The 101,414-nt window shown below is 43.9% G+C and overlaps 3 protein-coding genes across 4 annotated transcripts; 1 reads left to right on the top strand and 2 right to left on the bottom strand.

The window, feature by feature from the left end:
- The first annotated feature begins 743 nt into the window (after positions 1-743).
- On the top strand, positions 744-62,177 carry TNXB (tenascin XB). Of its 2 annotated transcripts, XM_069746369.1 has the most exons (25): positions 744-905; positions 16,783-17,015; positions 23,952-26,327; positions 26,790-26,914; positions 27,170-27,320; positions 28,343-28,606; positions 32,579-35,074; positions 36,958-37,038; positions 38,486-38,776; positions 41,996-42,280; positions 44,206-44,478; positions 45,816-46,088; positions 47,950-48,252; positions 48,411-48,707; positions 49,359-49,481; positions 49,794-49,931; positions 50,058-50,177; positions 50,417-50,560; positions 50,679-50,809; positions 50,929-51,061; positions 58,409-58,560; positions 58,649-58,745; positions 59,428-59,589; positions 59,728-59,891; positions 61,044-62,177. In XM_069746369.1, exons 2-25 carry the CDS (start codon positions 16,814-16,816, stop codon positions 61,140-61,142), a joined length of 8,880 nt encoding a protein of 2,959 aa, XP_069602470.1. In that variant the 5' UTR covers positions 744-905; positions 16,783-16,813; the 3' UTR covers positions 61,143-62,177. The 2 variants fall into 2 exon arrangements, with proteins under 2 accessions (XP_069602470.1, XP_069602472.1); XM_069746371.1 differs by lacking the exon at positions 32,579-35,074.
- A 4,947-nt stretch (positions 62,178-67,124) lies between these two features.
- Positions 67,125-73,808, bottom strand: CYP21A2 (cytochrome P450 family 21 subfamily A member 2). Its single transcript, XM_069755435.1, has 10 exons — positions 73,569-73,808; positions 73,227-73,316; positions 72,985-73,139; positions 72,726-72,821; positions 71,893-72,003; positions 71,015-71,101; positions 70,728-70,937; positions 69,709-69,878; positions 69,079-69,182; positions 67,125-68,834 (listed from the first exon to the last, which is right to left on the bottom strand). Exons 1-10 carry the CDS (start codon positions 73,801-73,803, stop codon positions 68,563-68,565), a joined length of 1,530 nt encoding a protein of 509 aa, XP_069611536.1. The 5' UTR covers positions 73,804-73,808; the 3' UTR covers positions 67,125-68,562.
- Positions 73,809-76,394: 2,586 nt separating this feature from the next.
- Positions 76,395-100,642, bottom strand: LOC138667125 (histone H3-like centromeric protein A). The gene is made up of 4 exons (XM_069755434.1): positions 100,434-100,642; positions 90,354-90,532; positions 90,190-90,267; positions 76,395-76,800 (listed from the first exon to the last, which is right to left on the bottom strand). Exons 1-4 carry the CDS (start codon positions 100,510-100,512, stop codon positions 76,666-76,668), a joined length of 471 nt encoding a protein of 156 aa, XP_069611535.1. The 5' UTR covers positions 100,513-100,642; the 3' UTR covers positions 76,395-76,665.
- Positions 100,643-101,414: the final 772 nt, after the last annotated feature.

Genomic DNA, 101,414 nt, shown 5'->3' with positions numbered 1-101,414 from the left:
AACCCCTCTGCTGCTCTAGATCAGCTGGTACCATTAACCCCTCTGCTACTCTAGATCAGCTGGTACCACTAACCCCTCTGCTACTCTAGATCAGCTGGTACCATTAACCCCTCTGCTACTCTAGATCACCGGGGAACAATAAATCCTACTACAATTCTAGACCACAGGGGAACAATAAATTCTACTACAACTCTAGACCACCATGTACCATTAATCCCTCTGCTGCTCTAGGCCACCAGGGGCCAATAACTCCTCTGCTGCCCTAGACCACCAGGGACCACCTTTAACCCCTTCACTATTTAGGCACTGTATGGCAGTATAAACGTCTGTAAATTTTATCTGGGTTTTATGTAAACTATTTATATATATTTTATTATTAAGATAGCAGCTGTCAAAATGATGAGTGGGGGAGAGATAAGGGGCTGCCAGACCCCTGCACTCTTATCTCAAGAGAAGGAACAGGATCAGGCAGGAAAGGTCTGACATCAGGCAATGGATAATAATAATAATAATATAATGGATGAGGGTCTGCAGCCCCATAGAGTCAATATTCAGATCCAGAGCAAGCAGAATGATGATGATGATGGTGGTGGTAGTAGTGTAAGGGGAGAGAAGTAGCAGAGGAAGGAGCAGCAGCCTGGAACAGTCAGTGACATCATCACAGATGTGATCAGGACTCAGCCATGACATCAGGACTTGGACTCCTCTCTCCCTCCCTTCCCCAGGACTCCTCTCCATCTGTCAGTCATTGTGCGGAGCGCAGCGCAGCCTCCACATCCACACTCAGGGCTGGAGACATCACATACAGCTGGGAGAGGAGGACTGGCACAGGTAGAGGACGGCTGAGCAGTGCCCCCCGAGGTGCCCCCAACACCACTGGATTATATTAATCTCCTGCTGAAGAGGTTAGTGACCCCAGCCCCCCAGGACCATGATCCCACAGCACCACATTGTATCCTGTATTACCATACTGTATCACACTGTGCCATGGTTATATTATATTGTGTCGTTATACCCACATAACATCACGATGACGCCATTTCACCCCATGTGGCGCTCGCTCACACATTATTACACCATTATACCCCGTTCACACTATATCATATTACGGGATCGTTCAGACGGACGATTTGTTTCTAACAAGCTCTTTATGTCTTTCCCGGACGCCCCCGATACCAAGAATAGTGAATGGGGTCATTCTCACATCCGCGGTTTTTCAGGTCGGTGCAAAATCATGGAGACGTGTCTGATATTGATCCAAATCGGCAAAGTGGGTGTCCGTGAAAAAATCACACTGCACCGGACACCACGGACTGATAGCAGAAGGGGCACTGGAGTTTATATATTCTATTTTTACGTACGAAAAAAACTGGTAACGCTCGGACCAAACTCTGAAAGAAACCACTGGCGAAACGTGATAGATATTTCTCCTACGTGCTAAAAAAAAAGACTGAATAAAGATCCACCATGTGACACTTTGTTACCGTCTTCACACCTCAAGTTTATTTTTTCCTTTTTACGCTACATGATATGATATTACATGATGGTAAAGCTTCTATACTATATCAGATGATATAATGTTATTCTGTATCACACCAAATCATAATATATGTTATTAGACATCTGATAATTCCACATCATACATATTGTTACGCATATGTATATATATCACAGTATTTATACCTTATCATACTATAGATATTGCACTTATTATATATATATACATTTATATAAAATACATCATCATCGTTGTCCCCACTGGGTATCACAATCAAAATTCCCTATTAGTTTGTCTTTGGAGGAAACACCGCAAACATGGGGAGAACATACAGCTGCCTTACGGATATTGTACTTGGTGGGATTTGAACCCAGGACCCCAGTGCTAACCACTGAGCCACCGGGCTGCCCACTGACCCCGAGTGTCAGTTTCATTATCCTGTACCCCGAGTGTCAGCGTCATTATCCTGTACCCCGAGTGTCAGTGTCATTATCCTGTACCCCGAGTGTCAGTGTCATTATCCTGTACCCCGAGTGTCAGCGTCATTATCCTGTACCCCGAGTGTCAGTGTCATTATCCTGTACCCCAGTGTCAGTGTCATTATCCTGTACCCCAGTGTCAGTGTCATTATCCTGTACCCCAGTGTCAGTGTCATTATCCTGTACTCCAGTGTCAGTGCCATTATCCTGTACCCCGAGTGTCAGTGCCATTATCCTGTACCCCGAGTGTCAGTGTCATTATCCTGTACACCGAGTGTCAGTGTCATTATCCTGTACCCCGAGTGTCAGTATCATTATCCTGTACCCCGAGTGTCAGTGCCATTATCCTGTACCCCGAGTGTCAGTGCCATTATCCTGTACCCCGAGTGTCAGTGCCATTATCCTGTACCCCAGTGTCAGTGCCATTATCCTGTACCCCAGTGTCAGTGCCATTATCCTGTACCCGAGTGTCAGTGTCATTATCCTGTACCCCAAGTGTCAGTGTCATTATCCTGTACCCGAGTGTCAGTGTCATTATCCTGTACCCGAGTGTCAGTGTCATTATCCTGTACCCGAGTGTCAGTGTCATTATCCTGTACCCCAAGTGTCAGTGTCATTATCCTGTACCCCGAGTGTCAGTGCCATTATCCTGTACCCCGAGTGTCAGTTCCATTATCCTGTACCCCGAGTGTCAGTGCCATTATTCTGTACCCCAAGTGTCAGTGTCATTATCCTGTACCCCGAGTGTCAGTGTCATTATTCTGTACCCCAAGTGTCAGTGTCATTATCCTGTACCCCGAGTGTCAGTGTCATTATCCTGTACCCCGAGTGTCAGTGTCATTATCCTGTACCCCAAGTGTCAGTGTCATTATCCTGTACCCCAAGTGTCAGTTCCATTATCCTGTACCCCGAGTGTCAGTGTCATTATCCTGTACCCCGAGTGTCAGTGTCATTATCCTGTACCCCGAGTGTCATCGTCATTATCCTGTACCCCAAGTGTCAGTGTCATTATCCTGTACCCCCAGTGTCAGTGCCATTATCCTGTACCCCCAGTGTCAGTGCCATTATCATGTACCCCCAGTGTCAGTGTCAGTATCCTGTACCCCCAGTGTCAGTGCCATTATCCTGTACCCCAGTGTCAGTGTCATTATCCTGTACCCCGAGTGTCAGTGTCATTATCCTGTACCCCGAGTGTCATCGTCATTATCCTGTACCCCAAGTGTCAGTGTCATTATCCTGTACCCCCAGTGTCAGTGCCATTATCCTGTACCCCCAGTGTCAGTGCCATTATCATGTACCCCCAGTGTCAGTGTCATTATCCTGTACCACAAGCGTCAGTGCCATTATCCTGTACCCCCAGTGTCAGTGCCATTATCCTGTACCACAAGCGTCAGTGCCATTATCCTGTACCACAAGCGTCAGTTCCATCATCCTGTACCCCGAGTGTCAGTGCCATTATCCTGTACCCCAAGTGTCAGTTCCATCATCCTGTACCCCGAGTGTCAGTTCCATTATCCTGTACCCCGAGTGTCAGTGTCATTATCCTGTACCCCAAGTGTCAGTTCCATTATCCTGTACCCCGAGTTTCAGTGTCATTATCCTGTACCCCAAGCGTCAGTGTCATTATCCTGTACCCCGAGTGTCAGTGTCATTATCCTGTACCCCGAGTGTCAGTTCCATTATCCTGTACCCCGAGTGTCAGTGCCATTATCCTGTACCCCGAGTGTCAGTGTCATTATCCTGTACCCCGAGTGTCAGTGTCATTATCCTGTACCCCGAGTGTCAGTGTCATTATCCTGTACCCCGAGTGTCAGTTCCATTATCCTGTACCCCGAGTGTCAGTGTCATTATCCTGTACCCCGAGTGTCAGTGTCATTATCCTGTACCCCAAGTGTCAGTGCCATTATCCTGTACCCCGAGTGTCAGTGTCATTATCCTGTACCCCAAGTGTCAGTGTCATTATCCTGTACCCCAAGTGTCAGTGCCATTATCCTGTACCCCGAGTGTCAGTGTCATTATCCTGTACCCTGAGTGTCAGTGTCATTATCCTGTACCCCGAGTGTCAGTGCCATTATCCTGTACCCCGAGTGTCAGTGCCATTATCCTGTACCCCGAGTGGCGGTTTGAGGATGTCAGAGGTGCGATTCCTGGGCGCATTTCTAGCACTGATAACCATTGCTCATCTGGCTCGGATTATCTCTTGATCGGAGCTGTCAGCTTTGTCTGACAGATTGGGGATTAATCAGTTTCCATGCTCCCGGATGTGAAATGCGAGCGCCCGGGTCCTGTCCGCACAAGTCTCACGTTTAGGGGAGATGAATTCGCTGCATTACAGACGTCCACACACAAAAATATAGGAAATAGTAATATTACTCATGGGTGACAGTAAGTGTCCTCTACAGGGACACCCGGGCCCTGGAGAATAGGGGCCCGAAAGGTCCCTCTTCCCCATATGAAAAGACTGTTAGGGGCCCTGGTGGAGATTTTGCTTCTAGTTATGTCACTGTCCCCCGATATCGCTCCATAATTGGACAGATTTGCTTCCTCAGGTCCATTAATTACATTTTTCAGATAATGTGCAGCTCAGTCAGTAAGAAGTATACATGTAAAGAATCTAAAAAATGCATAAAATATATATATATAAAAAATAACTAAAGATTATATCACCCCGTTTCCAAGTTTTAAACTAAAGAAATAAAAATGATTATAATAAACATTACTGGTTTCGTCATCTCAGTAGATTTGTGATTTTTTTAGTCACCGGAGTCCTAAAAAATGCTATAAAAAGGGATCAATATGTCGTATGTATCCGAAAATAACATCAGTGAAAACTACAGCTCAGCGCGCAAAACACGAGTCCTCACACCGCACCATCACCGACAAAATAAAAAATGTATGGGTCTCAGGAATCTGCATCAGAATTTGTTTTTACAAATTTCAGAATTTTTGCTATATCTGTAAATCTCACTGATCCTAAGAATCATGTTACCGGGTCCTTACACATTTCTAACCTAAACTCCCAGCAATGCTTATATTATCGCTTCCCTACTATACACCGCTATGTATGCTCACATTGCCCCTTTCCTACTCCAGACCACCTGAGAAACTCACATTACTCCTTCCCTACTCTAGACCACCTGGGAAATTCACATTACCCCTTCCCTACTCTAGACCACCTGACAAACTCACATTACCCCTTCCCTACTCTAGACCACCTGAGAAACTCACATTACCCCTTCCCTACTCCAGACCACCTGGGAAATTCACATTACCCCTTTCCTACTCCAGACCACCTGAGAAACTCACATTGCCCCTTTCCTACTCTAGACCACCTGAGAAATTCACATTACCCCTTCCCTACTCTATACCACCTGGGAAATTCACATTACCCCTTCCCTACTCTATACCACCTGGGAAATTCACATTACCCCTTCCCTACTCCAGACCACCTGAGAAGCTCACATTACCCCTTCCCTACTCCAGACCACCTGAGAAGCTCACATTACCCCTTCCCTACTCTAGACCACCTGAGAAGCTCACATTACCCCTTCCCTACTCTAGACCACCTGAGAAGCTCACATTACCCCTTCCCTACTCTAGATCACCTGACAAACTCACATTACCCCTTCCCTACTCTAGACCACCTGACAAACTCACATTACCCCTTCCCTACTCTAGACCACCTGACAAACTCACATTACCCCTTCCCTACTCTAGACCACCTGAGAAGCTCACATTACCCCTTCCCTACTCTAGACCACCTGAGAAGCTCACATTACCCCTTCCCTACTCTAGATCACCTGACAAACTCACATTACCCCTTCCCTACTCTAGACCACCTGACAAACTCACATTACCCCTTCCCTACTCTAGACTACCTGACAAACTCACATTACCCCTTCCCTACTCTAGATCACCTGACAAACTCACATTACCCCTTCTCTACCCTAGACCACCTGACAAACTCACATTACCCCTTCCCTACTCTAGATCACCTGAGAAGCTCACATTACCCCTTCCCTACTCTAGATCACCTGAGAAGCTCACATTACTCCTTCCCTACTCTAGACCACCTGACAAACTCACATTACCCCTTCCCTACTCTAGACCACCTGAGAAATTCACATTACCCCTTCCCTACACTAGACCACCTGGGAAATTCACATTACCCCTTCCCTACTCCAGACCACCTGAGAAGCTCACATTGCCCCTTCCCTACTCTAGATCACCTGAGAAGCTCACATTACTCCTTCCCTACTCTAGACCACCTGACAAACTCACATTACCCCTTCTCTACCCTAGACCACCTGACAAACTCACATTACCCCTTCTCTACCCTAGACCACCTGACAAACTCACATTACCCCTTCCCTACTCTAGATCACCTGAGACGCTCACATTGCCCCTTCCCTACTCTAGACCACCTGAGAAGCTCACATTACTCCTTCCCGACTCTAGACCACCTGAGAAGCTCACATTACCCCTTCCCTACTCTAGATCACCTGAGAAGCTCACATTACCCCTTCCCTACTCTAGATCACCTGACAAACTCACATTACCCCTTCCCTACTCCAGACCACCTGAGAAGCTCACATTGCCCCTTTCCTACTCCAGACCACCTGACAAACTCACATTACCCCTTCCCTACTCTAGACCACCTGAGAAATTCACATTACCCCTTCCCTACTCTAGACCACCTGGGAAATTCACATTACCCCTTCCCTACTCTAGACCACCTGAGAAATTCACATTACCCCTTCCCTACTCTAGACCACCTGGGAAATTCACATTATCCCTTCCCTACTCTAGACGACCTGACAAGCTCACATTACCCCTTCCCTACTCCAGACCACCTGAGAAGCTCACATTACCCCTTCCCTACTCCAGACCACCTGAGAAGCTCACATTGCCCCTTTCCTACTCCAGACCACCTGACAAACTCACATTACCCCTTCCCTACTCTAGACCACCTGAGAAATTCACATTACCCCTTCCCTACTCTAGACCACCTGGGAAATTCACATTACCCCTTCCCTACTCTAGACCACCTGAGAAATTCACATTACCCCTTTCCTACTCTAGACCACCTGGGAAATTCACATTATCCCTTCCCTACTCTAGACCACCTGACAAGCTCACATTACCCCTTCCCTACTCCAGACCACCTGAGAAGCTCACATTACCCCTTCCCTACTCCATACCACCTGAGAAGCTCACATTACCCCTTCCCTACTCTAGATCACCTGACAAACTCACATTACCCCTTCCCTACTCTAGACCACCTGACAAACTCACATTTCCCCTTCCCTACTCTAGATCACCTGACAAACTCACATTACCCCTTCTCTACCCTAGACCACCTGACAAACTCACATTACCCCTTCCCTACTCTAGATCACCTGATAAGCTCACATTACCCCTTCCCTACTCTAGATCACCTGAGAAGCTCACATTACTCCTTCCCTACTCTAGACCACCTGACAAACTCACATTACCCCTTCCCTACTCTAGACCACCTGAGAAATTCACATTACCCCTTCCCTACTCTAGACCACCTGGGAAATTCACATTACCCCTTCCCTACTCCAGACCACCTGAGAAGCTCACATTGCCCCTTCCCTACTCTAGATCACCTGAGAAGCTCACATTACTCCTTCCCTACTCTAGTCCACCTGACAAACTCACATTACCCCTTCTCTACCCTAGACCACCTGACAAACTCACATTACCCCTTCTCTACCCTAGACCAGGGGTCCCCAACTCCAGTCCTTAAGGCCCACCAACATGTCATGTTTTCAGGATTTCCTTAGTCTTGCCCAGGTAATAATTGCATCACCTGTGCAATGCAAAGGAAATCCTGAAAACATGACCTGTTGGTAGGCCTTGAGGACTGGAGTTGGGGACCTCTGCCCTAGACCACCTGACAAACTCACATTACCCCTTCCCTACTCTAGATCACCTGAGAAGCTCACATTGCCCCTTCCCTACTCTAGACCACCTGAGAAGCTCACATTACCCCTTCCCTACTCTAGCTCACCTGAGAAACTCACATTACTCTTCCCTGCTCTAGACCACCTAGGAAGCTTACATTACCCCTTCCCTACTCTAGATCACCTGAGAAGCTCACATTACCCCTTCCCTACTCTAGACCACCTGACAAACTCACATTACCCCTTCCCTACTCTAGCCCACCTGAGAAACTCACACTACCCCTTCCCAACTCTAGACCACCTAACAAACTCACATTACCCCTTCCCTACTCTAGACCACCTAACAAACTCACATTACCCCTTCCTTACTCTAGACCACCTGACAAACTCACATTACCCCTTCCCTACCCCTTCCCTACTCTAGACCACCTGACAAACTCACATTACCCCTTCCCTACTCTAGCCCACCTGAGAAACTCACATTACCCCTTCCCTACTCCAGACCACCTAACAAACTCACATTACCCCTTCTCTACTCTAGACCACCTGACAAACTCACATTACCCCTTCCCTACTCTAGATCACCTGAGAAGCTCACATTGCCCCTTCCCTACTCTAGACCACCTGAGAAGCTCACATTACCCCTTCCCTACTCTAGACCACCTGAGAAGCTCACATTACTCCTTCCCGACTCTAGACCACCTGACAAACTCACATTACCCCTTCCCTACTCTAGCTCACCTGAGAAACTCACATTACTCTTCCCTACTCTAGACCACCTAGGAAGCTTACATTACCCCTTCCCTACTCTAGACCACCTAACAAACTCACATTACCCCTTCCCTACTCTAGACCACCTGACAAACTCACATTACCCCTTCCCTACTCTAGCCCACCTGAGAAACTCACATTACCCCTTCCCTACTCCAGACCACCTAACAAACTCACATTACCCCTTCCCTACTCTAGACCACCTGAGAAGCTCACATTACCCCTTCTCTACTCTAGACCACCTGACAAACTCACATTACCCCTTCCCTACTCTAGACCACCTGACAAACTCACATTACCCCTTCCCTACTCTAGCCCACCTGAGAAACTCACATTACCCCTTCCCTACTCTAGACCACCTGAGAAATTCACATTACCCCTTCCCTACTCTAGACCACCTGACAAACTCACATTACCCCTTCCCTACTCTAGCCCACCTGAGAAACTCAATTACCCCTTCCCTACTCTAGACCACCTGAGAAATTCACATTACCCCTTCTCTACTCTAGACCACCTGACAAACTCACATTACCCCTTCCCTACTCTAGACCACCTGACAAACTCACATTACCCCTTCCCTACTCTAGACCACCTGACAAACTCACATTACCCCTTCTCTACTCTAGACCACCTGAGAAATTCACATTACCCCTTCCCTACTCTAGACCACCTGACAAACTCACATTACCCCTTCTCTACTCTAGACCACCTGACAAACTCACATTAAACCTTCCCTACTCTAGACCACCTGACAAACTCACATTACCTCTTCCCTACTCTATACCACCTTGGAACCTTGCATTACCCCTTCCCTACTCTAGACCACCTGAGAAATTCACATTAAACCTTCCCTACTCTAGACCACCTGACAAACTCACATTACCTCTTCCCTACTCTATACCACCTTGGAACCTTGCATTACCCCTTCCCTACTCTAGACCACCTGAGAAATTCACATTACCTCTTCCCTACTCTAGACCACCTGACAAACTCACATTACCCCTTCCCTACTCCAGACCACCTAACAAACTCACATTACCCCTTCCCTACTCTAGACCACCTGAGAAGCTCACATTACCCCTTCTCTACTCTAGACCACCTGACAAACTCACATTACCCCTTCCCTACTCTAGACCACCTGACAAACTCACATTACCCCTTCCCTACTCTAGCCCACCTGAGAAACTCACATTACCCCTTCCCTACTCTAGACCACCTGAGAAATTCACATTACCCCTTCCCTACTCTAGACCACCTGACAAACTCACATTACCCCTTCCCTACTCTAGCCCACCTGAGAAACTCACATTACCCCTTCCCTACTCTAGACCACCTGAGAAATTCACATTACCCCTTCTCTACTCTAGACCACCTGACAAACTCACATTACCCCTTCCCTACTCCAGACCACCTGAGAAACTCACATTACCCCTTCTCTACTCTAGACCACCTGACAAACTCACATTACCCCTTCCCTACTCTAGACCACCTAACAAACTCACATTACCCCTTCCCTACTCCAGACCACCTGAGAAGCTCACATTACCCCTTCCCTACTCTAGACCACCTGAGAAGCTCACATTACCCCTTCTCTACTCTAGACCACCTGACAAACTCACATTACCCCTTCCCTACTCTAGACCACCTGACAAACTCACATTACCCCTTCTCTACTCTAGACCACCTGAGAAATTCACATTACCCCTTCCCTACTCTAGACCACCTGACAAACTCACATTACCCCTTCCCTACTCTAGCCCACCTGAGAAACTCACATTACCCCTTCCCTACTCTAGACCACCTGACAAACTCACATTACCCCTTCTCTACTCTAGACCACCTGAAAAATTCACATTACCCCTTCCCTACTCTAGACCACCTGACAAACTCACATTACCCCTTCTCTACTCTAGACCACCTGACAAACTCACATTAAACCTTCCCTACTCTAGACCACCTGACAAACTCACATTACCTCTTCCCTACTCTATACCACCTTGGAACCTTGCATTACCCCTTCCCTACTCTAGACCACCTGAGAAATTCACATTACCTCTTCCCTACTCTAGACCACCTGAGAAGCTCACATTACCCCTTCCCTACTCTAGATCACCTGACAAACTCACATTACCCCTTCTCTACTCTAGACCACCTGACAAACTCACATTACCTCTTCCCTACTCTAGACCACCTGAGAAGCTCACATTACCCCTTCCCTACTCTAGACCACCTGACAAACTCACATTACCCCTTCTCTACTCTAGACCACCTGACAAACTCACATTAAACCTTCCCTACTCTAGACCACCTGACAAACTCACATTACCTCTTCCCTACTCTATACCACCTTGGAACCTTGCATTACCCCTTCCCTACTCTAGACCACCTGAGAAATTCACATTACCTCTTCCCTACTCTAGACCACCTAAGAAACTCACATTACCCCTTCCCTACTCTAGACCACCTGACAAACTCACATTACCCCTTTTCTACTCTAGACCACCTGACAAACTCACATTACCCCTTTTCTACTCTAGACCAAATGAGAAGCTTACATGATCCACTACCTTAATCTAGGCCACAAAGGAAGCTTATTTATATCCCCTTCCCTGCTCTAGACCACCAGGGAAACTTTTACATTTACCCTTTTCTGAATGGAGACCACCTGGTAAAATTACATTACCCATTCCCTACGCTGGACCACTAGTGAATCTTCCATTAACCATTCACTACTCTAGACCACCAGGGAAACTTACATTTACCACTTTCCTAATGTAGACCACCTGATAAGTTTACATTAACCCTTCACTACTTTAGACTACCAGGGAAGCCTTCCTCATACATGCAATAATTATTACGGAAGCTTCCATTACCTCTTTCCCACTGTGAGCCACCAGGGAATTTTACATTATCCATTTTCCTACTCTAGACCACCAGGGAATTTTACATTTTACATTTCTCTATTAATAAATCACTTGGACTGCATGGATATACCGTAAGTCTTGTGGTTTTCTAGTTGATTACTGCAGAGGTGTAATTTTATGTGATTATAATTGCGCGGTAATGCGATACCAGTAGACAGAGCCGTTATATAATCCTATGGATCTCGCATATTGTGGTCATTGGGGGGAGAGGGGGCTGCTGCAGATTTGCTGTCTACGCTATGGATTGTGTATAATGGTTGGTATGGCAATATCATAACCTCGCAGTGCAATTTCTGGACACGGGGCATAAGTTATATAACCAAGATATTTCCAAGCCGGCCAACAATAGTTAGAAGGGAATGGAATTTTTTAGTTATAAGGAAAGAGTCGCTCATTATTGTTTATCCTGGTGATGGTGAACATTTTATTGTATCATAGCTGAGGAGTGACAGCCGGGCGGTCTGTCTAATCCTACGGGATACCTACTTCTGCTACTTAGGAGGAATTCTCTACAGTACAAGCAGTAAACAGCTTTTGTTCTCTTGGCAAGTGGTTGCTCAATGCTCCTCTTAGGAGCAATAGGATTTACTGGCAAAAACATCTTGGCCTGGGATGCTCCAGATGTGAGATAGATAATTGGGATGGGATCTGTAGCGATCAACGATCGGTTGTGATCACCAGATGGAGCCGAGATCGCTCACTCATTTTTCCTGTGGCGCCATCTGTAGGGGAAAAACAGTATTACATACTGGCTGTGTTGACCACCTCTGGGTTTCTTTTCTTTTTTTACTTGCATGCAAATATTTGGGGCTAAAAACATTTTTTTTATTTAGTTTCATTAAATTGCTCAATTTGGCTTTTACAGGCTCTTTGTTTGCCGACACATTCAACTTTAGTGTGGTCTATGGTCATAAATCAGCTGAGAGGAGCTCAGAAAAAGACAGATAAAAGAGGTAGAAAATCATCCATTTATCAGAAGGAGCTCACTGACGGATTCTCAGTTAACCCATTCTACAGCCATCAATAAGCAGTTCAACACAGAGGCTAGAGATGGCAAATGGTGTAAAATTTTTAATGGAAAGTGTTTGTTTGTTTTTTTCCCCAAAAATACATGCATTTACTTAATAATAAAATTGTTATCCCTTTTATTAGCTGTATATTTTTTTTTTAACAAGGGGAAACAAAATCTTCAATGTGATGGTGGATTTTTTCATTTCTAATTTGGATAATAAAAAAAATCTGGCAAGAAAAAATAAATACAAAATTCTAGAAGAAAAAACAATAGTTTCTCCATTGAGAGAGATTTTTGGGCTCAAAATATATATATTTTCTCATATTATTGGTTTGCTCAGTCACACACGGCTACTCTCTACCAAAACAGCGCTATAGCTATCTACAGGTTATGTTTGGTATCACATCTCAACTCCATAAATTGTAGTAGAGCTGAGCTGCAATACCAGACACAACCTATGGAGAGGAGTGGCGCTGTTTCTGGAAGAAAGCAGTCATGTTTTCCTAATCCTGCACAGTATAACTAACCACAATGCAGGACAAGGAAGGAACCAGATCTCATCCGAAAACTAGAAGACCAGATGTCCCGATAAACCCATCTTCCTTCTTCTTGCCCATTTAATGGATTCCCTCTGTATTTCCTGAAACAGATAATTTTTGTAGATTTGTGCTGATATAAATGGAATCTGGAAAAAACCCAATGAGAGTTTTAGGCTGCCGTCACAATAGCAGTATTTGGTCAGTATTTTACACCAGTATTTGGAAGCCAAAACCAGAAGTGGGTGATAAATGCAGAAGTGGTGCATATGTCATATGTTTCTATTATACTTTTCCTCTAATTGTTCCACTCCTGGTTTTGGCTACAAATACTGATGTAAAATACTGACCAAATACTGATAGTGCGACGGCAGCCTTAGAGGAAATCCGAGACCCACACAGCCGAGTAATTACATGAGCCCATGATGAGGTTCCCATCATACTGATCTCATCTGGAGGTTCCAGGCCTCGTCTCGGAGACAACGTCCTGGAGAACCTGAGAGCTTCATGAAATAAACAATATTCCTATAAAATCAGCTGATGATGACTCTTAGATGTGTTATTCCAATGGACGGTCTCTGACGGGGAGGCCGCTCTGTGTTGTCTCCTTGGCCGCCTTGATTGGGAGACCTTGTCGGAGCTTTCCCTGGAGTTCCTTTAGATTGTTTGCAGGTTTTGTAGTGATATTGTGCAGACCATAGGAGACCATATGGGATTCATACAGCACGCCAGCTCTAATTGTGTGTAATCAGCTCCTTCTCCTCCTCCCCCATGATCCACTTCATCCTCACCTGCCTCTGGTTATTATTTGTCTTTGTCTCCATCCTTCTGCAGCTCATTCATTCCTACAGCCCTCCATTTATTCATCTTCTCAGGGTTTATTCATTGTCAACCCCATTGTTCCTTTTTATTTTGTGAGATATTTACCAGATTCTTCTCACTCTTCTCTGCTTCATACATCTCTTTTTATTACTTTTTGTTGTTCACACCTTTCTTCTCTCTTCATTCCTTTTTTACCACATACCCCCCCTTACTTCCCTTTATTCCTCCTCCACCTCACACATTATTTTCTTCCTTGCCACTGAACTTCCTTTTTCTCTTTTATTTTTGTTCAACTTCTCATCTTCCTTTTTTCGATCTTTCTTTGTTCCTCCACCTCACACCTTCCTTCTCCCTTAAACTCTACTTTACTTTATACCCTTCCTTCTCACTTTCCTTTCCTTCTTCTTTAGCTCTGAACTCTACACTCCTCTACCTCACATATTCCGTTCTTCCTTCATCTCTGTAGCTCAGAACTTCCTTCCTTCTTCTCTACACTCCTCTACCTCACATATTCTGTTCTTCCTTCATCTCTGTAGCTCAGAACTTCCTTCCTTCTTCTCTACACTCCTCTACCTCACATATTCTGTTCTTCCTTCATCTCTGTAGCTCAGAACTTCCTTCTCTTTTTACAAGTACCTTACCAAATACCTACTGTATTCATCTACCTGGCAACTTCTTTCTTGTCTCACCTTCACTCCTCCTGTACATAATCCCGTCACTCATTGTCTCCATTACACCTTCTTTATACCACACTGCTCCTTCACCTCATTCCTTCCTCCCTCTTAATTACCTCTCAACTTTATTCCTCCCTTTATTATTTTAAATCTTAGAACTTCATTCTCTTCCTTCACTATCTTCTGTACCTGACATATTCTATTCTTTCTAAACCCCTCCTCTACCTCACATATTCTACTCTTCCTTCACTCCTCCTTCACCTCACACCTTCTGCTTTTCCTTCACACCTTCTGTCTCTTACCTCCTACTCTTCCTTCTCTCTTCCTCTGCCTCACACATTCTAATCTTCCTTCTCTCTTTCTCTACCTTACACATTCTACTCTTTCTTCACTCCTCTACCTCACACATTCTACTCTTTCTTCACTCCTCCTCAGGCTCAGAACTCCCTTTTCTTCCCTTTATATTTTTACAACTTTCTTCCTCCCTATATTTCTTGTATGCCTCAGATCTTCATTGTTTTCCATTACTCCTCCTGTACTTCATACCTTCTACTTTCTATTCACTCCTGCTTCACTCCACACCTTCTATCCTTCTTTCACTCCTCTTCCACCTCTCACCATCTACCTTTCCTTCACTCTCTCGTCACCTAATACCTTTCACTTTCCCCCTCATTCTTCTTCTACCTTACATATTCTATTCGTTCTTCACTCCTTTTTCACCTCACACATTCTACGTTTCCATCACTCCTCATCTTTCTCACACCTTCACACCCTCCATGCACATGATAACTGCACTTGATACTTGACTATTGCACTTAAACACACGGGCTGATGACCGGATCATGCAGCTTTATAGGAAAATCCCTATTTATTATAATTGCCAGACCTGAAATAACAAGCACTTTTCACCTATTGTGTCCCCCCATTTCCTTGTAGATTGTAAGCTTGCGAGCAGGGACCTCACCCCTAATGTCACTGTTTAAATTGGCTTAACTTGTGCTCAATTTATTGTCTGTACATGTCCCCGCTTAATTGTAAAGTGCTGCGGAATTTGTTGGCGCTATATAAATAAAAGTTATTATTATTATTATTCCTTCACTCCTCCTTAACACCACACCTTCTTTCCTTCCTTCACTCCTCCACCTCACGCCTTCTACTCTTCCTTCATTTCTCCACTTGTTATCTACTCCTTCTTCACTCTTCCTCTCGCTCAGAACTTCCTTCTCTTCCCTTTACGCCTGATTCACCTCATGATTATTCCCCTTCCTGTATTCCTTCTCAACCTGACTTTCCTTCTTCCCTACATTCCTACCTCAAACCTGCTTATTTTCTTACTTCTACTCTCCTTCTTAGCTCAGAACATCCCTCTCTTCTTTTTTTCCTCCTCAACTTCATACCCTTCTTTTCAGATCACACTTTATCCAACGCACACCTTTCTTCTTTCCTGACTTTCTCTTCTACTTAATATTGCATCTTCCTCTTTCAGTTCCGTTTTCTTCCATGCCTGATGACTTGTCTTGCTCCTGTTCTTGTCTTCCCTGCATTATAAAACTACTATACTTTCCATTCTTCTTTTTCTCCTGAAACTTGAAAGTTCTTTTGTCTCCCTTCACTTTTTCTCCTCCTCACACCTTTCTTCTTATCTACTATCCATTTCTTCTTCACACATTTTTCGTCCTCACATTGTCCTGTCTTTTAATCCTTTGCTACCTGGTGCCCTTCTCCCCTTCCCTCCAGAGCTTCTTTCTTCTGCCTTCACACCTTCTTTTACTCCATTGGTACCCCACACCTTCTTTGTCCTCCCTTCACTCTTCCTTGTATTTTATTTATACTTTCTTTACTTCTTCGATTACATCCCTTCTTCCTACGATTGTCCTTTTCTCTCGTCCTCATACCTTTTCTTCTCTCTCCGTCCTACTTTCCTCCAGTTCATTTTACTCCTTTCTTTTCTATCTTCTTCCAGTTTTTGTTATTTTTTCCTTCCATCGTCCTTCGTTGCATCTTTCAGTTTGTTTCTTCATCCTTCAAGTTCTTTCATCTCTAATTCTTTCTCTTTCATCCTTATTTTTCTCCTTGTCTCCACACATGATGGAACGCCTTCTTTACAAATATTCTAACATCTCCCTTTTTTCACAGGTGATCCAGGTATCCGTCCCATTATTTTATAATGTACCTCCTTTCATTATTTCTCACTATCATCGTTTTTGGGGGATCCCTGTCGGCGCCTGCCACTGCTCCTCAGCCTCAGTGTCCAGAAGCTGAAGGGGTGAAAGCCCTGCTTAAACGTCTGGCCATTTTGGAGAAGTTGGTCAGGGACATAAAAGGACAGTGCTCGTCCAGCTGCTGTAGTAATGTTCAAAGCGGTGCGGGTAAGTGCGGCCATCATAACCAGTGACTCCAGGAACGAGTCCGATGTCATATTCTGCAATTGTTTCCCCTCCATCCCTGACCACAGTGTCTTGATGATCGGGACAGATGTCATTTCCCTGGATTTGCAGCCTTTAAACACTTCTTTGCAAATGTTAATAACTTTTCCACTTCACCCACTCGTTCTTCTTTGTCCTCACAAACTTTCCTAGTCGCGCCCATGCCTTTAGTTATGAACAGTATTTCAAGTTTATGGAAAAGGAAAGACTTACTGAGAAACGCGTGGTGCCACATTGGGGCTAGTGTGCGGGAATGAACATAAGGCACATGGACATTGCGCTCCAAGGACAATACCTACATCTTCAGACCAAGTGTCAACTGTCCGAAGACATTAAAGTGAAATACATGTTTTGCATTTTTTTATTACATTTTCCCATATTCCTATCAATATTAAAAAAAATCGGACCTAATGCACTGTTCGCGATGGACTGGTTTCTGTACAGATGGTTTATTCAGCACTCTCAGTATCATCACAGACAGGATTACAATTACATATAACACCTCTATATACAGTAGATAACACAGGATTCACCTTTCACAATAGATGATGTCACAGCTCACCTCCTCCTCCTCCTGTACAATGACTGATAACACCTCTATATACAGTAGATAACACAGGATCCATCATTCACAATAGGTGATGTCACAGTTCACCTCCTCCTCCTGTACAAGGACTGATGACACCTATATATACAGTAGATTACACAGGATCCACCATTCACAATAGGAGATGTCACAGCTCACCTCCTCCTCCTGTACAATGACTGATAACACCGCTATATACAGTAGATAACACAGGATCCACCATTCACAATAGATGATGTCACAGCTCACCTCCTCCTCCTGTACAATGACTGATAACACCCTCTATATACAGTAGGTAACACATGATCCAACATTCACAATAGGTGATGTCACAGCTCACCTCCTCCTCCTGTACAATGACTGATAACACCTCTATATACAGTAGATAACACAGGATCCACAATTCACAATAAGTGATGTCACAGCTCACCTCCTCCTCCTGTACAATGACTGATAACACCTCTATATACAGGAGATAACACAGGATCCACCATTCACAATAGGTGATGTCACAGTTCACTTCCTCCTCCTGTACAATGACTGATAACACCTCTATATACAGGAGATAACACAGGATCCACCATTCACAATAGATGATGTCACAGCTCACCTCCTCCTCCTGTACAATAACTGATAACACCTCTATATACAGGAGATAACACAGGATCCACCATTCACAATAGATGATGTCACAGCTCACCTTCTCCTCCTGTACAATGACTGATAACACCTCTATATACAGGAGATAACACAGGATCCACCATTCACAATAGATGATGTCACAGCTCACCTCCTCCTCCTGTACAATAACTGATAACACCTCTATATACAGTAGATAACACAGGATCCACCATTCACAATAGGTGATGTCACAGCTCACCTCCTCCTGTACAAGTACTGATAACACCTCTATATACAGGAGATAACACAGGATCCACCATTCACAATAGATGATGTCACAGCTCACCTCCTCCTCCTGTACAATGACTGATAACACCTCTATATACAGTAGATAACACAGGATCCACAATTCACAATAAGTGATATCACAGCTCACCTCCTCCTCCTGTACAATGACTGATAACACCTCTATATGCAGTAGATAACACAGGATCCACCATTCACAATAGGTGATGTCACAGCTCACCTCCTCCTCCTGTACAATGACAGGTTTCTGTACAGATGGTTTATTCAGCACTCTTAGTATCATCACAGACAGGATTACAATTACATATAACACCTCTATATACAGTACATAACACAGGATCCACCATTCACAATAGGTGATGTCACAGTTCACCTCCTCCTCCTGTACAATGACTGATAACACCTCTATATGCAGTAGATAACACAGGATCCACCATTCACAATAGATGATGTCACAGCTCACCTTCTCCTCCTGTACAATGACTGATAACACCTCTATATGCAGTAGATAACACAGGATCCACAATTCACAATAAGTGATGTCACAGCTCACCTCCTCCTCCTGTACAATGACTGATAACACCTCTATATACAGTAGATAACACAGGATCCACCATTCACAATAGGTGATGTCACAGCTCACCTCCTCCTCCTGTACAATGACAGGTTTCTGTACAGATGGTTTATTCAGCACTCTTAGTATCATCACAGACAGGATTACAATTACATATAACACCTCTATATACAGTAGATAACACAGGATCCACCATTCACAATAGATGATGTCACAGCTCACCTCCTCCTGTACAATGACTGATAACACCTCTATATACAGTAGATAACACAGGGTCCACCATTCACAATAGGAGATATCACAACTCACCTCCTCCTCCTGTACAATGACTGATAACACTTCTATATACAGCAGATAACACAGGATCCACCATTCACAATAGGTGATGTCACAGCTCACCTCCTCCTCCTGTACAATGACTGATAACACCTCTATATACAGCAGATAACACAGGATCCACCATTCACAATAGGTGATGCCACTGAGCATGCTCGGATAATGCTCCTATTCAAACACATAGGGCCTGAGTCAGTCTATTACTGCAAATGTCCGTGTGAAATATAGTAAGTAGGAGTCTAATATTACCTTTAGTTGCCATTGAGAAAATTGCAAAACTGAAAAATACCACTAAATTAAACAAATATGTAAAAACACGTTTAACATGCAAATCTGATTTAAGCAAGAAGTCGTCTTCTGATGATACATTCCCTTTAATCCTTTAATTCCCTTTTCATTGTCTGTGGGGGAGAAGATGTTATGAGTACAGAGAGTAGTATGATTAGTATTTCTGCCATTACACCCATTATAACCAGAGATTCACTCTATGATGAGTCCCTCGCCTAAGGCGGCAATCCTCAGTGACTGCCAGAATCCTCTTATCTACCCTGACAACAAAAAGATCAGATGAAGAAATTCATGATGTCCAGTCCTTGTTTTCCCTGATATCGTTGGTCGTGGGGGAGTCATGGCACACACATTGGATAGCCGACCACTTTAACTGAAATCTATTATGCGTGGACCTGTCACTTGCCAAAAATATATGTATTTTTTACCTGGTGTAGATACCGCTGTTCTCCTGAATCCGACGATGGTTTTCTTTCTTTCCTGCGCCTCTCAGTTCCTGAGATATGGCCTCCTGCGCCCTGTATATAAATCTAATCTTTTCAACCAAGTAGGCGTGGTCTTTCTCTCTTCTCTATGGGCGTGTCCCTAAGATCCACACCCAGTTGTTACAAATATGACTTGGTTCATATACGAGGAAGAAGAGGCCATATCTCAGGAACGGAGAGGCGCAGGAAAGAAAGAAAAACATCGCCGGATTCAGGAGAACAGCGGCAATTACACCAGGTAATAAAAATTACATATTTATGGTATAAAGTCTAAAGATGGATGGCATTCCTAGCGAATTTTCTGAAACCAGGTGCTTTTGCCTTTAGGATGTTTTCCCTTTAAATGTGATTTTATGTTTTTCTAGGGGGGAGGTGGAGAAGCAGGTCTCGATCCATTTCTGGCACGATGGCTAAGAATCTCTGCGTTCCCACCAGACTCGTAAAACACTGTTTATCCAGATCTACAGACTGCAGAAATGCTCATTGTAACTGGACAGCAGTCAGATATTCTCTGGGAAGAGAAGATGAAAACATATTTTCACTGTGTAGCCAGCTTTCAGTAGTGCAGCGCGGGTCGTGGTCGATCCCGACGTTCGCCCTTAATCTCACGTCCCGTTCTATTTAACGAGCGGATTCCCCTTTAACTTACCTGTCGGAGACCGAGGCCAACACCACAGTCATAAAGACTGGCATCAGGTGTGATCGGCTGGTGGAGTCGCCGGGGACGGCTCATACAATAGGACTTCTTCGCTTCTTGGAAGGAAGTTTTTACAATCCGCTGAGTCAGTGACTAATTTGTTCCTGTTTAATGTTACGAAGACGATGACCTGAACTTCAATGTAAAAGCAAAATCCATCCATGTTCCCATCTGCCCTGTTATTCCTCTTATATGATCTACAGCTCCAAACACTATAAATATTTAGTTTAAAGGGGGTGTCCAACTTTTTTTTTAAAGATGGTCCTTCTTTGCTCCCCCACCACTAGGGGGAGCACAGGAGTCATGGTCAGGTTTTAGGACAAAAGTGTGATTCCAAAATGTCTCCATTAGTTTTGATTAGGGCTATTTTGGAATCCTCACCTTAAAGGGACCTTTCATTTGCTAACAATTTCAGTATTTTTTTTTACCCAGTATAAATGCCGCTGTTCTCCTGAATCCGGCGATGTTTTTCTTTTCTTCCTGCACCTCTCCATTCCTGAGATATGGCCTCCTCTTCCTTGTATGTAAATACGGTCTTTTATCTAACTGGGCGTATCCTCAGCAGTTCTCTGTGGGCGTCTCCTTCATGACCACGCCCAATTGCCTTAAAAGATTCATGTAAAGGGAAGAGAGGATCATATCTCAGGAATAGAGAGGCACAGAAAGAAAAGAAAAACATTGCCGAATTCAGGAGAACAGCGGCTTTTACACAGGGTAATTCACTTCAATCATTGTTATAGTTTAGTTTAGTGTTTTTTTTTTGGAATATGGCACAGACAACTAAATACCATCCCTCAAACTTCTGCCCCCTTATTACTGTCTGTCATCAGAACATTTATATATATATGCGGCAGACACAATACAGGCGAGGTTATCTGGGCCCGGGGCCCGACTTTAATTCCGGCTGTCATGACGCTTAAGTGTTATGTACGACAGGTCACTGTTTGCTTTGGATATGGAGCTCATGTTTATTCCATGTTTTTTAACCATTATTTTTAACAAGGGTCCTTAAAGTGTTCTGGATACGTAAATGATATAACCATCCATTATAAAGCAGAGAAGGATAGATAGATAGATAGATAGATAGATAGATAGATAGATAGATAGATAGATAGATAGATAGATAGATGATAGATAATTGTTAGATATAAATATAGATAGAAAATAGATAGATAGATAGATGATAGATAATAGATAGATAGATAATAGATAGAAAATAGATAGAAGGAATGAGATAGATAGATAATAGATAGATATAAATATAGATAGAAGATAGATAGATAGATAGATAGATAGATAGATAGATAGATAGATAGATAGATAGATAGATAGATAATGCTAGATAGATAGAAGCAGCAAAAATGGAGGCAGCACGTCCTTAAATAAAATTTTAACACGAAATAAATATTTTTTTAAATAAAGATAAAGGTAAATAAAAGTTTTTATTGAAGGATGTGTTGTCTCCATTTTTGCTACTTAGATCCTGGGATCTGATTGCCAGCGGATTTGGAGATTTTCACCCACATTGGTGGATTGTGCTTTGTTTTATTCTGTTTACTAGATAAATAGTTGACAAAAAATAGAAAAAAATATAGACATAGATGTAAAAAAAAAATTAGAAGTGGATAGACAGAGTAAAAATTCACACTCTCAGGTAGGCATTAGGGAGTGTTCTCACAGGCAGTGCGGTTTGGTCCAAACAGGTGCAGTTTTATTGCTTTCAAAAAACTCCAAGCGATTTAAAAGCAGCAAATAAACAGTGTATTCAGCAGGCACATGTATGTCAGTGTGGGCCCACGCACACATATTACAGTCCTTTCTACCTGAGCAGACTTCATACACGGAAGAGGAATGATCCCGCCAGTCTCATTATAACCTTCAGTCTGAGCTCCAGCAGTTTACAGAGCCAAACAGGAGTGTTCATCTACAGGCACAGTTCACACCGAACACCGAACAGGCTGCAGCTTCTCTAGCTGACCTGTGCAGTCTCCATTCAGAGAGAATCTCTAGCACGTCTCTCCTCAGCTACAGCTCACATTTTGACTGGTCACTCACCAGCAGCACACTCTGCTTCATCATCCAGCAGACTCACACACCTAGTAACCACAGGCCCTGGTTATTATTAAAAAGCTAGGCAGGTGCATCTAATCAAACCCTGCAGAGCTGGGATTTAACCCAGTCCTACCTGACTTTTCTACAATAGATAGATGGATATATACATGGACTAGATGGTGGCCCGATTCTAACGCATTGGGTGTTCTAGAATATGTATAGTACACAGCCCACACAGTATATAACAAAGCCCACATAGTATATAACACAGCCCACGTAGTATATAACACAGCCAAGTAGTATATAGCACAGCCACATAGTATATTGCCCAGCCACACAGTATATTGCACAGCCACGTAGTATATTGCACAGCCACTTAGTATATAGCACAGCCCATGTAGTATATAGCACAGAGACATAGTATATAACACAGGCCACGCAGTATATAAGAAAGGCCACACTGTATATAACACAGGCCACGCAGTATATAACACAGCCCACATAGTATATAGCAATGTGGGCACCATAACCCTGTTAAAAAAAAGAATTAAAATAAAAAATAGTTATATACTCACCTTCCGTCAGCCCCCGGATCCAGCCCTATGTGGCCGCTGACTGGAGGGGAGTATGGAGGGGGCACTTACTGGAGGGGAAGAGGGACAATCAGCGACCCGGGATTTCCGCGACAGACGGAAGTTAGAAACAGACGGAAGTACCCCTTAGGCAATTATATATAGATAATAGAAAGATAGATAGATAGATAGATACATGTATAATAGATAGAACATGTAAAAAATTGATAAAGATTAGATAAACAGATAGATATGAATTACATAGATAGTTTTCTCCCATGATGTCATGTAAGGTTTCATCTCTTGATCTCTTACCTCTCAGTCTTTTCTGCCATTTAATAATTTGGTTTCTTGTTTTCCAGATGACCCCGCCAGCCTGAAGCCTCCTCCCTGCGCCCAGACGGCAGAGGATTGCCCCGGGGGTTGTGGTGGTGACGCTCATGGTACTTGTGTAAATGGAGAATGCCAGTGCAAAGATGGCTATATGGGGGACAAATGCCAACTAAAAACCTGCCCCGAAGACTGCAATGACCAAGGTCAATGTGTGAAGGGCCGATGCATCTGCTTCAAGGGATTCTCTGGACTGTCTTGCGGTTTTAAAGCTTGCCCCAACAACTGTAACTATCATGGACGGTGTGAAGATGGAACTTGTGTGTGTGATTCTGGATACGCTGGAGAAGACTGCAGCTCCAGAACCTGTCCCAAAAACTGCATGAATCACGGAAGGTGTGAAGGAGGAATCTGCATCTGTCATTCTGGATTTTCTGGCCCAGATTGTGGTACAAGAACCTGTCCCAGGAACTGCCTTAATCGTGGAGTATGTAAAGATGGAGTTTGTGTCTGCAGTGTAGGCTTCTTCGGGGAAGACTGCAGCTCAAGAGGCTGCCCCAATAATTGCCAAGGCCGCGGTGATTGCGAAGATGGAGTTTGTGTTTGTGACACTGGATTTACGGGTCCAGACTGTAGTATTAGAGCGTGTCTTAATGACTGCAAAGGCAATGGCAGATGTGAAAATGGAGTTTGCCTTTGCAACAGTGGGTTTTTTGGAGAGGACTGTGCCTACAGAGCATGTCCTGAGGACTGCAATGAGCAAGGCCAATGTATTTCCGGAAAGTGCGTATGTGACCCTGGATTTGTCGGTCCAGATTGTGGGATCAGGATCTGCTCTGAAGAATGTGAAAAACGTGGTCGATGTGAAGACGGAGAATGTATCTGTAATCCAGGGTTCACTGGGACAGATTGTGAGATCAGGACTTGCCCCAATGACTGTAGCAACCAGGGCAGGTGTGATGACGGTCAATGCATCTGCCATTTTGGATACTCAGGAGTGGACTGCAAATCCAGAGCCTGCCCCAACAAATGTCACAATCGAGGCCGATGTGAAGATGGAGTATGTATGTGTAACTCTGGGTTTTCTGGAGCAGATTGTGGGTCTAAAGCTTGTCCGAAGAACTGTAGTGGAAATGGACAGTGTATCAATGGCAAGTGTATCTGTAATACTGGTTTTGTTGGTCCAGTTTGCGGGACCAGATCATGTCCAGCTGAATGCACTCAGCATGGTCGCTGTATGAGGGGAATGTGTGTATGCTCCCCTGGCTACACAGGAGTGGACTGCAGTGTCAGGACTTGTCCTCAAAACTGTCATGACAGAGGTCGATGTGAAGGTGGGGTCTGCTTTTGTGAATCTGGATATACTGGTCTAGATTGTGGCACTAAAACTTGTCCCAATAATTGCTATGATCGGGGCCACTGTGAAGATGGAGCATGCATTTGCGATTATGGATTTACTGGTGTAGACTGTGGTACTAGAACATGTCCGAATGACTGCAACAACCGGGGCCGGTGTGATAATGGAGTTTGTATTTGTGAGCATGGATATGCAGGTCAAGATTGTGAGTCTAGAACATGTCTCAATGATTGCCATCATCGGGGCAAATGTGAAGAAGGGAAATGTGTCTGTGCCGTTGGATACACTGGTCTAGACTGTGGCTCTAGAACTTGTCCTGAAGATTGTAACAACCAAGGTCGGTGTGAAGATGGCCAGTGTGTTTGTGATTCTGGTTACACCGGCATCGACTGTGGAGCTAGAACATGTCCAGATGACTGCAACGATCATGGGAGATGTGATGATGGAAAGTGTGTCTGTGACTCGGGATATGCTGGAACGTACTGTGAGTCAAGATCGTGTCCCAATGACTGCAGCAATCGGGGATATTGTGATGATGGGATATGCCAGTGTGATCCTGGATACACCGATATAGACTGTGGGCTCAAAACCTGCCCAAACGAATGTTCGAACCAAGGCCGATGTGACGACGGAGTATGTGTCTGTGATTCCGGGTATGCTGGTCCAGATTGCAGCTCCAGAACATGCCCAGAGAATTGTCATAACCAAGGGAGGTGTGATGACGGAAAATGCGTGTGCAATCCTGGATTTTCAGGCTTGGACTGTGGATCTAGAGCTTGTCCAGAAAACTGTCACGCTCATGGACGTTGTGAAGATGGTATCTGCATCTGTCATGCTGGATACACTGGACCTGATTGTGGCTCTAAAGCTTGCCCCAGAAACTGTAACAATAATGGACAGTGCGTGAACGGGAAATGTGTCTGCAATCCTGGTTACATCGGGCCTGTCTGTGGAACCAGGGGTTGTCCAGGAAATTGTAGTGGACGAGGAAAATGTACCAGTGGGATATGTGTATGTAAGAAGGGCTTCAGTGGTCCTGACTGCTCATTGGGTAAGTTCTTCAGCAAATCCTTAAAACTAAATCCAGATAATCCTACCTAGAATTGTGAAACAAGGGTCAATGTTATACTATATGCACGCCCCAAAGGAATAACCAGAATGTACCCTCATCCTGGTTTGGGCGACTCCTGCTTTTGGTTCACCCATCACTTGTCCACCATCTGCTCTTTCCCTTGTAACAATCTTGTTGGAGAGCATCCCTCCCACAACATAGTTTCACAATACCCATGGGCAAAGGGATGGTGCTAGCACTAACCTGGCCTGGGCTGTCATTATAGCACCTGTTTTGGCCCTTCTGTGCACCATGAAGTTTTTGGTGAACACATATGTCAAAGATTCTTATTTTTTCTGTCCCATCCTAATTTTAGGTTAGAAGTATATAAGATCTACTTGTCATAAAAAATACAATCAGCATAAAGCGCTCCTGAAAATTAATGCCTTTTACTGTTTATAGAAGCTACAGAAGTGTTTGATATCACCGGCCTTCGTGTGACCTTACAAGAAGAGTCAGCCATCACCTTGGAGTGGGACCGACCTCCTTCCAAACCCGACTTATATGATATAACTTTTAAGACCAAGGTAGGAGAATATGTAATAGACTGCAGAATAATTATCATGTTGCCTATACTGAGCAAGTCATTTGCACTTCGAGAGCATGGCTATACGTGAGTTGAGTCTTTAGAAGGTCATCGGTTACCTACTGGGCTAAGAATGGAGGATGGACGAACAGTAAGGAAGCCTATAATTCCAAGTGGTAGCCTTGGTGGAGATGTTATTTTTCTATCAAGTAATGTTTCCGTCAACAATTTAGACAGTTTCTCATTTACCCTACAGAAGGAAAATGGTGTCATAACCAATACCATTGATGGCTCGTTGACCACATATCATCAGGTTGGCCTTGCTCCAGCAGAAGAATATATTATAAATATTCAACCTCGTAAAGGCTCGACCCTGGGTCCCGAAACATCCATAACGGCTAAAACAAGTAAGTATAGTATAGACATGAGCCAACGTTCTCTCTGGGGCTTCCTTCTGTAAATCAGTCAGCTTCCATGAGCCAATCTAAGGCAGAAAGGACAGATGAGTCAATGCAAAGAAGTCAACAGAGGCAAGACATGAGCTTTGTACAATGTGCCAACCTGACGAAGGCCAGGATCTGTATTTCTCATTGACAGGCTAATTGTTAGAGCGCGATATGTTCCACAGTTAAATCTTTATTGGTGGAAATATTGGATCCATCCAAAATATCTTGGATCTGTTTCCCAGAGTATGTTATAAGGGGAAAAATATGAATTTAGCAAAACAGAAGAAAATAGACTTCTTGAAATATTTGGAAATTGAACAACTCACGTTTGCCCTCTCAAGCTGTATTTGAAGAAATACACATGGTCGCCCATGTGACTTTAATTTCATTTAACAATACCAACATGTGGCATCTCTTAGGGGCCAAGAACGGTCTATTAAATTTATTTTTTTACATAGATGTTATTATGATCAGAGGCAGGGTCTGAATGGATGTTATCTTTTGAGAAAAGTCTCCTCAAAGACCTGGGAGTGGTAGAAGATCTGTAGGAGTGTTTATGGTTTTATTATTCTGCCAAACCTAGTCCTCCAGTAACAGAGCTGTCATTAACTCACCAAAGCTCTTGAGATGACTCTGATGATGCTGTCCCAGTTTACACTGCAAAGCCAAAAATGAGGCTGCATTGAAAAATAATAACTTCCCTTTATTGTGTCCTCTAGTGGCTGCTATAAAACTTATGTGGCATGAACATAGTGGGACTACTTGAGTGGTCTCGATCATGCTTTATTTATGAATTATCGAGTCTAAGGATTGATATTCTACTAGTGTTGGTTTTGCCAATTTTATAAACAGTCTTTAGTCTCACTTAAAAGGGTTGTCAAGTTTTGGTGACCTTTTATTTTACTTAAATGCATAGATTTGGGCTAAAAATACTTTTAGGATTGCCTTGTTGTGTAATCTATTTGTCGTCTCCCTTGCTTTAGAGATTGAGACTCCACGTGGTTTACGGGTCGCTGAGGTCACCTATTCTACGCTACTCCTCCAATGGGAAAGACCTCAGTCTATTCCTGATCGATACAGTGTGACCCTTATTCACCCCAGTGGGAAGGAAAGGAAATTGAGGGTCCCTGGAAAGGCTGATAGGATCAGAGTAAGCAGCCTGGATGACAACACCGAATACAGAGTCCTCCTGAGGGCCGAGAAAGGACAGGAGCATAGTCAAGATGCCGAGGCCACCGGAACTACAGGTGAAACAAGGGGAGAAGAGGGGACGGGTGAGAGGAAGAATCACAAGAGTGTAATAGGCATGGAGGTGTGACTGCTGGGTGACAAATAACCACATGACTGTGTCATGGAAGTCACAAATTACCTTTTTAACTCCATATAATCAATGTTTCTGATTTCAGTTGCAATTCATCGAGGTTCTTGAAGGACATTTCGGACAAGATTAATCACCTTATTGACTTCTCTTTGCAGGTGTTCATTTACAGGCTCGCCAGCTCTAACCACAACCTATAGTACTTAACATTGGTTTCAATATGTATTGTATCATTGAGCTAGATGAAAATGTATGACCCCCACGTACCGAATGTGACCACTACATGAAAGAAGCATGGTGGTTGTGAGGTTTGGAAGTTTCTTGGTATTTGTGATGTTTTTACACATTTGTTTTTAACATTGAGGACCTTTCTGGTACTTTTTTGTGTAAGTCTCATGGGAAAAAAAAAGAAATCTAAAATCTGACGTACTGGGGTGGGCCCAAATTGGGCTTGCCACTTCTCCATACAAAGTCCCTAAAGCGCCCAAATAGTCTGCAAGTATTGTATTCATGGCCGGCTCCAGGTTTATCAGGACCCTTGGGCGACAAAGCTCCTCTCAGCTTCTTATTTATCTTCCTTGCTTTCCAAGAGCTATAACTTTTATATTTTTTCATTGACAGAGTTTTATCAGGGCTTGGTTTTTGGCAGAATTTACTTTCACTATTTTCTGGTCCATACAAATGTCTGATCTCTTTTTAATCCATTTTTTTTTGGAAAGCAAAGTGAGCATAAAACATTTAGATTTGTTTTTATGTCAGTATTCACTGTATAGAAAAATATAATATTTTATTAGTTCAGAAAGTTATTTTTTTTAATATTTTACTATATTCCAGGAACAGAGGTTGGCAATAACTTTTTTATATATATTTATATTTTTTATATACCTATATTTTTTTTTATTAGTCTACCTAGGAGACTTTAACCCGCGATCACTTGATACTGTAATGTTGCAGTGTATTGTAAAGGCAGATGCAGGCCCTTGGCTGCCATAACTATGCCATCGGCACCCTGAAATCATATGCATCAGAATCAGAAAGGATGCCGTCCCCCATTTCTATCTTATTAAATGTCACAATTAACATCTTAGAAGTTCAGCTTGTGCAGTCAGAACTAGCTTGGATCTCAGTGGTTAGGATTGGGTATCGGCTGTATAAAACAGCTGGCACCTGAGCTGTTTGAATTGGGCTGACTCTTGAGCCTGGTCCATACACATAGTGCGCATATCCGCTGTTCATGTTCGGACAGGGCCCCCAAGATTTGTCCAGTGCAGGTTCTTGCTATGATGGTATTTATGATTTTACTAGAAGGAGCAAACTCATTAAAGAACTATAACACATCCTTTCCTCACACGTGAAGACATTGGTGGTGGGGTGGAAGGTCCAGGAGTATCTCCTGCACTAAAATATGGCGAGTAGTTAGAGCAATGGTTATTTGATGCTAACAATATGAGGTCAGCAAAAATAACCCCGGTAGGGTAGAAAGCTAGTTCTCAATCATGGGAAATCCTAGTCGAAATTTTAGTAAATACAAGAAGTCGATTACGATCGATTGGGTCACTCAGTGGTCTTCCATGAAATTGGATCCTGGTGGGAATGAAAGCCAAATTGTTGCATCCCACCATGTTGGGTTTCTTACTAGTAATGGTGCTATTACATTGGCCTAAACAAATATGCAAAAGCCAACTGCTTGTGTTTTGATTTTGATCATAATCCGATCAGATTGAAGGTCAAGACCACCGAACACCCCCAATACGACAGAATCAACTGCTTGGGTTTGATTCTGACCAGAATCTACTAGAATTGGAGACCATGACCACTAAAAGGCCTAATACGACAGAATCAACTGCTTGGGTTTGATTCTGACCAGAATCTACTAGAATTGGAGACCATGACCACTAAAAGGCCTAATACGACAGATGCATCTGCTTAGGTTTGATTCCCATTTTGATGCCGTCATGATTTTATGAGTATTTGGTGAGCACAATACTTTCTTTGTGTATTTCTAACCAAACTCTATGGCTTGAGTATTCATTTTTTATGTCTCGGTATAAACTCTTTCACAATGTTTGGATATTGATGATTAGTCATTTAGACTCATAAAAATGTATTTTACTCCACTAGTTTCATCAAGACTAATACATTTCAATTTCCTCAGAAATAATACACTGCGTGCAGAATTATTAGGCAAGTTGAATTTTGATCACATACTTTTTATACGTGTTGTCCTACTCCAAACTGTTCAGGCTTGAGAGCCAACTACCAATTAAGTAAACCCGGTGATGTGCATCTCTGTAATGAGGAGGGGTGTTGTCTAATGACATCAACACCCTATACAGGTGCACATAATTATTAGGCAACTTCCTTTCCTTTGGCAAAATGGGTCAGAAGAGAGATTTGACGGCTCTGAAAAGTCCAAAATTGTGAGATGTCTTGCAGAGGGATGCAGCAGTCTTGAAATTGCCAAACTTTTGAAACGTGATCACCGAACAATCAAGCGTTTCATGGCAAATAGCCAACAGGTTTGCAAGAAGCGTGTTGGGCAAAAAAGGCGCAAAATAACTGCCCATGAATTGAGGAAAATCAAGCGTGAAGCTGCCAAGATGCCATTTACCACCAGTTGTGCCATATTTTTGAGCTGCAACGTTACTGGAGTAACAAAAAGCACAAGGTGAGCGATACTCAGGGACATGGCCAAGGTAAGGAAGGCTGAAAAACGACCACCTTTGAGCAAGAAACATAAGATAAAACGTCAAGACTGGGCCAAGAAATATCTTAAGACTGACTTTTCAAAGGTTTTATGGACTGATGAAATGAGAGTGACTCTTGATGGGCCAGATGGATGGGCCAGAGGCTGGATCAGTAAAGGGCAGAGAGATCCACTCCGACTCAGACGCCAGCAAGGTGGAGGTGGGGTACTGGTATGGGCTGGTATCATCAAAGATGAACTTGTGGGACCTTTTCGGGTTGAGGATGGAGTGAAGCTCAACGCCCAGACCTACTGCCAGTTTCTGGAAGACAACTTCTTCAAGCAGTGGTAAAGGAAGAAGTCGGCATTGTTCAAGAAAAACATGATTTTCATGCAGGACAATGATCCATCACATGCCTCCAACTACTCCACAGCGTGGCTGGCCAGTAAAGGTCTCAAAGAAGAAAAAACAATGACATGGCCCCCTTGTTCACCTGATCTGAACCCTATAGAGAACCTGTGGTCCCTCAGAAAATGTGAGCTCTACAGGGAGGGAAAACAGTCCACCTCTCGGAACAGTGTCTGGAGGCTGTGGTGGCTGCTGCACGCAATGTTGGTCGTAAACAGATCAAGCAACTGACAGAATCTATGGATGGAGGCTGCGGAGTGTCATCATAAAGAAAGGGGCTATATTGGTCACTAATTTTTTGGGGTTTTGTTTTTGCATTTCAGACATGTTTATTTCTAAATTTTGTGCAGTTATATTGGTTTAACTGGTGAAAATAAACAAGTGAGATGGGAATATATTTGGCTTTTTATTAAGTTGCCAAATAATTCTGCACAGTAATAGTTAACTGCACAAACAGATATCCTCCTAAGATAGCCAAATCTAAAAAAAACCCTCTCCAACTTCCAAAAATATTAAGCTTTGATATTTATGAGTCTTTTGGATTGATTGAGAACATAGTTGTTGATCAATAATAAAAATAATCCTGTAAAATACAACTTGCCTAATAATTCTGCACACAGTGTAGTGTAATATATATGTACTTATTTTTTCTAGGAATGCGTATCTGTTCCTCTTGACCCGTGTGCTAACATGAGTTTGAATTTGCAGAATTGTCTTTCTTTTTTAATTTCACTTATTTATTTTCATCCTTCAGTTTTGACTACAAAAAGGATAACTCTCATCTTCTTAATTTGGTGCTTTACTAGCTGGAGAGGAACGAAAACGTCTGACAGTGGAGGAGAAAAACGTAGTGCACGGACCAGTCAAGATTTCTCACACTGATACTTCTGTGAATTTAGAACCTTCAAAACAGGGAAATCAATATCACCCTAACTTGCCCAAAAAGGAGCATTACAGAGAAGAAGAGGAAGGTAAAGAATCGATTACGGATAATCAAAAAGAAACTAGTGTCTTACACACCCGAAAGAACATCAAAACTATAATCACGACTATACATGAAACACAACGGAGCAAAGGACGCCAAGACGATAACTACCATGACCATGATGATGTAGAGTATCCCTCAAAAATGCCAGTGAATAGACGAGATGAAGATGTCATCACAAAAGAGGGGATAGGTGAAGATTTAAGACATTTAAGACCATTGGACAGGAGAGGCAATTTACCAAGTTCCAAAGTTGAGACGTGGATAATCACAAGAAACATCACACATTTTGAACCATCTAAGACTAAAATTCCCATTAATGTGCAAGAGGGGGAATCAGAAGTACCAGAAGATTTACACTCAACAACTGGCATCCATGGTGAATGGCGTATTACAGGCAGTGGACGGTTGTCAGATGGGTCAACTGTTGCTAAAAAACTTTTGGAGTTGGAGTCCTTGCAAACCAAACCATTCGAAAAACCAACCACAGGTCCATTAGATACTCTCAAAAGTGGAGGTGCCCCAGAAATGCCAACAGAGAGTCGTTTGGAGTCTGAAGGAATTGAATTTAAAGGAGAAGAAGATGTAGATGATCTCACAGACTCAATGAAATCGAAAAAGCATGGCACAGCATTAGTCAAGGTAAATAAAATTGTCACTGTTTCCAGAAAAAAAAATGTAGGTAGAGACGAAATTAATGGAATGTATAATAAGACAGTTGAGGTGGACGGACTTGGACGACTACCACACTTAACAAAACCTAAGAATCAAACTAAAATGTTTGGCCCACAAATAAAAGCTGTAATTGAGAACCTGCCCGAAAAGTTATCCATCTATAACGGGACATTTATTCAGCGATTAGAAAGTTACCTCCGGGCCACTTCATACCCACTCCGAGGCAACCAGACAGTTGAATCTGTGGCCAAGGCAATTTTTCTATATTTGGTAAAATGGAAACCTCATAGTTTTACAGGTATGGTGTATGATCGTCTTCCTCAAAAGACACCAGCAGCCACTGGAAACTCAGAACCTGAAGGGGCATCTCGATTACGAGGCAATGTAGGGAACACCAGAAGTCATAATGAAATGGAACACGGAGACAAAACAAGTAGTGATTCACGAGAAGAAGACAGTTTGTGGAGAAGACCAGATTCCACTCGAACCATAACCATTAGTCCCAATGTAGAGACACTTGGAAGGGTTGAAGCTGCTGGGGACATAAATGTTCCAATAATACTAACAGTGGGTAGATATGGGACTGTCTCAGAGACAGATGAAAATCTAAATAGCATGGGGCGAGACCCCATTTCAAAGGACAATGTAAAAACTGCAGTTGAGGTGGACTCATCAAAAACTTCTAAACCAACAGATAAAATTACCATGCCAAAAAAGAAAGTGGCGCCATCAAAAAAGAACACAATACCAAAGCAGAAAACAGAAGATGGAAAGGAAAAACAAACATTGATAGAAAGTTCAAACATTGAAGTAGAAAATGGGAAATTTTCATCAAATTCAAATGTTCGCGAACATGAAATTCAGAGGAAAACTATCTTGGACAGCATCAATAAGGAACCAAAAGAGAAGACAATTTCTGGCTCCAATATAGGAAATAGTGCAGTAAATGTTGATGATCACCTCATAGTTCATGGAGGTGATGAACAAGTAACAGGCACTAATGAACCTCTGGTTGTCGATCAAATTAATACAGGATTTGTAACGGATCACATTGCAAATGAACATTCACATTCTCATGACAGACAACTACAAGAAGAAACTGATGATGGCTACGAGGCATCTACCACACATCTAAGTAACTCTAGGAAAAAATCTCCCCATAAACCAACCCAAATACATAGAGTAGAGAAGGAACAAACTGTCCATAAAGTGCTGGTAGATGGGATTATGCCAAATACTCAGATCCCTACACGAGAAACAACACAAGTCACCGGTGAGACCTTTGTGATTAATCAGATCGTAGGGTCTGGAGAAGACCGAGGTAAAACTGGCCCCATACAAAGTCCAATTGTTCTAAACGTTCCAAGCCATGGGGCTCAAGGAAGGCCGAGCATACAACAGAGAAGCCCAACGAGCCTTGTAATATCATTAGAGGGTCTTGGGTTCATATGGGACAAGGCAGTCATCGTTTACATTCCATGGCCACCAGAGTCTGGTGCAACTCCTCATCGAATGGAAGTGGAAAGAGGTGTCAGGCAGGTGGAAATCAAAGATTTAGTCCCAGGAACTAGCTACAGACTTGATCTACATGGCGTGCTGAGGGGCGGCTCATCCAAGTCCTATTCACTGGTGGCTGACACAGGTACTGGGCAAGCTAGCTTTTAGGAAACACTTGGGTTATGTCGAAGCTCTACTGGCTGCCTACTGGCTTATCTTTTTACTTGCCCATACCAGCTGTATCTTAACGGGGTAATGACACTTGGTAATGACCTCTTGGTCGTTTTGGGATATTGAATAGATCAATCCACTAGTTCATTTTTAGAAAACTATACGACGTTTAATTATCTTGCTTCTCTTGTCCACCTTGCCCCTTACTTGATTGGTCTTCCCACATATCTGGCTTTTTGTGCTTTCTCATATTTCCTGATCCCATCTTTGTTTTGTGTTTGATGCTATACATTTTTATATTTTTTTTTTTTGGAGGGGCCCATTCTATTTCTATATAGTTTGTAAAATGTCTAAATGTTTTATTTTTATTATTATTTTTAGATTTGTTTAAAGAAGTTATCCAACATCCATATAAACTTCCAGCTTATATTTGATGCATGGTAATATCACATTAGCATCCTTTTTTGCAGCCATTTGAAGGCTGACTTATAGGCTAATTCCATGCTTTCTATATTTCTTACACATTTAGGTCAAGCGATGGGAACAGTTACTTTTCCACATATGTAGTAGGGATGTAGGAGGACTGTCCCTTAAGGAAGCTTTCAAGTGGAGTGATCTTGCTTGGAGTGGGGATCTGACCACAGGAACCCCAATCAAATGGGGGTGCAACAAATGTTTGCAAAAAAAAGAGTTGTCACTTTTAAGCAGTTTTCTAGTTACAAAATAATATTTTAAAAAATCCATTTAAGAGTTTATAGAGCTCAGTCCTTATTCAGAACCTCCACCGATTATCCAGAGCAGAGAGCGACCATACAGGTCAGGTCTCACTCTGGAGGACCCAACATGTCCCTATAGTACATGGACACCATGTAATTCCTCATTTCACCTGTGGTGGTGCTGCAGGGAAATTGAAAACTTGGTGCTCTCGGCGATCGATCTGCGATCAGCTAATTCTCAGCGTCTCCTCCACTAAAAGTGGACAGCCCCTTTAAGTGAATACATTCGTATCGGAAGACTGGGACTAGGGAACGTACCGTGTAGGTGAATGTTTTCTCATTTATTTTCCTCATTTCTTTCTCGTTTTCCCTCAGTCTGTTGCCCTGTCAGCCACTCACCGATGAATAACACCACAGTTTTACCTCACAGGCCTCTCTCTCCCTCTGCCGCTCGCTGTGTGCTCACCGTATGGCCAATGACACCGCGTCTGACCTGCTGATAACACCTTTACCCTTCAGGCAATGTGAACGCACAAATGTATATATATATATATCATATAGTTAAAGAGTGACGTATGAGTGTGTGTGGGAGCACCGCCGGGCGTATATCTGTATGCTCGGTGATTTCGGCCTACGTCTTATCTCAAGCATACATATATTAGCCCCGGGATCAGAGAACGCGTCCAGACGTGCGGTATACGTGTACGTATGATATATATATTAATGACAGATCCATGTATCTTTGCTTTCCGGGCCCTTCTGTCATTACCTTTGTATATGTATATTCTATAGTATATATGTATATGATGGCAGTATATGTACAATATACATAGACCTGACGCTGGTGTATGTATATATGATATAAAATACTAGTATATATTGTTCTGTGTGTATCCTCGGAGATGTACGTGTATATACATACGCAGCAATATATGAGCACTGCTTTACGGCATGTCGTCGTGCACATGTTCTGCATGGAGTATTTCTCATTACGGCATGAACTTATTGGACGCCATTGTATCTGTACGATGTGGGGTGTGAAGAAGGGATAGCATGCACTGGGCATCGATGGTCATGGGGTTTAGGACATTTTTTGTGTAGAAAAATATGAAGATAATATTGTTTTTGCAATTACTGGCAGCTCCGTTAACCACGACCGCTCAGCCGCATGTCGAAGTGACCACTCGACCACCAAATACACCTGAAGTCACCACAACCAAAGGTAATTAGTTGCCAATTGTGTGATCTAAAGATTGATGTAGGGGCAGAGACGCTGATTTCAGGGATGTGTCACTTACTGCTTTGCTTAGTGCAGTTTTAATAAAATCACTGTTTTCTCAGTTGCTCAGATCTAACAGTTCTCCAGATGCTCAGCTCTGAATATTCCCACCCACAGGACTGTTTGACAGCTTTCTGTGTACACTGTGCATAGGCAGAAAGCTGTCAGTCAGTGGTGGGGTTAAGGTTACACAGAGTTGGAGGATTACATGACACGAGACACCTAGTCCTGTTGTGATCATCTCCTGCTGATAAAACACTGATTTTATTGAAAGTACAACACACAGCCCAGCAAGTGACATATTGCTGGAGTCACAGTCTCTGCCCCTACTTCATGCTGTAAAAACCTGCTGTCAGATTCCCTTTAAGAATCTGAGTCTTCACCTTTTACTTTCGTATGCCATCCTCTCTAATGTCTTCAATGTCTCAGCTTCCATCCTGAGCTACAGCCTACACCAGAGCCTCTCAAGCCTTATCTACTGAAGTTCCACCATCTAGAACATGGTGACACCTCGGGCTTACGACTGGTCAGAGTCCATGCCAAAGTTGTAAAATTATCTTAATATATTATATTTATCTGTTTCCTGAACCAATATACCACTAAAATAAGCTTAAAATGAGTTCATGATGATGTTAGGGCTTTGCAGGGTTTGATGACTGCTTCCTCAGTTGTCTTCACCTACAACTGGTGGGCATGTTACCATTTTGGACTACCTTGAAGTTTGAGAAATGGTGGGCTATCCTGTGGGTCTTATCTTCGTCTCAACCTGGACATACACGAACGCACACATGCACACTCGCACACACTATTGGCCAAAGGCCCATAGAGTCAACCATCTGATGTTTACGGGACCCTCCTGACTCTTCACTGACACCATATATTGGAAGATGAGATGCAGCTACTTGGTTGAGTCACGTTCAGTGTTGAACTGATGGTGGTGGTGGCAGGAGAAATAGCTGTCTGGCCAACAAGAGTCTAATGTGTTTGGCCAACCTTAGTCTTGACTTCCACCTTCCAAACTCATGTCCTCAATTTTTCAATAGGAGGAAAGTCAATGATCTGATCTTCTCTGGGCACCTAAAAATTAAAGTCTCAGGCCCACAATCAAGCATGTACTCTCTGTTGACTGGTCTTTCCTTCTTCTTTCAAACGTGAATCTGTAACATATGAGCACAAGATGGATCTACGTATTGGACCTGGTATTTGTTTTCTAGCCATGTCTACTTCACTTCTTCTTCTTGCCCAATTAATACTGTCATGATCAATCTCTACCATGATGTTCTTCTTGAGCTTCAATTTCCACATATTTTAGAAGCAGTGGAAATACATGATCTAGAATACATTGTAAATCAGTCTTTATCTAGCCGTTTCATTTCTTCTATTTATTTAGCTGTGAAAAGACCTCCTGGACCGGTTGCTCCGATGGGTGGCCTGCAAGTTCAAGTTATCATGAGTAACAGTGTCACGTTAATATGGAAAGCCAGGCCTGGCATCTTTGAGTCCTTCCTAATCCGTTATGAGGATTTAACCGATAGTTTGGGACCAAAAGAAATAAGTGTTCCCGGAGAACAAAGAGAGGTGACCTTACAGGACCTAAGTCAGAACACCAGATACGCAATATCGCTGTACGGCATGCGGGGTGGGAAGCTATCGCGCCCCTTAAAGGAGGAGGTGACAACAGGTATGAAGGATCCTACAAGATCTACGCTCTACGTATTTTGACCAGAAGTGGGATGTGCGCCATGGTTATTACACGACAAAGCTTTACCTAGAGTACAGTATGTTATCCCATTGTCTAGAGCAGTGGTCCAGATGAATAATTATCAAACATCCCCAGAGATCAATAGAGTATCAACGTATTCCAGATGACTGATGCACATTGATGTATTTTGCAGCACATTTCATGATAAGAAGCCAAGAACAGGCCAAATAACACAATCTATTTTTAAAATCTTGGACCCTGGAACAACATCTGCAGTTCAATTCCTAAAAATATATTCCCATGTAAACTTCTTCCCATCACATCACTGCTTAATATTTCCATATTTTACATCTGTAATTATCTCCATAATGTCTCGGAATATCTAACTATGATACACACTGGAGATACTAAAGCCATGAAACCAACCAGGCCAACGACGGTAGGAGTCATAAGTGGTTCCATTATAAGCCACTGAGTTCTCCATATATTCCCATCTTTTGTATCCCTATATGGTGAGTACAAAGATGATGTGAGTGTGTTTTACCAACCATGTCTCACATATGTCCACATGGAGATTGAGCTGCGTTAATGGCGAACCACTGGTGGTGATGTTGATTTGATTTTCCAAAGTGGTCCTAGATATGATATTGGTCCAATTTTCTTCATTTGCTGTTCATAATCCAGCATTACTATGATAAAATGATGAGTTGGTTGTGCTTCTTTGGTGTTATATATGGAAATTCTTATATTCATAATAACCGCTAAAGACGCAACTAGTGATGGTTTGATGCTTGCAGATTTTGGTTTCCCAATAGTTATCTTGCATTTTCCTACTAAATGACATGGATTTTCCAATGATCATTCCGTCTGTATCATGATGATGGTGTCTGTTGGCGTAGTAATCAGTCAACATGATATAGGGATGGTAGAGGTGCCCTGAATGTCATATATTGATATGTTACTAGTAGCCGACTAGAAGGACCAGGTTGACCCACCAGAATACCAGAAGAAGGATCCTTCTGTAATGGGTGCCAAAGGTCTAGGAGAAAACAACGCCAGGTGGAGATGACTTTGGAGCTTATTATTTGCCAATAGGGTTTATAGAATAACAACCAAATGGCGTTTCGAGGTGCCCACACTCTTTAATAACTGTCGGCCGAATGCTTGTTTTCCTATTCCTTTCAAGATCCCGATATACATCTTTGTACCACTAGGCCAAGTGTGTGAATGTTCTCACTAGGGACAGTTGATGAAGCCACTTTTTGGAGACCCTTATGTTCCTTGAGAAAAAAAAGAGTAAGGCATATTGAAATCTGGCACTCCCAACCATTTTATTTCTCCCACATCATCTGTCGATAGAGAATTGGCCAGACTCGGCAATATCAACGTCTTCGACTAACTGCAATGTAATAACAAGAGCACATAGGCGTGTTGTGTAAATGGAGGTTGATCATCTCCTGTGTGGTGGCTCAGAAACATTAATCCATCACAGCCTCAGAGTCTACTAACGGTACCCAGTGTTCTGGTTATGTCCTATTGACCATGTTGATGATCTTCTAGAGTTCTTCTAATGTTGATGGTTGGATAATACAGGTTGTATATTGTTGTATACATGTTTCTATACCTTTTTATTGTGTAGCAACTCTAAGAGTTTTCGCTCTTGGTTGCACATATGTATGACGGAGTAATATTCTTCTGGTCTCCATCAATCTCGTCTCTAAGATAGTAGACAGGTCAGTGTTGATTAAAGGCTCTGATAACTAACACACGGGGAATCCCAAACCCACAGCATTGTTGTTGTTGCTCATGTTAGGAGTAAATACATAGCTTTGTAATGACTAATCTCCTAGCTTGCGGCAAACAAATCCAGATCCGTCTTCTCCGGAGAAACCAACACTCACAAAGTTTGACCTTTCCTGAATAGTCAAACATAGAGATTGCACATCTTGTACTTATCTGTATCAGATTGATTCGGCTAAAATTGGCCAACACGTGATTCACCGCACCCAGCACCATAATGTCAGTCCTGAAGAGCTGTAAATTTCCATTTATATCTGTATGTATTTTATTTAATACGGTATTTATATTCCGCATATTCTTTATTAAGAAACTTGAATGTCTCTTCATAATTCAATGCCAGGTAGCTGCACCTAAAGCCAGCATGAAAATTTCATTACCTTTGTCGGTCTTCTAACTCATCACCATGTTAAAATGAACTTAGTGGAGCTTTTGTCTGATGGGATCTGATTCAGTTAATGCCACAATGTACTCAAGAGTCATATGGACGATTCATTCTGCTGTACCAGTGAAGTCTTTATTAGGACATGGCAAACAAATGTGGCTTCCCGACACCCAAACCGACTGTAGATTTCTCTCTGAACACCAATAAGATAATAATTAATGCTTGTATGATCTATGATGACACAATGCGCACAAAGTGAACAACGGTAAAGAAGCGAGGCAGATCTTTCCTGTAAATCCAGCTCTCACGTCACAGATCTCGATGAATTTTGGTCTGTGCTGACTTCTATGCTTCTCTGACACATTGTTTTGCTTTCGTTGACTTATTCACGTACAGATAAAACTTTTTGGCAGTAACGGACACAATTTTTTTTGCCAAAGCATGGGCGGGTGAGTGAAGTCCAGCTGGGAACTAATGATAAATGGATTTACAGGAATCTGTCACCAGTGTAACGTATCACCCGTTCCTCACGTGTAACATCATCCTGTGCCAACGAGACTTCCAGTGTCTCGTGGCACAACAAAATATGTGACATCGACCTTCTCTGGCCACAATGCCAATCCCAAGGGTCACAATAAGGCAAAGGGTGTTGCCATATAAGTAATATATGGAATACCGAAAGGACCCACCATAAATGTACGAAAGGCGCCACTTCCAGGAATCCACCGATCAGAAGAATGGTGGCCTCCTTCTTCTTCTTTCCCACTTCAGTAAAAAAGAAACTGGCTCCTCAGGAGTATTTCATTACTTCCAAAAACACACATTCATGGCCACCTCTGCACCCCATTTATTCTTTTTCAAAGTGCCATACGAGGAATCCGTAGACCTTCATTTTCTCGATATATACACCCATGTGTCTAGTACATTTTCTTACTTTTTTCCAATTGGCAATTATAAAAATACTTTCCCATGTTTTTTTTTGTTTACCTTGTTGATTTTTTTAAATTCTTGTCCAGATTCTTCTCCAGATAAAGGAACGCCACCTCGTCTTTCCCCCCTTTCGGTGTCTGAGATTCGCCCAGATTCCTTCCATGTGACGTGGCAACCCTTGGATGGAGATTTTGATGGATATATTCTCCAGTATGGACCTTCTGGAGGTCCATACCAAGAGGAGACTTTAAAAGGGGACGAGACAACTTTTCACATCACCGGACTGGTTGCTGAAGTTAATTATACAGTGGAGCTTCGGGGGATATTGGGGGACACTTACAGCAAACCGGAGACAACGTCTGTCTTCACAGGTACTACAGATGTGGGGAATGGTGGGGGGAGGTTTTACTATTTCAACATTGGAGTGGTGACAACTGAGGAGGTGAAATGTCTCTGGATTAGAGCATCGTGAGAAATTCTAGACTCCAGATCTATGGTATCTAAGAATAGGTTACTCTCATTATGGAAGTGGGCACCACTGACCCTTGTGACCTGCGCACACAGAGCTTGAAACCTGATCCCTCACTTGGTTCCCAGACCTAAGAAAAGGCAACAACACCAGATACAAGATATATAGGTTATTGATCAGACAGTGGTATCTGATCAATATTTTGGAAGAACATTTTACGTACAGTGAAGTAGTGGTAGGGGTGTAGAGGTCGCCCCCCAGTATTGTAAATGGCACCTGGGAGGTAGGTTCTACAGATGAAATTTGCACAGCACGCTTTATGGGTTATTCATAAGTAGGGAGAAGAAGAACGAGCAAGACCCAATGTGTGTTACCGCCTGCCGCAGCTTTGTCGGGGTTCCCTGCCTAATGTAAGCCCGATTTACATAGAAGCCGTAGGACAAATTAAGAAGGCGGCGGGCAGGTGGAACGAGATGTTCGGGCGTTTCCGTTCCACTCACCGTGCATGCGCGATGCATCAAGCAATTTGAGAATACTCCAATGCTTATTAAAGACCCTACCTGTAAGACTCCATTGGTTATTGTAGGTGTTTATAAACCTAATTTGATGATTTGAGTAAAGCATCCCGTGGTTTAACAGCAACTTTCTGGAAAGCTGGAGATACAACTGATTTTTATTTCTTTTTGTATATGTTTTTCGTTTTCCGTATTATCGCTAAAAAGCTGGCTTTTGACTTATTCATTATGACACCATAGTTGTATATATTGACATGATTGACTTTTAGACTTACTTTACCATTTACTTGTGACCCCCGTGAGACGCATCTCCTTATGGAACGTATATTCCACTTTCAGTCCACGGTGTACTGGTGGAACGCATTGGTGAAATACACATGTCACTTCCTGCTTGATGCATCGCGTAATCGCGTATGCGTGGTGAGTGGTACGGAAATGCCCAAACATCTCGGTACACCTGCCCACCACCTTCTTAATTTGTCCTATGGCTTCTATATAAAACATTAGGCAGAGAACCCCTGATGAAGCTGCCGGCCGGCGGTATCACACGTTGGGTCTCGCTCGTTCAGGCCATTACCATCATCCGGGTATGTACCCTTCATGAGTATTCCTCATTATTGCTCCATTGCTGCTACTCTTTACAGTACATCCAGTGGTATCTTACCACTCTTTACCTGTGCGGTGCCCACTTTCCTTCAATTACTACTGTATGAGTTATTCCCCAGATAGGTGGCATAGGTTCCACAGGATAGACAATAACTTTGCGGATCAGTGGGGACCCACCAATCCAAAAATGGGATTCTGAAATGCCCCTTCAGAATGGAGCTGTGGCAAGGTACATCGCGCAGCTATCTCAAGATGTCCCTTGATAGTCACATTCTCGGCATTGGCAGGAGTGCCAACGGTTGGACTGCATCAGTCCTACATTACATTTTTCGGACTAAGTCGTTAAAGTGCTCACACATTTGACTAAAGATGGACATACAATTAGTCTATATTGGATTGAAACAGATTATTTTTATGAAAACAATTGCCCTTTGGGTGAACAAATAGTGGCCGGTCATTCCGGAAAATTCCCCAAAACATTTTGCCTGATTTCACTAAACATGTATGACCAGTTTGGACGACTGTAAACCCATTGCGGACTCAATTGTGCATCTGCAAAAATATTGATCACACCAAGATCACCGATTGCTCAGCCATCAACCTACTGCAGTGTTGGTTGTTATAGATGTAACCTCTGTCCTCTATAATGTGTTTTACCAGATGACTCCGTATGGCAATTTTCATGTCATCTCTTTCTCTTCCATAGAAAAACCCAAGCCCCCTCGCCTGGAGTCCCTTTCCCTCTCCAATGTCCTCAGTGACTCGGCCCATCTCACGTGGGAAGTCTCTAATGGAGACTTTGACTCTTTTCTTCTGATCTATCGGGATGGAGAAGGACAACCAAGAGAAATTGATCTGGAAAGTGATTTGAGATCTTTTGATGTGAAGGAGCTAAAGCCTGGAAAAAAATATAAATTTTTCTTATATGGTTTAACGGATGGAAAGAAGAGTAAACCAGTGACAGCAGAAGCCAGCACAGGTAAGAAAAGAACTGGTATAATGAGGGTAGCCTAGCTGTGGTATAACAAGGATAGTTTAGCTGTGTTATAAGGAGGATAACCCAGCTGTGATGCAATCGAGATAGCCTAGCTGTGGTATAATGAGCATAGCTCAGCTGTGGTATAACGAGGATAGCCCAGCTGTGGTATAACTAGGATAGCCCAGCTTTGGTACAACAAGGCTAGCCCAGCTGTGGTATAACGAGGATAGAACAGCTGTGGTATAACGAGGATAGAACAGCTATAGGATAGCAAGGATGGCTCAGCTGTGGTATAATGAGGATAGCCCAGATGTGGTATAATGAAGATAGCTCTGCTGTGATATAACAAGGATAGCCCAGCTGTGGTATAACGAGGATACCCCCGCTGTGGTGTAACGAGGATAGAACAGCTATGGAATAACAAGGATAGCTCAGCTGTGGTATAATGAGGATAGCCCAGATGTGGTATAACGAAGATAGCTCTGCTGTGATATAATGAGGATAGCCCAGCTGTGGTATAATGAGGATAGCCCTGCTGTGATATAACGAGGATAGAACAGCTATGGGACAACAAGGATAGCTCAGCTGTGGTATAATGAGGATAGCCTAGCTGTGGTATAATGAGGATAGAACAGCTACGGGATAACAAAGATAGCCCAGCTGTGGTATAATGAGGATAGCCCAGATGTGGTATAACGAAGATAGCTCTGCTGTGATATAACAAGGATAGCCCAGCTGTGGTATAACGAGGATAGCCCAGCTGTGATATACTGAGGATAGCCCCGCTGTGGTATAATGAGGATAGCCCCGCTGTGGTATAACGTGGATAGCCCAGCTGTGGTACAATGACAATAGCCCAGCTGTGGTATATCAAGAATAGCTTAGTTGTGATATAACGAGGACAGCCCAGCTGTGGTATAACGAGGATAGCCCATGTGGTATAACAAGGATAGCTCAGCTGTGGTGCAATGAGAATAGCCCAGCTGTGGTATATCAAGAATAGCTTAGTTGTGATATAACGAGGATAGCTCAGCTGTTGTATAGCGAGGATAGCCCAACTGTGGTATAGCGAGGATAGCTCAGCTGCACCATCAAACCTCAGATGATCTGCGGTGGGGAAGCAGTACTCAGCCACACATTTCTCCTACAGTGGCCTCTAAAGGAGAGAAGTAGCATTACATGTCGACCATTGAAATGAATAAAAAAATTCCCTCTTTCACGATGTGCATACATGGTAGAGACTCCTTACTGACTGATCCCTAATAGTCACACCAGAAAGACAATTAAGAGCTGTTCTTGCCTTGGTTTATGATATTTCATGCTTGTTGTTTTTTTAGAGAAGACTACGCTTCCGCGTCTGGAGTCCTTCTCTGCATCCGATGTCTACAGTGAGACTGTTCGCCTCTCTTGGGAGGTCACTGGGGGTGAATTCGACACTTTTCTTTTCATGTACCGGGATACCGAGGGGAAATCCAAGGAGGTTACTTTGGAGAAGCACGAACGGTCCATAGAGGTTGAAAATTTAAAGCCTGGGAAGAGATATAAGTTTATCCTTTATGGAGTTTCAGGAGGAAAGAGGAGCAAAGCATCCATAGTCGAGACCACCACAGGTGATGGAGCCACCATAGCAGCTCACTGTGACGATTTCATAAATACAACAAGAAACAAGGAGGCAGCAATATGTGTGCCTTTAACATGTAAATACATGGACAGACAGGCAACCAATACTGTCTGTTCCTATAGCATGTACGTACACTAATTAAACTGGGAGAAAGTACTATCTGTGCCTATAACATGTACATACACTTAGAAACAGGGAGGCAGTACTACTTGAGCCTATAACATGTACATATATGGAGAGACAGGGAGGCAGTACTGTCTGTGCCTACATCAGGTACAGGGAGAAGTACAAAATCAGCACTATATCTTTTTACATAACTTACAAGACTAACCACACAACCCAAAACCATGAATTACGGGGGTGACCAGGCAGAGTATAATTAATCATATGCCTTTATTAAATAAAAAGTGGCAGAAAAATACAAACATTAAATATAAAATAGTAAAAGCAACGTGCGCGTATTGGGACAGAGATTAATAATAATAGATTGTATAAAGATTTTTTATCTCTTTTAATCAAGGCAGGCAGACCCACTTATATTACACATATTCCTCAAGTGAAAAAAAAGAAAAAAACTATGTGCCAAAACTTTGAAAGGAACCAATACCATATCTCCATTAATTATACCATATATATATGGTTATATTAAAGTGCCAGTGCAAGAAATGGGATAAAATATGTGCTTAATCATAAAATTATTCCCAAAAATTCCAATAATCCATTAAGTGCTAAGTGCAAAAAGTGAACATACTAAAAAGAAAGAGGATATGGGGAATGAAATATGAAAGTAGTATACCTTTAAGGGTCGCACCCCGACACGCGTTTCGGAAATACTTTCCTTCATCAGGGGGCAGCCATAGTAAAATCAGGGGGGTTTTTTATACTAAAAAGCAATTGCGCCGATAACTGTGACCCTAGTGTGTGACGGCGCATGCGCGGCCAGGAGGATCCGGAAGTCCCAGCCGCCGAACCATGTGACCGGACGCACGGGAGCAGAGTACCCAGCGTTGCCTAGGTCACGCTGATGCAGCGAGCCAGGACAACGGAACACAGGTAGCGCATGCGCACCACCAGAGCCGCAGTATGGGACAAGCTAAATGGCCAGGACAAAAAATACACAGGGAGAGATATAGGGTGGCACAAACTGTGCTTTCATCATGTACAGGAGAAGATAAGTCGGCAGTATCTTATGTGCTCACATAGGTTGCAGAAAGATTCAGTGCCTACATAATTTACAAGGAGAGACATCAAGGCAGTACAATCTGTGAGAGCATCGTTATTATGGGTGAAGTAGGAAGGCAGTACTGTCTTTGTCTACATCATTCACAGGGAAAAACTTTATCTGTACGTACACGATTCTCAGAAAGAGAAACAGGGTAGTAGTACTATCTGTGCCAATAGAGAAAACCATTATGTTTGCCTATATCATGTTGTGGGCAAAAGCCCGTATTGTTAACTAGGTGACCATTATATTACTTTAAAATTCAAGAATTTAAATTGTAATCAAGAATATTTGATCATGAGAATTGCAGAGAATGAAAAGTTATATTATAAGTTATGTAGTAGACTAGGCTCAGTTACAATGGCAGGATCTGGTCAGTAATCGGTGGTCACTGTACAGGAGCTATAAGAGCAGCCATTTACTTGACGGCATCCACAGCTCTTCTTTTTGTCAACCACCCGAGCGTGACGATGATGTCACATCATGACTGATAATCAAATGAAGAGATAGGAGGCTGCTCTTATATCTCCTCTCCAGCGGCCACAAATTACTGAATTGGTCCCGAGAATCTATTTGAACCAACTCTATTACACAGTTATTCACAAAGCTAATCGTAAAACTTTTACAGTACCAAAGAAAGTTGCCCCCTCAGCAGCATCTCTCATGGATCCTCGCCTGGTCAAGCTGGTGGCATCTGATGTGACCCAGGAAACCATAACGTTATCATGGATAGTGGAAGGAAATGTTGCCTTCGACTCCATCGTTGTCCAATGTCGCGATCCTGATGGTAGAATTAGGGAAATTGTGATTGCGGGACACGACACCAGCACCATTGTCCAAGGCCTTCTCCCAGCCAGCAGATATGAATGTAATGCCTTTGGTCTAAGAGGAGAGAAGAGAAGCATGCCCTTATCCACAGAGGTGACAACAGGTAATGCATCAGTCTACAACATCCATGATGGCCAAAATCAATCATCGATGGTTGAATGTTTGGGTGGTGGCATTTTTAGGTTCTTCATTTTCATTTTTCTTGAATAATTTTTTTTATTTTACTTTTATTGTTTATGTATTTTTCCCCATTTTTTTTAGCAAGAATTCTTGAGACGCAAGGACCTCCTATCTACAGTGACCTTTACCTTTCTCCACATGGCCCACACGCCATGCATGTCTCCTGGGAGGCTCCAGAAGGTGCATTTGACTCCTTCAATGTTCGATATGCTGTTCAAGGTCAAGAGTTATCAAATTCAGTAACAGTGGAGGGCACAGAACGGACCGTGCTTCTCTCCGGGCTACAACCTGATACGGTCTACACAGTAAAATTACATCGTCTATTGAAGGGAGAGGAGACCAGCAGTCTAGAAGCCACTGGAAAAACTGGGCCTCTAGGTAATAAAAACAATTCACACTTTTAAAGGAGTTGTCTAAAGAAAACGTCATATACGTTAAGGGGAGAATCTGGTTTATGAGAGGGAGCTCAGGGAGAGCGTCACTCTCTATGGAGTAACTGTTGTATTAAACACATAACCCAATGATGTGAATGGGCACAGAAGACTTGTCTTCTCCTGTGGTGGCACTGGCAAGTTTCACCACAGATCACAACTCATCCCTTGGGAACCCAGCAAGAGGGAACTTTGTGATCTACTGATCTTCAAGGAAAACATCTAAAAACAAGGAATTGTCCAAAGTGGAAAACATGTGTAACTGGTCTATAATCATGGTGGGTGGGCTAAAAAATGGAATCCCCATTGGGTCCTAGGACCACCACATCTGCCTCTGGTTTTAGTCAGAAATTTCCTTTTGGCATGGGGTAAATCTAAGCACTGAGATCTACCCGGACATGCATATCATATATTTTTCTCTAGTTTGAACTGTATTGACCATTTAATTTGATAGAAGACTTGTTTTTTTTTTGTGACAAACATGACTATTTGGTTTCATCAACCTTTTAACTAAATTTTAAAGAGAAGAAACTTAGAATTACTTGAATTTCTTTAGATTGTCATCTACATTTATAAACCTTTGTTTCCTTTGTTCTAGATTTGGAACTCCCAAGGAAACTTAGATTTACCAATATTGGGGAGACCTCAGTCGATGTTAGTTGGGACCCACCAAATCTCGAGACAACCACTTTCAAAGTGTCCTATCAACTGGCCGACGGAGGTAAACCTAACTATCATGTTACTTGAGTCCTGTCACTTGCCAAATTTTGTTTTATTCTGTTAATTGTTCTCCTGAATCTGGTGGGGTTTTTTTTGTTCCTCCTCCTCTCCATTCCTAGCATATGGTCCTCTCTTCCATATAAATAAATCTGGTCCTTTTTTTAGCCAAATGGGAGAGATAATTAACTTTTTTTTATTGGCGACCACCACCAGTTGGATACAAAGACTAGATCTATTTACAGGGACGAAGGAAATTTCCTTAAATGTGGAAAATTGTGTTTCCTCTTTTATTAATTGCCTTCTAATAATTTAGGAGAACCTGAAAGCACCAGTGTTTTTGGAACCAGCACCCAATTGAAAGGCCTCATCCCGGGAACCCAGTATGAGGTCACTGTGGTTTCTGTGCGGGGATTTGAGGAAAGCCAACCCCTGACGGACTTTTTCACCACCGGTACGGTACTTTTATCAAAGCTGGTGCCTATAAACATTTATCTGTGTTATATAAGAACCATTAAATTCCAAAAATAAATCACCTTTCTGTGATTTGAATTCTGAGTTTTTTTTCTTTTTATAACAGCTGGAGGAGGTCCGCGCTCTTTGCGTGCCCATGATGTCACGGAAGTGTCAGCTGTTATGCACTGGGAAGCTCCTACAGGACTAGTGGACAGATATTTGGTCTCTTACAGGGCGGAAAACAGTAAGAGAAACCTTGGCTCATTATTAACTTCCAAAAAAAAGCCCAACACTTTAGAACAAAACCCTTCCTATGCATATTGGTCTTTCTCTATATAGGAACCACCATTCTTGAAGACCACTATTTTGCTAACATAGATGTGCTAAAATTGGTCAAGTTCCATATTTGGTTGTTGTCGACCATCTTAATCCAATATCTACACAGTTTGAATCACAGTTCTTAACTTCTTCGTCTTCTTGCAGTCCCGTTGGTCACAGTTCCAGTTCCTGGTGACAGAACCGAGCTTCCTCTGACTGGTTTACATCCTCACACTGAATATTTTGTCAGTGTGCAAAGTTCACAAGGGTCCATGACCAGCACACCAACGTCCACATCTTTTATCACCAGTGAGTAGAACTTTTCTTTACAGTTGGTTTCTTGGATCAAAAGACTCTACGAGCCCTAAATTGGACCTAAATCATGGAAATCCATAACGTCATGGATGGTGTCTTCATTCACATACAGGTGCAGACTCTCCACGAGACCTCACAGCCAGTCAAATCACAGCTCGGAGTGCGCTGCTTACGTGGAAAGCTCCAGATGCCATGCCTGATGGGTATCTGTTGACCTATCAAACACCAGAAGGTGAAGTTAAGGTAGGGTAAACCTGATCTTCTCAAACTAGTAGAAGCACATCTAACCTAGTAACACTTTTAGTTATCTTTGTTTCCAACGGTGTTAGACATAATTGCATAGACATGTTGATATCTTTCAGGAGATCCGTCTGTTGCCTCATCTCTCATCATTCACATTGAGTCAACTCAATCCTTCCACTCAGTATCGAGTCCAGCTGAGAGCTCTGAGGGGTGGGACCAGCTCAGCTCCCATCTCAACTTCTTTTACAACAGGTAAGTAAAAAAATCGAGATCCTAGATCACCAAACGAGTAAAGAAAAATGATGGTCAGGAATAGAGATGGGAGAATTGATTCGCAGGACTCCTGTCCATCAGCAAAGTCGGGAATCGTTGCCCGCTGGATGGAGGCCTGCGTAACTCCTTATCTCCTGGAATTCCCAACACTTTTTTTTTTTTGCTTAACTGGGCTTTCGCGACGTTTTGTGTGTTTCGTGAACTTTGTATGGAAGAACTTTGTATGGACGATCTTGTATGGACGAACTTTGTATGGACGATCTTGTATGGACGAACTTTGTATGGACGAACTTTGTATGGACGATCCGTACATTGGAGCAAATCTCCCAAATGTGAAGGAGGCAACAAAGTGATCTGTGAACTTGTGAACTTACCAATTCTAGGCAAAGTCCAAGGGACTAAACAAGTCGCAATCTCTTTTGGAACAATTTTGTAGCCACATGATTATTGCACTTCATAGATCTTTATGTTCTACGTAACAAGCATTGAATAGAGCGACATTCCCAGCGCGAGTCACCAACCGGCTGAGCTTAAAATTTAACAAATTCAATTGTGTCACATTATCGACTCTTGCGCTGGTCCGGATACTCATAATATGCATAGAACAGGGGGAGGCCTCTCTAATATTTCCTGTATTTATTGATCCAAGAACTGAATGTTTTTTTGTGTCCGGCCATAGGAGCGTCATTACAGAAAGAACAAAACAAAATTATTTTCGGTTTAAAAGTTTATAAAGAAAAATTCATATAAATATTTGGGTTAAAAGGGAAAGTACTTCATCAAATTGGATAAATGTAATATTTCAGTGAGAGTAACAACTGGAAAACAACTGCAACCGAGCCAAGGTCACCACATTAGGTCACTGGGGGTAGTCAGGGTTGTTCGTCTCGCATAAATTAGTAATGCTTGTAAATTTATGAGACTTTGTCAGACTTATCATTATTCACCATCATCTCCCAGGTTTCCTATATGCAAGAGCTCTGTAAATTGTTTGAAACTACTTCAGTCCCCCCCCCAAAAAGCCTTCTATTGTAAAACAGTACATAGAATGGATGGAGGAAGGGAGAGGAGGGAGAAGCAGCTGCAGATTTTTACTTAGTGGTATTATGGAACACAATAAGAGATAAAGGGACTATAGGGGCAAAGTTATAGGGGTGCAAAGGTGGTGACCACATCAGGGGCCCTGATATTTGAGAGATCTCACATATCCCTCTAGTCCATATAAAATTATAAAATAGATGGAGAGCCCGGTTCCAGATTTTGCACTGTAATACTGCCCCTATGTACAAGAATATAATTACTATAATACTGCCCCTATGTACAAGAATATAACTCCTATAATACTGCTCCTATGTACAAGACTATAACTACTATAATACTGCCCCTATGTACAAGAATATAACTACTATAATACTGCCCGTATGTACAAGAATATAACTACTATAATACTGCTCCTATGTACAAGAATATAACTACTATAATACTGCTCCTATGTACAAGACTATAACTACTATAATACTGCCTCCTATGTACAAGAATATAACTACTATAATACTGCTCCTATGTACAAGAATATAACTACTATAATACTGCTCCTATGTACAAGACTATAACTACTATAATACTGCCTCCTATGTACAAGAATATAACTACTATAATACTGCTCCTATGTACAAGAATATAACTACTGTAATACTGCTCCTATATACAAGAATATAACTACTATAATACTGCCCCTATGTACAAGAATATAATTACTATAATACTGCCCCTATGTACAAGAATATAACTACTATAATACTGCCCCTATGTACAAGAATATAATTACTATAATACTGCCCCTATGTACAAGAATATAACTACTATAATACTGCCCCTATGTACAAGAATATAACTACTATAATACTGCCCCTATGTACAAGAATATAATTACTATAATACTGCCCCTATGTACAAGAATATAATTACTATAATACTGCCCCTATGTACAAGAATATAACTACTATCATACTGCTCCTATGTACAAGAATATAACTACTATAATACTGCTCCTATGTACAAGAATATAATTACTATAATACTGCCCCTATGTACAAGAATATAATTACTATAATACTGCCCCTATGTACAAGAATATAACTACTATAATACTGCCCCCTATGTACAAGAATATAACTACTATAATACTGCCCCCTATGTACAAGAATATTACTACTATAATACTGCTCCTATGTACAAGAATATAACTACTATAATACTGCTCCTACGTACAAGAATATAACTACTATAATACTGCCCCTATGTACAAGAATATAATTACTATAATACTGCCCCTATGTACAAGAATATAACTACTATAATACTGCCCCCTATGTACAAGAATATAACTACTATAATACTGCTCCTATGTACAAGAATATAACTACTATAATACTGCTCCTATGTACAAGAATATAATTACTATAATACTGCCCCTATGTACAAGAATATAATTACTATAATACTGCCCCTATGTACAAGAATATAACTACTATAATACTGCCCCCTATGTACAAGAATATAACTACTATAATACTGCCCCCTATGTACAAGAATATTACTACTATAATACTGCTCCTATGTACAAGAATATAACTACTATAATACTGCTCCTACGTACAAGAATATAACTACTATAATACTGCCCCTATGTACAAGAATATAATTACTATAATACTGCTCCTATGTACAAGAATATAACTACTATAATACTGCCCCCTATATACAAGAATATAACTACTATAATACTGCCCCCTATGTACGAGAATATAACTACTATAATACTGCTCCTATGTACAAGAATATAACTACTATAATACTGCCTCCTATGTACAAGAATATAACTACTGTAATACTGCTCCTATGTACAAGAATATAACTACTATAATACTGCTCCTATGTACAAGACTATAACTACTATAATACTGCCTCCTATGTACAAGAATATAACTACTATAATACTGCTCCTATGTACAAGAATATAACTACTATAATACTGCTCCTATGTACAAGACTATAACTACTATAATACTGCCTCCTATGTACAAGAATATAACTACTATAATACTGCTCCTATGTACAAGAATATAACTACTATAATACTGCCCCTATGTACAAGAATATAATTACTATAATACTGCCCCTATGTACAAGAATATAACTACTATAATACTGCCCCTATGTACAAGAATATAACTACTATAATACTGCCCCTATGTACAAGAATATAATTACTATAATACTGCCCCTATGTACAAGAATATAATTACTATAATACTGCCCCTATGTACAAGAATATAACTACTATAATACTGCTCCTATGTACAAGAATATAACTACTATAATACTGCTCCTATGTACAAGAATATAATTACTATAATACTGCCCCTATGTACAAGAATATAATTACTATAATACTGCCCCTATGTACAAGAATATAACTACTATAATACTGCCCCCTATGTACAAGAATATAACTACTATAATACTGCCCCCTATGTACAAGAATATTACTACTATAATACTGCTCCTATGTACAAGAATATAACTACTATAATACTGCTCCTACGTACAAGAATATAACTACTATAATACTGCCCCTATGTACAAGAATATAATTACTATAATACTGCCCCTATGTACAAGAATATAACTACTATAATACTGCCCCCTATGTACAAGAATATAACTACTATAATACTGCTCCTATGTACAAGAATATAACTACTATAATACTGCTCCTATGTACAAGAATATAATTACTATAATACTGCCCCTATGTACAAGAATATAATTACTATAATACTGCCCCTATGTACAAGAATATAACTACTATAATACTGCCCCCTATGTACAAGAATATAACTACTATAATACTGCCCCCTATGTACAAGAATATTACTACTATAATACTGCTCCTATGTACAAGAATATAACTACTATAATACTGCTCCTACGTACAAGAATATAACTACTATAATACTGCCCCTATGTACAAGAATATAATTACTATAATACTGCTCCTATGTACAAGAATATAACTACTATAATACTGCCCCCTATATACAAGAATATAACTACTATAATACTGCCCCCTATGTACGAGAATATAACTACTATAATACTGCTCCTATGTACAAGAATATAACTACTATAATACTGCCTCCTATGTACAAGAATATAACTACTGTAATACTGCTCCTATATACAAGAATATAACTACTATAATACTGCCCCTATGTACAAGAATATAATTACTATAATACTGCCCCTATGTACAAGAATATATCTACTATAATACTGCCCCTATGTACAAGACTATAACTACTATAATACTGCCCCTATGTATAAGAATATAACTACTATAATACTGCCCCTATGTACAAGAATATAACTACTATAATACTGCCCCTATGTACAAGAATATAACTACTATAATACTGCCCCCTATGTACAAGAATATATCTACTATAATACTGCTCCTATGTACAAGAATATAAATACTATAATACTGCTCCTATGTACAAGAATATAACTACTATAATACTGCCTCCTATGTACAAGAATATAACTACTGTAATACTGCTCCTATATACAAGAATATAACTACTATAATACTGCCCCTATGTACAAGACTATAACTACTATAATACTGCTCCTATGTACAAGAATATAACTGCTATAATATTGCCGCCATAGAAAAGTATAGTATATCACAAAAGTGAGTACACCCCTCACATTTTTGTAAATATTTTGTTATATATTTTCCTGGGACAACACTGACGATCTGACGCAATGACACAGTGTAGAGTAGTCAGTGTGCAGCTTGTATAACAGTGTAAATTTGGTGCTCTGCATATAGCTCAAAACACAACCATTAATGTCTAAACTGCTGGCAACAAAAGTGAGTACACCCCTAAGTGAAAATGGCCAAATTGTGCCCAACTAGGCATTTTCCTCCCCCGGCGTCATGTAAATCATTAGTGTTACAAAGTTTAACAAGACAGGTTGCACTCTGAACTGGCCCCACCATGTTTGACCAAAGTAGTTGGGTGCACGTGCTCAGCACCATATCCAGAGGGTGTCTGGTCAGAATAGATGTATGAGTGCTGCCAGCATTACTGCAGAGGTTACAGGGGTGGGGGGTCCACCTGTCAGTTCTCCGACCATCCACCGCACAGTGCATCAAATTTTTCTGCATAGCTGTTGTCCCAGAAGGAAGCCTCTTCTAAAGTTGATCCACAAGAAAGCCGCAAACACTATGCTGAAGACAAGCAGACTAAGGACATGGATTACTGGAACATGTCCTGTGGTCTGATGAGGCCAAGATAAACCTATTTGGTTCAGATGGTGTCAAGCGTGTGTGGAGGCAACCAGGTGAGGAGCACAAAGACAAGTATGTCATGCCTACAGTCAAGCATGGTGGTGGGAGTGTCATGGTTTGGGGCTGCATGACTGCTGCCGACTGGGGAGCTACAGTTCATAGAGAGAACCATGAATGCCAACATGTACTGTGCCATACTGAAGCAGAGCATGATCCCCTTCCTTTGGAAACTGGGCCACAGGGCAGTATTCCAACATGATAACGACCCCAAACACCTCCAAAACCAACACTGCTTTGTAAAGAAATTGAAGGTAAGGGTGGTGGACTGGCCAAGTGTGTCTCCAGACCTAAACCCTAATGAGCATCTGTGGGGCATCCTTAAATGGAAGGTGGAGCAGCGCAAGGTCACCAACAACCACCAGCTCCGTGATGTCATCATGGAGGAGGGAAAAGGATTCTAGTGGCCACCGGTGACGCTCTAGTGACCTCCATGCCCAAAGAGAGGTAAGGCAGAAAATAATGGTGGCCACACAAAATATTTACACTCTGGGCACAAATTGGCCATTTTCACTTAGAGGTGTACTCACTTTTGTGTGTTCAGTAATTTAGAGAGCGCACACCAGATTTACTCTGTTATACAAGCTGTACACATTGTGTCAAAGAGTCAGATCTTCATGAAAAGGAGAGGCGTATTAGGGCCATCTTCAGCTCTGTAATGATGATGTGCTGTGTCGTGCAGATGTTACATGGCGTTCGTATTACCGCCTCATCCTCCGCTTGTAAATCTCTCGGTTGCAGCTGGGATTTTTCCGCTATAATTGTGCTTGCATGGTAAGACCGAGTGTCATCTGCTTGTTCACATAATTAAGTTTTGACAAGCCGGCTGGATTTATTTCACGATATCACATTCTTGGCATCTATCTGGGAAGTTTTACAGGAGTACGTCCAGCTTGTGTGACATCTGATCCATATCATTTCTGTTACGACAGCAGAACTGCTGCTGACAACGGCAATTTTGTTTCTTCCAAAGGACTTTGAAGATTATTAGAAGTGAAATCCCTGATCTTCTACATGAAGAACTAACAACATGACTCTCCGCCACTTACTGCTATCTCCAGTTAGCAGGCACCATGTAACTGCCATCTTTATTCGTTCTCTATGACTTAGGCCGGTTTCACGCATCCGTGAACCAAGGACCATGCTCAGATCGGAAGACCCGGACCATCTCCTTGGTCTCCCGACCTAAATTGACTGCTTTATATATGCCTATGAAGGAGGTCCCTCAGGTCAGGAGACCCCATGGTCGAGCTTGGTCTTCCGATCTGAGCCTGGTCCTGGTTCACGGCCTAATAGTAACTTTCATCAGCGAAGCAGAGGAAGAATTTTTGTTCTCATGGACAAAAGGAAAAATAAATCAACGATCACCTAATAATAATAGAATAGAGTTGTGCTCGTATCAAATTGACGACGATTGAAGGCTCGAGGGTCAGAATACAAAGCTTCATATCCAAAACCTCCGTCACTTTGGAAGGCATCTACATAACCCAGGCTGGAAGCTTTCTGACATTTTGATCTATTACAGTTGGATTTCTAAAGTTCGTTGCCATAGGCTTCTGAATTAATAGAAAAAAATCAGTACATTTTTTGTCCAAAACAGTCCAAAGTTTCAGTATTCCGGGTGCTAAACACTTATTAATATAAAATTAGAGATAAGCAAAAAGATTAGAAAAATAATTCCTTTTACTTTTTAGACAGCTGTAGATTTGATGCAATATCAAATGTGTTAGACTTGATGGACTTTGTTTTGTTATTATGGAAGTTTTTGAACATTTGAGGGTATCCTGCTTCTGGGAGTTGAAGTCAATGCCCCATTGCCCTAAAAACACATGATAAAGTTTCCTTTGATCACGTGAAGAACAAAAGAGCAGTATCTCTAAAAAAAAAAACCATAATTTCACCTTTAGGTCGTTTAAGGTTCCCATATCCCCGGGATTGCTGGGAACAAAGGATGAATGGAGAGGTTCGGAATGGAACTTTTACCATATATCTCGGGGGAGATAAAGAAAGGACGCTGACCGTGTTTTGTGACTTGGAGACCGATGGAGGTGGATGGATTGTAAGTATAGGATGCAGTTTTGCTAATTAACATTTCTTTTTAACCAGGGTATAAAGTCGCGAGATAAATCCTGGTCTCCTTTCTGTAGGTGTTCCAGAGAAGGATGGACGGGAGCACAAACTTCTATCGAGAGTGGGATGATTATAAGAATGGGTTTGGCAACCTGACCTCTGAATTCTGGCTGGGTAAGTGGTCACGGTTACATGACAAAGAAAGCAATCCAACCACTACTTTCCATTACTGTAAATTCATGGCCTTTCTCTAGGATAAATCATTCATGTATGATCGGTGGAGGTTTGACCTCTGATCAGCAGAATGAAGGGACTGAACTGCATCACCAGGCATGGGCCCATGCTGATACGTACAGTACTGTGCTCCCACACGTGCCGTGGCCTCTTCAATATTAATTATTGGGTGCCCTGGAGGTCAGATCTTTACAAAATTTCCATTGATGGCGTTTCCTCAGGAAAATTGAGTGAGTTTGATCTCCGGGACTGCTATCGACTAGCAGAATGAAGGAGCTGAGCTGCATCATCAGGCACGGGGTCCATTCTCATATACATGAACAAGTTAGACCCCCACAATCTTAATTATTCCACGCAACTTCTTAAGGTTCAGGACATTACAGGCTCGTGGGATCAGTAGTAGAATCATTTTGGTCAACGAATTTCATTGTAGGCAAAATCCAATTATCTGTAATGTGAAATTGCTTCACCTCTCTTCAATTTCTAGTTTTGGGCACCAGTTTGGTTTTGTAAGGTTGGTGTCACTCGTATCACTGGTAATCCAAAACCAAATCCTTTACTTTATTTAAATTTGAGTAAATAATCGATGTCCTTCATGTTCTACTGTTCTTTTCTTCTGTAGGTAACATTGCTCTGCACCAGATCTCCTCTTCAGGCTCCTACGAGCTACGTGTGGACCTCCGAGCTGGAGAAGAGGTTGCGTTTGCTGTGTACGATGATTTCCGTGTGGAAGATGAAAATGAAAACTTCAGACTGAGGCTTGGACAATACAGGGGAGATGCAGGTAACAAAGCCTTACCCACAACCCATACTAAAATTGTAAAACCCAGACCAGATACTTACCTCTCCTTTTTCTGGCAGCTTAGAGTTCATTTCGCTCCATTGTGTTGATATAACACTGATATGTAACATGTTTTTTCAGGGGACTCCATGAGTTACCACAACAACATGATCTTCTCTACGTATGACCGAGACACTCAGAGGAGGATCCTTCCATGCGCTATGTCATATAGGGGAGCGTGGTGGTACAGAAACTGCCACTACGCCAATCTCAACGGCTTATACAACAACAACAAAGACCACCAGGTGAGTGACCGAAGTCACGTTCAACCTCAGGGATGTTATCAAGAAACCCTTCTAGAATATTTTTAGCTTTGTTCCTGTGTTACCAGTTTGGAATCACGATGTGTTTAGATCCATCCTGTTCCTACATGAACATCGTGCAACAGTCAGGATCCATGCTCCAGACAGATATTTTAATGATTTACTAAATATAAAGAAACTTTTTCTTTTCTACTAACAGCAAAGTTAAAGAACAGTCAAGACCGGGTCATAAGTGGCATTTTGGTATTAGCTAACCTGAGCGGGCACAGGGTGATGCTCTTTCCTGGCACCTAAGACATTTTATTGACAGAGTTAAAAAAAAGCGTCAGGTGACATAATATATGAAAATGCACATTTCATGTTGGTCCCAAGTCTGTACTGTGACGTAAAAACTCAACTTCTTGTGTAGATGATGAAGGTTTGGTGTCCAATGTCCCAAATCCTGATGCTTGAAGTTGGTTTGTAAAGAAAAAGAACCCAGCACTCAACTGATGCTTTAGTGCAATTTTAATCGTAGTAGTACCCAATAAACGTTTCGGTCCTTGAATGGACCTTCGTCAGTAACGTACTGTAGAATAATAGAATAGACCGTATGGTCATAGGGTACAAAAAAGCAGCGTCTTATGTGTGAGTCAGATAGGAGCGGTACTGAGGAGACCGAGCTGGATGGTGGTGCTGTCAGACGCGGTGTCCACCGCGTGGACACCGCGTCTGACAGCACCACCATCCAGCTCGGTCTCCTCAGTACCGCTCCTATCTGACTCACACATAAGACGCTGCTTTTTTGTACCCTATGACCATACGGTCTATTCTATTATTCTACAGTACGTTACTGACGAAGGTCCATTCAAGGACCGAAACGTTTATTGGGTACTACTACGATTAAAATTGCACTAAAGCATCAGTTGAGTGCTGGGTTCTTTTTCTTTATAGTCTATGAAGGTGTGGGAACCTAACCTAGCACCATTCTTCTCCAGTAGTGCACACGGTTTTTGTATCTGAAGTTGGTTTGTAGACCACTTTCTTGATCGATAGTTTTCCTCTCGTGGCTCATTCTTTTTCGTCCCATTTTATCCACTTGTCTCATTAATTGAATCATATAAAAATGTAATATACATTATCTTCCTTCCTTAGGGTATAAATTGGAAAACTTGGAAAGGTTTTGAGTTCTCCATTCCCTTCACCGAGATGAAAATGCGTCCTCGAGCCGCGAGCAACCGACGCCGATTCTAGAGCAGAGAGATTTTTTCAGAACCACTAAACTGAAAACTGGAAGAAATGTGACACCTCCTGCAACCTTAACATACAGTCCGTCCTTCCAGGATCTTTGGCCAAAAAAAACCTTTGTGCCTTTAAATTAGAATGGCTTCATCATAAAACTCTGCATAATATATAATAATGGATTAAAAAGTGGGGGAAATGATTGCAAGGAGGAGAAATCTGGGCTCTAGGTCAGGACTATAAATACCAATTTAACTGTGGGTTAAGGAAATGAAAAACACAGAGGAACATTGGTGCCAATTATTTGCCACCTAGAAAAAAAGGGCTAACCATTTGGTTCCTCTGGGGAGGGGAGTCCAAAACGCGTTCTTATCTATCGGGAAGCAAGACGATGAGTCTATATAGAATTGGGTTCCTTCTGAGAATGGTCCTCGCGCAATCACTTGGCCTGCCTCACAATGAAGGATGTGTTAGTAAAAGCCCAAACAAAGACCAAAAAACATTGGGAGTAAACTAAAATCTAAAATATTGAAAAAGAGAATATTAATCTGATTGATGAGGAGAAATATGTCCAGATATGGTACAGGTGTAGCCACCGCCAACATTACGGCTGTGGCGTGCTGCGTAGATATGAAAATGGCCGTTTTAACGTAGTGCAACCGTCGTAGGGTTGGCTGCTGCTTTATCTGTTGATGTATATAGATGTAAATCAATTTTATTATTTTTTCCAATATTAGAAAAGTAGAAATCGTCATAAAAGAACAAGATCATAACCAGGAAAGCCATGAACGGGGGTCCACAGCCTCCATGATGAGGTCTAGGGTAAGAGGTGCGTGTCACAGAGTCAATGAGAAGATGGTGGCGGGAGTAGGGCCCTGGTTCTACCCTATTCCCTCCACCGATATATAAATAGATTATATATATATAGCAAAATGGATACACTGTCTATTTTTATAAAAGCACAGCATCGGAGGGACAATATGGCAGGGAAGAGATGGTGAAAGTCTGTTCTGTAAACCGCTTCAAATAAAATCTGATGGGACATGATGACGATGATGTCTTGCATGTGATGTGAGTAGACGTGCACTGCCACATGATACACAGGGAGCTGCGGTCTGCAGATATTTCCAAAACCTGGTCTAATCTAAACCCAAAAATAGGCAACAATAAACACTGGAAAATGGAGACAGATGAGAAGATGAGGGGACATAAGAAATATCCAAACAATCTGACGAATTGCAAACTACCCGACTAAACACCCCAGCACTCGTTGGGCTAAAGAGAAGGCCAATATCAACAATTTTGGCAATTTTGTTCAATTATCTAGTGGTTATGGAGCCCTCTCGAATCTCCACTGACAGATGATGTCAGGAGAAGTAAGGGACAACTGCTTGATGCTTTGTTCTACCGCCAAAGAAGTATGGCAGCGGCTTTCTCCGCTCTCACCACTGAAAACACCACGTTGTGTTGATATCAATGTTTTTGGAGGAGTCAGAGATGACCTAAGGGTCCGGTCAACAGCTGTCATCTATACACGACTTATCTTAATTTTTTCGAGATAGAGAATGAACAATAGTAGTATCATAAAAATCCCCGAAGGCTACGCACACCGAGCGCCACATCACCTCCCATATAGGCATCCTAATCTCTTCCATAGTTTTCCAGAGAACCAATTTTTATAATTATCACTTCTTGCATCTCATTTCGTTTGAAGCCCCTGCCCTCGGCTCCTCTCTGAAAAACAAAGACATTGATCATTTCATCTTATAACACAGCTGCGGCTAATTATCAAAGAAGCCATAAACAGAGGCTGAGTCATCCATTACCGCAGATGCGGGAAGAGTGAAAGTGTCACCGCAGTCCAACAAGGTCCAGAAACCTTCATATCGGAAAGTACACTCAGGACCAAAAATAAGCACTCCCCCCGCCTGCTCTCTCCAACACAATAAACAATAGCAATATAAACTCTAAAAATAAAGACTCAACATCAAACAACTTGAGACAACTTAGCCATAACATCTCGTGAGGTCAACATCTCAGATTGGTCACTATTTAATCACATCGGCAAACCACCCAACTAAATAAAAGAGGCGATAGGATCATGTCTTACAGTTCTCAGGACAGACAGCTGACTACAGTGATATAATCAGGGTAAAACCTCATATAGGATTGTAAATATCATCGAGACCATGATCCGTGACACCATCCATCACTTTATGATGGGACCTCACAAAATCGTTATCTGCCAGAATCTTTGAAGGATTATAGGTCCTTGCAATGTGGATGGGGGGGGGAGATAAAGCAGGCAGCAGAATGAGCCTCAGCTAAGATGCATGGCCAGTGGAAAAGAAGAACTCCCAGTCCTGACAGAATAGATAGAAAGGTCTCTGAAACCTTACACTTACGGTGGCTGACCATAAACTCATACTTGTTCGGCTGAAGGCTCTCTAGCCTGCCATCCCATCACTTGCTAGACATACACATTAGATCCGGACGAGCGTTCATGTGTCGTTTAGCAGCGGCTTTTTTCTCTGAAAACAAAAGGTTTGCCAAGTTAAAATACATGTATCCAAACCACATCTCCCCCAATAATTGCTGTCTAGGTAGAGTCGGGAGGAGTCTATACACAATAGAGTATTGCCTGGTCCTGCTGAAATCAACGGGTTTGGCCAATTTGTAGAGTCCCCTATTCTATTGGAAATTAGAAGTGTAAAAAATATTAATATTGGCCTAATGAGGTAAAACATGAAACTGCCAAGGGAAAATAATTCAAGTGGCGTATGTGTGGTGGCAACAAAATAGAGGAGACTTAGCATAGGTAATTATTACTTCTATACATGTGGTGAATCTTGAAAATGTCTCTTGGTTGTGTGAAACTGAGGATCAGTAATTTTCAGCTTGAGGAGTTGAGATCATCTTCCACAAGACCAATGGATCGTCTCCTTACCTACTGTCCATGGAGAACATTTATAACCTCAACCTTCTTCTTGGTGGAGACCACTCTCTTTTTTGGTTGTCATAGGCCCATCTCATTATACAGCCACATTTCTGCCTCCATTTTAGCATGGTCTAAATTAAATATATGGGCAGGTAGAGAACATTTGTGGACCACAGATCCAACACATTATAAAGAGGTAGCTCACTTGGCTACAATGAGACTTCTGAAGATCTGGGGCCCAACCATGTCCTTCTTTAATGACGGGTGAGAACTTGGAAAGAGATGTCATCCTAATACCCAAGGATCATGGACTGGGACACACAAGAACCAATACTTCATGTTTCTGGTGAGTGGTGTGGTGGTATTGCCCAGCTCCAGAAGGGGGCCATGTTTTAGTCCTTACAACCTCAATGTACACCCATGATCCAATCTAGAGTCAGACATTGACAACAATATTTGGTTGTTATGAGGAACCTATCGGTGATATGAGTTCTCCATGTGTGACCCATATGTGAGATCTGGGAGGGGGCGTCAAGAGTTACTCTACAGCCAAAATTGACTTTGATTTTATGAAATATTATAATAAAGTATTTTATTTGTTTTGTTGCGTCGCTCAGAAGCTTTCAAGTCACACAGAATAACAATTACCGAGGTATTAACCGCTGATTTACGATGATTGTTGTGTGGTCATCGTTGGCCAGAAGACGAGGTTGATCCAATATTATTATCCATGACTTCAATGTTACTAAGACATGAATCATATAATCATGTGCACATTGTTTCCTACCAGCATACCTTCCAGCTGACATCATACGGCGCCTCCTCAGTATAGATGTGGGACTACACATGCCATCATTCACAGCTACTGCTCCACTCCTGGGAGCAGTCTAATAACTGCAGCTCATATCCTTGTATTATTATATGGCCGGAGACTTCTCCAACATATTACAGCTTTTTCCATGGCCCACTAAATGTCTTCATCACAAAACAAGGGAGGGCGGCCATTTTGAAAGATGGACTCCTACTCGCACTATGTCCCTAACCTCTAAAATGTAATTGGTTTTCATTACCAAAATTCTCAAAAATAGTTTAATCAACGAAATGGCAACCACTTGATAAATAACTGGTATTATTTTCTGAACCCTCAAAATGGCTGCCTCAGTGAACTTTTACCTCAGTTTCACCATTCAGTCCTTGGGTGTAACACGAATTACCAGCAACCGAGGCATGGCAAGTATTGCCCCCCTCTAACCCAGTATTAATGCCACCTGATTTCACCTTACAGCAAACACTTTGTGTCATTGCACACAAAAAAATAGTTTTATGTTCATCTTATCTGAGCCAGTGAGTCCTCTCCTCTCCTGCACACAAGTGGCTCAATGCAGAGACGTCTTTATGAGACCGTGACGTCTTGTAGGCCTGTGGCCTACAGTACGGAGAGTGGTGGACCAGGGACCCTAATGTTATGGCCTCTAGTTCCCTTCTCTACCACAGGATACAACTGTATTGGTGCCATGTGGCGCTCATCTGGATATTGAGGGCACACGGCTAGATAGGGCATGCACTTCCCCAGATCTCTGGCATTATGGGTGCCATTGCCTTTTTTTACCCCTTTGGAAATTTTACACCCAAGAATTTTGCTTCTTCAACAATGGCCCCTGTGCCCCCATGTCTAACACTATGTCACTGAATCAGTTTCATTATTACTACATATTGAACCCGTTCTGCACCCGGGTGGCGGGCATTTTTGTCTGCGAATTTGCATATACAGTGTCTTCTCCCATCTCCATTATTCCTATGGCCGGTGCATGCGCACTTCTATCTTGACATTGTAGTACATTACTTCAATAAAATGCCGCCGGTTTCAGCGCGTTCGTATACCTCAATTTCTAACGCCATTTTATTGAAGTATTGTACTACAAAATTAAAGAGAACCTGTCAGCAGAAATAACCCTGCTAAGCTGCAGATATGGGATTAATCTGCAGGATAGTAACGTTACGCAGCCTGGAGCAAGCGATCTTTATTCTCCCCTCCAGCAATCAGTTTCAGTCATAGGAGCGGGTACGGTGCTGGTTCAGTCATGGTGGTGGGGGCAGCGCCGGTTTAGTCATGGAGGCGGGGGTGGCGCCAGTTCAGTCATGGAGGCGGGAGCAATACCTGTTCAGTCATAGGGGCGAGGCTGATTCAGTCACCGCTCTGAGTATACAGTGCAGCCGCTGTAACCACGTCCCAGGCGCTGACTGACACAGGCTCCACATTGCGGTCGGCTGTCAGTCAGGGCCGAGGGAGCAGTTACAGCGGCCGCTCTGTATTCTCAGAGCAGTGTCTGAACCTGCGCCGCCCTTATGACTGAAACTGAATTCTGGCGGGGAGAATAAAGATAATTTTCTCCTCCCTGCGTTTGGCTGGGTGCAGGCACCGGGCAGCATAATAACGATGTTAACACGCAGATTAACCCCATATCTGCAGGTTAACAGCATTATTTCAGGTTCCCTTTAATTTTGTTGTACATTACTTCAATGAAATGGTGCCGGAGTCAGGGCGTGCGCATATACCCGGCACCATTTTATTGAAGACACTGTATATGTGAGTTTGCACACCACACACACAGACACCACACACACACACTCCTTCCTGGTGCTTGTGCTGTCTGGTCTGAATGGCGACTGGCGGCCAGGAGGTGCGGTATTCACAGTAATGGTGTCTAACCGGCAGTGCAGCACACGCCGGTCTCCTCATCACCGCTAGAGCCAATATCGTGGAGAAGGCCCCGATCACATCAGACAGCGCCATCCTCTCCTCTTCAATAAAATGGCGCTGACTCCGCCACCACACTGTGCAGGCACCGGCGCCTTCAGACAGAAGCACACATCTCTGGTTATATCATAGATTGGATCATGACACAAAATGGCCGCCTGTCACCAAGGTAGCTGGACACACAATAGTAGAACTACAGTCAAGAACACGTTATAATGTAGATGTTCCTATTTTCAATTTTAATGCCCAAATAAATAAATATGTAATACCCATATATATCTTCTGTGAGGACGTCGTCAATAAATCATAATGGCCGCTTTATTAGTGAAAGATGATAATGTCAACATCATTCTCTACATAGTCTTTTAGTCCTCAAAATGGCCTCCTCTGTGACCTACTAGCTCAGTTCACCACCGATTCTCTGAAGTCAACTTTATTGTCATTAGCATTGGTTCAAAATACAAAATGGCCGCCTGTCACTATGGCAGCCGTACAAAGCACAGCAGTAAACTAAAGTACAGTATTTATTATAATGTATATACTTCCATTTTTACAATTTTTGCTCAAAATATACCTGATCTTTTGGAAGGACATTGCTAGTAACAGAATTAATGGTGGATGGTTTATTTGTGATTGGTGTGAATGTAGACGCTATTCTGTAAGAAACTCTTTTAGCCTTCAAAATGGCCGCCTCTGTGACCTTATGGCTCATTGATTTTTTGTGGTCACGTTAATTCTTGATACTATTGACACGAAAATGGCCACCAGTCACCATGGTAACTGGACAAATCATAGGTCTATACTAAAGTAGCACACATATATTATTTTGTATACATTTGTAATCTATGTGGTCTGTGAGGACATCATCGATATATACCTCTATGGAGTTAATAAAGATTTTACTACTTGTAGGTCAATTAATGTATATTTACTGCCTTTAGGTCAGGAGGTCTCTGATGGCTACTCTCATTGCATTAGGAAGTCTCTGATGGTAACGCTCATTGGATGATGAAGTCTCTGATGGTTTCTATAGTTGGATCAGGAGGTCTCTGATCGTTACTCTCAATGGATGAGGAATAGTGATGAGCGAATATAATCGTTCCTCGAGATTTCTCGAGCACGCTCGGCTGTCCTCCAAGTATTTTTTAGTGTTCGGAGATTTAGTTTTTCTTGCTGCAGCTGAATGATTTACATCTGTTAGCCAGCATAAGTACATGTGGGGGTTGTCTGGTTGCTAGGGAACCCCCACATGTAATCAAGCTGGCTAATAGCTGTAAATCATTCAGCTGCGGCGATGAAGACTAAATCTCCGAGCATTAAAAAATACTCGGAGGACCCCCGAGCATGCTCGAGAAATCTCGATTAACGAGTATATTCGCTCATCACTAATGAGGAACTCTCTGATGGTTTCTCTGTTGGATCCGAAGGTCTCATATAGTTACTGTCGTTGGATGATGAAGTCTCTGATAGTTTCTCTCTTTGGATCAGGAGGTCTCTGATAGATACTCCCATTTGGTTAGGTCTCTGGTATTACACCTGTTGTGTTAGTAGATCTCTGATGGTTACTCTCGCTGGATCAGAACGTCCTGATGGTTAGTCCTGTTGGGTCAGGAGGGCTTGGATGGCTACTGCCGTTGGGTCAGGTGGTCTCTGATTGGTTTCCCTTATTGGGTCAGAAGGTCTTTCATTGTTTCTCCTGTTAGACCAAGAGGTCTCTGATGGTTGCTCCTGTTGGATCAGGAGGTATCTGGTGACACTGTTGGACCTTCTCGAGGAAGGGCACGAATCTTAAAAGGATGACATTTCAGATTAATGCCAAAAACACCCCTTAGGTCAGGAAGAAGAGTTGGTGAGAGAGGACTGAAGGTAAAATCTCTGAGAAGATGTGAAAGGAAGAAGAATATTTCCATGCGGGCCATGGCCTCTCCAACACAGAGCCTTGCCCCCATACCAAAAGGAAGGAGCGACCGGGAGGAAACGTTACCCTCAAGTTTTGTCAGGAATCTTTCTGGAAAAGAGGAGACAAAGATTCTGTTATTCTCATTCCATGTATCACATTGATACTAAAGATGTGCACAGTGTGTATTCAGAAAGTAGAAAGGGACGCCATTTTGTTGGCTAGCAGTATCTATGTTCTACAGTCAATTCATTAACCAGCCACCATTTTGGTCCATGTCCCCTTGTCATTTCTGTTACTCTTGTGTATAGGAGTAGTTTATGGCTAATTGTATCACTTAACATCATGATCATACCGGGGCAGAACTGTTCAGGATTTTCCCAGACCGTTTCTTCACGATGAGCTGCGAATATATTCGGAATCACGGTGGTCCCTTTTGGAATGTAGAAACCTGCAACGCTAAGTGGTGAAGAGAAAATATATTAGGGGTGGGTAATACGGGTCGTGCTCCCTGCCCGGTTCTCCCTTGCTGTCGATCTTCAACATCTGGGGCGCTAACAAGCCCTAATGCGACATCAATATGTGAATCGCGCTGCCGTGGACTAGTATGTGCCAGAGGTGGCCAGGATGTCAACTGCGAAAGTGAAAAGCAGCTTCCAAGAAGGGCTTTGAATGGATGCCAGGTTTAGCCAATGCAAATCGTACTGCTCACCTCTACTACATATATATAAAACTGAGTGATATCCTGCAGCTGCATCCCCCTCCTCCCTCTCTTCTATTGAGGATTACACTTACTGTGATTGAAGAGGTTTCTGAACATTGACATGTAGACATAAAGGGGATCTACAGTCTGCTGGAAGACGAGGAGACGCTACTTTTCCTCAATAAAATATATTACACAGATTTGTATATTCACATTGTACCAAGACTGGGCGATTTGGTTCCATCAGGTCCTACAGACACGGTACATTATATTCCATTTTACCTGGTGTCTCTGGTGGTAGAATGTGGCACCGCAATGGGCACCACAGGGCACAGTCTCAGGGTCTCTGTGATGGTGGCGTTAAGATACGGCATACTGTTCCGGTCGGCGTACGTAGGATATCGATCGTGCCCGACTGCGCTTATGATCTCCTTGTGAATTTTCTCCTGAGCCTGAAAGAAGTACAAATGGTGATCACGAGTGATTTCCTCACATCCATCTTGGTAAAGGCAGCCGCTACGAGTCAACTTGGAATTTGGCATATGGCTTTATTTTACCCAAAATGACTGTTCACCAGGTCATCAATCTGAAAAATCTGAACACCTGGCAGATTATTGGCTTTACCACCAATGGAGCAGCCATAGTGGGAAGGATGATGGGGTAATGGGACCTGGCACAGATGCCCTTCACATTGGCCAGCATTAGTAGTTTGGTGCGGCAGTGCCCAGAAGTGAGAAGCGAGGTGTCAGTAAATCGGAAGGGGTCTGGTCTGGGGTCAGAATGTATTTCTGGGTCAGAGGTCGGGATGACTTGTTATTGGGTCCTAATTAACTTACTGGGGCTGACTGTCCACTACTGTAAAAGTTAAACTTACTGTACACATGTGGGTGTAAGAAGAGAAAAAAAAAAACAGTACTCACCTCTTGAACTGCCGCCACTTCTCCACACTGGTTTTCTAACAAACATCTGGCGGAAGTGTCACGTGACCACTGCAGCCAATCAGGAGCTGTTTTCAGCTGCAGACTTCACAACATGGAAGAAACTGTTCATGGAGTGTGAAGCCTGCGACTGAGTAGTGGCTGCTGATTAACCGCAGCGGTTATGTGACGCCTCTGATTCCACGAAACCAGGCATCCACATTAACAAGGGTCTAGGGTGTGGTTAGATCTGAATTTATCTTGGGGTCTGGTCTCATGACCCTATACTGCATTGCTATGAGGGGGAACATTAAAAATTTTCTATGGCGCCCAAAACTTTGGTTGGATCTTGCGTTATACTGCTATGAAGTGACGTGGCCATACCTCGGGGTGGTGCACAAGGTACGCCACAGTCCAGGTTAATACTGATGCCGTGGTCTCCGTGCCTCCAACAAACAGGTCGACCACGGCCATGTGAAGATGATCCTCTGTGAGATCCGACGCGTCTCCTTCTTCAACTGTGGAATTTTCTTTAAGAAAACGGATCATTTCATGCACAATGTCCTCCTGAGACTCTTCTGTGGGGGGATCAACCTGCCACAGACGTCAGAGATCAGGGTATGACCACGTGAGGAGATGTCGTCCAGGATTGGGCCATGTTCCTCTCTTACCTTGTGTCTCGCCATCTGTCTCCTCACAAAGCCGTCTCTCTTATCCACGGCCATCAGGAGGTGACGTAAGGATTTATTTGGCAACTTCTATATGGAAAAAAGAGCGGAAATTTAGTAATATGGACTTTTACGGATATGACAATACCAAGCATGTTCATTTTATTTATTATTAAAGGGGTGCGATTCCAGGTTTGAGAGTTTTAGTTTTTTTTTTACGTTTTAAAAAACATTTTGACACTTTTTAGGGGACTTGAGCCTGCGATTATCTGAGCGCTTGTTCTACTGCAAAGGAAAAATCACAGTCCTTCCTCAGGTTCCCGATTGCACTTAAAACTCTTTGGCACCTTGTGGGCATTTAAGGCGTTAACACCGGCGATCTGAGTAACTGTTCTTAAAGGCAGATGCGGGCTGTATAATACAGCCAACATTCACCATGTGTGGAGCGGACTCAGTAGCTGAGCCTGCAGCTGACAAAGGATGTGCCAGGAAGGTGTTAAAGGGGTTGTCCAAAACTCATGCTGCTGAGACCCCTACCGATCTTGAGAAAGTTCTTTGTGTGGAAAGGAGTGGTACTGAGCATGTGCGACCACCACTAATGCATGGAGCAATGGTCGCACATGTTAAATCTGCAGGATCAGCTTAGTCACTCGGGGATGTGATTAAAGGGGTTCTCCAGGCTTGGTACAAAAGTCTGCAGACCCTCTATGTGACTGCAGAATGGTGGGCAATGCGCACTCTTTCACGATTTCCTGGTATTCCCAGTACGAGCGGGCGGAAGTGTCATCATATTTCAGTGATTTGCATACTTGTGGTCTCGTGTCACATAGAGGGTCTGCAGACTTTTGTCTTAAGACCAGACAACCCCTTTGTTTTCTTACCCTCAGGAATGGGATGAAATCCAGAATGTTGACACCCGGAGCCTCAAAGAGCTTGATCAAATGAACAATGCACCTGTGGATGTCCTGGAACGTGGGGTCCGACAGCTCGTACTGCGAGAGACGAGGGGGATGTGAGATTATAGATGACACACAAGGAAAAAAAGACATGAAAGGGGTGATCGAAGGATAAGGGAAAATGTACGATCGCCCGGGGTCTCAACAGTCACTAGAAAAGGGGCCAAATTCTCCTGTGTGACTGGAGCCGTACTGAGCATGTGCGGCCCCTTGAACCATCCGCTGTGTATAGCAATGATGGTCGCACATGCTCACTATAGCCCCATTCATAAGGGGACGTTGGGCTCCCATTATTGGGGCTGTTGGAGGGGTCTCAGGATCCAGACCCCCGGCGATTAAACAATTATCACCTACCCTGTTTAAGTTGCACAGCATGAATAGAGGGAAAATCACTGGTCTCTGCTGACGGGAGCACCACAGGTCCTGATGGTTTGGGCACCAGGATCAATTGGCGCCCAATGATACGGGGAGCGGTAGTCAGTCCTTGTATTGTATCGCCATATGGTAACGTTACGCGGTGGCTGTACCACTTTGATTTCAGCACTAGATGGCATCTAATAAGGTTATATGGCCCCCAGGGGGCACCATCCGATCCAAGCACATCCGCCAGGTCTGAGGGGGATTAAACTTAGCGGAGAAGGAACTACCGAAGTATCAGTGACTATTCCTCTACAGACGCGGCAGGGCTCATTCTGTTTCCTTTGGGCACTGGGATACCTGACGTAAGGATTGGAAATGAAGCGTCAGTAGGATCTCACCGATGTGCCGAACGTCAGCTCCGCGATCACCTTACACGTGCGCAGGGAGAAGTCTTCGGCCACGTTGATGGGGTCCCCACTTCTGTTCATGAAATCCTGGGGAAAAGAAGGACATCCTATAATGACTCTTCATTGGGTGCAGGAGGTGATCTCCATAACCCTACACAAATCTCAAAAACTATTCCCCCCCACAGAAATGAACTGGGACATTGTGAGCAATTATCACAGAAGCGATGTCCGTGGTGATACCCTGGCTCACCTGGCACAGGTCTCGGGCCTCGGCCGCCAGCGTCGTCTCCAGGTCTCTCCTCACCCGCTTCTGTAGGGAGGACAGGGTGAGACGTCTCTGCACCTTCCATACCGGAGTGTAGTCTCCGAGGGACAGATCTTTCCCCCCCATTGAGATCAGGTCACCTGCACCACCGATGATAAAAGGCAGCACGTGAGCCAACAATGGCCGCTTGATGAGGAGGGGGACACCCATCCACACCGAGGACCTACCTACATAACTCTGGGGTCGGCCGGCAAAGTCGGCCCATTTCTTAATCAGAGCTTCACGGATCAAAGCTGCATTGTTCAATACGACAACATCTGTGTGAGGAGAAGATGGAGGAAGGACCAGGAGTATTAGACCCAAGATCACAAGGTTTTGTGACATACGGGGCCTCCCAGATCGTAGTGTCACACCATGCGCACATATGGTGACCATATAATACAACCGCCATACAGCACCAGACAATGTGTGCGGCACAATCACTGTACTGTCACTTTAAATTGACTTTTTCTATAGTTTTAAAGTAAAGTTTTTGGTAAGAAAGTCGCGGACCCGGGTCATAAACTTACCGTGACCCCAGAAGCTGAGACGATAGACGGGGCCGTATTTCTGTGCCAGACGCATAAAGTGGCGCGGTAGATCACTGTGCCCCAAATCCAGGAGATTGCCTAAGAAAGGCAGCGGAGTGGGACGCGGGGGGCGCTGGTTCTGGCCCGGTCCGGAGAGCCCACGTTTGGAGTGAGAGCATCTCACATAGAGGAAGAGGAGGAGGAGGAGAGGAGGCAGCAGCAGCACCGGCACCATGGTGCAGCCTCACACTGCGCAGATGACGGCGGTATATGTAGTGATGGGCATAACCTTGAGGATGGGAAATATTGGGGGAGGCGCAGGGCAGACAGCTAATAACTAATGGACTCTGGCTATTGCACAACTATGACTTGTAGCATGCTGGCGCCTGTAGTGTCACAACAGCTGGACGGACACAGGGTGGAGAACATGGGGTCTCAGGCTCCCGGGGACATCAGCAGTAGATCTAGTCAGCAAGTAAATGGTTAAATGATGATCTGAAAAGAGCACTCTGACCTGGAGGTCTCTGATGTCCCCTATAGGACAATCAGTAATGATTAGATCCCCCGGGACACCAGCTGGGCTGCAACTACAACTCCCAGAATGGCCTAAGGCCACATGACAGCCCATGTCTGTCAGGGAATGCTGGGAGTTGTAGTTTCACAATGACCCAGGTACCAAAGGTTGTTGATCCTGGCTGGACTACAGGTTCTATACCCTGCGCTTCAGATAAAATAGGGACTGGTTCACTTTAACCCCTTAGCACCCACAGTACGCTCCTTGAAGGGAATATGTCAGCAGGGTGGTCTCGCTATGTAATCGCTCGTCCCCCAATACAACTTGTACCATTTCTGCAGAGATCTGGGAAATCCAGTGTAGAAATCATATGCAAATGATGAAAATGCACTGGGGGTGTGTCACTGCACATGAAAGAGGCCGTCCTAATGCAGACACGCCCACAGAGCACTTACATCCTGATTTACATATGGGATTCCGCCTTAGATATGATTGACGCATCGGATTTATACAAGAAGGAATCACTTTTATTGGGAGACGAGCGTCTATACTGCTGCTGCCATATCTACCAACTTGCTGACAGTTTCCTTTTAAAGGACCTTACCGTACAGTAAAGAACAAACCCTGTGAGTGATTGTGCAGTGGGAGCGCAGCTTGTAAGGGTGGGATTGGAGGTGCCCATCATCCCGGCCATTAAACCCTTTGATCACAGTTGGGGGGGACCTAGATGGGACCCCCGGGCTGTTTGCACAATGAGCATGAAGTCAGGGCTCTAATTCCAGTCTGCGTCCCAGTGCTGGGAAGTCATCTGGGCGGGATCATTCCCTATAATCGTGGCCATAGTGGCCTAACAGAGGCCCGATGTCAGCAGTCGCTCCTGAATCCTGCTGTCTGGAACTCAGGAGCGATTCACTGGCTGGTCAATATTCACGACTGTTCACAGAATTGGCTCCGCCCAGATGACTTCTTGGGGATAATTAGCATATGGCTGTTTTTTCACGTTTTTTTTAACTCTGAGTATGGACCTTGATATACAGACTGTATATCCATATAAGCCTGTGATTGTGGAGGTCATGTCAGGGGAGCACCGTGGCCGCTCCGTATAAAAAGCATTAGGTGAGGAGCAGAATAACAGCGAGGGCTCAGCGTCACGGACACAAGTGATATCATATATAGAGACCAGAAATACTATAATATACCTACATGTGCCCCGAATAGTGCTGAAAAAGATATCAGCAACACGACCCGATGTCTACAGGAAAAACATATTATAAAGCCGAGAAGCCGTAGCGTTCCCGCTGCAGGGTCTGCGCCCATTCACACTGCGCAGCGTCTCCCGGTGGACCCTTATATGGCAGATTTGGTTTTCCAGCACCCCGGACCCGATGCCCCCGACCTCCTGCTGCTTATCTCTGTATCTGATGAATGAGGGACGTCTGTGCCGACCTCAGATGGAGACGGATCCTGAGCCCAGAATACGTCATGGAGAGATGGACGGATGGATAAGAGGAGGGAGCGGCTCTGCGCAGTATACGGTATATATGTCTGTACAGGCACCGATGTGGAGGGAGAATTGCACTGTGACTCCTCCGCTCTGCGGCTCCATGTAGTGACACATCTGCAGACTCTGAGGTTATAACACAGAATCTACTGCGGAACTACAACCCCCAGCATGCCCTGATAAGGAGATGTAGTAGCCTCACCGCAGGTTATGGACTTTTTACATCGTGTCCGCAGCCAGATTGATGATGTAGATGGGTCCGGGGGAGCGGGTGATGAGACTATTGTTAACGATCTGCAGAGAGGCCGCCGGAGATCAGGACACATAGGGGGAAGGGTCCCGTACACTACTATGGGGTCACGATCTGCTTCGGGGACGTATAATATTGTATAATCATACAGTCGCTACTGCAACAGAAATCAGCTCTGCACGTACTGACATCAATAAGCAGAGATGCAGTGTAAAGCATAAGGAATATGACAGTAGATGGATCTGCTCCGATGGCCGCTGCAGCTGAGCTGGAGTCACTGACCACAGCTGAGTCCTAAGAGACAGAAGAGCAACAGCGAGATCACAACTGCAATAAATAAAGAGAAAACACAGAAAGGTTTCTGCTTTATTAGTAACATAAAGAACAGAACTCTGAAGAAAATGCAACAAAGCATCAACATGAGACGGAAGACAACGGCTGTGAGCGCAGTGCCCGGGTGTCGGGGTCCGTGTCCTGCAGAGCCGCCATGTGCACACTGACCCCGTACACATTAGACAGCTGACGGCGGAGCGTTGTCCTCTATTATTAGACTGTCGTCAGTATCGGACCACCCGTCTACTGTGTATGGGGGCTTTACACCACCACCATTGATATTCCTCAGCTCCACACATGGCTTTAATCACATTTTGTAACATTGACCCCAATAATAAATGGAAATGTCCCAGCGCTGAACTAATGTCAGGAGGGGGCACTAAAGCCGCTCACCGACAACGTCGGGATGTTTATTAAAACTGTAAATAACTTTTTATTAACAGGAACGTTTCATTGGGAAGTAGAAGAACTTTGGATCTGATGATTGGGATCTGATGAATTAGCCCAGCCCATCCCGGTGGCCGCGGATCCTCCGTACGAACTGTATGTCCTCGACGTAGAGAGTGACCCTCTTAGACTTTAGACTGCAGAGGTGGGAGTCCGAAAAAAGCTGCACGATGAAAGCCTCAGCTGCCTGTGGATACAGGACGACATATGAGAGATAAAGTACCTGCTGTATACATGACGACTCAATAACACGATGTCCCCTCTGTAGCCGGGATCTGTCATTTTCAGTTGTCTCTGAACTACAAGTTGCAATGATGTCTCCCATTCACAGCACACACAGACGTGAGCAGCTCCTGCTCTCCTGTCTTTATGTAGCATATGCCCAGAAGCAGCAGGGAGGACATTATACAGCAGTACTGAGCAGTGTAGCTGTGAAGCCCTGGGGTGAGATAAAACACTTACTAGATAGCATGATTGCCTTCTCTCCCTCTACTTCTCCCACTTCCATGGGCTCTAATAGTGTTATAACTCTATTGTCAGGTGTCCCAGGACCAGGGGCTCCTTCCCTGTCCCTAGCGCTAGGGGCGCCCTAGCTCGCCCTGATTACGTCTGATGGTGAAAATGCCGGGGCCACGTACTTTGTCTTAGCTCCTGAATCAGCGCTAAATCTGTAACCTTCCAGCACCCAGGGGAGTAGTAGTATACCGTTTACCCCAACCAGATTAACAAGATAATACGAACAGAGATAAAGGAAAATACCAAACATACATTATACTCACACAAACAACAGCGGTAAATGTTGTGAATTCTGTTGTCAAGCTCCCTCCTGTGGTCATGAATGGTACTTCGGCTGGTTCTGTCCATGGGCTTCCTCTGGTGGTGGTGAGTGGGGCTGCGGCTTCTGAGGTTCCTTCCACAGGTGACGAGGTTGATTCGTTAGCTGGCTGCTCTATTTGACTCCACCTGGATCATTGCTCCATGCCACCTGTCAATGTTCCAGTATTGGTCTAGTTCACTCCTGGATCGTTCTTGTGACCTGTCTTCCCAGCAGAAGCTAAGTTCCGCTTGTTTTTCTCTGGTTTGCTATTTTTCTGTCCAGCTTGCTATTTTGATTGTTATCTTGCTTGCTGGAAGCTCTGGGACGCAGAGGGAGCGCCTCCGCACCATGAGTCGGTGCGGAGGGTCTTTTTGCGCCCTCTGCGTGGTCTTTTTGTAGTTTTTTGTGCTGACCGCAAAGCTACCTTTCCTATCCTCTGTCTGTTCAGTAAGTTGGGCCTCACTTTGCTAAATCTATTTCATCTCTGTGTTTGTAATTTTCATCTTTACTCACAGTCATTATATGTGGGGGGCTGCCTTTTCCTTTGGGGAATTTCTCTGAGGCAAGGTAGGCTTTATTTTTCTATCTTTAGGGCTAGCTAGTTCCTTAGGCTGTGACGAGGCGCCTAGGGAGCGTCAGGAGCGCTCCACGGCTATTTCTAGTGTGTGTGATAGGTTTAGGGATTGCGGTCAGCAGAGTTCCCACGTCTCAGAGCTCGTCCTATATTATCAGTAACTATCAGGTCATTCCGTGTGCTCTTAACCACAAGGTCCATTATTGTCCTGACCACCAGGTCATAACAGTACAGGTGGCCCAGAGTACTAATGCATCTCAATAGAGGGATAAGAAAAGTTCTGAGACCATTTTTTTCTTTGCAGTGTGTTTTGTCTCTCTTTTCCCCTTTACCTCTGGGTGGTTCAGGATACAGGTGTAGATATGGACATTCAAGGTCTGTCCTCTTGTATGGATAATCTCACTGCAAGGGTACAAAACATTCAAGATTTTGTGGTTCAGAATCCAATGTTAGAGCCTACGATTCCTATTCCTGATTTGTTTTTTGGGGATAGATCTAAGTTTCTGAATTTCAAAAATAATTGTAAATTGTTTCTTGCTTTGAAACCTCGCTCCTCAGGTGACCCTGTTCAACAAGTGAAAATCATTATTTCTTTGTTGCGTGGTGACCCTCAAGATTGGGCATTTTCCCTTGCGCCAGGAGATCTGGCATTGCGTGATGTTGATGCGTTTTTTCTGGCGCTCGGATTGCTTTATGATGAACCTAATTCAGTGGATCAGGCAGAGAAAATCTTGCTGGCTCTGTGTCAGGGTCAGGATGAGGTAGAGATATATTGTCAGAAGTTTAGGAAGTGGTCTGTACTCACTCAGTGGAATGAATGTGCCCTGGCAGCAATTTTCAGAAAGGGTCTCTCTGAAGCCCTTAAGGATGTCATGGTGGGATTTCCCATGCCTGCTGGTCTGAATGAGTCTATGTCTTTTGCCATTCAGATCGATCGACGCTTACGTGAGCGTAAAGCTGTGCACCATTTGGCGGTATTATCTGAGCATAGACCAGAGCCTATGCAATGTGATAGGACTTTGACCAGAGCTGAACGGCAAGAACACAGACGTCGGAATGGGCTGTGTTTTTACTGTGGTGAATCCACTCATGCTATCTCCGATTGTCCTAAGCGCACTAAGCGTTTCGCTAGGTCTGCCACCATTGGTACAGTACAGTCGAAATTTCTTTTGTCCGTTACTCTGATTTGCTCTTTGTCATCCTATTCTGTTATGGCATTTGTGGATTCAGGCGCTGCCCTGAATTTGATGGACTTGGAGTTTGCTAGGCGCTGTGGTTTTTTCTTGGAGCCCTTGCAGTATCCTATTCCATTGAGAGGAATTGATGCTACGCCTTTGGCCAAGAATAAGCCTCAGTACTGGACCCAATTGACCATGTGCATGGCTCCTGCACATCAGGAGGATATTCGCTTTTTGGTGTTGCATAATCTGCATGATGTGGTCGTTTTGGGGTTGCCATGGCTACAGGTCCATAATCCAGTATTGGATTGGAAATCTATGTCTGTGTCCAGCTGGGGTTGTCAGGGAATACATGGTGATGTTCCATTTTTGTCTATTTCGTCATCCACCCCTTCTGAAGTCCCAGAGTTTTTGTCGGATTACCGAGATGTATTTGATGAGCCCAAATCCAGTGCCTTACCTCCTCATAGGGATTGCGATTGTGCTATCAATTTGATTCCTGGTAGTAAGTTTCCTAAGGGCCGACTGTTCAATTTATCTGTGCCAGAGCACGCCGCTATGCGGAGTTATGTAAAGGAATCCTTGGAGAAGGGTCATATTCGCCCGTCGTCATCACCATTGGGAGCAGGGTTCTTTTTTGTGGCCAAGAAGGATGGCTCTTTGAGACCTTGTATTGATTACCGTCTTCTTAATAAGATCACAGTTAAATTTCAGTACCCTTTGCCGCTGCTGTCTGATTCATTTGCATGGATTAAGGGGGCTAGTTTGTTCACCAAGATAGATCTTCGAGGGGCGTATAATCTTGTGCGTATTAAACAGGGCGATGAATGGAAAACAGCATTTAATACGCCCGAGGGCCATTTTGAGTACCTGGTTATGCCATTCGGGCTTTCCAATGCTCCATCAGTATTTCAGTCCTTTATGCATGACATCTTCCGAGAGTACCTGGATAAATTCCTGATTGTATATTTGGATGATATTTTGGTCTTCTCGGATGATTGGGAGTCTCACGTGAAGCAGGTCAGAATGGTGTTCCAGGTCCTTCGTGCGAATTCTTTGTTTGTGAAGGGGTCAAAGTGTGTCTTTGGAGTTCAGAAAGTTTCATTTTTGGGTTTCATTTTTTCCCCTTCTACTATCGAGATGGACCCTGTTAAAGTCCAGGCCATTTATGATTGGACTCAGCCGACATCTGTGAAGAGTCTGCAAAAGTTCCTGGGCTTTGCTAATTTTTATCGTCGCTTCATCAGTAATTTTTCTAGTGTTGCTAAACCGTTGACTGATTTGACCAAGAAGGGTGCTGATGTGGTCAATTGGTCTTCTGCGGCTGTGGAAGCTTTTCAGGAGTTGAAGCGTCGTTTTTCTTCTGCCCCTGTGTTGTGCCAGCCAGATGTTTCGCTTTCGTTTCAGGTCGAGGTTGATGCTTCTGAGATTGGAGCAGGGGCTGTTTTGTCGCAAAGAAGTTCTGTGTTGTGAATTCTGTGGCTGAATTCACTCCTGTGGTCACAAGTGGTACTGCAGCTTCTGAGCTTCCTCCCTCAGGTGTTCTGGTGAGCTCGTTGGCTGCTTTGTTATTTAACTCCACCTGATTCTGTTTTCCTTGCTCCTTGTCAATGTTCCAGTGTTGGATCTGAGCTTCTGGATCTTTCCTGTGGCCTGCTGCTCTGCTTAGATAAGTGCTTCTTTGCTTTTTGTTGCTATTTTTTCTGTCCAGCTTGTCTATTCGTTTTGCTGGAAGCTCTGAGACACAAAGGGTGTACCGCCGTGCCGTTAGTTCGGCACGGTGGGTCTTTTTGCCCCCTTTGCGTGGTTTTTTGCTTTAGGGTTTTTTGTAGACTGCAAAGTTCTCTTTGCTATCCTCGCTCTATCTAGAATATCGGGCCTCACTTTGCTGAATCTATTTCATCCCTACGTTTTGTCTTTTCATCTTACTCACAGTCATTATATGTGGGGGGCTGCCTTTTCCTTTGGGGTATTTCTCTGAGGCAAGCCAGGCTTGTTTTTCTATCTTCAGGCTAGTCAGTTTCTCAGGCTGTGCCGAGTTGCATAGGTAGGGTCAGGCGCAATCCACAGCTGCCTTTAGTTGTGTTTAGGATAGGTTCAGGTATTGCGGTCTACAGAGATTCCACGTCTCAGAGCTCGTTCTATTGTTTTTGGGTTATTGTCAGATCACTGTATGTGCTCTGATCGCTGGTACACTGTGTCACTGGATTGCACTCATAACAGTACAAGGAGCCAAAACTAATGATTCTCAATAGAGGGAAAAAAGAAGTTCTGACATCATTTTTTTTTCTCAGCTCTGTGTTCAGTCTTTTTTTTCCCCTAGACATTTGGGTGCTTCAGGACACAGCTGTGGACATGGATATTCAGGGTCTGTGCTCTTCAATGGATAATCTCGTTATAAATGTACAAAAGATTCAAGATACTATTGATCAGAAATCTATGCTAGAACCAAGAATTCCTATTCCTGATTTGTTTTTTGGTGATAGAACTAAGTTTCTGAGCTTCAAAAATAATTGTAAGCTATTTCTGGCCTTGAAACCTCATTCTTCTGGTAATTCAGTTCAACAGGTTTTGATTATTATTTCTTTTTTGCGCGGCGACCCTCAGGACTGGGCATTTTCTCTTGCGCCAGGAGACCCTGCATTGAGTAGTGTCGATGCGTTTTTCCTGGCGCTCGGATTACTGTACGATGAGCCTAATTCAGTGGATCAGGCTGAGAAAAAATTGCTGGCTTTGTGCCAGGGTCAGGATGATATAGAAGTATATTGTCAGAAATTTAGGAAGTGGTCAGTACTCACTCTGTGGAATGAATCTGCACTGGCAGCTTTGTTCAGAAAGGGTCTCTCTGAGGCTCTTAAGGATGTCATGGTGGGTTTTCCTATGCCTGCTGGTTTGAATGAGTCTATGTCTTTGGCCATTCAGATCGGTCGACGCTTGCGCGAGCGTAAATCTGTGCACCATTTGGCGGTATTGCCTGAGATTAAACCTGAGCCTATGCAGTGCGATAGGACTATGACCAGAGTTGAACGGCAAGAACACAGACGTCTGAATGGGCTGTGTTTCTACTGTGGTGATTCCACTCATGCTATTTCTGATTGTCCTAAGCGCACTAAGCGGTTCGATAGGTCTGCCGTCATTGGTACTGTACAGTCCAAATTCCTTCTGTCCATTACCTTGATATGCTCTTTGTCATCGTATTCTGTCATGGCGTTTGTGGATTCAGGCGCTGCCCTGAATCTGATGGATTTGGATTATGCTAAACGTTGTGGGTTTTTCTTGGAGCCTTTGCGGTGTCCTATTCCGTTGAGAGGAATTGATGCTACACCTTTGGCCAAGAATAAACCTCAGTACTGGGCCCAGCTGACCATGTGCATGGCTCCTGCACATCAGGAAGTTATTCGCTTTCTGGTGCTACATAATCTGCATGATGTGGTCGTGTTGGGGTTGCCATGGCTGCAAACCCATAATCCAGTATTGGATTGGAACTCTATGTCGGTATCCAGCTGGGGTTGTCAGGGGGTACATGGTGATGTTCCATTTTTGTCAATTTCGTCATCCACTCCTTCTGAGGTCACAGAGTTCTTGTCTGATTATCAGGATGTATTTGAAGAGCCTAAGTCCGATGCCCTACCTCCGCATAGGGATTGTGATTGTGCTATCAATTTGATTCCTGGTAGTAAATTCCCTAAAGGTCGATTATTTAATTTATCCGTGCCTGAACACGCCGCTATGCGCAGTTATGTGAAGGAATCCCTGGAGAAGGGACATATTCGCCCATCGTCATCACCACTGGGAGCAGGGTTCTTTTTTGTAGCCAAGAAGGATGGTTCGCTGAGACCGTGTATTGATTACCGCCTTCTTAATAAGATCACTGTTAAATTTCAGTATCCCTTGCCATTGTTATCTGACTTGTTTGCTCGGATTAAGGGGGCTAGTTGGTTCACTAAGATAGATCTTCGTGGTGCGTATAATCTGGTGAGAATCAGGCAAGGAGATGAATGGAAAACTGCATTTAATACGCCCGAGGGTCATTTTGAGTATCTAGTGATGCCGTTCGGACTTGCCAATGCTCCATCTGTGTTTCAGTCTTTTATGCATGACATCTTCCGTGAGTATCTGGATAAATTCCTGATTGTTTACTTGGATGACATTTTGATCTTCTCAGATGATTGGGAGTCTCATGTGAAGCAGGTCAGAATGGTTTTCCAGGTCCTGCGTGCTAATTCTTTGTTTGTGAAGGGATCAAAGTGTCTCTTCAGTGTGCAGAAAGTTTCATTTTTGGGGTTCATCTTTTCCCCTTCTACTATCGAGATGGATCCGGTTAAGGTCCAAGCCATCCAGGATTGGACTCAGCCGACATCTCTGAAAAGTCTGCAAAAGTTCCTGGGCTTTGCTAATTTTTATCGTCGCTTCATCTGTAATTTTTCTAGCATTGCCAAACCATTGACCGATTTGACCAAGAAGGGTGCTGATTTGGTTAATTGGTCTTCTGCTGCTGTGGAGGCTTTTCAGGAGTTGAAGCGTCGTTTTTGTTCTGCCCCTGTGTTGTGTCAGCCAGATGTTTCTCTTCCGTTCCAGGTTGAGGTTGATGCTTCTGAGATTGGAGCAGGGGCGGTTTTGTCACAGAGAGGTTCTGGTTGCTCAGTGATGAAACCATGTGCTTTCTTTTCCAGGAAGTTTTCGGCCGCTGAGCGTAATTATGATGTGGGCAACCGAGAGTTGCTGGCCATGAAGTGGGCATTCGAGGAGTGGCGTCATTGGCTTGAAGGAGCTAAGCATCGCGTGGTGGTATTGACTGATCATAAGAACTTGACTTATCTCGAGTCTGCCAAGCGCTTGAATCCTAGACAGGCCCGTTGGTCGTTATTTTTTGCCCGCTTCGACTTTGTGATTTCGTACCTTCCGGGCTCTAAAAATGTGAAGGCGGATGCTCTGTCTAGGAGTTTTGTGCCCGACTCCCCGGGGTTATCTGAGCCGGCGGGTATTCTCAAGGAAGGTGTCATTGTGTCTGCTATCTCCCCTGATTTACGGAGGGTGCTGCAAAAATTTCAGGCGAATAAACCTGATCGTTGTCCAGCGGAGAAACTGTTCGTCCCTGATAGGTGGACTAATAAAGTTATCTCTGAACTTCATTGTTCGGTGTTGGCTGGTCATCCTGGGATCTTTGGTACCAGAGAGTTAGTGGCTAGATCCTTCTGGTGGCCATCTCTGTCACGGGATGTACGTACTTTTGTGCAGTCCTGTGGGATTTGTGCTAGGGCTAAGCCCTGCTGTTCTCGTGCCAGTGGGTTGCTTTTGCTCTTGCCGGTCCCAAAGAGGCCTTGGACACATATTACGATGGATTTCATTTCTGACCTTCCCGTTTCTCAAAAGATGTCAGTCATTTGGGTGGTCTGTGATCGCTTTTCTAAAATGGTCCATCTGGTGCCCTTGGTTAAATTGCCTTCCTCCTCTGATTTGGTGCCTTTGTTCTTCCAGCATGTGGTTCGTTTGCATGGCATTCCTGAGAATATTGTTTCTGACAGAGGTTCCCAGTTTGTTTCAAGGTTTTGGCGAGCCTTTTGTGGTAGGATGGGCATTGACCTATCTTTTTCCTCGGCTTTCCATCCTCAGACTAATGGCCAGACCGAATGAACCAATCAGACCTTGGAAACATATCTGAGATGTTTTGTTTCTGCAGACCAGGATGATTGGCTGTCTTTGCCGTTGGCTGAGTTCGCCCTTAATAATCGGGCCAGCTCGGCTACCTTGGTTTCTCCATTTTTCTGCAATTCTGGGTTCCATCCTCGTTTCTCTTCAGGACAGGTTGAGTCTTCGGACTGTCCTGGTGTGGATTCTGTGGTGGACAGGTTGCAGCAGATCTGGACTCAGGTAGTGGACAATTTGACCTTGTCCCAGGAGAAGGCTCAACTTTTCGCTAATCGCAGACGCCGTGTGGGTCCCCGACTTCGTGTTGGGGATCTGGTTTGGTTATCTTCTCGTCATATTCCTATGAAGGTTTCCTCTCCTAAATTTAAACCTCGTTTTATTGGTCCGTATAGGATTTCTGAGGTTCTCAATCCTGTGTCTTTTCGTCTGACTCTCCCAGACTCCTTTTCCATACATAATGTATTCCATAGGTCGTTGTTGCGGAGATACGTGGCACCTATGGTTCCATCTGTTGAGCCTCCTGCCCCGGTTTTGGTGGAGGGGGAATTGGAGTATATTGTGGAGAAGATTTTGGATTCTCGTGTTTCTAGACGGAAACTCCAGTATCTGGTTAAATGGAAGGGTTATGCTCAGGAAAATAATTCCTGGGTTTTTGCCTCTGATGTCCATGCTCCCGATCTTGTTTGTGCCTTTCATGTGGCTCATCCTGGTCGGCCTGGGGGCTCTGGTGAGGGTTCGGTGACCCCTCCTCAAGGGGGGGGGTACTGTTGTGAATTCTGTGGCTGAATTCACTCCTGTGGTCACAAGTGGTACTGCAGCTTCTGAGCTTCCTCCCTCAGGTGTTTTGGTGAGCTCGTTAGCTGCTTCGTTATTTAACTCCACCTGATTCTGTTTTCCTTGCTCCTTGTCAATGTTCCAGTGTTGGATCTGAGCTTCTGGATCTTTCCTGTGGCCTGCTGCTCTGCTTAGATAAGTGCTTCTTTGCTTTTTGTTGCTATTTTTTCTGTCCAGCTTGTCTATTCGTTTTGCTGGAAGCTCTGAGACGCAAAGGGTGTACCGCCGTGCCGTTAGTTCGGCACGGTGGGTCTTTTTGCCCCCTTTGCGTGGTTTTTTGCTTTAGGGTTTTTTGTAGACTGCAAAGTTCTCTTTGCTATCCTCGCTCTATCTAGAATATCGGGCCTCACTTTGCTGAATCTATTTCATCCCTACGTTTTGTCTTTTCATCTTACTCACAGTCATTATATGTGGGGGGCTGCCTTTTCCTTTGGGGTATTTCTCTGAGGCAAGCCAGGCTTGTTTTTCTATCTTCAGGCTAGTCAGTTTCTCAGGCTGTGCCGAGTTGCATAGGTAGGGTCAGGCGCAATCCACAGCTGCCTTTAGTTGTGTTTAGGATAGGTTCAGGTATTGCGGTCTACAGAGATTCCACGTCTCAGAGCTCGTTCTATTGTTTTTGGGTTATTGTCAGATCACTGTATGTGCTCTGATCGCTGGTACACTGTGTCACTGGATTGCACTCATAACAGTTCTGATGGCTCGGTGATGAAACCATGTGCCTTCATTTCTAGAAAGTTTTCGCCTGCTGAGCGCAATTATGATGTTGGCAATCGAGAGTTGTTGGCCATGAAGTGGGCATTCGAGGAGTGGCGTCATTAGCTTGAAGGAGCCAAGCATCACGTGGTGGTCTTGACGGATCACAAGAATTTGACTTATCTCGAGTCTGTCAAACGGTTGAATCCTAGACAGGCTCGTTGGTCGCTTTTTTTCTCCCGTTTTGATTTTGTGGTTTCGTACCTTCCAGGCTCTAAGAATGTGAAGGCTGATGCCCTGTCAAGGAGTTTTGTGCCCGACTCTCCGGGTGTTCCTGAGCCGGCGGGTATTCTCAAAGAGGGGGTAATTTTGTCTGCCATCTCCCCTGATTTGCGGCGGGTGCTGCAAAAATTTCAGGCTGATAGACCTGACCGTTGCCCAGCAGAGAAACTGTTTGTCCCTGATAAATGGACTAGTAGAGTTATCTCTGTGGTTCATTGTTCGGTGTTGGCTGGTCATCCGGGAATCTTTGGTACCAGAGATTTGGTGGCTAGATCCTTTTGGTGGCTGTCTTTGTCGCGGGATGTGCGTTCTTTTGTGCAGTCCTGTGGGACTTGTGCTCGGGCTAAGCCCTGCTGTTCTCGTGCCAGTGGGTTGCTTTTGCCCTTGCCGGTCCCGAAGAGGCCCTGGACGCATATCTCTATGGATTTTATTTCGGATCTCCCTGTCTCTCAAAAGATGTCGGTCATTTGGGTGGTTTGTGATCGCTTCTCTAAGATGGTCCATTTGGTACCCTTGTCTAAATTGCCTTCCTCCTCTGATTTGGTGCCATTGTTTTTCCAGCATGTGGTTCGTTTACATGGCATTCCGGAGAACATCGTTTCGGACAGAGGTTCCCAGTTTGTTTCGAGGTTTTGGCGATCCTTTTGTGCTAGGATGGGCATTGATTTGTCTTTTTCCTCGGCTTTCCATCCTCAGACAAATGGCCAAACCGAACGAACTAATCAGACTTTGGAAACATATCTGAGATGCTTTGTTTCTGCTGATCAGGATGATTGGGTGTCCTTTTTGCCTTTGGCTGAGTTCGCCCTTAATAATCGGGCCAGCTCGGCTACTTTGGTTTCGCCTTTTTTCTGCAATTCTGGTTTCCATCCTCGTTTCTCTTCATGGCAGGTTGAGTCTTCGGACTGTCCTGGTGTAGATACTGTGGTGGATAGGTTGCAGCAGATTTGGACTCATGTGGTGGACAATTTGACATTGTCCCAGGAGAAGGCTCAACGTTTCGCTAACCACCGGCGCTGTGTGGGTCCCCGACTTCGTGTTGGGGATTTGGTTTGGTTGTCGTCTCGTTATGTTCCTATGAAGGTTTCCTCTCCTAAGTTTAAGCCTCGTTTCATTGGTCCGTATAAGCTTTCTGAGGTTCTCAATCCTGTGTCGTTTCGTTTGACCATTCCAGCTTCTTTTGCCATCCATAATGTATTCCATAGGTCATTGTTGCGGAGATACGTGGCGCCTGTGGTTCCATCCGTTGATCCTCCTGCCCCGGTGTTGGTTGAGGGGGAGTTGGAGTATGTGGTGGAGAAGATTTTGGATTCTCGTATTTCGAGACGGAAACTCCAGTACCTGGTCAAATGGAAGGGTTATGGTCAGGAAGATAATTCCTGGGTCTTTGCCTCCGATGTTCATGCTGCCGATCTGGTTCGTACCTTTCATTTGGCTCGTCCTGGTCGGCCTGGGGGTTCTGGTGAGGGTTCGGTGACCCCTCCTCAAGGGGGGGGTACTGTTGTGAATTCTGTTGTCAAGCTCCCTCCTGTGGTCATGAATGGTACTTCGGCTGGTTCTGTCCATGGGCTTCCCCAGTATTGGTCCAGTTCACTCCTGGATCATTCTTGTGACCTGTCTTCCCAGCAGAAGCTAAGTTCCGCTTGTTTTTCTCTGGTTTGCTATTTTTCTGTCCAGCTTGCTATTTTGATTGTTGTCTTGCTTGCTGGAAGCTCTGGGACGCAGAGGGAGCGCCTCCGCACCGTGAGTCGGTGCGGAGGGTCTTTTTGCGCCCTCTGCGTGGTCTTTTTGTAGTTTTTTGTGCTGACCGCAAAGCTACCTTTCCTATCCTCTGTCTGTTCAGTAAGTCGGGCCTCACTTTGCTAAATCTATTTCATCTCTGTGTTTGTAATTTTCATCTTTACTCACAGTCATTATATGTGGGGGGCTGCCTTTTCCTTTGGGGAATTTCTCTGAGGCAAGGTAGGCTTTATTTTTCTATCTTTAGGGCTAGCTAGTTCCTTAGGCTGTGACGAGGCGCCTAGGGAGCGTCAGGAGCGCTCCACGGCTATTTCTAGTGTGTGTGATAGGTTTAGGGATTGCGGTCAGCAGAGTTCCCACGTCTCAGAGCTCGTCCTATATTATCAGTAACTATCAGGTCATTCCGTGTGCTCTTAACCACCAGGTCCATTATTGTCCTGACCACCAGGTCATAACAGGTGAACACCGGGGAGTGGAGGATGGGGTTAAACCAAAGTAAGAGAAGAACGGGAATTATCACACACTCAAAAGTTAGCAACAATCTTACATAAATCCACATCTTATCCAATAACAACCATCAACAACCTCCAGCCATGCAGCATATGCCAACTCTGACAATGAGTGCTAGCCAGGACCCAGATTATATAGGAGATGGGACTGGCTAACAGTGAACAGCTGAGAGCCTTAATGCAGGAAAGCTTCCAGGAGCTCTCAACTGAGCAGATTAACCCCTGCACTGCCAAAAGAAACCTGCACTGTTTAATATGAAGGTGAAGTGCTTCTAATCAGTGCAGGAGTAGGAGAAATCAGACGCAGGGATCTTCTGGCGCCTCCCTGTCGTGGTAAATCCGTGCCACATAGGCGGCTGCAACCTGATCGCTCAGTGAGCGGGCCTTCCCTCTAGTTTTCGCTTAGTCTTCTCAATGGAGGACACATACATTAATGATGTCCTTTATAAGAGATTACAAAACTTCTATTCAGTTGTAGAATGATTTATGCAGTTTGTTAAAAACACAGAAACCAGTGACCCCCCTTCAAGACCAGGCTATTTTCAATATTTGGGGATCTTCAACAGGCCTCTCCCCCCCGATTACCATGGTACTGATCTTCGCTGTCCGTGATTGCACTATGTGGGAGGAAGGCTAAATGGGTGCACAGATCAGCACTCCCGCCCACCCCCCAATGGGGATTGCAAGCCATAAAAAATCTGTCACTTGGTAAAAAAAAAATACATTGAAAAACTATCCGAGCTCCCGATTCTGCCACTCTTCCATTTTCCTCTGCGTTTCTCCATTGTCACCCCTCCCCTCAGACTCCACCAATCACAGCCTAGCAATGTCCAACACTGATAGACTGCTACATCAGCTGCCGGGATGTGATTGGCGGAGCCTGGAAGCGAGGGCTGACCTTGAAGTCCCAGAGAAGACTCTGGAGAAACACCCAGTTGGATGGCAGATAGAGATTTCACATGTTGTGCTATAGAAGACAGAAATATGAATAGCTCTGCAATGGAGCGAAGCAGAGAAAAAAAGAAAAGAGCAGCAGAATCAGGGAAGATCAGGGATTTTTAAGAGGTATTCAACTAACTCAAATATTTTAAGCAAGTGACAGGTCGTCTTTACATTCAACTATCAACCTCTGACGTGAGGAGCGCGCTCAGGGAATGACCCGACTCCATACGCCGCACTGGACACAGGATGTACTAGGATAACTGAGGGGAGTGTTCCGGTCCCCATCAATATGAGTAAAATAGAGGTGTCCGTACTCAGCGCCCCATTATCATGTCCGGCAGTAGGATAGGACTCTGACCTCCTGTAGCGTCGTTATTGCTGAGCTTTGCCAGGAGTACACCATACCGCAGGAATACTCCATGCAGACTTGTCTCACCTACAAGAATGAAAAGACACAAGACTTGTCCCACTGATCACTAGAAACAGAAGATCCAGACGAGCCGCCGAGACCAAACCACTCACCAGTCTGGTAAATGGGAGTCTCTGGATGAGCAATCTGGTAGAGTTCTGGTACTTTCTTATTTCCATCAGTGTTTGGTTTTCATGCCGGTATCTCTGCTGCTTGTGCTGCCTGCAGCTGGTGACTGGTCTGCCTGGTGAGGTCACATCACAGCTTACAATGAAGCTTCCTGCAGTGACCACTAGGGGGAGACGATGTATACACATTACACAGGAGCTCAGCCATCCTGTACACATCAGCATACAATGTGCGCCGCCTAGTGGCCGCCGTCTGCTGCACAGATGTGTGTATCTGCCTGCACAGACATGAGGATTTAATAAAGCTGCAAATTTGTCTTACTCTGGGGGGTACGAATAGATGAAGGTCTACTCTGTGCAGGAGCAGTTGCAGGCCTCTTACGCTGGGGGACAGGATGGGGGGCATGGATAAGCAACAGCAGGGCACTTTTCTGGCTGCATCACCTTCATGCGGTGTCAATGGCTATGCGGGCTCCTCATGATGATGAAGACACAATCAGATCTGCAGACAAGAGACGATTCAACGGGATCATGAATGACGACAATGTGTACTGGAGATGAGCAAGAAGATGGCGGGAATGGAGCAGTGACCGACCCCTATATACAGTATAATGCTGCCCCAACCCCTATATACAGTATAATGCTGCCCCAGCCCCTATATACAGTATAATGCTGCCACAGCCCCTATATACAGTATAATGCTGCCCCATCCCCTATATACAGTATAATGCTGCCCCAACCCCTATATACAGTATAATGCTGCCCCAGCCCCTATATACAGTATAATGCTGCCCCAACCCCTATATACAGTATAATGCTGCCCCAGCCCCTATATACAGTATAATTCTGCCCAACCCCTATATACAGTATAATGCTGCCCAACCCCTATGCACAGTATAATGCTGCCCCATCCCCTATATACAGTATAATGCTGCACCAACCCCTATATACAGTATAATGCTGCCCCAGCCCCTATATACAGTATAATTCTGCCCAACCCCTATATACAGTATAATGCTGCCCAACCCCTATGCACAGTATAATGCTGCCCCATCCCCTATATACAGTATAATGCTGCCCCAACCCCTATATACAGAATAATGCTGCCCCAGCCCCTATATACAGTATAATTCTGCCCAACCCCTATATACAGTATAATGCTGCCCCAACCCCTATACACAGTATAATGCTGACCCACCCCTATATACAGTATAATGCTGCCCCAGCCCCTATATACAGTATAATTCTGCCCAACCCCTATATACAGTATAATGCTGCCCCAACCCCTATACACAGTATAATCCTGCCCCAACCCCTATATACAGTATAATGCTGCCCCATCCCCTATACACAGTATAATGCTGCCCCAACCCCTATATACAGTATAATGCTGCCCCAGCCCCTATATACAGTATAATACTGCCCAACCCCTATATACAGTATAATGCTGCCCCAACCCCTATACACAGTATAATGCTGCCCCAGCCCCTATATATAGTATAATGCTGCCCCAACCCCTATATACAGTATAATGCTGCCCCAGCCCCTATATACAGTATAATTCTGCCCAACCCCTATATACAGTATAATGCTGCCCAACCCCTATGCACAGTATAATGCTGCCCCATCCCCTATATACAGTATAATGCTGCCCCAACCCCTATATACAGAATAATGCTGCCCCAGCCCCTATATACAGTATAATTCTGCCCAACCCCTATATACAGTATAATGCTGCCCCAACCCCTATACACAGTATAATGCTAACCCACCCCTATATACAGTATAATGCTGCCCCAGCCCCTATATACAGTATAATGCTGCCCCAGCCCCTATATACAGTATAATTCTGCCCAACCCCTATATACAGTATAATGCTGCCCCAACCCCTATACACAGTATAATGCTGCCCCAACCCCTATATACAGTATAATGCTGCCCCATCCCCTATACACAGTATAATGCTGCCCCAACCCCTATATACAGTATAATGCTGCCCCAACCCCTATATACAGTATAATGCTGCCCCAGCCCCTATATACAGTATAATGCTGCCACAGCCCCTATATACAGTATAATGCTGCCCCATCCCCTATATACAGTATAATGCTGCCCCAACCCCTTTTTACAGTATAATGCTGCCCCAGCCCCTATATACAGTATAATGCTGCCCCAACCCCTATATACAGTATAATGCTGCCCCAGCCCCTATATACAGTATAATTCTGCCCAACCCCTATATACAGTATAATGCTGCCCAACCCCTATGCACAGTATAATGCTGCCCCATCCCCTATATACAGTATAATGCTGCCCCAACCCCTATATACAGTATAATGCTGCCCCAGCCCCTATATACAGTATAATTCTGCCCAACCCCTATATACAGTACAATGCTGCCCAACCCCTATGCACAGTATAATGCTGCCCCATCCCCTATATACAGTATAATGCTGCCCCAACCCCTATATACAGAATAATGCTGCCCCAGCCCCTATATACAGTATAATTCTGCCCAACCCCTATATACAGTATAATGCTGCCCCAACCCCTATACACAGTATAATGCTGACCCACCCCTATACTGGATAAGTTGGAAACTTGGGCTGAAAGGTGGCAGATGAGGTTTAACAATGATAAATGTAAGGTTATACACATGGGAAGAGGGAATCAATATCACCATTACACACTGAACGGGAAACCACTGGGTAAATCTGACAGGGAGAAGGACTTGGGGATCCTAGTTAATGATAAACTTACCTGGAGCAGCCAGTGCCAGGCAGCAGCTGCCAAGGCAAACAGGATCATGGGGTGCATTAAAAGAGGTCTGGATACACATGATGAGAGCATTATACTGCCTCTGTACAAATCCCTAGTTAGACCGCACATGGAGTACTGTGTCCAGTTTTGGGCACCGGTGCTCAGGAAGGATATAATGGAACTAGAGAGAGTACAAAGGAGGGCAACAAAATTAATAAAGGGGATGGGAGAACTACAATACCCAGATAGATTAGCGAAATTAGGATTATTTAGTCTAGAAAAAAGACGACTGAGGGGCGATCTAATAACCATGTATAAGTATATAAGGGGACAATACAAATATCTCGCTGAGGATCTGTTTATACCAAGGAAGGTGACGGGCACAAGGGGGCATTCTTTGCGTCTGGAGGAGAGAAGGTTTTTCCACCAACATAGAAGAGGATTCTTTACTGTTAGGGCAGTGAGAATCTGGAATTGCTTGCCTGAGGAGGTGGTGATGGCGAACTCAGTCGAGGGGTTCAAGAGAAGCCTGGATGTCTTCCTGGAGCAGAACAATATTGTATCATACAATTATTAGGTTCTGTAGAAGGACGTAGATCTGGGTATTTATTATGATGGAATATAGGCTGAACTGGATGGACAAATGTCTTTTTTCGGCCTTACTAACTATGTTACTATGTTACTATGTTACTATATACAGTATAATGCTGCCCCAGCCCCTATATACAGTATAATTCTGCCCAACCCCTATATACAGTATAATGCTGCCCCAACCCCTATACACAGTATAATGCTGCCCCAACCCCTATATACAGTATAATGCTGCCCCATCCCCTATACACAGTATAATGCTGCCCCAACCCCTATATACAGTATAATGCTGCCCCAGCCCCTATATACAGTATAATTCTGCCCAACCCCTATATACAGTATAATGCTGCCCCAACCCCTATACACAGTATAATGCTGCCCCAGCCCCTATATATAGTATAATGCTGCCCCAACCCCTATATACAGTATAATGCTGCCCCATCCCCTATATACAGTATAATGCTGCCCCATCCCCTATATACAGTATAATGCTGCCCCAACCCCTATACACAGTATAATGCTGCCCCATCCCCTATATACAGTATAATGCTGCCCCAACCCCTAGATACAGTATAATGCTGCCCCAACCCCTATACACAGTATAATGCTGCCCCATCCCCTATATACAGTATAATGCTGCCCCAACCCCTATATACAGTATAATGCTGCCCCAGCCCCTATATACTGTATAATGCTGCCCCAACCCCTATATACAGTACAATGCTGACCCACCCCCTACATACAGTACAATGCTGCCCCAACCCCTATATACAGTATAATGCTGCCCCAACCCCTATATACAGTATAATGCTGCCCCAACCCCTATACACAGTATAATGCTGCCCCAACCCCTATATACAGTATAATGCTGCCCCAGCCCCTATATACAGTATAATGCTGCCCCAGCCCCTATATACAGTATAATGCTGTCCCAGCCCCTATATACAGTATATTTCTGCCCAACCCCTATATACAGTATAATGCTGCCCCAACCCCTATATACAGTATAATGCTGCCCCATTCCCTATATACAGTATAATGCTGCCCCAGCCCCTATATACAGTATAATGCTGCCCCAGCCCCTATATACAGTATAATGCTGCCCCAACCCCTATATACAGTATAATTCTGCCCAACCCCTATATACAGTATAATGCTGCCCCAGCCCCTATATACAGTATAATGCTGCCCCAGCCCCTATATACAGTATAATGCTGCCCCAACCCCTATATACAGTATAATGCTGCCCCAACCCCTATACACAGTATAATGCTGCTCCAGCCCCTATATACAGTATAATACTGCCCCAACGCCTATATACAGTATAATGGTGCCCCAACCCCTATATACAGTATAATGCTGCCCCAGCCCCTATATACAGTATAATGCTCCCTCAACCCCTATATACAGTATAATGCTGCCCCAACCCCTATACACAGTATAATGCTGCCCCAACCCCTATATACAGTATAATGCTGCCCCAGCCCCAATATACAGTATAATTCTGCCCAAACCCTATATACAGTATAATGCTGCCCCAACCCCTATACACAGTATAATGCTGCCCCAGCCCCTATATACAGTATAATGCTGCCCCAACCCCAATATACAGTATAATGCTGCCCCATCCCCTATATACAGTATAATGCTGCCCCAGCCCCTACATACAGTATAATGCTGCCCCATCCCCTATATACAGTATAATGCTGCCCCAATCCCTATACACAGTATAATGCTGCCCCATCCCCTCTATACAGTATAATGCTGCCCCAACCCCTATATACAGTATAATGCTGCCCCAACCCCTATACACAGTATAATGCTGCCCCATCCCCTATATACAGTATAATGCTGCCCCAACCCCTATATACAGTATAATGCTGCCCCAGCCCCTATATACTGTATAATGCTGCCCCAACCCCTATATACAGTACAATGCTGACCCACCCCATACATACAGTACAATGCTGCCCCAACCCCTATATACAGTATAATGCTGCCCCAACCCCTATACACAGTATAATGCTGCCCCAAGCCCTATATACAGTATAATGCTGCCCCAGCCCCTATATACAGTATAATTCTGCCCAACCCCTATATACAGTATAATGCTGCCCCAACCCTTATACACAGTATAATGCTGCCCCAACCCCTATATACAGTACAATGCTGACCCACCCCATACATACAGTACAATGCTGCCCCAACCCCTATATACAGTATAATGCTGCCCCAACCCCTATACACAGTATAATGCTGCCCCAAGCCCTATATACAGTATAATGCTGCCCCATTCCCTATATACAGTATAATGCTGCCCCAGCCCCTATATACTGTATAATGCTGCCCCAACCCCTATACACAGTATAATGCTGCCCCAGCCCCTATACACAGTATAATGCTGACCCAGCTCCTATACACAGTATAATGCTGCCCCAGCCCCTATACACAGTATAATGTTGCCCCAACCCCTATATACAGTATAATGCTGCCCCAGCCCCTATATACAGTATAATTCTGCCCAACCCCTATATACAGTATAATGCTGCCCCAACCCTTATACACAGTATAATGCTGCCCCAGCCCCTATATACAGTATAATTCTGCCCAACCCCTTATACAGTATAATGCTGCCCCAACCCCTATACACAGTATAATGCTGCCCCAGCCCCTATATACAGTATAATGCTGCCCCATCCCCTATATACAGTATAATGCTGCCCCAACCCCTATATACAGTATAATGCTGCCCCAGCCCCTATATACTGTATAATGCTGCCCCAACCCCTATACACAGTATAATGCTGCCCCAGCCCCTATATACAGTATAATGCTGCCCCAGCCCCTATATACAGTATAATGCTGCCCCAACCCCTATATACAGTATAATTCTGCCCAACCCCTATATACAGTATAATGCTGCCCCAGCCCCTATATACAGTATAATGCTGCCCCAGCCCCTATATACAGTATAATGCTGCCCCAACCCCTATATACAGTATAATGCTGCCCAACCCCTATACACAGTATAATGCTGCCCCATCCCCTATGTACAGTATAATGCTGCCCCATTCCCTATATACAGTATAATGCTGCCCCAGCCCCTATATACTGTATAATGCTGCCCCAACCCCTATACACAGTATAATGCTGCCCCAGCCCCTATACACAGTATAATGCTGCCCCAGCCCCTATACACAGTATAATGCTGCCCCAGCCCCTATACACAGTATAATGTTGCCCCAACCCCTATATACAGTATAATGCTGCCCCAGCCCCTATATACAGTATAATTCTGCCCAACCCCTATATACAGTATAATGCTGCCCCAACCCTTATACACAGTATAATGCTGCCCCATCCCCTATATACAGTATAATGCTGCCCCAACCCCTATATACAGTATAATGCTGCCCCAACCCCTATATACAGTATAATGCTGCCCCATCCCCTATATACAGTATAATGCTGCCCCAACCCCTATATACAGTATAATGCTGCCCCAGCCCCTATATACTGTATAATGCTGCCCCAACACCTATATACAGTACAATGCTGACCCACCCCCTACATACAGTACAATGCTGCCCCAACCCCTATATACAGTATAATGCTGCCCCAACCCCTATATACAGTATAATGCTGCCCCAACCCCTATACACAGTATAATGCTGCCCCAACCCCTATATACAGTATAATGCTGCCCCAGCCCCTATATACAGTATAATTCTGCCCAACCCCTTATACAGTATAATGCTGCCCCAACCCCTATACACAGTATAATGCTGCCCCAGCCCCTATATACAGTATAATGCTGCCCCATCCCCTATATACAGTATAATGCTGCCCCATCCCTATATACAGTATAATGCTGCCCCAGCCCCTATATACTGTATAATGCTGCCCCAACCCCTATACACAGTATAATGCTGCCCCAGCCCCTATATACAGTATAATGCTGCCCCAGCCCCTATATACAGTATAATGCTGCCCCAACCCCTATATACAGTATAATTCTGCCCAACCCCTATATACAGTATAATGCTGCCCCAGCCCCTATATACAGTATAATGCTGCCCCAGCCCCTATATACAGTATAATGCTGCCCCAACCCCTATATACAGTATAATGCTGCCCCAACCCCTATATACAGTATAATGCTGCCCCAGCCCCTATATACAGTATAATGCTGCCCCAACCCCTATATACAGTATAATGCTGCCCCAACCCCTATACACAGTATAATGCTGTTCCATCCCCTATATACAGTATAATGCTGCCCCAGCACCTATATACTGTATAATGCTGGCCCAACCCCTATACACAGTATAATGCTGCCCCAACCCCTATATACAGTATAATGCTGCCCCAGCCCCTATATACAGTATAATTCTGCCCAACCCCTATATACAGTATAATACTGCCCAACCCCTATACACAGTATAATGCTGCCCCATCCCCTATATACAGTATAATGCTGCCCCATCCCCTATATACAGTATAATGCTGCCCCAACCCCTATACACAGTATAATGCTGCCCCAGCCCCTATACACAGTATAATGCTGCCCCAGCCCCTATACACAGTATAATGTTGCCCCAAACCCTATATACAGTATAATGCTGCCCCAGCCCCTATATACAGTATACTTCTGCCCAACCCCTATATACAGTATAATGCTGCCCAGCCCCTATATACAGTATAATGCTGCCCCAGCCCCTATATACAGTATAATGCTGCCCCAGCCCCTATATACAGTATAATGCTGCCCCCATATTCCCCTATATACAGTATAATGGTGCCCCAGCCCCTGTATACAGAATAATGCTGCTCAGCCCCTATACACAGTATAATGCTGCCCCAGGCCCTATATACAGTATAATGCTGCCCCAGCCCCTATATACAGTATAATGCCGCCCCAGCCCCTATACACAGTATAATGCTGCCCCAGCCCCTATATACAGTATAATGTCGCCCCAGCCCCTATACACAGTATAATGCTGCCCCAGGCCCTATATACAGTATAAGGCTGCCCCAGCCCCTATATACAGTATAATGCTGCCCCAGCCCCTATATACAGTATAATGCTGCCCAAACCCCTATATACAGTATAATGCTGCCCCAGCCCCTATATACAGTATAATGCTGCCCAGCCCCTATATACAGTATAATGCTGCCCCAGCCCTATATACAGTATAATGCTGCCCCCATATTCCCCTATATACAGTATAATGCTGTCCAACCCCTATATACAGTATAATGCTGCCCCAGCCCCTATACAATATAATGCTGCCCAGCCCCTATATACAGTATAATGCTGCCCCCATATTCCCCTATCTATATATATAATTGTCTAAGGGTTTTTCCGTCTGTCTGTCTGTCTTTCTGTCTGTCTGTCTGTCCTGGAAATCCAGGCTCTCTGTTTATACTGTATATACAGTATAATGCTTTCCCCATATTCCCCTGTATTCAGTATAATGCTGCCCAGCCCCTATACAATATAATGCTGCCCAGCCCCTATATACAGTATAATGCTGCCCCCATATTCCCCTATATACAGTATAATGCTGCCCAACCCCTATATACAGTATAATGCTGCCCCAGCCCCTATACAATATAATGCTGCTCAGCCCTTATACACAGTATAATGCTGCCCCAGGCCCTATATACAGTATAATGCTGCCCCAGCCCCTATATACAGTATAATGCCGCCCCAGCCCCTATATACAGTATAATGCTGCCCAAGCCTCTATTACCAGTATAATGCCGCCCCAGCCCCTATATACAGTATAATGCTGCCCAAGCCTCTATATACAGTATAATGCTGCCCCAGCCTCTATATACAGTATAATGCTTTCCCCATATTCCCCTGTATTCAGTATAATGCTGCCCAGCCCCTATATACAGTATAATGCTGCCCCAGCCCCTATATACAGTATAATGCTGCCCAGCCCCTATATACAGTATAATGCTGCCCCAGCCCCTATATACAGTATAATGCTGCCCCCATATTCCCCTATATACAGTATAATGCTGCCCCAGCCCCTATACAATATAATGCTGACCAGCCCCTATACACAGTATAATGCTGCCCCAGGCCCTATATACAGTATAATGCTGCCCAAGCCTCTATATACAGTATAATGCTGCCCCAGCCCCTATATACAGTATAATGCTGCCCAAGCCTCTATATACAGTATAATGCTGCCCCAGCCCCTATATACAGTATAATGCTGTCCCAACCCCTATATACAGTATAATGCTGCCCCATATTCCCCTATATACAGAATAATGCTTCCCAGCCCCTATATACAGTATAATGTTGCCCCCATATTCCCCTATATACAGAATAATGCTTCCCAGCCCCTATATACCGTATAATGCCGCCCCTGCCCCTATATACAGTATAATGCTGCCTCGGCCCCTATACAATATAATGCTGCCCATCCTCTATATACAGTATAATGCTGCCCCAGCCCCTATATACAGTATAATGCTGCCCCAGCCCCTATACACAGTATAATGCTTCCCCCATATTCCCCTGTATACAGTAAAATGCTGCCCCAGCCCCTGTATACAGTATAATGCTGCCCCAGCCCCTATATACAGTATAATGGTGCCCCAGCCCCTATATACAGTATAATGCTGCTCCCATATTCCCCTATATACAGTATAATGCCGCCTCAGCCCCTATATACTGTACACCGCCGTCACCTCCGCATTCTCCCGCCTCACGTCCGGCTCCGATGCTTCGCGCTCCTCTCTGGCGGGGGCTGGCAGACAGTGACGTCATTTCGCACCGTGCCGGTGACAACTTGCCGGTTGCGCGTGTTGCTTTCTCTCCTCAGTGCTGGCACTGGCGGCCGGAGACACACATGTATATCGAGGATGTGGTCGCCATGTTTGTGGCGGAGCTGCTGATAGAGGCCAGGTCCGGAAGGAGGCGCACAGCCGGCAGGAGCTGCTATATGGGGCCCTCAGTGTCAGGGTCCCTGGGGCCCCCCAGCTCCTCACCTTCACGTCTTCTGAAGGGGCCCGGACCTGGATCCTGCTTCTTCCCGGTTCTGATAATCAGGACGATGGTTCTTGTAGCCGGCGATTAGAGAACGGACGATGCCCCGTCCCCTGGAGGCAGCGCCCCCCCCGACACTGGTATTGGATGCTGTCAGACCCTTCTCGTAGATATAACTGCTGGATCTGCTGTTTATTGTGATTCCCAGCCACCCTGGAGAAACTTAACACATTTATTTACAGCTTGTTGCCTTGGAGACCGACCACTGCTGCTGGACAGAGAACACGCAGAGCTGACAGGCTCTTCTCTATGGAGCTTGTAAGCGCTGATGTGAAGCCATCCATGATCGCTGGAGCTCTGTCACCTCCTAATCCTGGCCGGGTTCAGCGCTTACAGGCTACACAGCAGTGGTGGTCGGTCTCCTAGGCAACAAACTGGAAATAAAAATATATAATTTCTTGAGAACAGATCCTTTCTGACATTCTCCATCTGTGAAGACGGGACTATCCCTCTAAGGACGGGCACACAAAGCCGACAACAGACGTCACCTCTCACAGATGGGGGGTCTCCCGCCTCCTGTAATTCGGCCCCAGCGGAGGTCGGACCACAGTCTGACTTCGCTCCCACACAGCGCGGATGCCGGCACATTGCAGCCACAGCTCTCGGGTCGCTGACATTTGTCT

The sequence above is a fragment of the Ranitomeya imitator genome, chromosome 2 (assembly GCF_032444005.1).
Source record: "Ranitomeya imitator isolate aRanImi1 chromosome 2, aRanImi1.pri, whole genome shotgun sequence".
Taxonomy (NCBI): Eukaryota; Metazoa; Chordata; class Amphibia; order Anura; family Dendrobatidae; genus Ranitomeya; species Ranitomeya imitator.
The sequence above is the reverse complement of the archived record's forward strand: the minus strand, read 5'-3'. Positions and strand labels throughout refer to the sequence as shown.

Coding starts and splice junctions, on each gene's coding strand:
- CYP21A2 (XM_069755435.1), bottom strand. CDS start 73,803: ATGGTGCCGGTGCTGCTGCTGCCTCCTCTCCTCCTCCTCCTCTTCCTC. Junction 73,317..73,568: donor TCTCAGCTTCTGGGGTCACG/GTAAGTTTATGA, acceptor CTCCTCACACAG/ATGTTGTCGTATTGAACAAT. Junction 69,879..70,727: donor ACCTTGTGCACCACCCCGAG/GTATGGCCACGT, acceptor TACTTCTTTCAG/GCTCAGGAGAAAATTCACAA.
- LOC138667125 (XM_069755434.1), bottom strand. CDS start 100,512: ATGACGTCACTGTCTGCCAGCCCCCGCCAGAGAGGAGCGCGAAGCATC. Junction 90,268..90,353: donor GACTCCCATTTACCAGACTG/GTGAGTGGTTTG, acceptor TCATTCTTGTAG/GTGAGACAAGTCTGCATGGA. Junction 76,801..90,189: donor CAATAACGACGCTACAGGAG/GTCAGAGTCCTA, acceptor CTGTATCCACAG/GCAGCTGAGGCTTTCATCGT.
- TNXB (XM_069746369.1), top strand. CDS start 16,814: ATGTACCTCCTTTCATTATTTCTCACTATCATCGTTTTTGGGGGATCC. Junction 58,561..58,648: donor CCGATGGAGGTGGATGGATT/GTAAGTATAGGA, acceptor TCCTTTCTGTAG/GTGTTCCAGAGAAGGATGGA. Junction 58,746..59,427: donor GACCTCTGAATTCTGGCTGG/GTAAGTGGTCAC, acceptor TTTCTTCTGTAG/GTAACATTGCTCTGCACCAG.